This window comes from Brachionichthys hirsutus, chromosome 8 (assembly GCF_040956055.1).
Source record: "Brachionichthys hirsutus isolate HB-005 chromosome 8, CSIRO-AGI_Bhir_v1, whole genome shotgun sequence".
NCBI classification, from domain to species: Eukaryota; Metazoa; Chordata; class Actinopteri; order Lophiiformes; family Brachionichthyidae; genus Brachionichthys; species Brachionichthys hirsutus.
Genome location: NC_090904.1, coordinates 14,454,123 through 14,595,014, shown reverse-complemented (window position 1 = coordinate 14,595,014; position 140,892 = coordinate 14,454,123). Strand labels below are relative to the sequence as shown.

Genomic DNA, 140,892 nt, shown 5'->3' with positions numbered 1-140,892 from the left:
AGGAAATCCCGAAAGCCGGAGGCAGCATGGGCTTCGCTGCCATTTTCAGTTTCTCGAGTTCTGCCTCCTGCAGCCGCTTGGCTTTGGCCCGCCTGTTCTGGAACCAGATTTTGACCTGAGTTTCCGTCAAGTTTAGGGAACTGGAGAACTCTGCGCGCTCGGCGATGGAAAGGTATTGCTTCTGGCGGAACTTCCTCTCCAAGGCCAATAGCTGGGAGGTCGTGAAGGGGGTTCTGGGCTTTCTGTTGGTCTTGTGCTTTCGCAGGGGACAGGCAGGAGGACTCAGCCTTCCTGTAGGAGGATCGAATACTTTGGATTAAAAACGTGGACTGAAGTGGGCCAAATGCGCGAAAGACAGACACTGCGTGAAAGTTTTAAAGTAAAACATCGAGAGAGAGGAGAACAAACATGAGCCCAGCTCATATATGCATTAACCCATTAAAGGTAGACATTTAATGCAATGATTTAACTTACGTGGAGGTGTCGGGGAGAAACTCGGGCTCTGCATCCACGCAGCTCTCTCCGCGTCCGGGCTCTCGGGTTTAATCAGCATGTCCTCCGGCATGTTCATTATGTCTCCCACCGTAAACGAAGAGCTCAAGGCTAAACCGGGAGCTGAACTATCAAGACTACCGAAGACACCCATCCGTGCGCCTTTCCCCTGCAGCACGTGGGACGTCCCGGGCACGGACGCGCCATCCGGGGATCTCGCCTCTCTGCTGGGCTTCCTATCGGCCATCAGAGCCTCGACGCTGAAGGGCAGAATAGCCACTTTGGGTTTCCCACTTTCCTCTGCGGGGCTCAGACTGGTCTGAACCGAGCGCGCAGGAAGCTCTTCGCTTTCTAAAGCCGACATGGCGATCGATGGGGCCATGCAGGTCCGACCGGCACGGGTGAGGTGGAAGCAGTGGAAACAAAAAAAAAGTGACGTCGGGCCGCCTTAAGGTGATGTTATCCTCATGTTTATGTGACCCAACGTGAGCGCGGGGGTATTATAAGGCTTGCGTAAAGAGACAGGCAACCAATCAGTGATGAGCTGGGCCGGTCCCGGGGGGAGGGAGAGAGAGAGAGAGAGAGAGAGAGAGGGAGAGAGCGAGAATAACAAACTTCATATGCACAGACTCTTAAATGAGGTTTTATCCTAAAGTGGATTTAACCCGTAATGAAATTATTGAGAATATATAAAGCGTTATTGTTACTCACCATGTTTACATCAAGTGTTTTGGCTTGCTTTATTCAGATGGCCCTTATAGGATGCGTGAGTCGTGCGTGCGCGTCGGGACGCAACGAGCCTCTCACAGCGCGATGTTTATTGATGGCTGCGGGGCTCTAATCAGATTGAAACACACACACAGGCCATCTCGGTCATTTAGGGGTAATTATCGGGCTGGGGGGGGGGGGGGGGGGGGTCCACAAGGAGCTTTTTTCCCTTTGACTACATCCATTAAAGTCAAGCATTATGTGGGGGTGGGGGGGGGCAACATGGAGCCAGAGGGAGATTTAACCCGCGTCACTGATTTACCTGGGACGCATTTGTGCGCCTTCTCATCTGTGGCTTATAAAACTGGGGAATTTCTGTTGTTCTCACTAAAACGAGCAATAAATCCGCAGCTTTTACAGCCTCGTGGAAGTTATAACTGCATTTAGTATTTAGAAGTTCAAACGCGCACGCATGGTGTTTTTAAAGTTACAGCTTTGGCACATTTAGTGCGTGTAGTCCGCGCTCGGGAACGCGTTGGCGTCGCTAATTGCCCAGCATAAACAATCTGTCACGATTTGTCAGTCGACCTAATGGGCAGACAAGTTATGTTGTCTGTAGGCGCCAGCAGCGCGCACATCAAAGGGCTCCATTTTCGGAAGACTATTGAAAAAGTTGAAGCCGCCTCCTCCCCCTCTTCCTCCTCCTCCTCCTCCTCTCCACCCGCCCTATAGCCCAGGGACACTGAGCCATTCAGCCTGAGCGTTTTTCCTTTTCTCAGACGGTCGCACGCCAGTTCCATCTATTCAAACGAGCGCCACAGTCTGGCGTAATGGCGCATGGGCTCCTCGGAAGAAAAGGTCAGCGCGCGCACTGGCGACTTCTGAAAGGATTCCTCCGTGCGCGGTGGATCACAGAGCCCTGCCTGTGGACACGTTTAAAACAGCTGCGGATCACAAGGCATAAACCGATCGATCATATACGCGTATATATTATAAAAGTGATTCATTTAAAATGTTTCTGACATGATCGATATAATTTGAATGAATCTGATCTGATATTTGAGCTGCAGCCACATCTGTTCCTTTGCCTAATTGTTGTCTTGCGTTTTTTTTTTTTTTTATACAGAAAAAAAATCTGGTTCCAGTTGCTCCATAAAAACTTAACACACGTCTTAATTTATCATTTCCTCGCCAGGACTTCCTGTGCGCATGCTCGCGCGCGCGCGCGTGTGTCTACAGGTAGCAGCGTGTTTGGAAGCACTTAAAGCCACTTCACAGATCGCGAGGCACTGCTCGGAAATCTTTGAAGTCAGCGGCGTCTCCATGGAGACTGCAGCTCCCACGTCCGTCTGGAGTCCTCTCTGCTCGGGGGCTCAAAGCCTGAGCTCGTCCTCCGACCTCAGCTCGAGGTTTACGCAACCGGCGCACCTGAGACGCATTAAAAGGCGCATTAAAAGTCATTTGTTGTAACAGCTCACAGTCCATTTATTTTCCCTGTGATGTGTTCAAGGGTCTCAAAAAAACCAGGCCGTTTGGATGATCCATGTTTTTTAATTTTTTTTTAAACCATCATATTAAAAAAAGGCGAAATTATGAGTTAGATATTTTTACTCTCATATTAACTGCGCGCTGTTATTAAGGCTTCACGTGACCTCAGCGGCTCGTTGCGTTTAAAGAGCTTCTTTTGTCTGTTGGCTTTAATTGTTGCAATGTCCCTTTTGTTTATGCGTCTTGTGCTGAAAATCACTGCTGATGGTAATTATAGCATCCGGAACGCGGAGCTTTCAGACCGACGTGCCGCGGAGAAGACGATTTCACTTCAATTCCGAGGGAGGGCCGAGTCGAGGCGACGCTCGCCGGGCCATTATTTATGAACCGTTTTCATTCCCAGTCAGGAGGACTCCAGACAAAGGCCATTGTTGTCCCCCTCCCGAAAGTTGTCTTAACCTTTTTCATCCGTGGTCTCTCAATTTAGACTGTAAAGGCATAAAATGGAGACGTCAAAGGGTGTTTTTACGCCAAAGAAGATAACAAAGACATGCGAGCAGCGGAATTTAAGCGGGCTTTAAAGTGTCTGATGACGTCGACTGTCGGAAAGAAAGAAATCTTTAGATGTGACCAATAATCTGACCAACACTTTAAGCGTTTAGAATGTAGTTTATTTGAAAGGGAACTTCAGACAATCCAGCCTCACGTATCCATAATAATACATAATATAACCCATTTTAAAGCAATTAGCGCAATCAAGAGGATCGGAGCACTTTGCTTCAAGTGCGTAAAACTGCCTGCAGAATGTTTCAGTCAGTTTGGCGGGTGTGTCCAACATCCACCTCGTGTGCGTTTAGACCCAGCAGCGTCGGTCATGCGCTCATTTATTTCTAGTGAATCTGTATCGCGTTGATTTGAACTCACGCGGTTTTTTGCTAATAACAACAATAATAAAGAAACTAGCAAGTAAAGCAAAATTATTTTCGTTTTAGCCGGTCTTAAATTTAATTGATGTCTTCGGGTGTTCCGGAGAGAGTCGGTTGAACCCGCCGCCGCTCGGAAAGTCCCACAAGCCTCCAGCGGCGCAGAGAAGTCGACTCCAAATGTGAAGGCGCGTCGAAGACCAGGATAAAGGCCAGCCTATTAGAACTCGCAGCGCGTCTTCACGCTGATTGGAGGAAGGGAGGGAGATGGAAGATGCTTAACGTTTACCCCGAGCATCTTGTGATATTACTCATCCATTCCCTCACCTTTCCCGGGCCATGATAAAAAACATTTTTGTTATCTTATCCACATTCTGGCACATCAGATTTAAAATTTAAATCAATTCCCGCATGCGTCGTGGCTTGGATTGGTTCTGTAATTTACAGCAGCACTCCGCGCCTGTGAACGCATCACCGTTTATTCAGATATTAATCGTCTAATTGAAAACCCTCGTAAATGTCACTGACCTTTTTGAATGAGGCCTTTCTTTCGATGGGTTCAAATTTAGAAAACATATATATTGAAGTAAATGTGGCAAGTGGATGGGCCTGTAATACAATGCTGTATTATTATGTCACGATTTATATGTCGTGAAAGTTTTTACTCTCGTATACAGATGCACGACAATCTTCTAACTCATTTCTACTCATTATGTGTCTTAAATGTTAAACAAGATTTTTTTTCTCCGTATGATAAAACTGAAAATGTATTTGTCTAATATTGCATTATTATTATTGTTATTATTATTATTATTATTATATCCATCCAAGTGTGTAATAATGAATTAATATTAGCAAAAAAATCAAAGAAATATGCAATATTCATAAAAAATAATGCAAGTCAAATTTTAAACTCGGTCTCACGAGATTTTTCTTTTGCCGATTAATGAAAAGCAGTTTCCACAAAATATCGCTTTTTTACGTTGTGCGCGCGCACGCGTTGATGAATAAGATCTGATGAGATTGGGCCTTCTCACCTGGCTGTGCGTTCACACACGCACACACATACACACACATTGACCTCTACATGACTGAATCAAAAATAATTATTATCAAGTGAGCAGCGGTATCAGTTTTTATGTCCGCCGTTCACTCCCCTGTAAAACTTAGATAAAACTGCGCCTTTTAAATTTACAACATTCCATCGTTCAATCAAAGACATCTCAATTAACCGGGGTATTGGTGTGAAATTGAATTATCGCTCCTTTATTTCCCTCACGCCATTAAACAGGAATCATACTAAAATCATTTGAAAACTACTGGGCTGGGTAATATGATATAGTTCATATAAATGGACTGATTAACTCATGACAGATCAGGGGATTTATTTTGATAAGTCCATCAATGGAGCTTTTCAAACGCCAAGTGCCCTTGTTGATTATAGGAACTAAATGAAATGCTTAATAAGCGCATAACAAGCAATAGTTTTAACAGCAAATGGTTGTGATAATTGGCTACGCGGGATTTAAAAGATCCTTAATGACGAGGTAAATGATGTGCAGCATCAGAACGCTGTCAGCCACATTTCCATGCGCTCCAAACAAATTACAGGAATAAAGAAAACATGTTCCGAGTCGGAGTCTGCTGCAAACACTGTTTTCACTGCTGATACACGAATGAAGTATGATTCTTTTTCTTATTATTAATGTTATTATTATTAAACACAAGTTAAAAAATTTTTTGCTAAATAATATATTCTTTGGTGAGGTTCTGCATTCATAAAATGATTAGTGAAAATGTTTATAACAGCAAGGGTCGACATTTTAATCATCTTTAATAAAATCCTCATAATTAAGACGTTTATTGTTGCAATAGGAAATAAAAACAGTAATTGAACCAGTAAAGGTTTGTGGGTGTCCCTTATTTATTTGACACCCGAGAGCATCACACAAAAATGTCTTACCTTTTGTGCAAACAAACATTATTTCTTCTATAGAGATAACATCATATATTTATATCCACTACATATTAACCCCAAAAACGAGAATCAATTTTTTTTTTTTATCAAGATTGGCAAGAATATTTAATTGTGTTGGAAAGTGAATATTATGTGGATATCAGATTAAAAAAAGGGTTTGAAATGCAATTATCAGGATTTATACAGCGTTGTGCTTCATCCATTTCATATCACCACAGATTTGCTGCTTTGCCCTTCCTGTGACACCATGTACATAAACCAACCTTCATACAAACCATAAGCCCATCACTTTGGGCTGCTCCCTCCCCTTTAGATCCGGCCAAAGAAAAGCAAAGAGGGGCAGAAACGGGGGTTTGTCTGGGAAGCCGTCCTATCGATAGCGAGCTGCTGCGTGGCCCGTCCTTCAGATCACAGCAGACTTGGCTCCATCCTAATCTCGTAAGTCTCAACAGTCAGTAATTCAAATCTATCCAGAGAGGGTTTTGACTCTTGTAGCCCCCCCCATCACCATCCCACTTAACCTGGCCCTTTCCTGCTCCTGCCTCCACCGATAGAGGAACGTTCTGTCAGTAACCATTTTCTTTCTCTGGCTGTCTAATCCATTAAATGTGGGCAAAGCTTGAAATGATGAGGACTTGGTCTTTCATTTTTTTTATTTTTAAAGGGTGATGCCCTTTGCTTCTTCATATTGTACCTGACGGGATCATCCGGAAGACGCAGGAGATCCTCTGGTTGCAATAAGGCCAAGCAGGAAACCCTTCATTGAATTCATGCAGCAGGAATGTAAGATTTGTGCCACATTCAGACACGCAGGGTCGAAACCGAAGAGAACATCCCACTGACCTGTAAAGCCTAGTTTATAATGTCAAGGCTGGGGGGGGCTCCAGGGGGGTTGCGAGCAGAATGGGGAATCAATTATTTTCCCTATAATTCTATCTGTTAGTACCACAATGACGGAATGTGCAACTGTTTAGGAGATGGGCTTCCTAAATTGTTCTGTGATAAAACATCTAAAAGCAAGATTTTCTTCTTTTAAAGGCCCTGCAGGGAAAATTATATCAAGGGGCTCCAATTTGTTTTATTATAGAGGTACATGATGTGAAAAATATTTGGGTACGACTGATCTAGAGTCGCTCTGCTGACTTTAAGAAGCACACAGAGTTAAAAGCACCCAATTATCCTGCTTGATAAATGGAATTTTTTGGATGCTCACACAGCATGTGGCTATTTAATGAAAAGAGCATTTCCCCTTCGTCTGATCTCTTTAGCCCATCTTTTAAATGTGATCTATTCACAGTTCACGATTCATATTTTGTTAGTGAATATTGCAGTGGCCGCTCTGTGTTGACGGCAGTGACCGCCCAAACAGTTCACATTAAAATCTCCCCTGTAGTGAGTTAAAACTCAGTGCATCCAGAGCTTGTTGATCGATGCTGTTTGAATGAATACCACATTAGCCGCTGTCTGTCTTAATGATGCCGTCACTTGTCTTTTTGGGGTGTCATCACAAAGCCAAAGCTGCCCCGACAGTGACTGCTCCTCCAACAGTGAGCTCAACCCAGAGGCAACACTCGTACCCACCTCCTCTCACAACCCCACCCTCATCCAAAGGGAAACATATTTAATTTAATTAAGGCCTGTCAGCGCTATTGATTTTGGCACTTTCAATTACGATCCAGCCGTTTATGGGCTCCATGGGCCGTGGATCAACTGATCTGTGATGAGGGGGGGGGCATATCAGTGCGAGACCACATGGCTGAGGAGCCTCTCTGTCTTCCTTATGGCCCTGTGCTGTCTGCAGGAGACACTGATGTATGGCCGCTGCCTCACTCCCACTCCCCTCCTGCTACCCATAATTAATCCCTCATTAGACAGGTCTTTATTGTTTAATTTGTGCCATTCGTAATCAAATTGGGCAGATTAATTGCGACAGAATTTAGAAAGGGGGTGAAAAATAACCACTTTTAATTGCCTTTGGGTTTTATGATGCCTAAATCTCTTTCGTGAGCAGTCAGTAGGCATGCTGAAATTACTCACACCCTCAAGAATATTCCCATCAGTGTTTAAGCGATGAAACATTATCGGGAGAAAATCTATTCTTTCTTTTCTTTTATTAAAGAAAACACAACTGCTCGCAGAAACTCACTAAAATGCATCGTAGAGGAATATTTTCTCTTGCTGGTCTAACTGCAAAAGTCAACCTTACACGTTATTGGCATTTACGATCGTGGCCTTTTGCTCGTGTTCTGTTTGTCAGCGCAGGCCGGTCAGTGTGTCAGTGTTTGTGTAGGAGAAACGGGCTAAGGAAAGTTTAATAAGGAGATGTGTCGGTGTTCAGAGGCGGAAATAAAAAGCTCTTTAGGAGCTGTTATACAAGTTCAGTACAAATATGAGAGCGTTCTGGTTGGAGTCTGGATGGCAGTTAATATGTTGAAATATAAAGTTAAATAATTGTGTATTTGTACAAAAAAATGAATGTAGCACTGTTTTTTTTTCTCAGAGTATTTTCTGTGCAGAGGAGAAAAGTGACTTGGATGAATGGCATTAGGTGTGACTATAAAAATGTATCAACATATTTGCTTGACACATTTTTTACAGCGTATATTTAAGGGGTGACTAAAACACCAGTAGTAACACTTAATAAAAGAATACACTTGTACACTTTGCACAGGTGCCTTTTAAAGGCAGTTCTGAGCCAGATTTAAGTGAAAACAGAAATGAATATTAGACTGCAGTCGCTGTGGTAAAGCTTGGACCTTTGTTCTATGTGTGTTTGACTATTGAAGAGTTTTACACACAATTTATAGCTGCAAAGGATTTAGGTTATTGCCTGTCTTTGATCACAATATTCCAACAATTTTTGGTATATTAAAAAAACCTCATTTATCACAAAGAGACCTAAAAAATAAAATACACTCATAAAATATGTAAAAAAAAAAAAAAAAAAAGAGTGGAAGAATAACCAGTTTTTAACGGAAGTCTTCAAGAGTCAACTATTTGGTATAAAAATGATTATTTATTTGTTTTTAATCAGTTTGAATCTAACTATTGTAGTAATAATAGTGCGCCATTTGTATTTTTATAACAAGAACAGATTGTATGTGTAGCAGCTGATAAATGGTAAATACAACTACAGTACTGTGTTGTTTGTGGAGGTAAACACAAACATATGTAAGAAGAAACAGATGGTCAGTAAGTGGAACCACTGCAGTAAAATGTACATACGGTATACACGAGAGCTGAAAGATCCTCCAATATTAATAATATTATTCTTTATCAAAAAAATAACTTCAAAATAATGAACCTTAATTTTAAGTTTATACTGGATAAACCCTATGTGCTACAAGTGTGCTCACACGCACATGGCTATGTGTGTGTGTGTGTGTGTGTGTGTAAAGTGTCCTGTTTCAATGACATCATTTAATGAGAGCATTGATGCCAAAGGTATAGTGTAATTGCGTTGGCTGTCATGTCACCATACACCTTGGCAATTATAGCGTCACTCAGCGATTATGGTTCATTATCTCTCTGAGAGGCCAACGGTCCAAAGAATGGAATCGCACAAACCTATAAACTAATTGCTAGCAGACACAAGTGGACATGTGGAGCCAGCCGAAGTGTGAGACGCATTTAGCTTCTGTTGAATGTACCAGAATTATGAGGCTGAGCTACACAAACGTGATTCAGTTTCACCTGATGGACAGATGATCATAGTGACGAGTACAAGTGTGCTCTTTAGTGGTGGATCTAACCGGTAACTGCAGCGCAGACAGTTATTGGATGGCTGACTGGAAAATGCTGAGAGGTTCTAGAATGGTGGAATAAAGGGTAATTCAGACAAGGATAATGACTCCATTGCTGATGCTCTTTTCAAAAAGAAAAACTGAAGAAAAGTTGGCTTTGGCTTGAATCATTAAATCCAGAAGTGGCCTACACTGGAATCGGTTCCTGATGTGCTATTAATTATGAAACGTCTCGTAGATCCATGTTAAGTTTCCCCATGAAGGAATTGGTACTGTCCGCCATCTCGTGCCCTCACTAACCCCTTTGCCCTCTCTGCACAGCGTGAGACCTTATAAGGCAGTTTGGATTCCTCTGGCTTGCATGCTTCATATTATCCCCCCCCCGCCTTATTCAATAGCTCTGATGATTATATCTGTTGAAGTTAAGGGCCATGACCAGGAGCCTCAAACCTTTTATGCACAACTGGATTTTGTTTTATGCTTTTTTTTGTGTCGTACTGTAACAATTGTGTAATTGGTTTAGTTTCCAGCAGATGGTTGCTCATTGTTAACTAAATTTAAAGTGATTGCTTGGAGACATGAAGGAATGCTTTTAGAGTTACAACTGCAAGCAAGCAGGTGATGACAATCAAACTCATCGCTGCATGACTTTTATATGACCAAACAGGATTTTGATCTGATGTCGTGCCTTGAAGAAGCTGAAGGTTGTTTTTGAGGACCAAGTAGAAATGTTCCAGTACATGCCAGGCTTGCTTTATATTTCGTTTGAGTTGCTAATGAAAACACACAACAATAGTGGAACAAAATGAACTGGGATGTCTTATGAGATACAGATCTTTGGAGTTATTCCACTTCATCTTCTGGTTTTATTCTGTATCCAGAATACAAAGTCACATTGTGTAATTAATTAGTCCATAATTAGTCTCCATCTCCCAGCATGTGATGCAGACTGATACAGGTTCGCTGTCAATTTATATGTTACCATTTTTATTCTGGCATATAATTCAGAACCGTTCAATATTTTTTCATTAAACTTGGCTAACACTTTGACCATATAAGTAGTACTTTTTATTATTTGCCAATTTCACTGTAAAACATTTGATGTAAATTTGCAGGAAATAACTAAGAACAGCTTGACCTGCAAATTTCTGACTGTATATTCTGATGACAGTTTGACACTTGAAAGAAAAGCTCATTACTATATTCTGTCAACAATACAATACTGGTCAAAGTTTCTCATGTCCTCCCTCACTACGTCCATGTGTCGTCTCCTGGGTCGTCCTCTAGTCCTGTTCCCTGGCAGTTCCATCCTCAGCGTCCTTCCACCGATATAGTCCCTGTCTCTCCTCTTGACATGTCCAAACCATCAGCCCCAGCCCGCCACCAGTAGTAGCTCACTGTAGGAGTAGTGAGCAATGCGAAGGTAAACAGTGAATTCAGGTGACCAACTGATATTATAATTTTGTGAATGGTGTCATGATACCACACATTTACACTTTACACTTCAGTAAATGTATATAGAAACTCCTTAACAGCCGGTGTTGTGAAGCGAGGCACTGTAATGTGGGCTTTGATGGGGAGGGCGCGGTGGCGGAGCCACAGAGGCTGCACAAACATCTCTTCAGAGGCCCCGCTCCTTATTTAATGAAACATCACAGGGGTCCCGCAAACGCACACAGAGAAGCACAGCACAATCTGACAGGCAGTGTCTCAAGGGCCATGCCAATTATGTTTTCAGCAAAGGCCCACCAACCCTCTCTCTTTCCTTCATTGGTACCCCCCCCCCCCCCATTCCACACGTCCTCCTCCTGGCCCAGACGTAGAATAACAGGACAGAGATATGATTACTAATCTGCCCCCAAAAGCCAAACACGAAAAATAGCGGGATTTGTTTGTTCAGTCATCGCAAAGTGTTTCAAACACTTGTGTGGGTCTGCAGGGGTGATGGCGTAATGAGAGCTTGCAGTTTCACATGTTTGTTTTTGTTCTGATTGGGCTGCTTGAGCCTTGATCTGTCTCCGAGAGCTCGCCGGTCTCATTATGGGTGCAGCAATCTACTTTTAATTGCAGCCATTTGTCGGATTCGGGTCGGACTCATGAACGGTGTGCGGCATCACAAGGACACACTTATTTGTGGAGAATCTAATACTGATGTAATAAACCTGATTTCTGGCATGATGTCATGGTGACATGTCATATCTGCAGATTGGAAGAAACCCCTGCAGGAATCCTTCTTCCACCTAATGTCTCTTCACACGCTCCAGGTGATGACTTCTTCCTCGCTTCCCTCCGCGTGCGTCTCTGTTCAGGCGCTCCTGCTGCTATTTACACATCAGCAAGGATGTGATTAAGGACTCGTCTTATGGATTCATTCAGTTTGTTGGCAAATGGATTACAGCCACCTGACAACAAACGGTGAATACTTCATTCGTCATAGTCTGTGCTTGAATAGCAGCGAGAATGTCCCATATGATCGAACAAATGTGCAACAGACAAGGGAATAGAAGACAAAGCAGGTTTTGAGGGCGAGTTGAAGGTTGTTTAGTCTCTGGATTGAATGCAAATGTAATCATATGCCATTGGTCATTGTCTGTCTGAAAAATACAGTTGGACCACTAATTGTCAGTCTCGCATACAATTGCTAATGGCAGTTGCAAAAAAATAAATAAAACTAAGTGGAAATCTGATTCTTCTATTTAGTTTTATTGGTTTATATCTATTCCTGCTATTCACATACTGTATAAAACTACATTTAACCAAAAGTGTATCTAGCAGTATTTTTCATACAGTATTTATTACCGACATTCCAGTAAGAATTTTTTTTTTTAACTTCTTGATATTTAATTTAAATGATATTGAATTAAACGTTTTATTTACTTGCACAATGCAGCTGAGGAGCCGCTCGACTGACAACAGCGGACGCACCAAAGCGCATTCAAAGCCGAAGCGGCCTGTAAATGCACAAAGTGGGCGTGGGAGACGTGGGCAAAGCTTTAGGTTTGCAAAACAGGATTAGCAAGATGCTGAAAGGGAACAGCAGACAAAGTGACAAGATTACAGGCAGTGTCACTTTACAGTCCTAAGTGTTCCTCCAGTGGCGTTCCAGGCTGCACCTGGAGACGAGATCGCCCGAATCGCTCGTCCACCCTTCATGTGGACTATTTGAGACTGACATGAGGGCCTCTTCCACTCCTCCATCCCCAGCAGCACGCAGCTCATTGGGCATAAGAAACACTATTAAACTCAGCTAAAGCTCGACCACCGACTGCTCGGCTTCAGCCTAATAGGCTTAAGAGGGGAAAATAAATCTAATTGCGTGTTACTGGTCTGAAGTTAATCCCCCATGGCTTGATCTGGGCTGAAATTTGGTGGGTGCGTGAGGCATAGCCTGTGGTTTCGGAGCAGCGCAACACTGAGTCAAAAAAATGAGTTTTGATGGCAACAAAGCCAAATGGCTGCACTTGACTCCTGACAGGGGCTGAAAACCATGAAGAAGTTTTTAAAGTGGCCTTTGAACCTCATCAAGTGCGCCCTCTTCTGCGTAGACAGCACCCTCTCAACACCGATGAAGTTATGATGTCAGGACCACAGAGCTGCGCGCTATTAGGTTTCAGTTTCTTGTGCGGTTTCATTTTTGGGTGAGGGGATTATGAAAGCTTAACAATGTTCCAATAACTGGCGGTGTGAGAGTGAAGCGGAGGCATTGTGTATTAATTGCTTCATTACACAGTGCTGACACATCAGACAGGATTAATATTCAATTACTCCATCTTCCACTGACACCTGATCTGATTTCTGAGGCCTTTAGTTCAACGAGCCAAAGCAATATAAAACACTTAACTTGCTATTTGGTTTCTAAAATGGTTTCCAGTCCAGAAGCAATCCTGTGAACAGATTGCTTTTTCTCCAGCCTTTCTGTAATTGTAGCCTCACTTTCGCCTTTTTTTGGGGTACGTATTATTAAGTTGTTAAAACTATCAAGTCAGTTGTTGGGCATTCAACCACAGCCACACATAGTGTTAATCCGTTCTCTGTTATTTCAACTCTGCAAAGTTTGGCCCCTCTCAAGGTTTTCCTCTTAAGTGCACAATGCCTTTCAGCTGTGTGTATGGTCATGGATGTGCCGGTGCAGGATGGCTAAATAACTTGTGGTGTAAATGGGACCCAGGCGAGCTCCAATGTGAATGGAAACAGTTTTCTAAATTATTTACTTTGGAACAATCAAGAAAACCACCTATTTATTCCAACCCCTTCTTCTTCTGAGGATGTAAGTCTGTCTTTAATTTAGTGAGCACTTTAACAGCTAACATTTCACAATGAGTACTAATAGTTCCCCTTTGAAAGGCGGCCCCGCGCCATGTGAGAGCCACAGCTTTGTGACGGCCTCCCATCGCTGCTCGCAAACAAGCTTGTTGCTCCCAGACGACGCTGGATTCCGCTCTCAAAGAGTAGGCCTCTGCTTGTTCCAACCCCCCCCTTACAATATCAGTGACCAATGAAACTCCATCCATAACAAACCAAGCAGTGGCTTCTCAATGGAGGGACAGGACTGGTGTCTGTGGCCATTTCCATTATGGATGTTGGCGAAATTAACCGAAGCACTTTCCAATTAGAGCCTAAAGAAAACAAATTAATAAGATGTTTTATTCTTAGATACAAAAGACATGCATGTTCAAAGGCCGGCGTATTATTTCAAGCCTGAGGATTCAAAGGTTATTTATACAGATTGATTATTCATCACCGCTAAAACTCCAAGAGATTGAAGCTTTAGCAAAATCAATTTGACTTTTCACTTTATTTTCAGTGCTATTTGTATCAGATTGTATGTGCCTCGTGACAAAAGTCTATAAATTATAATTACCGTATTTTTTGGATTATACGTCGCTCCGGATTGTAGGTCGCACCAGCCAAAAAATGCATAATTAAGAAGAAAAAAACATATATAGGTCGCACTGGAGGATAAGTCGCATTTTTGGGGAAAATTTATTTGATAAAATCCAACACCAAACAACATATAGCACAAAGAACATGCTAACACGTTTACCAAAATATCAGGTTTTACTCCGAATCACGAAATCCAAGGAAATCTTCATCCTCGGTGTCACTTTTGAACAACTCCCCCAACTCGGCAGGTAGACAAGACGCCGCTTCCTCTTCTACGTCGCTTACATCAGACTCGTCGTCAGTTGCAGTTCCAATTATTCCAGCCTTTCTGAATCCCGACAGGATGGTTGCGGTTGTCACTGAAGCCCATGCTTTGTCGATCCATTCAATGACTTCCAGGAAAGTTGCATGGCGCGTTCTCCCGGTTGCCGTGAAGCTGTGCTCTCCATCCGTCATCCACTGCTCCCACAGGTTACGCAAAACTGACTTAAAGCTCCTATTCACGGAGATATCAAGTGGCTGGAGTATTTTGGTTAAGCCTCCAGGGATGATGGCAGGTATGGAGTTGAGAACTTTTAATTTATTTTTTAACTGTGGTGTGATGTGCGCTCTCATGCTATCCATCACAAGCAGAGCTTTGCGTGCTCTAAAGAAGCCATCCGGTCGCTTATTGTAGCACTTTGTGAGCCACAAGTTCATCATTTCTTGATCAATCCACCCTTTCGCGTTCACGGCGACTTCAACTGAGGAGGATTGGATTTTTGGCATGGTTTTTCGTTTGAAAATGACCATCGGTGGCAGTTTTGATCCGTCTCCACAACATGCCAGCACCACTGTGAAGTGTGATCTCTCATGACCAGTTGTAACGATATTCACACTTTTTTGCCCTTTCTCTGCAACACTTCGGCCCATGGGGATGTCAAAAGTGAGGGGGACCTCGTCCATGTTAATAATATGATCCGGTGTCACGTTGTGATCACTTACATGCTTTTCAATGAACGCGCGGAAACTGTCAACCTTGGCTTGGAAGTCCGCTGGCAGTTTTTGGGACAGTGTCGTCCTTGCTCTGATAGAGAGGCGTTTGCGTTGCATGAAGCGGTAACACCAAGAAGGTCCTCCCGCAAAGCCGTTTATATTCACCTCCTTGGCCACCACCTGGGCGCGGAGACGCAACTGCACCGTTGACAAACCTCTCCCAGCAGCACGTTGTTCAAGCACCCATGCGTGAACTCGTTCCTCCAACTGCGGCCACCTAGCTTGTCGCCCGCGATTAGCTTTCTTTGTTTTTTTCATTTCAGTAAGCGTAACCTCCGCTTTTCGCCAGTCCCTTACAAGTTTTTCGCTCACTCCAAACTTTCTTTCTGCTGCTCGATTGCCGTTTTCGGCTCCATATTTCACTATCTGAAGCTTGTAAGCCGCGGAATATGACTTTCTTTTCGGCGACATTTTCATTCAGCCCTTCTAATTTGTGTTTTTAGATAACAGGTGTGACAGATAACTCTGAACCTCCAGAAACCGCGACAGATTCTGACGGGTCACAGAGTTCCCTGTAACACCTGTTATAGAAATGTGTAGGCTACTGTCTCTGCGCTCACAGATTTTGTAAAAAAAAGCATATATAAGTCGCTCCGATTTATAAGTCGCACCCCCGACCAAACTATGAAAAAAACCGCGACTTATAATCCGGAAAATACGGTACTCAAAATAAAAATAAAAAAAACTTTATATAAATATTAAGAAATTAAAATCCTTCATGATTAAAAATATGGACCAGAATAAGGAGCAATTTCCTACATATTTCTTAACCATAAATGTTCGGCGCATTCTGATCTTATTCTTGGTGCTTTTATTTTGGAACTGTACCGCCCCCATGGTTTCTACTGCTTTTAATTACCGTATCCTAGCGCCAGAATAATTATCAAACCATTGTCATGTGAACGAAGACCTTTTTTTTAATGTCAGGGATAGCTTTTTTAGTAAAAAAAAGAAAGAAAGAAAAGCTATTGTGTTAAATGTGCCTTAACTGGTAAAACAGATATTTTTATAATTAGTGTCACATCAAAATTTCAATGTATTTTTAAAATGCTCTCAAAAAATACTCAAATAAAATAAGATTTCACATTCTGGCACTTTCACAATAAGAGTCATAGCTAACAAGAAAGCCGAACGTGATGACGCTCAAACTCTCCTTGCTGACATTACAAACACTTAACAGATAGGGCTTATCTTGTTGAATGGCAGTTAGCAGTGGATAATTAGCACAATCAGTCGTGTTGTTTTAAAGGAGAGAATCTCCTTGGAAGCAAAGGCGAGTCTTTGATCACAGCCTGATGACCTGTCTACTTATCTGGGCTGTTTTACCTCTGTTCAATGTTCAGATAGTGACTCTGTTGGCCGAATGGCCTCGTCCCTCGTGCAGCCGTGGAGCAGATGAGTCCTGAAGAGATAGTGGCAGAACTTCTGTGGTAAACATCCCGAACATCAATGAAACCTGACAAGCGCAGTAGGATTTTTGCCAACGCCGGTAAAAACAGAGTTACTGCCTTAAGAATCCCCCCCTATCTATCTCAGCTCCTGCTCCTATTCCTACTATTAATCCTGACTTTTTAAAATTAGTTTTGGAGTTGAGTTTTTCTAATTATATCTTTTGTGTGGGCTGATGATGCTATCACTGCTGTACGGCCTTCAAAAGGAAAAGTATTCTCATAGATACATCAAGACCAAATCCTGCAGCTGAGCGGTTTACTGTACGTGTGAACATCGGATTAGCTGGTTGTTAAACAGCTCCTTTCTGCTCTCATGAGCTTGGAAGAAAAGTCCTTTCACACACAATTTCACACAAAGTTCATATCCATATGCATCACACCAGTTATTTCAATGCAATGTCTTATGGCTTTCAAATTGATTAGTGTGATATCCAAACTATTGAATAAGTTTAGTTCTTATTTACTCACCTCAGGGATTTATATTGTGTGTGTGTGTGTGTGTGTTGGAGGGCTCTGGAAGCAGAACTAGACGGAGGGCAAGAGAGCAGGAACGTCCGTCCTCTGGTATCTAAATGATTACAATGACTCCCTTTCAAGCCGCAGCGCCATCGCTGTGACTCGATATGATTTTGTTATCAGATGCTGAAATGCTACATTACCAAGTGGCCAGTAAATTATGTCTAAACCAATTACAGAGGGACCCTGTGCGGCCCCAATGGCCACAGAGGCCCAAGTGGGAGAGGATGAAGGAAGATGAAGATAGGGAAGGGGGGCCGGAATGTAAGAAGGACATGATAGGGTGGGCTTAAGGGGGTGGAGGCAATAGCTGGAGTTTGTCTTGATTAGTGGAGTCTGGGGGCACATGAGAGTCTGGCAATAAGGCCACTTGCAGGGGGTGTGGATGAGAGAGAATTGCTGAAGAAATGCACATAAACAAAGGTTAGCATTTGTGTGTACATTTCCTTGCATGTGTGCGGCTAAGCGTGGGATTATATGTGTGCATGGAGAAAGTGTGTGTGCGCGTGTTTGTCACAGGTCAGAAGAATCAGAGTGGAAAGTCATGGAAAATGTTTTTAAAAGCTGACCTTAACTAACTCTGGTGTTGCCAGCCTATATCTTACACATTGTAGCAGTCGTGGCTTCAATTTGACTACAAATCTAATTTTCTAAGGATTATTTTAAAGGTTGGTCATCTTCCTCATAGTATATACCTAAAATAATATGCACTATAACAAAGGACTAGAAGATATGTCCGCAGGTATTCAGTCACACCAGAAACCAATGTGATCAAAAAGACAATATTTCTTTTAGTATTTTTCATTTCTACCATGATACAGTAGTTTCCTTCACATTAGTTTTGCGTTCTGTCACTTAAACCACAGCAGCAACAGAATAAAGATCATAACAAGGATTCCTCCCACTCTGTCATTTCCATCAAGTAAAGTCAGACTCATCAGATTAGAAGTTTATAATTGATGCTACCATCATATGGAAGTTGTGTTTTTATGTGCAGCAGTTTTATTTCAGGCCACAGCAGGAAGTACTGCCACAATAAAGGAAATGAAGCTACTGAAAAGACTTTTCAGACTTTTCACCATGCTACTTAAAAATGTCCAGATAGTTGACACGACTTCTCAAAATCAGAAGACATTAAGAAGGTCACCTGCAGCTGCGTTTTGTGTGTGTGTGTGTGTGTGTGTGTGTGTCTTATCCTGTCTGTCTGTCCTAATTAGTTTATTCCCATCCTCTTCACAAACGCCATTAAAGGGCAAATAGGTGGCCATAAAACGTCCATTCACTTGGACAGTTCAGATAAAGTGTAAAGATTGAGCTAAACACCTTCGCTGGCTGCGCTGACGACTGGCTCGCCTCTCCCGTGTCTTTATTGTGCAGCTTGGCTCACTAAACCTCTATTGTGCCGTCACATTTTCTGTGGATGATGACGTCCACTTCCCAATTCATGCAGTTCTTATGGGCCCAAAAATGAATCGCTTGAAACCATCCCACAACTGACATTTGCCTTCTTGTCAAAAAATGCTCGGTCCATTTTCATTGATAAAAAGTGGGTCTGAAAAGCGAAATGAAAATCCCCTGTCTTCGTGATGTTTATTTTGCCTTTTCCTATTTCCGCTCCCGCTCTGTTTGTCGCTTCCCACCCCTATTCTCAATATTCCTGGATGCGAGCAGCTTGGAGCCAGCGATATACTACAGATGAAAGGGGAAACAGATGAGCGAAGATGGCAATGAAGCAGAAGGAAAAGACAAGAGGTCCCGGCGGGGATTCGGACCACCTCATGGGACTTGTTTCTCCGTCAGACCATGCTGACCCCAAGTCCACAGCTCCCTGTGGAGGAGATGTGTCAGAGGATGTACTGGGTTAACCATGGGAAGAGACCATGAGCACATAAAAATCTTTCTGCCAAATTACCGCTGATACTTTTGATGTCATGGCATTTAACGAATAAGAAAAAAGAACCGGCTTGAAGGACAAGGAATTGCTCTGAAATGTTCTGCATTTGAGTCGCTCCAATGATACCTTCATGTAGGTGACAGAAAATGGGGGAGGAGATACAACAACAAAAAATGCAAAAATAAATAAATGCTGATGCTGGTTTATTAAATAGTTGAACAATTCTGGAATATTTTGAATAGATTCCTGCATTGTAAAAGCTGTCTGCCTGACAGCTTCTGAGAGTGGCAGGCGGCCCCGAGCTACATCATCCTGTGTGCAGCTCTGCTTTTGCTCAACAATTTACCACTTTAAAAGCCCCAATAGCCAATCTGCAGACAATCGTCCCCTGTAACCCAATCTGGGCCCTGCTGATAAAATGCAGATGTGGCTCCTCTCAATGTGAATTTGTGACCCATTAAGTGGAGCCCCTCCTCTTTCCTCACTGCTCCATCTCTTGCCTTGGCGGAGACTCCAGACCGCCTTTTCACATGCATTCCCCCAAAGCAGGTATGTGGATAGTATCAGGCTAACAAGTCACAATGGCGAATTTGTTCAACAAGGAGAACTGCTTTACTTAAATCCGAGTGTGGTTCTCATTCTCTTTGAGATCTGCGGCCTAGATTGGTGCGGTCTCCCCAGCGTCTCGTTTTAGGTGGGACAAAAGGTGAATTCAGGTACTTCCTTTGAGGTTTACGACTCTACTGTATTGATGTCAAGTCTCCAACATGTCCCCTGAAATACCTGCATTGGTGTACGATTGCTGCTGCATCTTGAACAACAGATGTGACCACAATAAAAGCCTGCAGTGAATCATTTTGAAAGAATGACTCAAATCCACTGGTATCATGTTCAACGGACTTCGGTGCCTTCATTATTTCTTAGATCTCAGTCATGACCAAATTGTGCTCTGCTCTGAAAGGTTATTCAAAGTGTGCATTGTAGCATCGTGTGATAGTAGCCACGTTAATCTTAAATGACAATAATGCCCCTAGCCTCCATGGCTGTAGTTTATTGCATCAAACATGACACTCCAGGGTAAAAAATTCCCATCACTCCAGTACATTCTCAATCATAAATAAGGTTAGCACAAACCTGACCACATAAATACTGACAGCCACTGTCTGTCCTGCTTATCCGCGCTCAGCAATAATTTTATCACCACAAACACACAGATTCTAGTCCTATCCCGTGTGATACTAGTTTTCTATGCAAATGCAATAGTTCTCTTTTCCTGAAACCACTGCTTGATTTGAAAGCAGCCAGATAACGGTGTCTCAAACTTTTTATAGTGACCTCATTGTTCAGTTTTATAAAGATGGCCCTCGTTTGTGGCTCGGCCTGGCACTGCTTCAGGCTGCGCTTTTACATACTCTGTGATCTAGCGCACTGCATTACTCCACTATGAATGGAGAGAGTTTAAGTCAACCCTGGGATAACAGAGAAGAGCATTATAGATGAGCAGCCTGTGAGAAAGGCCCATTGAAGAAAGGCCTTTGACAGCTTAATTGGTCGAATTAGTCACGATATTCAAACGCCTCTGTTGATCAGCCAATGACTGAAGTGTGTACTACTGCAGGCCGAGCCAACCAAGAAACTCTGTCCAGAGAAACGAAACACATTAGACATTCCCTTCCTGCCAGTAATCACCAAGTAGTCCAGTTGCACAGCCAGTGCAGCTCCTTGAAATGTTTCATTTCTATTTTCAGCTTATATATAAAACATTGAAACTCCTTTATAATATCTGTCAGGTCCCCCCCCCCCCCAGCCTCCAACATAAACAGCTGTTCCACCCAAGCCGGAGTATTTACTTATGTCAAGGCACTGCTTACATATACTGACACTCACCACACTTTTAACATTCTCATCAATGCTACAGTCGAGTAGCACTTGGCATCGGTGTCTGCGGCCAGCTACACTGTTTCAAGAAGGCGAATTAAAGCCATATAATTTGCCTGCTGAAAGGCTTGCTCTGTATCGCAGGTGTCACGGCCCAGAGCTGCCGTTAATTCCCTTCAGCCCCCAAACACACACATCAACACACACGAGCTCCATGCTCACGCTAACATGTATGTAATGCAGCTACAGAAAATACCTCAGGCAGTCACTTAAGCCCTATGGCTTGGTTAACATCGCTGTAAAACACGCCGGTCTGGACACAGCTCCAGGTTGGAATAACTGGTGACAGTAATATGAGTTTGTGTATGTGTGTGTGATCGTGTGAATGCAAAAAAAAAATGCATATAAACATGTCAGTGCAAAGTGAAAGGCGAGACCTGTTGTAAGGGATTATAAGGGATCAGTTGAATTGCATTTCTGATTTAAAGCTTTAAATAAATCATTTAAATACTAACACAAACATAGATGTTAAATTGTGAACTTTGTGAGTTAAACAGTTTTTTAGTTGGGGGTAGAAACAGGCTCCAAATAAAACACAAAGCTGGAGTAACATTTGCTTTCATATGTGGCTAGTGTATATTATGTATTTTTTTACAAATATCTGATTCCTGGTTCCCTTAAGCCAGATATTTCTCTTAGAGAGTTTCGGAAATATTTGTCTCTTTAGCTGCTAAAGGCTCCACTCTGTTCACCAGCTCCTCGCTGAATGTCTGATATTTGATGCCGGATCAGTCGTACACTATGGGTTTATCCGTTGAGGCTGCAAACAATACGATGGCAGTGGCATAAATGCACAAAGGAAAAAGTATCAATGGCAATTTGAGGTTTTAGTGAAAGATATACGTATACTGTATACTGTAAATATTACTAAAATCTAGTGCATTGAGTGCAAATTACTTGCTTTGAGACGCTCAACTGAATATCCTTTTTTTGTAAAATATTTGTCAGGATATTAGTGCTAATGTTGATTTAGTAGGAAAACATTAAATCCACTCTGCCTTTAGCTACAGATCTAAATGTACTCCATCATTAAATTGTACTACATATGATGAGTACTGTACTTCAATCTGTCAAGGAGCTGACTGATCTTTTTGTAATGATCATATTTGACTTCTGTGTATCAAGTGAGCTGCAATTCCAACTGGGATCACAGCAGTGCCAAAACCAATCACTGTCTACACCGATCCAATCAGCGTCCTCCAATGCTTTACTGAGCTCACCCTCAGAAAAGACAAAAGACAAAAGAAAAATTGTTGATCTATTGTTTTGAGAGGAAAGCCGAAAGGAAAAAGTGGATCCAGCTGTGAGGGAAGAGGAGAGGTTGGAAAAGAGAAGAATGGCAGAGAAATCGAGCTGAAATGCCTCTGGTGATCATCTTTATGGGACACAAATGCTGCAATGCCTGGTGTTTGTAAACGTGATTAATGTAGTTTGGCCTTCAGCCACTTCCAACAGTTGAAGAAAACATTCAAGAAGAGAACAGAGGCTGTCCCTTCCACTTACCTCCCTGCACCTCCCTCTCTGACTCTCCATATAAATGCTTGGCAGTTTTACGCATGGCTGGGAGCAATTTCCCACAATGTGTAAATTAGTCAATCTCCCAAGTCAGTAAAGTGGCCTTTGATGGGGAAGACATTAATGAAATGTACCATTAGGCCTCACATTTGTATTCTTAGGGGCTCTCCAATCTTTTGATGTTGCAGGGCCCCATGCCAGCACTGCATGCCTCTGTTACTTTTCTTTTGCCGCCCGGCTGAACTGTCTACGCTGTCCTGCTGGCCATTTGAAATTGGCAAACGTAAGAAAGGGAGCAAGGGAAGAGGAGAAGAGAGGACGATTGGTCCAAGACGCGAAATCGAGGAGCTGGACTTCAAAGCGCTGTCTGGAGTAAATTGCTGTGGACTGCTTCATTCAGAGGAGAAGGGCCGTCCCTTTGCATATGACAGTTGCATAGTGACAAAGTTCAATTGGCACTGGTAGGAGTGGAGTTGTGGTGGTGGGGGGGGTTAGTTCAAAGTGGGACTATTGTAATGGTTTTGTCCCGTGGAAAATCTCTTTTTGTTCCCGGCCTTTTCAAGCCAACTCCTGGCTCCAGTCAGGGTAAATGGGATTTTTAACTCCCTTGTGTGGGTGGAAGGGCAGAGGGAGGAGAGATCCTTAGCCTCAGGGTAAGGAACTCAAGTCCCCACCTCCTCCTTTAACCCCCCCCAAGCCCTTTTCTGACAATGCAAGGCCAACTATGTTGATCTTACTAGCCTTTCATCTGAACTAGAAGAGCAATTGTGCAGTTATATTTACTGTAATTATCTGAATGGGACAGTGACCCATGAACTAAAACTAATCACGAAGAGCAAAAAAACAAGAATCAACTGGACTTGTTCAAGTTTGATTGGAAACGTTTCACCTCTCATCCAAGAGGCGCCTTCAGTTCTGATAGAGTGGCCGAGGGTCCAGATGCTTATACTCCTCTTGTAGCAGAAAACAAAGAAACAAAGAAGCGACCGAAACCACCGAGGTAATCAGACGAATGCTAATGCTCCCCGGGAGAGTCATGAAACCCGATTAATGAATCCTCAGGAGTCATTAGAATCCATAAGGTGAAGGGTCGTTGCCCCCCCCCCCCCACCCTCAGGTGAGATGCATCCAGGTGTGGTTGGGGGTTGTGGATGTTCTTTCAGGTGCAGGTGGACTGCTGAGTCTTGTCCTGAGGAGGTGGCCCTCCTGTGTTGAGCCATACGCTTGTGGTGCGGTTGTTTGGTCTCCCCCAATGTACCGGTTGCTGCATTCTTCACTGCATGTTAGACCAAAGTACTGCTAATGCTCACATTAATTGAGCTTTGATCGTCACCGGCTCAACAGGTTTGTCCCAATTATTGCAGACACCGTTGGCATTTGACAGTTTAAAGTTGGACGATTGCATAAATATAGAAACCAATCAGATAGTCAGGCTGACAATGCTGCACATGAATGTGTGAAAAAAACACAACTGCACTCGTGATCTTGGTGAAACTGTGTGTAGGTGTGCGTGTGTAGGTGTGTATGTGTGTGTGTATGTGTGTGTGGAGTCAATAATTGAAGCACAACATGCGGGTTCTCTGATTATGTCAACAAACCGGACGGGCAGCTGAATCCACCGAAGCTTGGCACGGGCAACTGGAGAAGTGAATTAGTTGACAGTTGGTGGTTCAAAGACATTCTTCTTCTTCTCCAGACATCGTTTGACTAACAGCTCATCTGCCGTCCAACGACGTTAAAGGTGTTAAACAGCGGCTGTCCATCATGATGCCGGCCCGTTCACTAGATTGTTAAGTAATGAATTGAGTTTAATCTGTGTGAACTGAACTTTGTCTGAAATGTGAACTTGCACAATGCGCCATGATGCAGCATCTGACGTGCTGTAGAGCGACAGTAAAAAGATTATGGCCCATAAGGCTACCATTAGCTGGCATGACGCCGTTGAGCGGTATTAAAGAGGCGTGTGTGTGTGTGTGTGTGTGTGTGTGTGTGTGTGTGTGTAGGTGTGTGTGTGTGTGTGTGCGTGAAACCAGTTACTGCTGAAAAAGCACAACCCGTCAACCTGTGCTGAATGTTTTCTTTAATGTCCGCTCGGTGCATTGTTGCCTCTGACAGGATAATAACCATGCAAGTCATGTGTGATGCAGTTTGTGCTTATTTGTCATTGGGGAGAGGCGCATTTCAAATTTGTCGTGGAAATTCATGTTAAGAACAGCCATGAAGGATTGTTAGTATGTGTACGGACCTTTAAACCGTGTTTCCATTGCATGATACGGGTCGCGTTGACTCAATTTAACTCCCTTTTGGGTACCAGGTCATTTTTATAATGTAATTTCCCGTTGCAGAGAGCACATTCTCACTGTAGCAGAGATTTTAAAGGCCAGATTGTTGTCTTCAACATTAAATGCATTCATACGGGTTCGGATGACGCCTTCTGTCTGTGTTTTGGGTTCATTCCGTTTGAATTTGTGCACATTTTCAAGCCAATGAAATAGTTAGAAATGGTCATAATTCATTTTACTACCATTTTGTTGATGTATCAACACCAAAATACACGTGGAAGTATATATATATATACACCATGTCTATCTTTGTACGTAAATGAGCAACTAACTTATCATCGTAGCAAATTATACAGACAGTATCTTTATTTGGGATGTACTGTATGTTACTATTATATCTTTTTAATTAAATCCTTCCTACATTCTTAAATGTTGCTTATTAAATCAGGATTTTTTTCCCCATCAAATCTTCATATTGCATTACATTATGGTGACTAGCGACAGCAAATCTGTGACTGACTTTTAGTTCCGAAAAGTGTCTGTCTGTCTTTGTGTCTCCGCACACACAAGGTCTGACGATATTTTAGTAGCCCAGTGCGTCAGACAGAGCTTGAACTCGGGTCTGTGTGATTGACTGCATGAGGTGTTGGCCAAAAGTCTCAGTTATTTTCCCGTGAGCTCCAGGAGAAAAGTGTTATTTCTTCAAAAGCCCCATTTGAGAAACCCAGCAAGCCTGTAATTGCTAAGGAAAAGGCCGGACAACCAGCCAAGCCAAACACTTTGGAGGGAATTGGAAATATTGTAAACAGTAGAGTAACCCACTCACTGTCGAGACTGGGACCGGGGGGGGGGGGGGGGCGCTGGGGTTGAAGGGTGGTTTCTGTTGAATCTTGGTTTGTGTGAAAGAGAAACTGCTTCAACAATGATAACAGCTCACCAGCCCGCTGAAGCTCCACTAGAACAGGTACTTTGGTGAAATGAAGACAAGGCCTGAAGAAGAGTTCTTCCTCCTCATCGAGCCGAAGACGTCCGAATGCTCCTCCTTCTCCAATGCCAAAACCTTTTATTCCCGTTCTGAAGTCGTCATCTCAGCACCACCTCCTCCTCCACGCTTTTTGATCAGCAAATGGTCTTTACGAGCACCACTAACCTCTTTTATGTGTTGACACAATGTTTTTCTTGTGCTGTCAAATAAAAGCGGGGCGCTATTTTGCTAGCGTGACCCCATTTTCCCGTTTTAATGACCCAAGCCATGCTCTCCTGGAGTAGCAGCCATTAAAACCAAGACTGGGTTCAGTGAAACTCTGAGTTCTAGGGCTTATTTTTCCCCCTCCTTACTTCCCCACTGGCTTTTTTTTTTACCTTCCCCTTTTAAAACCAAAATCCCCCCGACACCAATTAGAAGGCAGAAACGGAAATCTTTGACTAAACATGACATTTACAGGCTAGAACTCATGCTTTTTAACAGCTGCCTCCACCCTTGCTCTCAGACGCAAAGGCGCTCACGTGCACAACGCGCACATAGCTTTTGTGTTAATTGTGTAGCGATCAGTGCACTTTTAATAGCGATGTCCCCATGGTCATTGTCTGGCGTTTAAAAAAGAGTCCGAATGTGTGCAGAGATTTTAACGCTAATAAACATTCCTCTACAGCTCAGCCAATCAATGCACCTTTCACTCATTTCATCTGTTGTCAGACTGCCACCCTCGGTGGCGACCTGTGTCAGTCTCCACAAAATTATACATGCGTGTCTGTGTGCCTGCACATCAACCAGCCTGGACCACAGCATTAAATAAGATGGAAACACATCATTAGCTCAGAACCCACCCACCCCTTGTCAGTTCTCTTTCCCAGTCCAGGATGAACACCAAAACAGTTGGGTAATTACTGCTAATTAAACCAATTAGAGACAGGCGCTGCCTTGCCAGCTCTGGTTGGCGGCAGCTGCATCAGGGCGCTCTAAATATTTGAACATCGCAATCCAAATAATGTCTGTGAGCTGTTTTACACTTCAGAGCGAATGAGTGGCCAGCCTCGCTGCGACAGCGGGCATCTGCGTGGCCATGTGGGCGTGGCCATGTGGGCGGTGCCAGCGAGACCTCAACGAGCCTCAGCATTAATGATGAGGTGATTAGTCAGATTTGCCTTCCTGCGGAAAAGGCCGTGCAATTTCATCCCAATCCCACTTTGCTTTGAAAGGTTTCTTGACGACTGTTAAAAAAAAAATATGGAGGTAGTTAAGTTGGTTTTACTATTCCCCCCCCCCCCCTGCGATTACAATCTGGTGCTCTTTCTGTCATGGTTGACGGAAAAGAGATAAAACGGGTCATTTGCTGTCTCCTCTGGGGGTGGGCTGAGGCCGGGGGGGGGGGGGGGGGCGGAGCGCTGCAGGCCTGGTGAGCAGGATGCTCTCCTTCTCCTTTTCAAAGGTGGGTGCCAAAGTGCAGCTTCTCAACTTGTTCCAAATAATAAAACATTTCTCTCGCAGTTGGATTTTTCTTTTCTGGGTACAAAAACATAATCAGTCAGGGAGCGAGGAAGCAGGTAAAAACACACCTCAGCTTTTACAAGGGAAGACCGTGCCATTTTTCTTCAGTATTGTATTCAGTTGCTATTTACAATGAGAGCTAATTTATGCGAGTAGGCCTCATTGACTTATCTTTTCCGTGTGAGCTGCTGGCGACTCCATTTAATTTTATGTGGCCCCGTGGTGCCAGTGTAAGCAGCGTTGGTTTTGTGTGGCATTATTAGCTCTGCCTGAAGTGGAACAGTGGGAAGGGAGGGAGAGGGGAGTTTATCAGATGCAGATTTAGCCGCTAAAGGCTGCCGCGGGGGGGGCGTGGCCTCCGATGTCTCTGTGTGGTTTTGATAAAGATAGAGATTTATGCTCTTGTAGCATTTATGGGTCTGGGCCATTGTGGCTCTACCTACTCAGACCAGCCGCCACCTCCTTCTCATCAAGCTGGGAGGGAGGTGGATATTATTAAAGGCTGCCTTTCCTCTCAACCCCTCCCTCCACCCTATCGACAACATCAAGCTTTCTGAGAACCAAACAGTAACAGACTGGCTGCACGCTGTGACCCCCGTTGATAAAGCATTTACCGTGAAGAGGTGAAGATGTGAGCTGCGGAGAGGGTTTCCCCCGGGGGGCGTCCCTGTCAGACCATTGTCTGTTCTGAGTTTATCAGACCAAACACAGACGTTAATATCCGACGTAAGCATGGGGGCCTCTTTTCATAGGTCCCTGGGAGCGTTGAAAGGGATGTAGATGAAGGGAAAGGTAAAAGGGAGTGACATTTTGAATTTCACAAGAATCAGCATATGGGCGTAGTGGGTAGCGCTGTCGCCTCACAGCAAGAACATTCCGGGTTTGATTCCTTTACGTGCGGAGTTTGTATGTTCTCCCCGTGTGTACGTGGGCTTTCTCTGGGTTCTCTGCCCCCCCTCCAAAAACATTCCATTTAGATGAATTGGTCACTCCAAATTGTCCGTAGGTGTGAGTGTGTGCGCGAGTGGTTGTTTGTCTGTGTGACCCCGTGATGCGCTGGCGACGTATCCGGGGTGTACCTCTCGCCCAAGGCGGATAAAGCAGCTGTAGGCAAGATGATTGAGGTCGTCTTGTTTACAAGAAGATGGATGGATGAATGGATCAGAACAGTCATGCTGTAATCTTTTTTTAAAAAGCAAGCCCAACATGTTCTGGAGATAATATCAGCAGCGTCTCTGTTCAGTGGATCTTTTATTAACAGAAGCTCCTTCCACTGCTTGCAGACATTTGTTGCAGATAGCCTAGAGAGGCTTCAGCGGAAGAGCGAGGGGGCAGAGGGCAGGAGGGGGAAGCGGCGCGCCGCTGAGCTTGTCCCCCCTGGCTTATTGAATTACCTAAATGAGCAGAGGAGACCAGGCTAGGACTCTCAGCCGTTTGAAGTTTACAAATCATTCTGACTGCTCTGGGGCTTGGAGGGGACGTCGTGAGGGAGGGGGGGCGGGGGGCTCTCTTTTGATGCCTTAAATAAAAACATCATGGAAACAAACAAACAAGTGAGAGAATAAGGATTAAGATGAAGAGGTGGTGAGGAAATATTACACATGGCAACTTGGGATTGTGATGGAAACCACTTCCTGTGTATGATGAGAGAGAAAAAAGGATCTTATTTTGCAGGTGTTGATAATGCTTGGGAAGGTTAGCACATGAAATAAGCCTGGGTGCTGGTCCAGGAGCAAGGAGAGGCATTTTACTAAATGATGACCTTGACATTTAAGGAAATATACTTTCACACATTCTTCATTCTGTATGACAGTGGAGGCTTTTGGTTAAATCCTCCCGGTTGTGTACCAGTGCATTTCTTAGCAGGGAGGTCTGGTCTGCTGGTTGTCTGAAAACCAAAATTACAGTGCATGCATGAGAGTGGTATTCCAAATGTAGCATGATGAAGCTGTGTACTTCAATGAATGTATGAACAGAAATAGTTTAACACAAAGACATGTTGTCCTTTTCCACCCAGAACATGTGTAACTCTATTGTAATAATTGATGTGTTTTGAGCATTACAAGCCACAGACAGACATATTTCTCCTCGGTGGCCTTCTTTGGTCTGCATTCCATTTTTGAACACTTCGTCTACTTGTACAAAACAGATGGGTAGAAATGAGGACTTTCATTTTCATTCCTGTCACTTAAAAATGTCTCACCATTAGTAAATGTTCTAAGTGTAATTAAATCCTATGTACTTATCTCCAGTGAACAAAAATTGATTTCACTCAATTAAATGTAATTACAAATGAAGCATTTGAAATTTAATTGTGGTTCCAGTCGAAACAAGTATAATAATTATAATAATAATCTCATATTTACATTCTGGTATTAGTTCAAAATAACATTTAATATGTGTAAAATAATTAGTATTTCCAATTACAAAGAGCATGTCTTAAAGTAAAAATGAAGCATGTGGACTTTAGCAAAAGTCCACTCCGATTATACTGCTGGGACTGATCAATGGACACGATGGCTGAAGGTAGCATGTTGTGAGTACAATCACGGACCGTCTCCAGACTATTAAGTGGAACTAATTAATTATGGCATGGAAATGCGTTAAAATGTCGGCGGCGTCCCCCCCGCCCGAGCAGAGCATCCACTTTCAGAATGGAAAGCCTGAAATCTAATTAGTTTCATAATCATGGCAAAATAAGGTTGTCCTGATTCAAACCACATTGTTCACATTGCGTGTCCCCAATACCATTTCCATTCTTCAAAGCACCCATAACAGAGCATTTCATTTTTGAAAAAGTTTTTCATTGGTTGTACCATTTGCAGATGACTTCTCAGATCCGTAATGCTCATTTATATAAAACACATGCACACATTCATGACCAAAATATGACAAAGGGAAAAGACCATTTCAGCATTCAGATGATCAGGATCTCAATCAACAGCTGTCTGGGAATGGAAGGAATCCATATCAACTTTCTGACCCATTGGCTCTCTTCCTCTGCAACCATGTGACTGTGTTCTAATTAGACGACACAATGTCTGGGAGTTCTGACGCTGGACAGAACTCGTGGCAAATTACGGCTCACTTCCTGTTCAATCTGAGCCAGCACCCGAGCTGTCAAGGGAGCTGTTGGACTTTGAAAAGTGTTTGCTTAGTCTGGCATCTCCGGTAACTGTGATCCTGATGTAATGAAGAATAATTTACCATTTAGGAATGGGGTTTTTTTCCCCGTTCATGCATTATTTACAGCTGAGGCAGTAATATGAAAGGATGAATGCAAATGGCACTTGGGTCCCTGAAATTACGGTTTTGGATCAACATAAAAGGAATCTGTTAAATGTTATTATGCTACGATTTATCATCATTTGATTTCTTAGAGGGACAATGCAGAGAAACGTGTGAATAATTAAATTAACTATTAATTAAATACAAATGTCGACTACAGAAACCGATGAATGACACCGATGGCCTGTAGGCACAAAGTGCACTGTGCTCGCATGTGTATGTAATGTATTATTTGCAAAAGTGCATACTGTATGTAGGTTTCAAAAAGAAGAATAACAAAAATAATTCCATGTGAGAACATACGTGAGCGGATCATTCAAAGTAAAAGCTGCAGATATGCACATCTAAAATGATCAGACGTGCGTCGCTCTGTGTTTATTTTTGTTCTGCATCCGGCCCCATCAGGCTCCGCGTCTCCGTGCTGCTGCCTGGTGAAAGTAGTGTCCAGTGGAGGAGGATTGCTAGTGACATCTGGCAGTTTGATAAAGTGGATTTGGTTTCTTAGGGGCAATTCCAGGCTGCTCTCCCCGGGCGCCAGGCCTGCTCTGCTTAGTATATGACTTACATGTGTTTGCTGCAGAGAGGGATGACTGGTGTGTGTTCATGTGTATGTGTGTGAGAGTGTCAGTATGTACAGTATACAGTATATCTAAGTCGGCAGTGTATGTGCGTGCATGCGGTTCGAAGCCGTCAGTTAAATGGGAAACAGCAGTCCTTCCACCATTCACATTAATGAAAGCCTTTCATCACCAGCTCCCCTAAAGCATAGCCTTTCCCCTCCTAATTTACTTTAAACACACACATTAGTCTCATCACTAAACACTAATGGCTCTTTATGAAATGGGGGTCTATTTCCCATTTTTCTAATTAAAGCCTTGTTCCCCTGCAGAGACTCTGAGTCCGACCCAATCCATCGCTGAGATGGCTGATCCATCCTTCCACAACATTCTCCACTGACGCCGCAAAGCGAAGACAACAAATATACAGGTATGTCCAAATGGCAGCGCTCGCTAGCATGTAGCCGCGCTACAGATTACATAAAGTAGCTGCGGACATTCATGGAGGAGGGCGTAAGATAAACAGGTTTGAGCAGTCGTACTTATTTCTGTTGCCTGACTCCTGTCCCACCCGCCTACAGTTGTTGTTGCAAATTAGAGACAATAATGATTTGAATAAAAAAAATATGTATTCATCAAATGTGTTACACAATAAAGCAGGAAACTGCATGGCCCATCAACGAGTGACACTTCTTTCAGTCTCTTCTCTATGGTCTGACAGGAGATGAACATTTTCCTGAGAAACTGAAGTTTTGAGACTTGCGCAATAATTCCCATAACCTTTTAATGGTAATAACTTAGTTACCTTTGTATGGCTGACGTGATGCTGCATTGTAGGTTTCTGTGACATTTGTCAAAATGAATATAATGAATCTTGAGTTCGTTCATTCTTTTCGGCCATGTTTCAGCCTGATGCTGCTTCAGATCTGAATGACTGCCTCTGCGTCAGTCCTGACCAACTGAGTTATGAACATGTTGTGGGTTCAGAGGTTTGCTTTAGGATTGGGCCACATGAAAGCTGACGTGAAAGTCAATAGCACAGGCTTCCTGTGGCTGTGAAGAGGTGTTTTCTCAACAGGCCCCATGAACACACCGGGCTAAAGGACAGACCAGGCATTATGCGGCGTTGCTATCAAAGGGAGCGTTGGCTTAAAAGCCTAAACAGAATTTTTCATTACCTGGTAATTTCACATGCATATCAAAGTAGGACTACAATCCATCGTACGTTTATTTCTTTACCTTGTTAATCTAATAATAATTCATTTAAATGTTTTACTTAAAACCAAATTCTATTAATATACATTATGTGATCTGTTATTACAGTTGTATCTTTTAAATTTATTCTGATATGTAAACGTGAATTTTTCTGCATCATTTTAATAATCAATGCAGAGTTCTGAGCTTCTTTATAGAGACTGGATGATTTAATGTGTAACAAGTTAGAGGTTCATTATGTCTGCTTTATACGGAAGCAAAGCAAGAGTTAGCTACAGATGTCTGATAAATATAGCAAAGCAAAAACATAATTTTTCCACTTACATATAGTGAGTTGGAAATACGAAGCAGCATTAAATGGAAACATTTACTGACTGAAAAACATGCGTTTGAGTACATTCATTCCTCTGTAAGGATTCTAAAATTATATTTGGTAATGGAACATAAATCTCAATAGTTGGAGTAATATAATAAATTCTGTTGTGCTGAATATTAGGAGCTAAGAATTATGAGTTTGTGAAGATTTAAAAATAAAATGTGGTCTACTTTAGGAAATAGAAAAGATAAAACCCTGATCACATAATCCACTCCAAAATCTGAAGGAATCCCAGTTTAAATAGTTTAAAAGTAAAATAACAGCTTGTCGTCCGATGCGCATTACTGAAACGAATTAAATGATAATAAAAATGAAGAATTGCACTATAAATACTAGAAAAGCAGTCAGAGGGTGCAGACCTCTGCCAACGAGCTCATTCCCCTTCTAATTGGATCTACACCGTCCACATGGTGATCTGGATCATCACCAAAGGGAATAAATTGTTCTTGGTATCTTTATACACCAACAATAAAAAGTAAAAGTGAATCAGAGTTGATTTCTAACAGATTTTTGAATCCATAAATTGAGTTTTAAATGATCAGATCAAGAAGACATTTTGCATTATCCGGATCCGGATCACTCTCAAAATTTAATGGGCTCTAAATTAGACCCCATTAAATCATGATAGTTCATATCGGACCCTTTGTGACTGTGATTTTTGGTGAGTGAATTTAATGCATATTTTACAAGATATAATTGTATTTATTTATTAAAGCCTCCATTATAACTGAATCCGGATTTTTTGTTATCCAGACGGGTATCCGGATCACTCTCAAAATTTAATGGGCTCTAATTTGACCCCATTAAATCTTAAGATTTCTTCAAGATCCATCCTGTAGTTTTTCCGTAATCCTGCTAACAAACAGACAAACGCTATCAAAAACACAACCTGCTTGGCGGAGGTGCTTCAGTTATTTTCATCCATGGTTGGTTTATTTAACTGTTCTGTATTCAAAGTCAGAGTTATGTTGGCAACACTCACCTCACTAAATTTGAGGGATGTTAAATTTCCATCCATCCGTTTTCTTGTATCATCTCCTCGACATCCACATCCATCTACAAAATAAATAAATATGACTGATAAAATCAGTTTACACATGCAGCAGGTTTTTAATTCCTGAACTCCAAAGCAGTCATTGTTTCGTTTCTACTCTCCTGTCCTTTCTGTTAAACGTACTCATCTATCTCTCTATCTCTCTCTCTCTCTTTCAATCGAGTCTCTATCTCTTTCTGTCTCTGTGCTCAGGACGAAAAGGATCTCCAGTCAGGCCTTACCTCACCCGTGGCATTGGAGGGGGATTACAGGGTTTAGTTCTCTCAACTTGACCCCGCTCCTAATTACTTGTCGGATAAGCCTTTTGGCTCCTAGCAGAGTGTTGTCCTAACCTCCACTTGTCTGCTGTGTGTCCAAACATGGAGAAATGAAAACACGTTCCAGTAGAACAGGGGGCTTAGCCTCAACGGTGTGTTCTCACAGAAAACGCCCCACGAGCAGGCTCCCGGGGACCCACGCCGGTTAGACTCCTTCTGCTCCGGGGATGAACGAGTGGGAGAAAGCAGAGGCACATTTTATTTTGAAAGGATGTCTCTTTGAATTTTTGAACCTATATATGGAAATTCAAATGTATGCGTCCTTTTTGATGTAGAATAATGTAGTAGATTTGCGACTGATAAGCTGCACAGCGCAAGCAGGAGGCAGCTGACTGTGCAGGCCTATCTGCACCGTTCTCCTTTTGAAGCATAAACAGCAACTGGCCCCGCTGAGTGGAGGCAACCTGCAGTGGATTTATCTTCATCATGCCATATTGTTTTTGACGGTTCAAAACCTTTTTTGGCAACATCCTGTGTAATTGTGGCCCATTCTAAGAAGATGATCGTTGCAACGACTTAGTGGGTAATAGATGCTAATGACAGATAATAATACCGATGTAGTGAGAGAGGAGACTCCTCGTAATGATGACGTGCCTTTGGACTGCAGGAATGTGTTGCGTTTTTGTTCTTTTTTAAAGTTTTATAACAGTCATGCTTGACTGAAAGGCGAATCTCTGCTAGATCCTTTCTCTCTGCGGTGAGTTAGGCAGCGCTCTCTGCTTGAACTGGTCTGCAAATATGCAGCGGTTATGATTAAATAAAACAGAGATTTTCTTTTTCACCAAAAGAAAGTAATTAAAACGTTAGTGTCCAACATCCTCATAGTTTAGTCAATGATCGTATCTCCTGAACCCATCCCACCCCTCTGCTCGAACCCTGGGAAAGCATTCTCTTAGATTACCAAATTTAAAATCATAACTCAAAACAGGGATTATGAGGTTTAGAGATTTGCTTTTAAATGAGAGCTCCACAAACCTTTTAAGGTATGTCATCAATTCCCTCTAAATTCAGAGCGCCAAGGAACTTTAACGGAGAAGGACAGTCCTCCTGGGACTGAAAAGGTTAGAGGGGAGTTTATTACATTATTGTTTAATAGCTTCCATAACCTCACCCTTTACCCCCAATAAAGTCTCATTGGCTCATGGATTGGGTCTGGATTATATGGTAGCTCTGCTAATAATGTCAAATATATGAGGACACCTGATCCCAGACTCACCACAATGAGTAGAAGGTTACGTTTTCACTGGTCTGTTAAGTGTAAAGCACTGAATAATGGGAACTTGAAAATGGAAGGATGCAGATCTCTTTAAAAATTCTGTTCAGTGCATTCATTTCTTATTCAAGAAGCATTAATGTCGTCATGTAATTGTTTTCTGTGCTATACTGAAACACACACAGGATTCTGCCTCCCTTCTGCAGACGTGTGTGCGTGTGTGTGTGTGTTTGGGTGTGGGTGTGTGTGTGTGTTCATACCTCAGTTCCGAGGCTGCTGCACCGGTACGGCTCCCCCTGGGGCTGCACTGAGACGTTGGTGCCAGAGAGTCTCACCTTGTCAAATATTTCACCCACGCACACACGCAATGCTACCCACATCCAAACCTAATGAGCCATTATATTGTCATTAGTGCTTTATTTACACCACTCTGTCTTTGAGCAATCTGTCACATGATTCACATGATGACTCAGGAACTAAACATTTGTTGAGGAGTTTCGTGTTTGCGTGTGTGTCACTCTCATATGTAAAAAACAAAAACTCTGTTGTCCTATTGTTCAGGTCTACATACCATGCATGTGTTGTCCTGTTGCCAAAAGATCACATGTCTAACCCTTCTCCTCATCTAATTTCTCAAAAATAATCGAACAATCTAAATCCATACACAAACGGTTAACGTCTGAATCCACCTTGGAGTCTGCTGTGACTGTGGCTCACGATGATGATTTCCTGCAGAGCTACAGAATCCATACATGATTTAAGTAGACTTGAAATTTGTTTGGGTAAAATCTTCTATGTAAAGTGTGTGTTTATGTACGTAGCAAGTCATTACTGTTACATCATGATTATGTTTTCTAACTTCTCTCGTGTTTGTTCATCTAAAAGCGAGAATGTGATGGCTGGACCACCCGAAACAGAGCAATCATACATAAAAAAAACAAAAAAAACACGCAAAGGGATGCTCATTCTGTGGCACACAGTTTGATGCTCTGTCTTTGTATGGTGTCAGTTTGCCTTAGAAAAAAAATAATGCACAACAGTAAATGCAGTAAAGGTTTTATGAGGGACATTTGGCCCCATATCTGTTTTATAAGTTGAAGCCATTTATCTTTTCTCATATGAAAGGTCAGAATAAGGTAACTGATCTGAACATCTGCCAACACCGTCTCCCAAAAGCTGCCTGTGGACTAATTCCTCATAATTCTGCCTTTATTTGTTTCCAACTGATCCCACGCTTTATAGGTGTGATTTTGTAAGTATATTACCTTGTCAAAACAAACAAAGGCAAACCACAAACTAGAACAAAGTTATTTCTGTTGCACCTGGAGGGGAGAGATGCATGGAGCCAGGGCAGACGGGCTCTCCCGAGTGTTCAGTCTGACTAATGCATCTCTGTTGCAAAGCGCTGACAACAGCACAATCAGCAGTCAGTCTGATTGTGCATCAAACACACACAAACAGATGCTGCCGTCAAGTCATAAGTGTTAATTCGTCATCGGGATTAATTAAAACTGATCACAAAGTTTGCATGCATGAAAACATTTCAACTGTTTCATCAGCTGTGAAGGAATCAACTCCAACATATATTGCTGGGTTATTTAAAAGGTGCCAAACATGGTAGAACAAGTTTCAACATTTTAAACTGAATCTATCATGTATGTATTGCAGTTAAATATTATAGACTAATGCAATTAATCAGCTAAATTAAAAAACGTAGACGAGTATTTCTTGTCCAGAGATCATTTCATTTTCCTTATTATGGCTCTCAGAATAAAAGACACATCCTTCTGCACTTTAGATTTCTGTGTGGTGACACATGTGGGTAATCATCTCGACTTGTCAGGGAGTGATTCACCACTAAGCAACAAGGTAATAATGCGCCTTTCGTGCCAACGGGCTGCTTTCTCAGCATGCGATGCATTTTCCTCTAACTCTTTGTTCTGGTTGCTGCCAGATTTTCCCTTCAGTTACAATCCACTTAAGATATTGCTCAGTGCTTCTTTTGTGAAAAAATGCTAAAGCAATAATTACAAGACCAGTGTTTTCATCATTAAAACACGGCTGTGATAGATGTGGCTGTTACAGAACGAGAGTTTACGCTCTAATTACCTTTGAGTGATCATTTTCCCCGAACAAAGCAAAAAGATGCTGTGAAGGAAGGAATCGTAAAATAGCAATTTTAATTACAAAAAGCATTGCAACCTACTTAAAAGGATCTACAGCTAGAGTCGGCTTGTGACAAATCCCATGAAGCATTTATGATTGCATGCATATAAATTGATTCAAAGCTTTCCCAGAGTTACAACAGTACCTGAAGAAAGTTTGTCAGACACCCACCAACTGAAAAATAAATTAAAAACCAGTTAGTGGCAAGTGGGCGGGTGAGAAATAATTATGGGTTTGTCTTCATTACAATAGTAAAGGGAATGGAAATGTCTAAGCTTAATGTTTTGCCATCAAATGTCAAGAGCCAAATGATTATAATTAAGTTACAAACACTCCTATAGCTTTAGCAACAAAGTGTTCACTGCGTTTAGCAGCATTTTACTTCACAGTAAAAGTTGGAAGACCTGGAATCAGTAGAGTACAATAAAACATACTCGTGCATTCATTTGTACCATGAGGCATTTGCTATTGACAGGTAGTTGGCAGCAACACTATATGATTATGCATTCTTATAGAACAGACGCTACATGAATAAAGCTTACAATCATGCAAGCGTGAATCCAACTGCTGCACACAACAGACTGATAAAAATTAAACTTGAATATAATCCTTTCTTCTTCTTGAAGACGCAATGATTGTATTTATCTTGTCTTCAGCTGCTTATATCTGACATACAGGTGCGAGGCGGGGTACACCCTGGATGAGACGCCAGCTCATCCCAGTGTTGCACGCAAAGACAGACACCCATTCATGCTCACATGCACACCTATGGACAATTTTAGAGTCACAAATTAACCTAATCTGCATGTTTTTGGAGGTGTGAGGATGCCATATAGCTAAACTCTGCACAGATAGGAAATCTAACCTGGAACATCGCAACCCACGCCACCACCGTGTTACCCATGAATATAATATGTACTCATAATATATGTGTATATATGAACGAATATAACTTTAGCAAGTAGTTTTACTTCATTTGCAGGAAAGCAAACAGGCCTCTCTGTCGAGTACTCCGATAAACCTCCTGCTAAATTCAAATTTAAGCCCTTTTCTCAGCTACACGGAATCTAACCAGGAAAATAAATGAATCAACCTTTTCAGAAAGGAGCACCTCAGTAAACAGCACCGTTATTATTTGTAAATTAACATTGTATAACAGTGTGTCCACTTGGAGATGTCAATTGCAGAAAACAAACCGAGTAATATTTCACATTTATTAAGAACGTTCTTCTTAATGAATGAATGAATGGCACGACTCTCCTTCAATTGCTGAATATTTTGTGATAAATGTGGTGTTGTCTGTCTTCTTCTCCTTCTTCTTTTTCTTCTTTGAACAAGGGCATGATAATTTCTACTCATCATAAAGCAAAAAAAAAAAAGAGCGTGCAACCATGTGACTATGAAGAACAGTTTGGTTCATGTAACTGCTCTTTCTTCATTACTGACACAACAGACGCACCAAAAACACACTAATGACAACCATACAACAAGTCAATTTTATCACAACACTGGACACAATGACTGTTTTCAAATGTTGTTGACAGGCAGTTTACCCTAATACATGATGTGTGTTTCTTTATGTTTCAGATATTGAGCATGTGACTTTTTGACCCAAACTGCACGTGACTCTAAGGAGAACAATAGAAATCCACGAGCGTTTTGGATCTTATTTCACGTGGGCTTTGTTATTCTGCTCGAGCCCCACACTCCAGCATGCTCTCATAGCTGAGCGCTACATTGCCCCCAATTGGAAACATCTCCAATGAGATACATAAACATATTTAGAAGTCTTATTTCGCTCTACATTTGGGGTCTGTCTAAGATCTGATTTTCCTCTCTTTGAAGTAGCGTTCATATTCGTCCTCGTCCTCGACAACATGTGTCCCTCGTTACATCACGTCATGCCAACGACCAGCCAGTTTGTCCCTAACACATCCCTGAGCTACAAGAGAAGGGATGAGAAAAGCTAGTGTGTGGAAGAATGGCTGGAAACAGAAGGGGCTGTCAGAGCAGTGTTATTAAAGCCGTAACAGATAGTTGCTCTGAACGTTGCAGGGCCAGCGCCCCCCCCCCCCCCCCAACACCTTCTCCTTGATGTTAGCATCTGGGACCGGATCAGGGCGGCTCATTGAGTGACAGCTTCAATAAGGCTAATTACAGGTTGCACAGCATAGTTATGTTGTCTGGGGACTCCACCCACTGTGGAGCCAGACCGACTGCGCTGACTATGGTGTTACACCAAGGTAGGCATCAGTCAGCTGCCACTGGACCTCACAGCAAACACGCACACACATTCAGGGACAGGGAATACAGGTTTGCTCATTATCACTAGAAGGACATTCAGAGCACACGCCTTCTCCAGATTGATCCAGATCCAACTCAAAATCACGTCCCCTCTTCCATGTTCTCGGTGAGAAAATTTGATCGAAATCCATTTATTACTGAGAAATTAAAATAAAAAATAGCCTCACGATCGGCATGCCGGCAAACTAAAACGCCATCATGTTTACACACACAGATCTGAATGTCGTGGGTTTGAACCTTTATTGGGCCTCGTTTTTCTGAACGTTAGGGGGGGGGTTAAAGTGGTCACTGTTGTTCCTCCTCTGCTTAAAAAGGGTTCTTTATTTTGTCTTGTGTACAAATCTTTCTCTCATATGTCGTGACACTCTTGGCTTATGAAATGCTTTTGGAATCAAGAAATGCATTCGGCTTTTCAAGGCATAGCCAACAGCCAAACTGCTCTGCTTCCCGTTAATTATAAATCAGGCTCAGACTTGCCTGTTTGTGACATAAAAACGGTAAATTATATTCGTTTAGAATTCTCCTTAATAACTGTCATTAATGAATCTTGCAATTCATTTTAGGCCATTGTAATTACTGGATGCTCAGATCAACATAACCACACCAGGATGTTGTTTTATTTATCATTCCATTAAACTTTTCTTTTCATCACACATTTCGCTTTTCTGCTGGCAGCATCCATCTGAGTTGATTTGTGAAGGCAATTTATAAGTTTCACAAACAACATTTTGCCATCTGGGAAAGAAGGAATGATTTGTCTGTTTCAAATGAGCTCTCAGGCCGCATGACGTGGCGCATCGTCGGGGCTTGTGTCTGTCCGCTGACCTGGCACCAACTGGTGGGATCGTGACTCGGTCCACGGTGGAGCCGGGGCTGTTTGATGCCTAGTGTGTCTGGCATCTCTCGGGTCACTTTAATATCACCCCAAGGTCTGGAGAAGACCTCGTGTCACAACTACAGGAGGATCCCCTTCCATCACTTACTTAACTTTCTGTTTCTCCAGGGCATTTTTGTCAAATTGGCTAATGCTGAACACAAAGTAGGACATAATGTTCTGCGCAAAATCTTATTTACTACACCTACGTACTTCAAGTCTTTGCGGCTCCAGAGGTGATTTCAGTTACAAACCGGAGGGAGTCCATGGGAAGCATCTTCCATCTTTCTCTCTCTCTCAACACAGTGTTTGTGTTTAAGCGTATACGAGGTTTCCCTGTGAGCCTTCGTGTGTGAGTACACTATGGTTTAAGGGGATTGGGCCTTTTAACTTCAGTCAGCTCTTCATCCTGATATCCTGGTGTGACTGGTTTGAGGGGACGATTTGCTCCGCTAGAAACGGAGGCTTTTAGAGGTTCCACATGTTCCTTGGCACCAGACAGAGGAGAGGCTAGCAGTTTCATTAATTCTGGCAACATTCCTGCAACACTGTCAGGCAGTTTTATTAGAATTAGCTTATGCCACAGGCTATGATCGTGTCTCATTTGGAGATTAAACTCTTCCCACGCCTGTCAAGTCATGACTGAGAACACCCTTAATTTATGACTTAATCCAAAAATCAATAAGGCTTGTTTTATGTTATGAGCTACAGTATTTGATCAAATCATCGTAAAAACTAGGCTTTAAAGCAACCTACTGGCTATATTCTAGTGAGCTCAAATACAAAATATCCAGAGGGAATTTTAAATGATGCTTCTTATCCCAAATACCTTTTCATCTCAATGTCCCGAAGTTTTTGGAAAACAGGAATTTCCTCAAACAAATGAGACCTTGACTTTAAATTCCACGTGGTAAGTTTAAGTTTTTATAAAGATATCCTACAAAAGTATTTGCAGAATTATTTTGTCATGCATACTGTAAGTAAGAAATATCAAATGGTCCTTTAAGCCAGGAAGCTCACTGGGTGGATTCGCTGAAACAATCACACTAATAATCCAAAATCCCCAATAATTGACCTGTCAAAATGACTCAAAGCATTCCCCCTTTACAGAGGCCTTTTTGACAAGCTGTGATGATCCACCAGTTTGGAAATGAAAAGCAGATTGATTATTCCTCCAGGCATTAACCCCACCTCTGGTTTGATCCCCTCGGGTCAGGCCCAGCGACTGAAGCACATTCTGACTGGCCTGATGCAAGTCTATTGACAAGGTCAGCTGTAACCGGCTGAGGGGTTGTCATGCCTGACTGCAAAATGCTCCCGAATCATCTGAACAATCATTTATCAGCATGTCACATCGCTCGCACAGGATGGTTGTTTGAAAATAAGCCAAAAAAATGATTGTTAATGACATTTGATAATCTCCCGCCGGCATGTAAACAGAGCACTTTTATAAACCCCCACAAATTGCTTTTGGACATGTACCTTCCACATCTAAGCAGAGTAATTTATTGTCTAATTTTAAAATACTTGTACTCAGCGGAAACATTAGCAGTTTGGAAATGCTCAATCTGCCCTCTTTTCCCAGTGAGGGCTCCAACATCACCTCAGGTTGAGATAATGAAACGTAATTACACCTCATTTGAAATGGGCTTGATTTTGTTCTTCTAATATTTCAATTTCTATTTATGTAAGCATTTACTTTGGGATTAAGAAAGAATTCTGAATTTAAATTACATAAGAGTCTCTCTTCAGTTACTCACAAACTCCCAGATTTATTAGTAGGCATGACATGCTTCAAGGAGCCGCTCGTTCACATCTCACCAGTGCGTGTGTGTGTGTGCGTGCGTGTGTGTGTGTGTGAGAGAGAGAGAGCCCAGGCTCCCTGATCACCTGATGGTTTGCAACTGAGATCTGTGGCGTGACCAAGGAGCACTGCTGCCATCCAACTGCAGATCAAATACATGTCAAGCAGCACTCGGACAGCAGACAGTCAAAACAGAACGTAATCTCGGGGGCAATTACCAGTGTGTGTTTAGTCTTTGGAACAAACGGTTGAAACCCAGGTTCTGTGGCGCTGCTCGGCTCTCCCTTTTAGCTCTTCCAGTGCATCATTCCCCTGCCGAATCGAGGGGAGCGGAGTGAGTTGGTGTTTTTCTATGGGGGTGCTTCACCCATTATTCTATTGCCTATTTATTACTTCAGCATCAATTAGAGCTATTTGAATCCTCCACCACCCACAGATGCCTGTGCCTCACTAACCTGCCATGAGACCTGGACTTGCTTCACACTACCGGTAATTCTAACTAGGGCCCTTGTCAACATCAACTACCCTGGAGGGGTGTATGAATGGCTTTGTTGAGAATTAATGATCATGTGAAAAAGTACTTGAAAGTAACTCCACCCTGTTTTCAGGATATTAACTTAGGCTTTGGGCTCGAAGCTGAATCCTCTGTTTGCTAATTTAGTTCTGTGAAAACTAAAAGCTGGAGTGAAATATAAAGTTGAAATGTAAAAAAAAAAAAGCTTCATCCAGAAGTGAAAACGTGGGAATTTAGTATTATACGTTAAGCCCTCTGGTTATTTTAACTAACTCCTCCTTCAGATTTGACACTATAGTATAGACTTTAAATTTTGCCAGTGCTCTAACACCTTTGGCATGAAATCTTACCAAAAGTTTTCTCATAAATTCTAAATGTATGAGAATATCAGTAGAATGTTATCTGAAGGCCCTCTGCAGCAAACATACAAGTTTTATGGTGGGGTCTTCACATCATTTAGTGATTAGTGCACCACAGTTACGTTAAAGACAACACCTGCAGCCCTACTCCTGTCTACAACACACGTATCTACTCAGTTGAAGCTCAGCGTTAGCATCAGCTGCTAGCAGATTATTTATTGTGACACTTTTATTTTGAGTATCTATCACCATCTTTTCACTTCTTTCCTATATTTATTTTGCAACTTGCAAAAATGTGAGGAAACATAAAGGAACAGAGTACTTTTATTATGGTTTTAGTTTTATTATGACAGTAGATAAATGAGCACCTTGTTATTTTTATTGTTCACATTAAATTGTGATTTATTGGTCATGCAGTTACCTCGAAAATGTACTCACTTAGCAGTATGCGTAGTTTTATGTTTGTATGTTCTTTATTCATGACATTCGTCCTGGTTAAGATTGAAGTTAAAAGCGTTTTATGGTGGCGTGCAAACCGTTTGTAGGTGCATCGCATTTCGGAATGACTGTCTGCTGGGGCATCGTTTTCACCCGAAGCATCTTAGAAAAATTACGGAAGTCGATCAAAGTATACCCAAATGATCCCACGAGAGCCCTCTCTCATAAACAAAGACACACACTCACTAACATCTTGAGGTCATGTAGTGACAATTCGGGGGATGAGAAGAGGTTTCATGCTGACAGGATGTCAGTGCTCAGTGGGAGATGGCTAAGTAGTGGGATCATCAAAGAGCGGCTAAATAAGCTCCCTTCCACTTCAGAGCAGTCGCTGCATTCCTTCAAGGTGCAGATATTAAAGGACGTGTGTGTTTGGAGGAAAATGTTTATCATCTAAAATAGTCTCCAAAAGAAATCCCGGAGGACTCTTCATTTGATCATCAGCATAATTCCCAAGCGCTCGTACATTAAGCAAAACATAAACACATGTCTTTAACAATACAGCTGTCTTCGATTTGTAGTTTACCGTACGCTTGTTTCATTACTTCAGTTACACACCGACTGCCAACCTTAGGAATAGCTCATATACCACTCAACACACGCAGGGAGGAGGCCTGTGCACGTGCAGTACTTCCACCAGTATGGAGCTCTTAAAGTTGTTGTGGAAATGAAAACGGAATAAAGTGAGACATTTATTTGGTGACAGCTTTGCTCACTCTGCCTGTTTCACACTCGTAAAATGAGATGGCATACATGGTGAACTGGAAGTTGTGAACATGGACAGTGATTTGATTTGAGAGGCCGTAACTCTTGGACTGAGCTCTCTTTGGGCTGGACGTATTTAAGGAAGTGATGCTCTACAGATAAACGTGTTATTCGTGGGTGGGTGCTTTGGTTTGTGCCGGAGTAGTGGACTACTTTTACAAGCTGCATTCCCGCTGTTTCAACACAGAGTAACTGTAGGTAAGTAAACATTGACTTTATTTAATCCAAAGTGGGTTTTTCCCCTTCTGCGCTTCACAGCCCCCCTATTGTGTTCTCACCATTCTCATTCATCCCCAACTCTCCCCTGCCAAGCCCCTCACACGGCCAAAGGAGACCTGCTTTGACTGCCACTTCATTACGCACCGTTTTACTCCACAGTTTAACAGTCAAAAGGAGGAGCTGGTTGGGGGTAAAGGGAGTTGGGGTGGAGGTAGGGGGCCCCCCTCTGTTTATCCCCCCACCCCCTGTACTGCTCCATCAATGTCGAAGGCCCCCACAAAGGCTCTCGTGACAGCGGATGAGTAGTTATAAAGCTGTGGCCGTGCCTGCCGCTCAAAGTCACCCATTCCTAATTGCCCTCAGAGATGGCAGATAATGGAGGCGCTTTGAAGTGAAAATGGCCCCTAATGAGCGAGAGGGAGTGATAGAAAAAGCAAGGGAGAGAGGCAGAGAGGATGGGGAATGCATAGATGTTCACATGTGTGAGGATTGCATGTGTTTATATGAAGGAGAACAGGAAGAAAACATAAAAGAAACGTAGACGAATGTTTAAGGAAAAAGTAGTGAGGAACTGCCGGACTCCTCGTTCTCTCCCGCTGTGCTCACAGGAGCACGGAGGAGTCGGAGACGGAAGTCTGCGACAGACATTCAGCAGGGGGGCGCGTCATCCATCTTCTCGGTTCTCCTCCTCCCTTTCCCTCGTCATCATCATCCTCTGTCAGATCACAGTGCGTCTCCATGATTAAAATCCTCACAGAGAACCTTCATACGACTGGAGGGGGTGAAACCGGTCGGTTGACCTGCAGACGCTGGTCTCTGTCGGATCCTCTGCTGTCACACGCTTAATGACTGTTTTAGTTCTCGTGGGGGACCCTGGCTCCCCCCCCCCCCGCGGAGACCCAGGCTCCCCCAGTAAAGACCCAGGCTCCCCCAGTAAAGACCCCAGCCCTGATTCCTCCCCAGGGACAATGGCTCCCCCAGTGGAGACCCCATTATTTATTTTGCAGACAGGGGCGGGGTAATTAAATTACACATGACAATTCATTCACAATAACAATAATCAAGATAAATTCTTGACATTCTCCCACGTAAACAGTCATCAACACAGAGATTAAATGACCGACCCCCCCCCCCCCCCACACACACACACACACACACACACTCCTGCACCGCCCAAGAGCAGAGATTAGCACAGAGGGGGGGTCCTGAGGACAGCTCGGCCAACCTGTCCCACCGCATGAGAGGGTGCCCCCCCCCCCCCCCCCCGATAGCATCTTCTCTCCCCTTAGATCACACTGTCCTTCCTTTCATAATTTTTTGTCCTCTTCATTCCGTTTGTTCCCGTCCCTCCGTATTTCCCTGTGCTTCTGATGGACAAGTTAACAATGTCACCGTCAGCCGGCCTGGCGTCGGGACCTTCCCGTAACGACAGCATGCCAGGGATTCTTTTCCCTCTTGCATACTTTCACATGATACCAAGGAGACTCAGCTGATTTTCTTCTTACCTCACTTCTTCCCTCTTCATTCTAACGTTCCCCCAACCATGACCTCTGAAATTGCTTTAAAGTCAATCATTTTTGTTAAACACTGGTTCTTTTACAAAACTTGGTGCTGTACTGAGGGTATTTCCAGAATTCTAAGACTCCTGTAAGCCTTTGAATGGACAATATCTTCCATCTGTTGTTTCATAAGGACAGTTGTACTTCATTTTCATAATCCAAACAGAAAGGACATTCATTTGCCTCATCTGTAAAGCCTGAGCCTAAACTGCTGACGCTGGTCGGTTGGACTGACCTTTGCCACGATATGTCCTCGTTGGACCCTAAAACACGTATTCTCTTCACTGCAATCTGCCTTTATCAGCCCCCATCAGCCATTGTCAAACGTCCCCTCTATCAAACTACTTCCTTGTAGTGAGGTCTGCCATTTCAAAGGGGACTTCCCCTCATGACAAAGCCCAGAGCCAGCAGGGGCCCCCTGAACGGCATGACTTTGAGGAATCATTTGGTATTTACTGCTGAAGAGGTGGGGTACATTAAGTCAAGAGACTGATTGTTGTTGTCTTTGCCCTTACTAATTGGTTGGAAGGCAGAAAGCTGCTGATACAATTCAGAGGGAAAACAGCGATCAGAGGAGGAGATATGGGGGGGGGGGGGGGGGGGGTGGAAACTGCAGATTAAAAAAGGCTCGGTTGGTTGACTTTCTGGGGGCTGATGGGGGCAGAGACATGCCAGACAGTGACATGCAGTCAAACCCTGTTTATTCAGAACTTAATTACGCTGTGTATTCCGACATGTTGAGCGAGTTCGGGACCCAGTTTATTGGGGATTCATAATGTCCACACAGCACATATGAGCCTCCACAGTTAAACCCATCCACAATACATTGGGGACCATTAACCATGGCAGAAACCAAAGAGACTCCTATACATGAAGGAGGGGGAAATGGGGGCCAGAGTGACCCGGTTCCATCGAATCAGGAGTACTTGTCTATTTAGTAATCAGGACAAGCTGTGGGGAGACTTGGCCTAAACTCTCAACCACAATTTCTTCCTCTGCAGTGGAAGAAGACAGGGAGGAATAAGTTGGGGAAATGGTGAGCGAACATTTTTGCTGGACGAGCAGAAAAGTAGCCATCCTTGTGATGTGCTGTGAAGAACCGAGGCAAGCCACAGGGCTAATAGGGACCTAGTGTGTGTGTGTGTGTGTGTGTGCGTGCGTGCATGTGTGCAGGTACATGTACCTGTGGGCACGCATGTGCACATTTGTGTGTCACAAGTGAACTCAAGGCATGCATTAGTTACTTTTTTGCTGACAAGAGCTGCCCAGAAAACAGAGACACTACTCATCAACTTTTAGGTCAGAGCCCAAACTGAGAATGTGACATGTAGCCAAGAGCGAGTTAGGAGAGGGAGAGAGGGGGGGGGGGTTGAAATCAATGTGAAAGCCAAAAAGTTGGGCTCTCAAATGGTCATGGTTGAAACCAGTATTCACAGTGAATTTCCGGCCACAGTGCCATGCCTAAGTCCCCTTGATTATTTTCTGGTTCAGGGGTTGCCGCATTTCAAAGCCTTCTCCTGGCCCACGTCTCTGATTCAGTCTTGTGCGGAGGCCTGTATTTCAGCGGAGAAGCACACAGAAATCCTTAAACAAAATTAAAAGTGACTTCCAATCACAGAGTTCTCAGTCTTCTGTTCGGGGTGTGGCGTGGACCTGGATGTTCAGCGGTCTAACCCGGCAACAGAGTGGGCTGATATTTGAATGTGTGTTTAGAATAGAAGGTTACATTTACAGGGAAGCCTCCAACTCTCAAAGCTGAGAGCAGCAAAGTGCAGGCGCTTTGACAGTGAGTAGGTCTTTGTCCTTTGTGAAGATGCTGCAGTGGAAATGCACAACCAGCCTCTGTTAAATGAAAAACGCCCAAAACAAACGAGTCGGAGTTTCTTCACTGGCCGAGATGCTTTTAAGTTAAATGTGAGAGAATCGGATCAGATATTGACAATATGCATTGGGGGGTGGGTGGGTGTTCATTTGGTTGTTTGTTTAAAAAAGAAAAAATGTAACTGTACGTTTGCACTTTATGTCCGACTTGCATTTGATAAATAAAAGTATTAAAAAAAAAAAAAAGATATTGACAATATGCAAACAGGCAAACACAGTTGTTGTTGTGTATTTAAAACAATTTTATTGTTTTGTTTGAATAAGAAGATTTTTGACACTGCATTAATATTATCACATGGAGTACTGGCTTGTGTAAATAATTGTACTGTATAATGTACGAACCAATGAAAGAAATGACACCACAGTGGGGTACATTTTTTAAATCATCATATATTTAAGATGCTTAGTGAGCAATTGCATATTCTTATCTAATAGCTGCATACGCATGAAATTATTTTAAAATGCAGCTCTGATCTAGGCAAATTAGTAGTTTGGCATTAGTTTGGCTCATATTTTCATTGTGCATAAAAGTTATTTCAGAAAGAAAAAACAATTGTCTATGGGCTCAACTCCTGCAGGACATGAAAGGGGGAAAATGAAAGCAATCAGAGGGACCAAGTATCTGTTTCACTTAGTCCCTGTCCCCATTCATGAGCACCCACCCCCTCCACCACAACCACACAACATGAAAGAGCAAACCTCATAATAAAATGGAATAAACCATCCTCCAGGGTTGAATTATTGTAATTATGTGTATTTGAGTTTTGGCAAAAACATTTCCTCCTCAGATCCCACATGCACTTTTTGAAAATCACGATGACTTTGTTCTTCACCCCAGCCACCGATTGCGATTGACCTTCTCCAGTTGCAGCCTTTCAGGGAACGTCTGTGACATGAGACAGAGTGGGACGTTTGGGTGCGGGGCGGGGAGGTAGGAGGAAGCTATATGCTATGTTGTCACAAGATAAGTTATTCTCCACTACTTCCATATGGCTTCAGTCATCTGTTGGACTCATTTCTCTCTTTATCCTTTCCGCTCGGCCTATTTATAAATACATAAAGCTGACATTTTGGCCTTGGTCAAAGCCTGGGGTTAAGTATGGGAGAAACCACAGAGACACAAATTAGTTTGTGTATCTTTCCATTGTCCCAAAGGAGGCTGGTTTGTTGTGCGACAGAAGTATGTGCCTGTACAGTAGACACAACCCAGGATGCATAATAGTGGCCATTGTTTTGCTGATCTGCTGGTCATCCAACGGTCTCTCAGCAGAAGAACACAAGCTTCACTGATCGCAAATGTCATGGGGGATGAGGTTGACTTTTGTATGTTGTAGGTCAATGAGGATTATACCAAAATAGCAGACAGTCACGCTGATGGAGGAGAAAATTGCTGTATGGTAGAATAAACTTTAAATAAAACAGTATTTTTTCCTGAGCCCACCGATTAGTGCTAACGCCCATAACTTTTTAAGCTGTCTCAAAGACAACATTGCAGTTTCAACATTACAGTTGTCCAGTGAGGATGAGGTAATGGGGCGACCAGTGACCTGCTCTGTAAATACTTCCATGAAGCTTTTTAACCCTCAGAGAAAATTATGTCAGCATGAATGTAGTTGTGTTTGTCAGCTCCGGCGAGTCGGAGTTGGTTGACCGTGTAGAAGTTGCAAGAAACCATTCAAATGTGCTCAGAGGGCGCAGCAATGTAACTGTCCATTACAGTAGCGCCAAAGCAACATGATTAACACTGACCAACACACTGACTTAATGTTACTTGCTGTAATATTACACTATGCCTCTGCATACTTTTGTTAATACTTCTACGGTGACAGAATTTAACATTTTAGACCATCAAAAGTAATTTATTCCTTGTTTGATCTATTTTTATTTTAAGGCGGTTACACTCGTGACAGATGCCAAGCATAAGGAATGATGCTCAAAGCATGGAAAAGAAAAAGTTAAAAGCATTTATTGTCGAAATTTAGTTTGACAATTCAACCCCCCCGCCCCCCACACACACACACACTTCAGTCTCTTCTTCCCAGGGGTTATTATGCTGCTATGCACATAATGCACATAATAGGTCTGGTACATAAAGTGAAGTAACAGCCATCATCTGCCCAGAGAGAAAACTAACATTTGAATAGATTTTTGAATAGAGCTGAATATCATTTTTTTTAAACACACAAGATAAGTCCAAGGTCGTTGGATGAGCCAAGTCTCAACTGTTGAGCAATGATTCTAATTACTTAATTAACATGGAGGACAGTTTATTCAACAACAAAAGTATGTCATTTCACATTGCATTATTATGTGCAGGCCTGACAAATGGTAGATTTAAAAAGCAACTCATGGCTAACAATAATAAATAATAGCTGTTAGCAGTTAAAATGGGAACAAAAAAAGACAAAAAAAAAGGGAAGGACATTTTTGGGAGGTTAAAAAAAACAACAGGATAAAGAGAATATGTTTTTCTCCTTTTCAAAGCTGAATTTGAAAATGCAAATAACTGTAATGGCATAATTGATGCTGGAAAAAAAGATTTCAATTTTAAATTAAATAAAAACGGCCTTAAAATCAAGTCAAGTCAAATTCAATTGTGGATTTGGAGAAAATTGCTAAGAATGACCAATAATCCATTCAGATATAATAACATGTATTTGACTTTGGTGGATCGAGCAAAAATGTTACTTTACTCTCGAAACGTTTCCTTGGTAAGAAAAGGCAAATTGTAATTCCAGTATTCATGGTGGATTTGTCAGTAGGTATCATGCACTCCCGCTTCATTATATGAACTCAAGCTTAAAAGTTGCAATTGGTAAAGTCAGGTTGCCATTTCGCTATGATCGGCTGATGAAAGGTATAATTTGAGACTCCCAGGACGGGAACTTCAAAAGCTTCTGATGCTATATTAGGCTGGAATGTGAAAGCTGTCCAGGCAAAAAATTATCCAATTTTCTACCAGGTTTAATTACAAAGAGGATCCCCTTTCACAGGTGGGGCAATTGGTGTTCATTTCTGAGATCATTACGGGAAATGTTCAACTCAAGCATATCCAGAATGCTTAAATCTGGACAGTTACAGTGTGACTATGGCGAGATTAAGTCCTATTCCAATCTCCCTCTGTAAAATAACCTCATCAAATCACTGAAAGTCAAAAGAATATTTGCAATAAGCTTTTTTTTTTATGCTTGTCGAGATCTACAAGATAATTAGTAGGTTAAGGGCAATGTTCCCTGTTACCATGTCGCTTTAGAAAGTTTCCCCTTCTTGGCTGTCACCATGCCAACTACGTAAAATAAAAGCATAAATTGTGGTTAAATCCTAGATCATAGAGGTTGAGCCTGAAGCCTGTTGTAATGGCTAATGCCCTTTCTAATCTAAATAAAATTAAGAACTTATGAGTGACTGCATTGTGGAAAATCCAGTTTTTGATTGCAACATCTGTACGAAACGTTTTGGGTAGAGATGATGGCTGAATCAGCTCAGCTGCATGTCTTTTTCATGATTAGTTTACCTGGAAACATTAATGTGCACAACTTTTCCTTCAATCCATATGATTCAAATGCACACAAAATAAAGTTAAACTGTAGCAAAAGATTAACGGGAATATTCTCAGATGTACAAATTCATTCACAGAATATACGTTTGTACCTCTGCATCTACCGTATATGCTTGAGTAGCATTTCTTTTTGTCCATAATTGAACATTCTGCATTTTTCTTTTTCATTGTTAATCAACTTTGTATGAGTACAATACAGTAACCCATATGGATTGGGATGTGCCTCAATCATCCTATGAACCAAATATCTCTTACGCTGTTTCCTGACATAACTCTCAACACAGCGAGGTAGTTGAGTTAATTCACCATCTCGGCCAGCATGTCTGTCTATACTGCCACCAGTCAAACCCTGTCAGAGTTGTAGTCAAGAGAAGGAAGGCACACAAAAAGGTACCATTCCCACACATGCAGAATGCGGCCGGAGGGCTTTTCATAAGACGTTTGGGTGTGGCAGATAAGCTTCCACCTTAAAGTCAATAACTCCTTCCCATGAAATTGCTCCTCATCAGATCAAGCTGCATGACATTCCTCCACTGTTTCGTGTGACTACTGCCATCAAAGGGCACTGTCTGTCAGTCGGGGTTGATTGGATGTCATTGAGTGATTATCTCAGGTGTCAGACAATTAAACAATGCAACAAGGACAAGCAGCAGACAGAAGAACTGTGATCAAGCAAAACTCAACAAGAATCCACAGGGCCAATAAATCAACTGCATGCATTGAAGGCCTCATATACGAATGGATTTATTTACCACAATACCTCCTCTTATCAGAGTTGGGCCCACTGTAGTGCGTCAGAGGAAGGATGCGTCCTCAGGCAAACCAGAGATAAGGGTCTTTGATAGAATTAAACCAATGTTAAACAGCCAATAGATGAGGTTTTTGAAGATAAGGTACTCAAGACTGACAGGCCTGATAATAATCGAAACAAAGAGAAAGTGAGGATTAAGGGGGTTCTTTTCAGGCAATAAGTGGCCTGCCTAGAGGACACTCCAAAACATGGCTCACCTGTCAGGGATGAGAGGAATGGATACCTCAGCCAATGCTCCATTCAAGTGACAGATAGCATCTAGGAATGCCTGTAAGGTATGCGTAGTCTGATGTTCAGCTTTTCATCAGGAATCTACTTTATCAAGGTTTGCATTTCACAATATTTCAGATATTTATGGAATTTAATTTAGAGTAATACAGTAAATATATTGTGTAAAAATACATTTGCTGCCACTACTAAAATAACCACTTCTTAATCACCTGGTTTTGATAAACCAATTTTCAATTGATTTGCCTCCAACAAGTTAAACATAGTTCATTCATTTATTATGGAAACTAAAGAAGGGGAACGAACCTTGTCCGGGGCAGGATAATTACCAGACTAAGCCATGGCTGTTGTAGACAAAATCATAATAAAAGATAATTATCAATTGATGATAATAAAAGTTACAGAAAATCATGAATTGAATAATAATTTAAAGGAGACATATTAGGAAAAACTCACTTTTTCCACGTTTCTACAAGACTATTATGGTGGTTTTGGGTCATTCCCAACCCAAAAACAGCAAAATACACCAAGTCAATCCTGCATAACTATGTAATCAAGTATAGAAACTCTTCTGGCAGAAAGCGCTACCCCCTGTGATGTCACAGAGGGGGGAATGTGCACAAGATGTGCATGTACATTAATTGCGTTAACTTGTGGGAAATAAATAGTATAATGATTAGTTCATTAACACCCAGCTAACTAGCCATTCCTAATAACATATTTGGTGTAGGTGGAGAAAAGCTTCTTGAGATCATCTTACAGGACTTTAGGAGTACAGTACAGTATATCAGATAGATTGGAATCACAATATCAGGGACAAAGGATTCATTCATTGCACTTCTTATATCAGCACATTAAATATAAAAACAGTCATGTCCTTGAAAAGGTCCTCTCTTTCCCCAGTGCTGAGGTGGCATAGACGGTAGTCGTAACAGTCTGGCACACCACTAACAAAGGAAATGAGCAAACCACACAGCAAATCAGACATTTATTCAACACTTTGGGCCCGACTGCTCACATTTGGGTGCCAACCTACATCACTAACAAATAGATGGATTTATGCAGATCATTAGATAAAAATTGCCACATTTGTCCAGACAAGACTTCATTGTAGCTTTACTTACATTGGCATGTGTGTATTGGTGTTTTTCAAACATTTACGGTTTCCAAATTCGCACTTAGGAGTAAATGGCACGAATATGCAAATAAACTAAATTCCCAAGTGTAAAGTTATCCATGACACTTCCTAGAAATAATTTATTTGATTTCAAGAAGTTGGTTGTTTAATAGATATATTTGCAGTTCCAATATCTAATGTATTTATATGTAAATATATATATATATAATACTAAGCAATAAATAACTCAAAGAGGCTTTCTTCATAGAAGAAAGTAACAATCACCTGAATCACTAGGGTTTATCTACACACAGTACAAACACTAAAACAACACCACCGACAATCAGGGCTTTTGAAGGCACTGATTGTTAAATGACTTCACCTGCAGGTGCTCTCCATGGTAGGTGGAGAGTGGAGGTGAATGTAGGACCAGATCAGTTATATTTCATAGGTAGGTACAAATCACAGACAGGTGCAAAAGGACATCCACTTCAGTCTTGGTGAAGTGGCACGTCCATTTGCTTTTTCATCAGCTTGATTTTCAGTGTGTAATATTCCTCTTGCAGCTTGAGAACCACCTCTTGTCTTCTCAACACAGACATTTCCAAGTCCAGTTTTTCTTGCAAGGAAGTGCTGTGCGCTGAGGGTGGAGAGGTAAGGCAGGGAGTACCTTGTCGTTCTGCAAATCCACCATAACCAGCTGCACAACTAGCGCTCACCGGCACTGCAAACGATTTGGAAATATTAAGATAAGGCATGTTTTGGTTTGCTAGAGAAGCACTTGGATCTGGATATTTCGGGAGATCAAGCTCTTGTTTGTATGAGAAGCTTCCAGCTGTTCTGCGGTCATATCCATCTTCACAGCTGAAGAAGAAAACAAAACTTGCCCATGAATTTCTTTGACAGTGATCTGCATTATAGAGTGTTTGTCAATCCAAATTACAAAAATAAATATTCAGTCTGAGATTACACCTCTCAGTTTCCATCGCCACTATAAATGTATACATTTTTGACATAAGCAAAAGACAGCCTTGCTGCTCTACATAATCCATAGACCTCACTGCGTACAGTTTTCATGGGGAATTGTTATTGGGAAGAATACTCTAGTGAAAACTGTTCAAATTGAGATTGACAGGTTATCCAAATATAACTGGGACATTCAGAACCAAAAATACCGTGCATTTGTTTTATCATTTGGATAAAGATAGCAAAGTTATTTTTTTTGAATATACTACTGTAAAAACAAATCTACCTTCGGGTACAAATAAAGTAACCTTGAACCTTGAAGATTTATGCTGGGCTGGGATACAGTCAAAGGAAGAAAGGATGAATTACTTGTTTTGTTGAACTTCCACCAGTGAAGAGTCTTCTCCATCCCCTTGCTGCACATCTGAGAGGTTCATCACAGAAATCACTAATTGAGCCACGGCACTGAATTGCTCAAGGGAAAGACCTTCTGTGAATTAAAAATAGCATTAATACAATACAATAAATTAATACGTGTCAATGTGGATTTATTTACATTTTTAAGTAAAGAGCATATTTTAACGGAACCAGCATAACACTTCCACCCTTCTTGTACATTTAACATTTTTAATTTTGCTGCAAATTAAAGTAGATTTGTATTGTTCGTAAACAAATGCTTACCTGCACCCACTTGTCTTCTCTGTCGTCTGATCTCCTCCCTCGTCTTTGCCAGAAGATTTTCCCATTTTTTGTTACAGTCATAAACTGTACGCTGAATCTCTGGAAAGGCAGTATTAAGAGCTCGGGCTATTTCTTCCCAGGCTTGTCTTTTGTCTTGTATTGAAATTTCAGTGCTGCACTTCCCTCTGATTATGTCTTTCCTCTCCTGCATTAACTGAGCTAGAAGAAGACACTCCTGGTCTGTCCAGTTAGGTCTCCGCTTCCTGCTGGACATCGCTTCAATTAGTTGTAGGGGATTTTCTTCTAATAGAGATAGACTGACTAGAATTTTGATCTAAATTATCTGTATGTAAGCCAGTAGTCCCTCCTATTGCATCCTTAAAAATGCATGCATGCATGGCAGGAAATTCAACATTATTAAATGTGAATATTATTAAATGTGTATATAGTCTACTTACAAGTAGTATTTAAGAGATTCCTGAAGTTTTAAGATATCTGACACTTGCGTTTAAAATGAATGTGAATAATAACTTGATACCAAGTTCGAAAAATACAGCAGATAACAGTTACTGATAGAACCGCTAACACGCAAGTCTTTTTTCTTCGTCTGGGAAAATCCACAGCGTCGCAGGGTAATGACGTCAACAGTCCGTGACGTGTCACTTTGTTTACAGCAGGTCCTGCGCCCGAGTTGCAGCACAGACATGGCTGTGGATATAACTCTGCTTTTTAAAGCCAGCGTCAAGACAGTCAAAACCAGGAACAAGGCGATAGGAGTCGGCTTCGACTCCACCAAAGATGACATTTTCAAGAGAAGCCGACCAAAGAGCGGCTTTTCTCCGAAGGCGAAGGAAGTGGTGAGTGTTTTCTCAAGCTAACTTTCGCTAATGACTTAGCAGCGACCTAAAAGTCGAATGGCAACAAAATACTGAACTATTAGGGTGCAATCTTTGATTGTGCTGCGTCGTAGAAGCATCGGGAAGGCAAGACTAATCCCCCGACATGCTAGCTAAAATCAGTAATACAGTGCTTGATGTAAGTTAACTACTTGGTCTCTCTCTCTCTCTCTCCCGCTCTAATTCAAGACAGTTAATCGTTTCGATAGTACTCGTATTCAAATCCACTGTTACCACATAGCAGTCATTTAATTTCTAATGCACCCAAAGACATTAAAGGGAAAGCTAACTGTATAAAATGTTTGACAAAACATCTACTGGTAGTTGCTGACATTTGTATCTTGTTTGATAACTGATATTGCCACATAGATCAATGGGCTTCTTCTGAATAGTGAACTGATGTAGACACACGAGTCAACTGTGTTATAATTATGTATATAGAATAAGTTGCGCTTCTAATCCTTGTCAGGTTCTTGATTATTGAACTGGCTAGCTGTACTATTTACAGTAATACCTCGACATATGAGTGCTTTGACATACGGGTGTTCCGAGACACAAGAAAACGTGAGAGAAAATCTTTGCTTTAAGACACGAACATAAATTTGAGACACAAGCAACTTCCAGAGCCTGGAGCTACATGGCCGAGCACTGCGAGCGCGCTTCACTCGTTCAGTTCAGGTATTCGGCACCTTTCGTACTCGTCTCCCGTGTTGTTTTTAAATTATTTATGTGATTTGGGCTGTATCTGTTAATATTCCTTATAAGTGATGGGTCCAAAGCAAGCGAGTGGTAAGGATGACAAGAAAAGATGCACGATGACGATGAAGATGCACGCCAGTAGAGCGGAGTACATCAACGATATGTACAATCCTCAAACAGAAGAGCACAAAGCCTTCCAAAGACATAAGTGTTAAGTTTAACAAAGACATAAGTTTATATAAGTGTAGAGTAAGGTACAATTACGGGATAAAATATCTACGTACCGTCTAACACTCTGTCCCCCCTCCCTTCCTCCAGCAGAGATGGTTAATATACTATGAGCATTTCCTCCTGTTGTAGTAAAGCCCTGTTGTGTACTATATATATATTTTTATATGTTTTTGGCACACAGATGAGAAGACAGACACGTTTCACACCGTGAGAAGCACATTCTGAAGAGTAGCAATGCTCTGTACGATGTGATGGAGGTTTCACCAGAGTGGGAAGGTTGTAATTGGGAAGCATCAATCTGGGTTCCTGCAGTCAGAATTTTCAAATTTCTGACAACTTGAAATGTTGCTGTTAAATCACGGTGTGTGTGTTGTTACCCTCGCCGAAGCGGAGGCGAGGGTATTGCAATTGGGTGCGTTTGTCTGTTTGTTTGTTTGTCTGTCTGTTTGTTTGTTTGTTTGTTTGTCTGTCTGTCCGAGCGCGTAACTCAAAAACTAGTAACCTAATCAACTTGAAATTTTTACACAAGCAAGGTTCTGTCCTTGGCTCGGTCCTCCCCGAGAATGGCGTTGATCCGGATCTGGATCCAGATTCTAGAATTATTTTTACATCTGGAATTGTGACTGTGCTGTAAACTGCCACTTTAAGAGGGAGGGACACGAATGGCATGATGGGAAAAAGAGTCCAGAAGGAGTCTTGTAGTACGTTCCGGAGCAGCAAGCTAGAGCAGGTTTGGCCCCTCTGATCCGGAAGTCCTGTTTACTGTCTCACAAGATCCAATAGTCTATTGGAGGCGGGGTCTGCAATCTCTGATTGTCTTTCTAGTTTTTTTTTTCTTTGCTTGCTGCATCTGCAAAATGCTGTTTATTACAGTCATTGTAGAATGTGAACTTATCATTGATATTGACCTTTGAATCATGATTATTATTATCAGGTATTAATGTACTTGATATGCTTCTCCACCAACACTGACAGACCTGGATTGTGTGTTTTGAACTGATCCCAATGTAAAACAAAAGCATTTTGAAAAGTCACGGTAGAGTCCTGGGAAGTTTTCTAAGAACGTCCAGAATGATTTAAAACAGGCAATAAACCTCAGACACATGTTCACATCGCAGCAGGTCGTAATCTCATTATCAGCAAGGAACATTTGATTTCAGCACCACTGACTTCTGTCCTACTATTAAAAAGCTGTAGGAAATTTCACCGGAGCAGTGTTGGTGAAAAATGTTTTGTCTTGGCAGCATTGACTTTTAATTAGTTCAAGGAAGCTTATTCCTCCAGTGAGTCGGGCTGACATTGTTAATGGTTGGCGGGAGTAGGAGATGGATCATTGGCAACTAAAAGTTTATGTTCCATGTCTGAGTGTTCCTTCTACAGCCAGAAGTTCTTTACCTGACATTAATATCAAGGATACAAACCTCTTCAAAGGCACCATGAAGAACTACTTTACGTTTCCCTGAGGGAGTTTACATTTTATCTGATGCCATCTGTCTGAGGCAAAAGTGAGCTCAGCCGAAGCAACCCTGCACAACGGAGTTTCTGTTATGTTCTGTTACATAGATATTAGAAATGGTGGTTTAATAAAAGCAGCGATGCTGATTCAAAGAAACATAAACTTATCCTGTGGTGCGTGCCCCCCCCCCCCCCCACTGCTGTCTCGCTCTCACTGCCGATATCATCTCAAGCCATCTCGGTAAAGCAGCTTTTGTAGAAATTGAAATTGCGAGCTTGGAATACCCTGAGTACTCAGTTATGTTGCGGTTTTCACCCACAACTCAACTATCCGTTCTTTTTTCCGCAGTATTTTAGTTCATGTCCCGTCTTCATGCATATGTCTCTATAAACATGCTGCAATAACATTTTCTTTCGGCTCTCCTGCAATTTCTTGGAGAAAGCCGATCCATGCGAGAGCCAGTGATTAAAGGTGAAAGATCAAAACAGAGAAAATATTAAATTAGGTCCTCAGTAACAATGTTGTTGGCCGGCACCTAATGCACAACAGATGTGGGTGCCCTTCGAGACGTGCATAACTCTCCCAAGCTCCCATTGAAGCTTCATAAAATAAGGGGAAAACATCAAAGTTAACGAATACGCAGTGATTTTATGTTTATTTTTTACTCAATGAGAAAGGAATTGTAGAATCTTAGAAGGCAATGCAAAAATAAAAAGAGAGAAACGCTTGATTGTGTAATAAAAGGGCCAGTGTTTGCAGGGTGTGGTTTGGTCCGAGGAATCTTTTACCTCACAGGGGTTGGTTTGGAGCGCTGTGATCTCCATTTCACAGCTCACCTCGTCTCTCTCCGCAGCATGCAGCCCCTCTCAAGTTTAAATGGACGAGGTCACTTTAAAATTGGTAAATTGTGTGTAGAAAATAGTGCTTGGCTTCCAACTGTGCCTTTAGTATGGCTTGTCCAAAATTGGCTCCTTCTCGTAGTGTTTTCTTAGAAACTGAAAAATGTGGCTCTTGGCCAGCACTTAAGAGTATGTTGTGCTTCCCAGGGCTGGTGGGGCTCTTCCCTGTGACAACTTTCACATTGAAACAGTATGTTCATATAGTCTCAAACTCAAAACTGTAATACTTTATTATTTTGTTAGCAGTGGTCAAGTTTCAAACACTAAAATGTTTTCGTAACATTTTCCAGTCCATCAAATTTATTTTTTGGACATACTCTGGATTGGATCAGAACAAATAATCTCATATTGTGAATATGAAATTAAAATACTTTCCAAGTGAAGTACACTGGATCTTATAAATCAACGATGTACAAATATCAAGAAAAGGACCAAAAAGATAAATAGTTCGTACGATCGTATTTCTTGATTTGATTTGATTTGTTTGCTTGTTGTGGTTGCTTTTAGCCGAAATCGAAAGCACAGCTATATAAATTGGAAGATAGTTCAAAGAGCAAACACACATGATGTCACAAACTGCACATACAGGTAAAAACACCTGTCAAATCAGGACTAGTCATTAATGAAGCCCAGGCTAAGGATCACCTTGAGATTTATGTGCTGTTCTCCTATGAAAGCCTGGGAAATTAGATTTTAAGGCCTCTGCTATCGTACCTGAATTTAAAGGCAAAGGAGAAACAGAGTTGTTGATACAGACTTAAGTCAAACTAATAAATAATACATATAATATAAATTAGTATTATAAAATGCTCAGTTAAACCCTTGAACATGTAGCCAAACCGAAGCAGCAGCGATCCTGCACGGCACAAATCAATGGTCCTCGCACTCAAACAGTCGGAACTTTACAGCCTTAAATGTTTTTTTATTGTGGTTGGGATGTTGAGGAGGTGCAGCCAACCCACTGCACCTCCTCTTGGCCTCCACACAGATCATCTGGGTAGGAAGAAGGCGCTCCGTGTCTACTTGGACAATGTAATGTGAATAAGGCTTTTGTTTTTTTTTGTTTTTTTAATTGTAATTTATAAGCAAATTAAGTAAAATGTCCCGCCGGCCTAGTAAATCCATTGACCCACTGACCCCACTGGTTTTGTGATCATTTCTGCTTATTGGTTAAGGACACCCAGAGAAGGACGATCAGGAGGACCGTCTTTTTTTATCGCAAAATGTAGCTTTAATTTTGGGCTACCTCATAACTAAGATCTGAGAGTGTAATATCTTAGTTTATCTGTCTGAACTCTCCGCACAGTGGATGAGATCAGTCACGATGCAGAAAGGAAATGGAATGGCCGTGTTACTCCATTGTTTACAGTGCAGTGTGATTGTGCTGGAGTTGTTGCTTTTAAGTACAGCCAAATAGTGTCATCATATTGTGGGTCTTTGCTGAGGTGCTGTCGCGGGTTCTCTTTGTGAAAAGGACTCTGAGTTCTTTCCAGAGCTCATGATGGAAGTACCGTAGCAGTCCGCCATCGGGCTGTTTACACTGTTGAGAGTTCAGATGTTTGTGCTGATCGTGAACTCATGTGAAAATGGCAATGAAGTGTTTTTGACAAGTAAATTATCATGGAAACTGGCCTCGAGTTTTGGAGCGAGACAGCACCTTTCGTCTTTGTTGCTTTTAGATGGCCGCTGATAACTATTAACAGTTTGTGTGGGGACAAGTATCGACGCCAGACAAATAAAAGTAATCAGCGCTCAATGCTGAACACATGGTTGGACACGCGCAGGACGATGTGTTGTCCACAGATTGCCATTTAATTGTGACAGCCCCAGCAAATACTTGTTTCATAGGAAAGGGATTGTTGAAATGTGAGGCGTATAAAGACGTCTCACAGGACGGTGGCCAAGTAGCTTTAGAACATCAAATGTCTCCACCATTATGGCGCTCATCATGATATTTTTTGCACACCGAGTGCACTTTCCGATATAGATTAAATATCCTGTAGAATGAAAACATATTCATACAAAGTTGGCACATTCTGTAGAAAGTCAAAGACCCTGTTCATCAAGAACGTTAAACGTTTTCTGTTTGTTTGTTTGTGGACCTGGCGACGGCGCTCTAACGTCGAACAGACAAAGCTGAGCCCATTAGCGTCAGACATAAACATGATAATAAAATCAACATGCTGCAGTCGTCTCCGCTGGAGCGCCCTCTCTGCATCGGGCCCTCGTACCTAAACGCAACATGGCCTGGCGTCAGGACGGATAGCCTTGGGTCAGGACGCACAGGGACTTAAACCAAAGCAGCGCAGTCATCATCGAATTCTGTCAGTTACCTGCATTTAACAAAACAAAGAGCCATCCAAGCCCTTCAGAAATCTGCTCGCTAAGCCCTTTCTCTTTTCTTCCTCATAATAATCCCCCCCTGATGGTTTGTTTGGGCTCAATCGGGGCTGGAGGGGAAGCAGGGGAAGGAGAAAGTGAGGAGGGAAAGTGGGGGTCTTTGATGATGACGAGATTAGATGCAGCCCGGCAGACTGTCTCCTCCTGCCTTACACACACCTATGGCGGTTACATATGCACGCACACACTCGCGTCTCGCTGCACACACACATGTGGTGAGCTACATGTGCAAGGCCACCCCCCCCCCCCCCACCCCCCTTTCTCATTGTTGAGGAATTACTTGCTCTTTAGGGTCTTAAGTTACAAGAGCAATTGATCCCACTGACCCCCTGCAGACCCTCGAGGTTGTGCTGGAAATGTGAGATCCAATGTACACACACGGGAGACAGCTCAACCCCCAGAGCAGCACTCTCAGGCCGCCAGAGGTCGCCTGATCTGGTGGGGGTCGCTGCTGGGGGTGGAGCACCTCCTGCTGGTCGCTAAGGGGCAGTACAATAGCTGAGGTAATGCATTTAATGCCTAAATAAAAGACTTGATCTTTGAAGCCAAGGAGGTTGGTTCTTTGTTTGCTTGTTAGCAGGATTACAGAAAAACTGCTGGATGGATTTCGATTTAAAAGAATCCGAAGATGGGTCTTGGTCTATCTTAGATCCCGTTAAAGTGATCCAGATAGCCTTCTGGATACAAAAAAATCTGGATTTTTTCCATTTACTTAAAATGGAGGCATTTTCAAAAAAAATATTATATATTGAAAAGTATGCATTCAATTCACTCACCAAAAATCCCAGTCATAAAGGGGTCTGATATGAACTATCATGCAAAATGTCTTCTGGATCTGATCCAGAATGAGGTCAGGATAATATGACGTTAACACTGAATACCCCATTTGTGGATTCAAGTACTCTGATTCACTTTTACTTTTCCTGGTTGGTGTATAAAGATACTAAGAACCATTCAGACCCTTTTGATGATGATCCAGATCAACATGTGGACTGTTTAAATCCAATTACGAGCGGAATGAGCTTCTTGGCTGAGGTTTGTGCACCCCAAGTGTTTTTCTAGTTATTTCAATTGAATTATGTGATATCAAGGAAATCTGGTTTTTATTTGTGATTAATAATAATGAACTCAGGATAAGGACTAAGATAATTGTGATTTTGGCATTGAAACTGTTTTTGAAAGCAAATTAAAATAAAAAAGATCCTTCCAAACCAACACAGTTCATACATTAAATAAAATACAGGCTTAGATTTTGACTATTCATTCAACCTGAAATTGCTGAAACTGAAATACTGATAAAGTTTTGAAAACCCCTTTACTACTCGAAAGGTTGTTCTTGTTTGGGGTTTTTTTTGCCCGTGAACTCCCTTTGAGCGCAACTGTTTTGAACGACAATTAACCCTTAACCTCAAATAATTGTATTATTACAAGGACGGGCTCACCCACAGCAGAGCCATACATCACCAAGTTCCCCTCCTAATGAAAGAAGCAGCTGTAGCTTTCTAACACGCTGCTCAGCCGAGTTTACCCTGACACCTTCTGTCTGAATTTAAAAACTTGACAACCTCAAATAAAACACCGCTTCAGGGCACCTTGACGTTTGGAATGAATGCTTCGAGCGAGACATTATTAGAAGACCGGTGCCAGGTTACCCCGTACGGCCGAGGCAATTTGATAATTGAGGTTGTTAGAGGGAACAAGCTGAAGGCCGAAGACAGAATCGTTAGGCTATCAAAATAATCTCCCGCGCTCTGGGGTCGCTGTCACAGTCAAACTCCTTGTGTCATTTTTCAATCCTCAGCTTGTCTGAGTTGTGTCTTCTTGTGGATCTAACAGAGCGTGCTGTGTGTGTGTGTGTGTGTGTGTGTGTGTGTTCACACCCACTTGTACCCTGCCAGCACCGCTCTGTGGACTAGGAAGCAATTTGGTCTTTTTTTAATATTTGACCAAATTACTGGAGCAAATATTGGATTAAACCAAGTTTCCTCTGGTTTCCCAGCGTACACACGCACCTGGTCATTTGCTCAGCGATAAATAGTAACAGGTCATGAATTGGGAGCTGTGGCTGTGTCACGGCTCTGCACGCACACGCACACGCACACGCACACGCTCGTAGCGTTATAATGATGACAGTTGAGTGATGAGGATTTGCAGATTTGACTTTTTTTTTATGCCGTTAACTTGATGAATTGTCAAAAGCTAATATTGAGAATTCGTGGATGGACATTGGTAGACTGTCTCGTCCATTAAATAGAAAATCACACATTTATTCCGGCTCTGTCTAAATTCTGGTACGTGTCTAAAAAAAGTGTTTCTCAAGCTGTGTTCAAGACACTCATTGGCATAAAGGTAATGTTACATTTCACCTTATTTTGGCAGATCACAAACATCACCAAGCTGAAAGACTTTCTACTCCAACACAGGAAAGATTACGTGAGCGCCGGAAGGTAAGCCTCTCCATCGGGGGGCAGTCACCCTCCACGGTCAGCAGCAGCACCTTCAAGGCCGTCGGGGGCGCCAGAGGGGAGACGGGACAATTTGATTCTGGCAAAATTCAGACTAGGTCAGGAGTCGGGGCTTGTTGAAGGTTCCGTCAAACATTTCCGCAGTGTGCATGTGTGCGCTGCAGGAATCCGTCTGCTGGCACAAGGTCAGCAGCTCGTAGGGTGGTCCGGTCCACAGCGGCAGGCTCCGGCCTAATTATCTGAAATTATCTAAGTGAAGAACGAGTCCTACCGCGGGACCAGTTGAGGCCTTCCAATCTGGCCCCCTCTGCTTTTCGTAGCTTTTTGTTATGTTGGGTTTGTTGATAAGGCCTCAGTCGAACACATTAACCCATAAACATGGGAGCTGTCAGTGGAGTGTGGTGGAAGTACAGCCGTTTATAGTGGTGGGAAAATCCATCTCGTCAACACTTATGTGAGGAAGTCTCATTCACCCTGTCATTAGCCATTCCTGCCTTCCAATTTTCTTATCTACTTCCTGTTTCCTCTTCAGACGCGGCGATTATCACTATAAATTTGGAATGTTTGTTTTTAAAATTGTTGTGGTGGCTCATCGTTTGAGCCCAAGTCTGGCTTGCATTAATGTGAAGTATCAAAGCCTGATCATTTGGTGCCTTTGAGTCTTACAGAATGTATTCTAAACGGTCATGACCTTAAATCTTCTGTAGCTCATGATTATGACAAAGGTTGGCGTCATCACGTTTGTTTGCTTTAGAGGCTGCAGCTCGTGGTTAGGATGAGGCTTGTATTATAGTTCCAGTTCTATTATGTTTCATTTTGAGTTGCACTTCATAGTTTTTCTCAGAATGAGTTTATTAATTATTATTATCAAGCTAATTCAAAGTCCACTTTCACACCAAACTAGTTTAATCACACACACACCTTCAATGTCTCCCTCTGGTGTCTTGTGTCCACCAGAGGGAGACATTGAGTCTCAACTACACTCCCTGTGTTTGGATCAGAGCAGCTTCTGTGTAGTAGTCCAGAGATCCGTTCATTATGGGATGCGATTCTGCTCAGCCGGAGATGGTTGGATGAGTAAATATTTGGTGAGAGGAATGCAAACCTTGATGATCAGTGCTTGATCATTGGATAATGAGTTGTATTTACTGCGATTGCTCTTGTGTGTTGTAGCCTCATCTCGTCAGATCTTAGCCGAATGACGGACAGTGAACGGGACCAGATCGACCAGGACGCGCAGATCTTTATGAGGACGTGTTCCGAGGCCATCAAGCAGCTACGTAATGAAGGTGTGTGCTTCTGTCTCTGTTAGCTGGTTTAACGGTGTCACTGGAAACGTGAAGTTTTGTGTCTTTATTTTGCACTGTACAAAGATTGCTGAGTTTGTCTTCAATCGGTAAATGTTTTCACCACAGCAGAGAAGCAAGTGGCCTCATCCCAGATCAAAGAGCACAGAGGGGCCGTGTTGGATCTCATTGGCATGTATCTGAAAGGTGTGTCTTTAACTTGTCTGTCCTATGGACCATTGAGAACGCATTCATTTGTAGCATCGTGTGTGTATTCACTCTTTTTAAGGAGTATGCAAGCTGTACTCTGAGCAGAGAGCAATCAGAGTCAAGAGAGTGGTCGATAAAAAGAGGCTGTGAGTATCAGCAAAACTCTGCTCCCGGGTGGACCTTCCTGTATGTTGCAGCATTTGTTTTTCCTTATCCTCATTTCAGGACATTACACAATTAAATCTCTGATTTACATGAACCTGTTTTATGTGGTCTCAGGTCAAGACTGGCCTCCGAGCGCCACAGCAAGGTGGAGAAAACACTGGAGGCGGAGCCCACAGAGGAGACGCCTGTCAAGGAGGAAAGTCCTGGTAAGTCCTGGTGGTTTGTGAGTCCTCTGAAAGGTTCCGAAAGGCTGCCTGGCACAATAATAAACGTTATTGTACAGCACAAGAAAATTAGCTTAAAGTGCTTTACATTAAATAAATAGCATGGACCTGCTAAGTTCTAAATTAAAACCAAAATAATAGAAAAACAGGATTAGAAAATTAATACATATATTAATGCAGATGCATAAAATGAATTTTTTTAGTAGCTTTAAAGTACGCTGCAGTTTGACATGTTAACAGGATCATAATGTAAACCCAGAATCTGCATAAAGCTATTATATTTAATCACTGTATTTAGTTTTTGTATAGCGTAGCTACCGATCAGGCAACAATAATGCACCTTTAACCTCCGTTTAATCCAGAACTCCTGAGATGAAGAGTAATCAGCACAACATTTGATCTCTTCTCACTTACCGTTTCAATATTTCAAATATAACTGCTCCGAGGTCAAGTGAGGTGAAAACTAAAGTGAATAAATTAAGTAACCACACAAAGTTTACAGTTCTCCTTTTAAATGGACAATTAGCAGCAACCTGAGTGACTCAGAAGAGAATGATGGAGTTAAATAACAGTGGAAGTTTCCTTCTTTAATGTAGATAAGAGTGTGTCTGAGGTCCAGGACGGCCCCTTCGACCCGTGGGAGGAGGCCCGGGCGGAGGACGAGCTTTCTCCTGAGGAGATTCAGATGGTAAGCGCATTCAGATTTGTTGTTTAAATTCTCTGTGTGATGCTTTGTAACCCTGCATGCGTGTGTGTGTGTCCGTGTGTGTCCAGTTTGAGCAGGAGAACCAGAGGTTGGTGAGTGAGATGAACACACTGGTGGATGAAGTGAGGTGAGTCCCACTCATGACTGTTACCAGGAGACATCTGGCGTTTCCTTCTGTTCACACGTTACGCAAAGAATATTTACCGGGGAGCTGTGATGAAAACCCAGTTGTGTCAACCCCCCCTCCCCTAAACAACAGCAAGTGGTTAAAATGCCAAAGACCAGAATTAACTGTCGTAAATGTCATCTAGAAAGGGTTCGACATGCTCTGCACTCTTTCTTCAGTGGGTGATTCATCTGTTCTTTCGCGTGCGGCAGGCAAATCGAGGGGAAGGTGGTGGAGATCTCTCGACTGCAAGAGATCTTTGCTGAGAAAGTCCTGCAGCAAGTGAGTTCGCTCTCTTCCTCTCCATTCACTTGAAATTCACCACAATGTGAGGACGAGGCTCACGCCGTCCTCCGTGACAGGAAACGGAGATAGACGGCATTCACCAGCTGGTCGTCGGTGCTACAGAAAACGTCAAAGACGGCAACGAGGATATACGGGAGGTAAACCTCACCGAGCGTTAACATCGGATGCTTTATATTGTTTTCCTTTGGTGTCGCTTCAGCCGACCAGGAAAATGTCATTTTGCTCATTTCCACTGCAGGCGATCAAAAACAATGCTGGCTTCAGGGTGTGGATCCTGTTCTTCCTGGTCATGTGCTCTTTCTCTCTCCTCTTCCTGGACTGGTACGACAGCTAACGCCGCTGGCCAACATGGACTTTATACGACATGAAGCCGCTCGGCTTTGGCACATATTTGTTATTAAGGAGCCATGGCAACGGAAACCGTGCAAAGTGTTCTTCCTGAACGTCGTGTGTTTAAATGGCAGATTGCAAGCCGTCTCTGTTTTCACTGTTTAAAAGCATTTCTATGGGGCGGACCATCATCCCTGCTCCACCACTAATAACAATGATAACTGGCATTGGTTCTTGTCCGACTGATAATTGTGACTGTGGCAATGTTTTTCCTTTTCATGATTTTACAAGCAGCTGAACATTTAATCCGATCATTAACTGCACTGACACGAGCAGTGATCTGAAATTCTGTACCCTCTGTCTTTACTTCAGGTTCTGATTGTGCATATTACACTTTCAGAGGGTATCAGAGTTGCAGGAAGCCACTGCCTGTCTTTGGTCATGTCAGGATCTCCCGCTGACGAGACACTCTCTGTCAGCCTCCAATGTTCGCTGAAGTGTTGCACTTCGTTTGTTTTCAATGCTTCTAGATTATAACTAGCATCTGGATATGAACTGACAGGGAATTTCATTTTCATTCATTTAATTTTTCTTTGCTAACACGGCGGTAAGAAAACCTTTTTTTTAATTCTGGGGTGATTTTAATTAAAGACAATCATCTCAGAAACACTGATTAATTCTTTCTCCAGTGTCTTCAGCAGGAGATTTATCCTCTAGCATAAGAGGAAAAGGGTTAACATGAGCCACATTTACACGTGAGTATTTCACCGCAAAACAAGAGTGTGTGTGTTAAAGATAATAATTGCTATGTATGCCTCAGGTTGTGTGCCCATGTAAATTAAAATGAGTTCTATTGATAACACTTGAAAAATGGAGAGAGCTTTTTTTTTACCTGCTGAGTTAGAAAAGATAATGCAGATAACGGGGTTTGGTCAAACAGCTAACTGGAGTTACTTTAATATGAAGTCATGGATGACATTCTGTGTCTGGATTCTGTTCTGCTCTGGCCGGCCTGCAGCAGCTCAGCCATTTATCAGCTGTTGGTCTCTTTAAACTGGTCAACTCTGGCGATGATCCGATGAGTTGCTCTTACAAATTACTTTCGCACATTGGTGTGAAATGTGGGAACTTTATTTCGGTTTTCGTTTAACATTTTATGTATCAAACGCACTCCAATGGTATTCATTACATTGTTTGAAAAAGTTACATCGCTTAAGTTAAATGGCAAATACAGAAAAAAGCAACAGGACCAAGTGACTACTTTCAGATTGTTCCACTACATCAACCTAAGTCTAGCATCTGTGTCGGCTACCAACAGCCATCTACGGTGACATGAGTTAATGCAAAGCATTGTACAATACAGTCTCTTCACTAGCGAGGCAAAAACATTCAACACAGTAGCCTAAAATGTCTGCTAATAAGAGTAACCGATAAGTCGTAGCCAGCCGAAATCAAAAGCACATGTTCAAATGAATAAGACAATCATGATGCTGGTTAGAAATGTCTGCGTCAAATACTTAAGCTCCTGGACTGCGCTTTGTCCTGCATGCGTCTTCTGCTCTAAAAGTATCGAATGGAAAGAGTTTTAAAGCCAAAAGAAAAGTCATGCATGCGTTAAAACAAGCATCGCAGACACAAGATGGTTCACAGTCATCCTAAATTGAGCTCCGTTGTGTGTCTGTGTGTGTGTGTGTGTGTGTGTGTGTGTGTGTGTGTGTGTGTGTGTGTGTGTGTGAGTGTGGCTGTATTTAAACATTTACCACTCTGTTTCAAAGTGTAAATAAATAATAACATATGCTATTCAAACAAACCGAGAACCGAGAGCCAAAATGTGATGAAGACTTCTACAGACTTCGTCCTCCCGCTCCACGTCAGCCGAGCGACGGACTTCAGCGAAGCAGCAGAGCCCCTCGGGCAGCAGAGGGGGACTTTTGGACCCAGAGCTGGTTGACGTTTGCTTGAGTGGCACAAAGCGTATAATTTATTTATTCCTGGTCCTCGGCGGGCTAAGCCAGTTTCTGGGCGGTTTCCGTCTCCTGCTGAGTGACTTTCTCCTCGGACATGATGGTCATCCACGGGGACACCGAGCGGGTGATGGTCTGCTTGGCGATGTTGTAGTGGTTAATCAGGGTGAAGAGGCGCCCGCGGCCCCCGGGGCCCTGGAGGGGGTAGCTGCCGTACAACCCAGCAGGCATGCAGCGTCCTTGCTGTTCCGAAGGGAGGAGAAACCGGATTAGAGATTGCCCAGATTGGGACGATGTGAAAGGTAGCAAGTCGTGTTTTTGGAAAGTTTTGTTTCGAGTTCATTTAAAGAGAAGCTCAAATTTATTTCACAGCGACGCTCGAAGATTTTACCGAGTAGACAAAGCCGTCGGGGCAAGGTTGCTCGTACTGGTAGATCTTGTAGACGACGAGGAACACCACACACACCAGGAACGCCAGGGCGCAGATCACCAGCAAGGTCACCTGAAGGGCACGACAGCTCCATCAGGTTTGCTCAGCTTGTGAACGGAACGCGTCTTAAGGGTTATTCTCTTCATCTGTCGGTACAAATCATGCAAAGTAAAGCAACAGGAGATGATGAAAGAGGCTTTCTGCAGCATTTCAAAGCGCCGCTGGGAGAATGTGAGCCGTGATCTGAGGCGGCGACGCGCCGCCTCGCCTTTCAGATGCTTGAGAATTAAAGCTCTACATCCAAGAGGCCCGACACGCCTCAGACAAACTCATCTGTTGATGCGGCACCGTCTGAAAGAAGAATGCAGAATTTAAAAATGATTTTTTTAAAGTCTAAGCATAACGATGGATGTCGGTTGTGTCGTTGCATTTAGTCTATTACGTGTTTTAATCATTCTATAAGGCGTGAGCGGCTGAGCGTGTCGGCCGAGTAGACAGACGCTGCCATTTGGAGGCCATCGCCATGGCAGCCAGCTGAATTAATGAGAGTTTTGGGGGCGGGGTTAAGTGAATCATGGTCCATTATGTCTCCCTGAGTAACCCTGACAAGGGGATGAAGGTGGCCTGAGCAAAAGAGGAGTGTAAAAACGGATTACAGCAGGACATTACGATGGCTGTGGCGTCTGGCCTGAGACGGAGATCCACCCTGTGGCGTGCACGCACGCACACACACACACACACACACACACACACACACACACACACACACACACACACACACAGTGGCAGACGGTCTTACTTTGAGTCGCTCAGATACGCCTTCGATGATGCTGATGGAAAACTCTGCGATTTTGGGCGATCGCAGCTTTCCCTTCTTGGTCTCGCCTTCGTAGTCGGCCTTCGTCTTCACCACCACCTGGGGGAGAGAACCCAGAAAGCAGGAGGTGATCCCTGACACCTTTAGACCGCTTTAGACATGGAGGGAAACTAAAAGACGGTTCCGTTAACCAGTCGGCACGTTTTACCTTGTCTGGCGGCGGGAACTGCAGCTGGCTGGCATCCAGCGGGGTGATGAGCGGGATGGTGTCGAATCCGTCCTCACAAGCCGCCTTGCCGTTATTCTTCTCGCTGAAATGATTCCCCAGTTTGACCATTGTCCCAACGCGAAAAAAACACCAACCTGGGGGGGGGGGAGGGGCGTATTTACGCGTCAACCTTAAATTCGACCTGCGTAATTGTGACGCGTTAAACGCATTAGAGGACGCCCGTCTTTCATCCATGACGCATCGACGTGGACGCGCGCATCCATTTCACTCACCGTTTCCAGACAGTCTTTCTCCTGCTGCTGCGTTTCTGTTCGGCGTGACGCAGTGGATTGGCGGAGAGCTCCAGTGCGCAATAGTGGCAGCCTGGTGCGCGTCCTCGTTTCCTCTGAGCTGGATGATGATGATGCTGCTGCTGCTGCTGCAAGTGATGAAGCGTCAACATTAACCCGTGAGCTTCCGGAGAGCTGCACCGGTTTAGAGAGCAGCAACTCCAACGCGCACAATTATTTCCGTTTCAGTTCTGCACTGATGGTTGCCCCCCCCCCCCCCCCCTCCCCCCTCCCCCCTTCCCCCTCGTGTTCCTTTATGATCCACTATTTATTTTATTTGTGTGTACAAATAAGCAACTGTAAGTTTATTTTTTGCACCACGTGGCCAGAAATAAATCAGTCATTGCCAGAACCATGAAAAACACTCTTTCACAAAGCTCACAGTGTTTATCTTTAATGTGTTAAAGATAAAGAAAAACAATCAATGACTTTGTGTAAGTGTATTTACAGTTCTATCAAAGGGGCTCGCCGCAGTGTTTCTCTCCTACGTGCTGCTGTAGGATCAATAACAGCATGATCAGCCTGTATCAGGAAACATCAGACGTGAGTTCAGGCTAAATAAATAAAAACAAACTTTTTGATCAAGCTGAAATTCATTGCATTCTATGTGCAATAACAATCTAATTCTTCCTATCATGCCTTGGCGTGCACTGCAATATTGATTTCTTCTCTAAGACGTGGCTCATCAAGTCCGTGCATATTATCGAGTAGTTCGTTGCCAGGCTACAGCGTGAATGAAAGCGGATAAGGAGGTGATGCATGCATGAATATGTCCAGCTCATTAGTGAGGAGGAAGAAGAGAAGTCTCCATCATTGAGGGGCAAACATTGCCTTTATGCGGTGCTGCTAGCGGCTGGATTATCTGATAGAGTTCTGTGTGATGATTCTATAATGCAGAGTCCGGATGTTTCCTGAGGCAACCATGCTTATGGTGTGACTGTTACATTGCTATTCCTTAAAATGTCAAATAAAGCCAGAGGTGTGTGCTGTAAAAATAAAATAATCATATTTGAATGTATTCTTACAGATTATCGTTGAACTATTAGATTCAATGTGTTGATTTTGGAAACGGCAGCAATAGAGACGAGTTAAGATGTCAGAAATAAACAAATTGATGAACGTTTTATCACCACCAAGGTTTTTTTTATTTGGCAGAAGGAAAATGCAAATCCTGTTTACGTGAAAGTTGATGGGAGGATCGGTCCTGAGTCGTGATAGATGTTAAAATGTAATGCAGATCCAGATGAAAGGATGAAGTCAAGATATGTTTTCACTTTTTTTAATTGCCAGATAAGATTTTTTTTGTACATTTGCATTCATTTATCAGAGAATAATGCATGAAGCTTATATATATATTTATTTAGCATATTTAAGGGGATTGGTATAAATCTATGCAATTGTCACAGATTCAAAATAAATCCCAGATCCACCTGATATAAATGTTTGTTTGTTACAAATCCAGTAAACATAAATTCTTTTTGAAGACCTATGTGGTTGATGAATCAAGTTTAATTTAATTAAAGAGGTTTGTTGGTCCTTGGTGAAAATACATTCTAGTTTGTCCACATGATCAGCCTGTTGCAAATGGAATGTTTAAGGAGTTTCTTTTATTTTCATTTACATGTTTGGGCTTCCCAGAATGTAGGTCAGGCCAGCCAGTCATCAATGTTTAATAATCTCTGCTTTTAATGCTGTGTCTTATTCATTATTTAAACTGGTAGAGAGTCTCGATGCCTACAATTGACAAAAACGTTTTTAAGTTCCTATGTTGCAAAGTCCAAAAACATAATTTTTCATTACTGAATCTACCCTTTTATGTAGATTATCTCCAACATGTAATGGGTTCTTAATTCCTTACTACATGCACAACTATTTTACCACATTCCATCAAAATCCAGCAAGAAATCTTTGCCAAAAATGAATAACAAATGAAAAAAAGTAAGAAAAAAATCCTTTGATTATAAATGTGAAAAATAGATAATTTTATCACGATTTTCAATGTTTGGTTGCAGCAGCAGTAATAGTTCCGCTACAGTTGCCTTCTCATAATTGACCACTAGAGGGAGATACTAACTTTCATTCATCGTTCGTTCAACTTCCTTTCCTCTGCGGGGTCGCGTGGGTGCGGGAGCCTATCCAAGCTGACTTTAGGCGGGACCAGTGGCTACAACAACCAATCAGAAGAGACAAACATCCACCCACTGTTAATTTAAAGGTGGTTTGCGGAGGGCGGAGCCGAATGAAGGCAGTGGAGGAAGAAGCTTTCGGGTCATTCATTCAGGTAAAAGTTGCAATATAAAATAAGTAGAAGCCCCTTTTATGCAGATTGGTCCATTTTCACAGCAGTGAATATCGTGCTAATGAATTCTCATTATTAAATTACAAACGTGTACACTGTTGAAATGTTGTATGTATATCTATGATCGTAATTCTAATGACTTACTCTGCTGCTTTGTAGTTTGTGAATCGTTTTCCATGTGGTGAATGAATATTTTATGTTACTTAGTTTACACCATTTGGAGGGGGGAAACTAAATTAACAATGTCATGAAAAATAATGTGACGCTGCAACATTGGCTTAATTTTAGATGATATCCTGTAGCAATGAGGCATACTACGAAGACATTCATGACCAGGGAGAAGCAGTATGCATGCCACTGATACATACAGGCGCTAAATATATATACTGTACTTGTAAATTACAAGGTAAAGAGTGACCAAACCGTACACGGTACCGGTATACTGTACTGCAAACTGCTGTGTCTTTAAAACCCACTCTGTACTTGGCCCTTTGCCCAGAGACTTCATTTCCCATTTCCCGTCCAGCCACACAGAAAGAGTAAGCAACGTCCTCTCAGAGAGCGGCACATCCAACTCCAGTCCGAGCACAGACTCCCAGAAGGATCTTTGCCACTGACCACGGACTTCTCCGGGGTTCTGTGGATCACACAAACCTCCCGGCAGCCGCCGAGGGACGGACTTCCCCGGGGTTCTGTGGGTCACACAAACCTCCCGGCAGCCGCCGAGGGACGGACTTCTCCGGGGTTCTGTGGATCACACAAACCTCCCGGCAGCCGCCGAGGGACGGACTTCTCCGGGGTTCTGTGGATCACACAAACCTCCCGGCAGCCGCCGAGGGACGGACTTCTCCGGGGTTCTGTGGATCACACAAACCTCCCGGCAGCCGCCGAGGTAGGATTTACCCTCTGGAACTATAGTGTGAGTCTGCCTCAGGTGTGTTGAGTACAAGTTGCTTTAGTCATCTGTTGTTTTCTGGGTACTGATCTTTCCTGCTCGTGGACAGTACATGTCACGTGCTGTGGTCAGTGGACGCTGGCCCCCGCTTCCAGGTGGGGGGCCATTGTCTTCTGCATGAACACAAAGCCTCTTTTCACAAATCTAGAATTCCTGTCAACAGTCGACAAAGCAGTTTCTGATACGTGATGTGCTGTAGCAGCTCAGGAAGCGGATATAAACGTATAAAGGGAGGATGATTTTACCCCGGAGGGGGGAAATAGTCCTAAAGATCTGAATGAAAAGACATTTGTCCATCAGGTTCCCAGTAAAAGGTTTTATTTGTTCAAGTTCTCATGGCAGACGGTAGCATTCAGGCTGCATCAACAGGATGTTGGTCTCCACACACACACACACACACACACACACACACACACACACACACACACACGCACCCCACCTGAGTAGACCGCTTTGGGCACCTGCACCATGATCAGCACCGATGTTGCTTTTTTAACTGAGACTACATCATGTGAGCGACTGAGTCCAGTCCTGGAGGAGTTTGTGGGCCGATGAGGTCACAGGGAGGCACGCCCAGAGGCCCGGGGGGGGGGAGACGCTCGGCTCAGACTGGGGCACTTGCCAATGAAAGGCATAGTTTAATAGGAATTGTTACTCACTTGTGGTATCTGAGTGGTATTCGTATTGGGACACGTGGGGGGAGGATTTTACCCCTCGAGCGCACAAACCTCTGCCTTACGACGGTTTCAGTAGGATTACATAATGTGGTTTATATAAATAGCGGTGTCGTTTGAAAAGGCCCATTTAAGTTTGTATGAAGTAAATTCTCACGCCGGAATGTTCGGAACAAGGATCGTTTCCTCTCAGGCGGAGCGATCAACGGGAGCATTTAAATCCTAATTTCCTGACCCCTCGTTTCCTCACGTTCAACGAGGATGTTTTTGCGGTTGAGTATCTCCTGACTGCCTCCCGGGGATCCCAAACGACCTTTGCACTCCGTTGCGTTTGCTGCGCTGCTCTTTGTAGAGGGCAGACTGAGGAGGAAGTGAAGGAGACCGGGTGTGGGGGCTGGAGGAGAGGCTGAGTCAACACAGGATTGTTCCTCCAGACTTTGTCCCTTCTGGTCTCGTGGCTTTCAATGGAATCAAGTACAGAGTGATATTCCGATTGGGGCCGGGGGGGGGGGGGGGGGGGCTACAAACACAGATAGGTGTGGCCCGGCTAAAATGAAGGTTAAGATTCTTTGCAGAGGTTTGACTCTGATTAAAATGCTGTAACTACAGAGCCAAAGTACAAGACGTGTGTGTGCGTGTGTGTGTGTGCGTGTGTGTGTGCGTGTGTGCGTGTTACGAAGACGACCTCTTCTTGCTTCACGTGCATATCTGCTAATGCACCTTCTAGGCTGGGGCTCTTTAACTATTACAAGGAACATGAGCCCGTTTCCAGCGCCAGATTGAGGCGAACTTGTCTCCACTTGTCTCTGAAGGTACAAGTCAAGGACCGCGGTTGCCTCGGGAATCCGTCCCTCTTTCACTGCGAGGACAGTCGAGGTCTGTCTCTGAACTGATCCGGAAGTGCTCGCACTGTTCTTGTTCTACAGATACAATCCGTTCACCACTAACACTCGGAAAAACACACGTTGATAAAAAGGAAATCATGGTAATTGGTGAATTTCCATGATTTGAAAACATTCTCAGAACTCAGATCTGCCCTTTTTGCCCGAAAGGGCCCCGAATGGCTTTTATTATGGAGAGGCTGCTCAGAGCAGTCGTCCGTTTATCCGAATCCTTTCTGTTACTTGTCAAGCCTTGAGCCGCATCCTCAAATAACGGAATCCCACTCAATCTCTGATGCGTCTTTTCGTGGCTGAGATTTCCTCTCACGACGCAGCCGGGCGCGCGGGACGCAGTGCGTGAGGTTAGCAGAGGGGCGGGGCCTAGGGGAGGGGAGGGGCCCCACAAGCCTGACAGCAGAGCACCGGAGCGTGTAGGGCAGCAATGCCTGAGAGATAAGAGACAGACTGGGGGGGGGGGCAGCTTCTCCACATCCACGCCAGAGAGAGAAGATCAAAATGGGCAACAGGGCGAGTCAGAGGGGGGGCAGCAAGGAGGCCGGCGCGGGGAGTGTCACGTGAGTGAAACCACGAACCTGTTTGATTCCTCCTCCGTTCATGTTCATTTACACACGGAGGCTTTTCTATTGATCTCTCTATCGATCGCTCCGATATTACCAAACACTCAATCTATGACTTTATGAGACGAGCTACGGCACGTCTTGTTCCATTCGGTGCGAGAGTGACCTCTGTCCGAGCACCAAATTGTGCACGCACACACACACACACCCTCGGAACACCTCCAGATAGTCGGCCTGCTCATTGTCCTTTACGGTGTGTGTGTGTGTGTGTGTGTGTGTGTGTGTGTGTGTTACTGGAACAGGCAACAGTTCAGATCGACCTGAAAGCTTGAGTGAAAGTTTGACATGCAAAGGTAGGAGGGCGTTAACGCGGGCGAGTCATTTTACAGCACAAGCTCAGAACGATGGCCTCGCCGTGTAAATGTTTACTCAAGTCGATTCGTGCCCTCTTTAGCTTTGGGAGGTACGCCCGTCAGACTTCCACACACTCGAGTAATGCGGGACACGGGACAAGCGGCGGGTCGATGGCGTTTGAGTTTACCCTCCTGAAGAAAGAGAAAACAGGAAGCAGCAGCCGCCTCGATGCTCGCTTTAATTTCCGTTTACACGTTATTGAAATGCATCGCCCCCCCGGTGTGTCGATCCGGCCGCTACGCACACGCATCCACTCGTTTCTAACTCTGTCCTGCGTGTGTGTCGGCTGTCTCCGCCTCCTCTTCGGCCTTCACCCAGGCTTTGGTCGTCCTGTCCGCCTGTGTGTTTGCCGGCTGCACGTCAGGCTGGTGGGAATCAGCGAACCGCTCGCGTGCTTTCTCCCAGTTCGCCTGCGACTTGGATCTGTTTATAGCGACGACATCCAGGGACATGGCGGCGCCGGTCCCCAAACCCGACTGGCACTTCCTGATTTTCAGTTCGATCTGTGGAGACGGCGCGCAGCCAGAAATCAGACCGTTTAGTCGCTTCACGCTTCATTTCAGACGACTTCTAACGGGACGAGCCGCCGGACGCTCTCACCGGGCTTTTCATTCCGGTCCCCTCTTTGCCGAGTCCCTCTCCTTTCTTCCAGCCCATCTTCTCCAGCATTTTCCGCCCTTTGTTGACTTCGCTGATCTCCCTTTGGGAAGGCAATAAGTGCTCATCGCTTTATCCGCCGTGTTCCTTATCTAGTCTTTACCAGGACAAACCACTTACTCGTGAACGGAGGCGGGAGCGTCATCTCGCTGGAAGACGCCCTCGCTGCCCACCGTTTGCCTTCGAGACTCTGCTCGGTCCTTGTATTTGGTGTTCCTCGCGGTCTTGGCCTCCCCAAACTGACTGCCCTGTTTCAGAGAAGCACGAATGTGACTGGCTGCGTGACGAGGAGACGGTTCAAACGGTGGTCTGTCGCTCACCTGCAGGCCGTATTTGGCCTTCATCTGCTTCAGCTCCTTCTGTCTGAGCGCTTCCTTGTCCTCTTTTGAGAGAGCGGGGCCTTCGAGGAACACAAGCTAAAGCTAAACCCACCCGTCTTCTTACAGGATCAAGTCGAGGTCGACTGAAGGCAACCTCGACTACGTTGGTTTGAGGAGAGACGTTCAGGCTCCTCACCTGTGTTCTCTTCTCTCTTGTGCTTGCTGAGGTGAGCCATCACCTGACCGGGCTCGCAGCCGTCACAGGTGTCGGTCCCCGAGTGGATGTGGAACGACAGCACGGTCTCCCCCATCTTCACCTCGTCCCCGTGCATCAGCGCGTGCGGCTCACACTTGGTTTTGGGCTGCAGAAACAGAAGTGAATACTTCGTTTAGCGTTTTCTGCCTGACTCGGCACGCTCTCTCCGTCTGCTGCTGCAGACCTGAATGATTCTGCTGCCGTTGATGACGGTTCCGTTCTGGCTCCCCTGGTCCACCAGCATGTAGCCCTGCTTCTCCTGGTCAAAGTAGACTTCAGCGTGGAACTGAAACAAAGCAAAACAAATCTTTTACAAATGTCATCCAAATGGATTGTGATGAACCCAGGAAGACAGGAATTACCTTGCTAACTCCCATTTCTGCTATCCGAATAGCATGGTCCATGTCTTTCTCTCTGCAACATAAAGACGCAAACGGGTTTCTGACAAACGTCATGTTCCTGCTGGAAGACACTGCTCCCATTCTCCTAAATGTCCCCTCAGGCCGAGACCTTCTTTCCTTTCCTTCCGTACTACTGTTAACCACTCTGGAACAATGTGGACTCTGTTTTACTTGATGTGGAAGAAGCGATCTTTCGTGTAAACCTAACAGGAAGCCCTGCTGGCCCGTGAGAGTGAAACGAAAGTGACACAAACCTGCCGACCGTGGCCGGAGAGTCCGCTGTGATGATGAACAGAGTTCCCACCTGCAGCACGGGAGATCTGACCACTGTCACTCTGACGCAGGGCGGCCAGATGTCTTTGCCTGCGAGAGAAACAGAACAGAACAGGACTTTATGGGAAGGCACAGCTGGTGTCGTATGTTTCAGATGAAACTGATTCACAGACGTATTGATTGTGAAGATGTCAGCCCTTTACACTTATTATTTTTAAAGCAGCCTCCTTTTTTTCTCACCTTCCTGACTCTGAGTCTCCATTTTGGACTCTGTGCTTTCTTTAGAGGGGGAGCTAGCGGACGACGAGACGGAGGGGACAGACTCCCACTCTTCTTTCTCCGATTCTGTGATCTCGCCCTCTTCTAATTCGCTGTTCCCTTCGCTGTCGCTCCGGGCCTTGCTCTTTTTCTTCCGTTTTTTGGACTTGGATTTCTTGCGTTTTTTCTTTGATCTCCCCCGTTCATCACAGTGTGAGCCGTTCTGCTTCTTCCTCTTCGATGAAGATCTGCCCTTCTCCTCATGGTGTTTAGAAGAGTCTTTTCTACGCGTGGCCACATCTGGACTGCAAGATCTTTGCCTCAGTTTCTTGGCCGTCTGCTGTCCACCCGAGTCGGTTCCTCTTTCTTCAGACTTAAACTCGTCACATGTTGGTTCCTGCCATTAAACAGTCAATGGTAACCATTTCTGGTGATTCGCTGACAGCGTGCAATCTGGCTTTATAGATCCCAAAACCCAAATTCCATACCGTGCTCTGGCACTGTGTCTTACAAGGTTTAAATCTCTGAAGACCAATTACAGAACTAGAAAGTTTTTTGTTCCGCATTGCAGTTTGAAATCAGAGATGACGGAATCCTCGACTAATTTGGGGTTCGTGATTTACAGATGCATGTAGATTCAACACTGAGTCATGACATCTGACGGGCCATTAAAACAGTTTCGTATGGATAACAGAGTCCATTAAATTAAGCCTGGACCTTTATGAGAGATTTATAAGTATTTAATCACACCATTATGACCCAAAACAAATCTTATTAAATTAAGGCTGGTAATAAAAACCAGCGTTGGAACTTTTCATTTGAATTGCTTTCCACGTTAATGTTCAAGGTACCTCTGTGGGAAGCCGGTTAGAAGAAATCTTCATATTTGCCAATAAGTTAGGCAATTAGCTTTATATTTATTAATAAGCATTTAAAGAGTGAGACCAGTCACATCGGGAGGATTTGAAACTGTTTTTCCAGGGAACTACAAAGCCAAAAGCCAGCTGCCAGCCGTCGAACATAGGCCTGTAACATCCCATCTTGGTGTCCCGTACCTTCTCGTCCTTCTCGTGGGTCCTCTTGAACCATTTCTTATGCTTCCTGGCCTTCTTCTCATCAGTGCTCTTGTCTTGGCAAGACTCTGAAGCAGTTTGTGCCGCAGGAACCTCAATTCTGGAATGAAACTGGTACCGTCCACTCTCTGCATCGCAGTAGTAGTAGATGCCCGTGTTGTTATCGTAGTACAACTGACTGGCCTGAGGAAGGCAAAAACACCCATTAGACCGCTCAAATATGAAACCAAACAGCTCGGCGCCGCCGTGACTTAACAGTGAAACGATCGAAACGTTTTACAAACCGAGTCATAGTAGAAGCCGGTGCTGTGGTCATAGTACATCCCAGTAGACTCATCAAAGACAAAGCCGGTCCCCGTCATGGCCTCTTCAGCAGTAACCCTCAGCATGTCCGCTATGGATTCCCCATCGGCCTCCTGAGAGACATAATGTCATTCATTAGCTCCATCACATCGTCATAAGTTCAATGTGCTCATTTTTGTAATCATCTGGATCCGTTTTGATACGAATAAGTGATCTGTTAAAAACTTTTGTTCAAACTAAGCGTTTAATATAGCCAGTAAGTTTAAAACCAAAAACCTCTGCGGCTGCTGCAACATCATTGTCAGGATGACCGGGAACTTCAGCAGCTGCCGCTTCCTTTGATGTTGAACCCTCTGCTGTTTCAGCGCCATCAGTTGCATCCACCGCCGCCGCCACGGCCAGACCTTCCTGAACGTTTGCAGCCTCTGGGTTCTGGGAGCAGCCTCCATAGTAGTAGTTGTAATAATCTGAAGAGCAGTATTATAACACTTGTTCTCTGATAAACTGAAGGAGTGGCTATGAGGGAGGCCAACGCACCCGTTTCCGTCCACACGTATTCTTCCGTCTGGGTGTCGACGTCCGCTCTGTCCTTATCCTTCTTCTTCCGTTCATGGATCTCTGCGCTCAGCTTGTCAACCTGACGCGACACGTTCCATTGTGATTATGCAACGCATTACACGTGCTACGGTTCCATTGATTACAGTGTTACCGGGTCGTCGTTCACCACACACTCGCACAGCACCGCCGCGGTCCGTTTGCACTGACCTGCTCCCTCAGGTCTTCGTTGTAGCTCTCTGTGCTCCTCTGCAGCCTCTCGGACTGCTGAAGCTGCTTCTGGAGCTTCACTATCTCGTCTCTGCACTCGTTGAGCTCCTGTTGCAGTGACTCTGCCTTCAGGCGGAGCTCGACCTCTTCGGACTCGGTGTCATCGTCTCCATCTTCCTTCTCCATTAGTTCCACTGGGGGATTGATTGTTGGTTGATTTTTGAACTTTGCAAGCGAAGCAAACTCATGAGAGAAGCAGCTTCGCGGGGTGTTCGCCGTAGCTAACAGGATGTAGCTCACGCATCTGCTTCCGGACCATTCGTTAACGTTAAGCCATTCAACAGAGACAGTAAGGGAGTTCCTGTGGAGACGGTCGAACCCAGCGCCGCTGCCGCCATAAGCAGGATCCCTGTCGCTGCTCTTACCGTTTGCTCCGCTTTCGTCTCTTTGGAAGCGAATTTCCGGTCAGCGCGATACAGAAGCCGACCTGAAAGTTGAAAAGGGACATTTTATAACTACCCCGAGTTATCGACACAGTCGAATACATGTTTTTGATGATAATTAGACAGTTACAGTTTTGACCGTAGTAACGTTTACTGCTCAGTCTTTGCGCGACCGCCATTTACTATTTGCCGTCTACGTCACACTAGCTAACGGAAGGAGTTCTTCTTCGGGGGTGGAGGACCTACTTTCTCTCCGTACATCTGACGGATCGCAAAAGCATTTGGTGCCACCTATCGACTAAATATTGTAAATGCTTTTCAATGCAGCAAATCGCTTCTATTACGTCATTTAACGTTTGCATTTTATATTATTTTACTTTTCTTACGTTGCTTTATCTTAACTTCCCCTGATCACAGCGTGTAACGCTATCTTTCTGAAATTGCTGCATTTTCCAAAATACATTTTTAAACACACAAGATGTTACAATGCACATTATTTGGTGAAAATCTTGAAAATGTTGAATATAATTTTAGTTTATACTGTAGTCACATTAGATGCTTATTGCCTCTAGAGTTGGGGGCGGTTTGTTTGTATAACTCAAATTAAATTTTGTGTAGGTCATGGGCCAGTGAAGAGTTGATTAGAATTTGAGACAGATCCAGGCCCAGATGAAGATTCTTGCCAAGATCGTGAAAAAATAATAATAATCATATTAGAAAAAAACAACAACAAAAAACTAGAAAAGCACTCGGAGAGCGCAAACCTCCTCCAAGGCACAAAAAATCCAGATGGTGATTCGAATCATGAAAAGTAAAATTGAATCAGAGTTTGGGTATTTTAAACAGATTTTTGAATCTGTAAATCGGGTTTTCAATATTAAAATGTAATATTTTTTCCTGACCTCATTCTGGATCAGATCTAGAAGGTATTTTACATGACAGTGCATATCGGACCCCTTTGACTGTGATTTTTGGTGAGGGAGCTTAATGCACATTTTACAAGATATGCCTTTTTGGAAAAAAATCTCCATTATAAGTAAATGGAAAAATCTAGATATTTTTTTTCTATCCAGATCGCTCCCAAAATTAATCCTACTAACAAACAGTGTCAAAAACATAACCTCCTTGGCGGGGATATATAAAAAAATACTCGAAACAGGGCAACTCATAATGTTCCAGCTGTGGAAGGTCTTTTTATGATTGTCCGGTTTTTAGTGACGGCAACATTGTTGGCATACACTCTGGATTTTGAAATTACATGAAGTATTTTAATTGGTGATTCTTATCAAAACTTTTAACTGGTTATTTTAAAAATACCTATTATTCTATAATGTGAACCTTTTGCGCCATTATGCGCTTTTATCACTAGATGTCGCTGTTAACCCACCGATTCTGTAACTTAAACATACATGAGTTGAAGAAACTTTCACTGCCCCTGAAGACAATAATCTCCGCCGTAACAAATTATTTTCTAATAAGAAGTCGCCATACGGTGAATATTCATCTCACACTGTCTCATTATAGGCGTTTCCTGTTTGAAGGCTGGGACTTTAGTTTCCCTTACAGTTGTGATGAAACATAAATCTAGACTACTGTATCCCATCATAAGCCACATGCAGACTGTTACACACAGCATCTCAATCAGTGGCACTTCCTCTGTTCTTCAATTCGGATCACTACAAGTATTGCTGCTCCAAATGTATGCGGATTAATAATACCTAAAACAGTAAAAAGTACGTCTTATTGTTTATATTCAAAGTAGTACCCCTGGAATAAAAGCTTAAATGAATCCTCGTACGTTGGTGTACTTGCACTGCGATGAGTTCAAGAAGGAATCCTCCTCCTCTTCACCACCAGACAGTAAATAAGTGAGTGCTGGAGGAACTCCACCCTTTCTGTCCCAGTGTGGAAACTCTGAGGCACATGTGTCTCTGACCTGATCCTCCATCGGTATTTGGGCGGAGTTAAGCTGTAAAGTCAAACCCTGGAGAAGTTTCTGGTGGGGAGGGCGACAGAATTAGAAAACAATATATACAGGACACCTTAAAAATACAGCAGCCATATGGCACATTTTGAAGGCTTAAATAAAGCCATGAATTCAGCACTAGATTTCCTGGTGTGATTACAGAATAAATAACAAGTTCTCTTGAGGAACTCCACAAATTGGAACCAAAAATGAATTACTTCTGCTTGACTAGCCCGATTTAAATAATTATAGGACGCTATTTCTGAGGCAGACTCGGGTGTCATGACGTTTCTACCAGAACGCATGAGCTACAGTATGAAATAAGAGGATACCATTTTGGTTGCGTTTAGGTTCCTGCGGGTGCAGAGAAGTCTTTACTGAGGTATTGCAAACACTCATCATGAGTAATGGCGCGTTTTGAGCTGGGGTTTTACCACTGATCTAGTCTCAGTCGTTATCGCGCACACAGAGGCGCGTATCCCGGGGCTAGCCGTGGGAACGGGTTCCTCTCGTCATGCCTGGCACCGGACGGATCATGGGAGCAACAGTTCACTGTGGAACAGCCTGGAGGAGAGCGAAGGAGGCGGAAACAGACGCCGGGGGTGCCCACACCCTTTCAGCATGCGAGCTACTTGTAAAAGAACCAAGTCACAAAGATCTACCCGCTAAAAAATGCTAAACAGAAGTATTTTCAAATATATCGAGGATTCTTTATTTACGATGTATGCTGACTTACCCTGCGTAACCGCATGAGGCGATATTGCATAACACAATTGAATTAACTATGAACATTATTTTGTAATGACATCAGTTTACTTTGATGCCTTGCATCGGCTTGAATGAGCCAGGGACGCACAGTCCGGACTCCGGACAGTAGCTGCTGACAGCCAGCCTCTGTGTTTGTTTTCTGTCTCCCTCCTTCCGCCTCAGAGTGGAAGCGGCCAGGCAGGGATGTACCATTATCCAGCCACAGGGGTGGCCAATGCGGTTGAGTAAAGAGAAGCTGCTCGGCGCTTCCCGCCTCCCCCCTGCTGTGTTTGAGTCAGTGGGCTGGCCCGATGTGAAGGGGACTGATTGGAGGGAGCGTCGAGGGGAGGGGAGGGGCGTCGAGGGGAGGCGGGGCAGCGTGAAATAGCTTTTTTGAAATCCAGCTGATCAGAGCTGTGGTATTCAGCCGCAGGAGCAGGAGCGAGGCGACCCGTGGAGGGGGGGAATGTCGGACCGCGGTTGTCTTCCTCACTTTTGTGATTGAGAATATCCGGAGGAGCGGAAAAAGGATTGTCTCCTCTCTTTAACGAGGATCTGAAAACGTGTGTGAGCGCGGGGAAGATGTAAGAGCTGCCGAAGAGGAAGAAGAAACGCACGACAACGGATCCGCCAGACTCTGGAAAGCAGCCCAGGGAGTCGGAGCGTCGAATCCCCGCCGTGGACGGCTCGGGGATGTCCTGGCTGTCCCCCGTGTCATGGGCCAAATGGACGTGGACGGCAGTGCGAGGGGGAGAAGAGGAGGAGGAGGAGGAGGATAAAGAGGGAGTTGGGGCCAGCAAGGAAAGGGAGCAACGTGGAGCGAGAGGAAAGGAGGAGGAGGAGGAGGAGGAGGAGGAGGAGAGATCTCAAGGCTGCAGGCAAGTGGAGCCCTGAGAGTGGAAAAACTGTGGCCTGGAGAAAGGAGCAGTTCCAATTGTTTGTGTGCGTGTTTGACTGTCACGTTAAGAAATCATGCTTCTAATATTATGAAGGCTACGTACGAAAAAAACAATCTGTGTCAGCATTCTAGTCTTCACCAGGAGGACCGTGCGGCGTGTTATACAAGTGTTCAGCTCTGGTTATTGATCACCACTGAACTGTTTTTCTCCATCTCCTCGCTGCACCTCGGTTCTGTTCCTCCTTCACGCCCTGCAGGCGGCCTCGTTTTCACGAGGCAAACATTGACACACGTTCCTGCATCATGGCCTCTGACTGCTTTGAGAAAACATCCTGGACCAACGTGTGATTTCCACCTAGTTTGTTTTGTCAACTCGATGAGGTCACTACTCTGCCAAAATCATCTTTGTTTACTAGCAGCAGTCGCTTCAGTATGTTACAAATGTCGCTGCTCGACAGCGACACGATGATCAGACTCTATTCGATGTTCACGTCTTGTGTTAAGACGGATGCGTTTCTGCCGTGCTTGTACCTGATGCAGTGCTGGAGATGTGGCAGGAAGGTTGTGGCTGGTTTTACTTCCTCTTTGTCTTCATTTTCTCAGTCGTCCATGTTTATGCATATTCGGCATGACTCAAACAGGGCTGGGGGTTTCCCTTAGTTTAAGACAACAGAAAAATAGGTCTGTAGAACTGAAAAGGTTTTGGAGATAATATAATCACATTTTAATTTGTCTTTCTCCTTCCACATTTGAGGTGTGTGTAGTTCTGCTCCTTTCTAATTGGTCATGGAGGTTCACAGTGTTTTATAACGTGGACGGGACTCCACCTCTGTTCTCCTACTTCCTCATATTTGAAATGTTTGTGAAGTTCACGCTCTCTCGCTGTGCTCTTGGCTTTCACAGCTCTGACTCAGAGGGTCATTTTGACACTCCTGAAGCGGCGACTCCTGTTCGTGTCCCTCCCCCCTTCCCAGGAGAGGTGGAGAACAACTCTGACCCGGACAAAGCAGGTGAGACCACTGCTGAACAAAAAGCAGTCGGAGAGAGGGTGTTCAAACGTTGTCATTAATCAGCATCTGCACCGTCCCTGAAGTTACCCTGGGAACTGATCACCCTCTAAATGCTCAATCTTTACATATGGGAATGTCTTCGTTGTCATCGTCAACAATTTTTTTTTTTTTGGATTTAACAATTATGTCATTTTAAGCATTGGCATATGAATTCCACCTGAAATTAAGCAGGCTCTGCACGGCGCAAAAGTACAGGACAGATCCAATCTGAAGTTATTGCGGTAAACACACACTGTTTAGGATAAGTATTGCATGTGAAGAAGCGCCGCCATTGTCGTTTGATTCGTTTAGAGGAGGAGTCTGTGACAGTGTGGGAACGGCCTTTGCTCTGGAATTCAGCAGGTTCAAAAAAAAAAAAAAAAGAAGCTCCGTTTCGCCCCATTTTCACAATGAGGGGAGTGACTGAACAAAGCTTGTTATCAGGCCGAAGCCGTCACCCAGGTCCCTTTTAGAAGGAGGGTTGTTAGGAGGCCTTGGATTGAAGTAAGACTGCTTTTATTGGGGAAAAACGGCTCCAACAACATTTTCCAGAAGTGTACGATGTGAGAGTCGACCAGAATAGAGTGAGACGGCCCCTTCTGTTTGGCGAGCTTCCCTCCCTGCGGGAGATCCTGGCAGGCTGGAGGTGAAAGTGTCTCTAGAAAGCCAACGCTCTGACGGCTGTTTGTTTTCACCCATCCAAAGTCTGCAAAGTCTAAACAGTTTATAGCCAGAGACAGACAAATCACTGCCAGCAAAACAATATTGTCAGAGATATTGCATAAGAAAGCTAAACATGTGCAAAACAGCTGATTTAGCGAATCAGATGTTTGCGTATCGTTCCGTGTCAGCAGAGTGAGTTTCGTTCCACGCTGTGAAGTCTTCTTTGTCTAGGAACGTATCTGCAGGCACAATTTGACGTGACACTCGGGGAACATGCTAATGTGAATGGTGGTAGGTAGCAACACAGCAGGCTGTGCTTGTCTCCTAGCAACATAATATTACACGAATATGGAGTCTGACCGGAACGCTGAAACGGGCTGTCAAAGCGTTCCCTCGAGGCGATTTTATGTTCACATTTACGTAAACACACAGCCCAAGACAAACCGTAGCTCTTCTTACCTCCTCGACTATTTGGTTTGGACATCATGACTCTTATAGTAGAACATCACCATGGCAACAGCAGTAGATCAGAACAGGTGCCTGGCTTGTAACCAATCAGATGCTAACTGCGTCTGAGTTGCGGTATGATTGGTGGGATTATCAGCGGTAGAAGTGTGCATTCAGTGTGTGCGTGTTGTGCGTTCGTGATGATGTCTGTTGGTTTTGTTCTCATTTTTAATTCAGGTGGGGATAAAGAGGAGCGCCTGATAGTGACTGCTCCTGTTGGGCAGCAGCACGACATGGGTCAGGGCGACCCTGCAGACCCCATGGGTGGTCCCCTGAAGGAAAGCATCCAGGCCCGAGAAGTAGACCTGGGTCCTGAACCTGTCCCAGCTTCAACCATAGTGATGGACATGCCTGAAGTGGCCCCTTCATTTGAACAAGACCTAGTCCCTGTCCCTGAGGTGACTCCAACTGCAGCACCAGGGTCAGATCCAACCCCAGAGCCAGACTTGGATCGGATCAACGAACCTGCCCCCAGTCTGACTCCAGAGCCCTCTGAGCAGAAGCCTCCTGCTGAACCAGAACCATATTGCAATGACCTCAGCCACACAGAACCAATTCAGAAAACCGAAACCAAGGAATCGAAACCTCCACCCCTGAACGTGACGGTGTCGTGGAACGATGTTGCCCAAACAAACGGGGAACCAGATCTTCCTATTCCTAAGGGATCTTACAAATTTGACCCTGACCAGCTGGATGACTGCTTTAACCCCTTCACCAGTGGTGGATGTAAAATCCCAAATTCTCCCCCACCGTGTGGGCCAAACTCTACCCAGAGATTTGAGCCACTCGGTGACTCATTGTCTCTCTGCAACACCAGCTCAGCAGTTTCAGCAGATGGGGATATGATGGGATCATCATCAGAGGCAAAGACAGTGATGCTGGAGTTGGGTCTGGATGAGGGGCCAGTCAGTCAGCCAGCTCGGAGGAAGTTAGGTGGCAAAAAGACAGTCAGCAAACTTGCATCAAAGAAACGGAAGCCGATGGGATCAGAGGCTTCCATCAAACCAGCAGGATTAGAACCAGATTCTCAACCAGCATTAGAACCAGATTCTCAACCAGCATTAGAATCAGATTCTAAACCAGCATCAGAAACACTTTCAAATCCTCTTGTGGAAACTGCATTGCCATCATCAGACTCTACTGCGCCCCTGAACCTTGACGATGTTCCTATTCCTAAAACGGGAATGTCCAACTTTGACCCCAGTCAGTGGGACGACCCTAATTTTAACCCATTTGGTAGCAATAACCAAATGAGCAGCTCTCCAGTGCTCAAAAAGAGCTTCCGCAATCTTGATCCAGACAATTCTGACGACACTCTGGACCCTTTCAAACCCTCCAAAACCATAAACACAGACGACTCGTCGTTCAGCACTCCTCAGCCGGGCAAGAAAGAAAAGGCCAGAGGCAAACCGAAGGCGGCGCAGCCAGCAGGGGAGAACAAAGAGAAGCAGATTCCCAAGAAGAGCAAAGCGAGGACCGCCCCGTGAGTCCTTCTCTCTTGTCCCAGGAGTTTGGAACGGTGATGCTGTAACATCACCGCCTTTAAACACAATACCAAAGCACTGCTTCCCTGGTGATGTGCAGACCCCTAGAAGGGCTCGCGCTGCAGCGCTCTGTCCTAATGTCTGTCTGCTTCCTGTGTTTAGGCTCTAACTCTAAACTCTGCTGAGTGTCTAACATGCTCGGCACTCACGCGCTCTTTTTTTGTCTTTTCTCCCTGCTCCTTTCTTCATTCCCTAAATCAACATCCCCTTCATCCTTCCTTCTCTTGTGCATTACACAACTATCGATTAGCCTCAGGACATCAGAACAAGTCAAGTTTCTCTGTTTTCTGTTGTAAGTACGCTCACCTTTGTGCATGCTGCTCTTTTTGTTTTGCCGTCGTCATGGCCCGGGACTAGCCTGCTTGAAGGAGCATGTGAGGCAAATATTGCCTTCCTCAGGGTCACCTCGAGATCACAAGATCATCCCTGAGTTCCATCAACAAGTTAATGTCCCCCATCTTGTAACCCCTCCTGAGTGGCACTGTGCGGTTATAGGAGAGGAAGGGGGACTCAAATGTTTTAGGACCGCTGCCGTGAGATCTATTTGTTGTGACCCTCGTGTCGTCTTCTGTAGGAATACCTGTAAAGACCAGAAGCACGACGAGAGCCAGGCGTCGGCGCTCGATCTGTGCCGCGAGGTAACTTGTGTTTGTCTGTGTGAGTTGTGTCTCTGAAACACAACACCTTTCCACCGTGGCACGGCACTGTCCATTATTCAGCAGTTGTCTAACCTCTTTAACCACACACACACGTGCAAACAAACCCTCCACTGCTGGCTGAGCGTGGTGGCACACGTGTGACCTATCACACGCACTGCATCAGTCACGGCCCCGCGTGTCGTTCAGGCCACCGCCCGTCTTCACAATACATTTAACTCACCTGTACCTGTGTGTGAAATAAATCCACCATCTTTCATGTCTTATACCCCCCCCCCAGGAGGAAGTAGTGGGGGTTCAGACTCCAGAGATCACTCAACAAGTTCATCACGCCACTGATGAGGAGAAGCTCGCCTCCACGTGCATTATGGGTACGACGGCTGACGGCCAGGAGGAGAAAGGAGAACCTGAGTGGAACAACACGCCTGCAAAGAAGCTGCCAGTCAGCGATATCTCTGCTCCAGACGGTATGTTTGACCAGAGTTCAGTGTCGACCACTCCATACTTAAATGTAATTCGATGCCTGATGGTGATGGTTAATATTGATTGGGCATGACATGGGCGGCAATCTTTGAAAGGTTCTTGCATTTACAAGTAAATCGATCCCTTTGGCGCAATTGTGAGGAGAATGCAGAGAAACGTTTTGACCTGAAACCCACGCTGAAGGCCCGTGACGGTCGATGCTTCAGGTGCCGCAGGGTTAAAAACATCACGGAAGCCGTTTCTGTTCAACGCAGTCATTTCCTGCTTCTCCCAATGCACCCTTAAAGTTTAGCCGTCTTGTATTTAGTTGGTAGAAGTTTATTTGTTACATGAAGGGATTCTTTCTTCGTCGTGGGCCCGACTCCTGCTCTCCGCCCTTTGCCCTGTGCCTGCCCCGTGCGCGCGCTCCAGTTTCTTGTCACACACTCGCAGCTGTCCTGTCAATTAAGCGCAAAAGAACGGAAAATGAAGTGTAGGACTCGTCAGACGGCCTCATTACTGAAGTTCAGATTATAGACGTGTACCGGTATGTGTTTAATTATACAGTTAATTATTTGGTTTTCTCTAAGGTGCTGAAACCAAGACTGTGGGTCACATTGAGGATGTCTGCAGCCTGAAAGATGATCTAGTAAGTGGATCACAGGAACCAGTGGGAGGGAGCAGCTTGTGCTGGTACACTGCCGGTTTGTTTTGTGCCAGCTGTTTGCTATTGTTGGCCTGGTGGTGTCGTTTTGTTACCTCTATCGGCAGGAGGTTGTTACATCACACAGGTTTGTTCGTGCCTGTTTGAGCACGAGATGTCTCAAAGTAGGGGCAGAGTTTCTTTGGAAATTTTAAAGGTTTAAGGAAGACGCGATGGATGGATGCTAATTCCAGATCAAGATTTCCCTATGTTTGATAATGCAAGACACCTCATAATAACCCCCCCCCCCCCCCCCCCCCAGCTATGCGTAGTTTGGTCCAGATGTGCCTCATTTATTTAGGCTCATTGTAATGGATTTCCTGCACCTATGAAAAAGAATCTGTTATCGAGACTTAAATAGATTTAGCTTTTTACTCAAAGTACTGCTAATAAAAATGCTGTTGAAGGGGGCGACGTGGCAGTGATATTGGGGGGTGCATGCTTCCTCTGAGTTCTTTCTAATGCAAACGGGGACAGTCAACGTGTGTTTTGAACACAGCCATTGGAGACTAGAGGCTTTTCGTTCTTTATTCTTGTTAGCAATTTCTGGCGGTATAGTTTTTAGTTTTATGGTATTTGTCTAAGGTAACCACACTTGGCTCTTCAGGTTATTCTGAAATTTGATTAATTAAATATATTCCCAGAGCTCTCTCTGCATAGACGTCATGTGATCTGAAGGGTTCAGTTGAAATATTTCGTGAAGTATTTCACTTTCAAATCTTGGATGTTCTTGTCGGATCTTCCTCCATGTTCCATAGAGTGAAATACTAACGAGTCAAACGGCAAAGATGACCAGCAGTGAGGGCTCGGACATGCCAGCCTTGTCCCAGGACAGCGGGACACCACTTAGTGAGATGGACAAGGCCGGGGTGCTCGCCCAGATCAGAGAAGAGGTATGCCGCCGTCGCACACGGACACGTACCTGATTATGTGTATAGATTTTTCTATCTGAACATTTTGCTTTCCTTTTATTGCAATCAGATAATCACCAAAGAGATTGAGGTTAATGAGTGGAAGAGGAAGTATGAGGAGAGTAGAGCTGAGGTTTTGGAGATGAGGTATGGTGCTTCAGCTTGTTCCCCTGAATTTCGCATCACATTCAAACGCACTGAACATTTCTGAAGTATTTCATGAAAACAAGTTCCCTAATATCCTACTTTCAATCCTTGTCCTGACAGGAAAATAGTAGCGGAATATGAGAAAACAGTTGCGCAGATGATTGGTAAATGTCTGCCACCTGCTGGTGGTACAAGGATAAAGCAGATTGTAATGCTCTTTTATTTACTCTCCAAATGTGACCCAACGTATTATCTTTTGGCTCGTGTCTTTGCAGAGGATGAGCAGCAGCAGAAGACTTTGTCCTGCAACAAGTCTATCAAGCAGTTGAGTGCAGAGAGAGATCAGGCCATAGCTGACCTCAACTCTGTGGAACGCTCCTTCGCTGACCTCTTCAGGAGGTATGAGAACATGAAGGGCGTCCTGGAGGGCTTCAAGAAGGTGGGTGGAACCCTGGTATGTCCGTCATCAGACGCTGCACTGGGTTACAACCAAATCACCCAGTATTATTTTGCATACATGTCTTAAGAATGAAGAGGTGCTGAAGAAATGCGCGCAGGAGTACCTGATGCGGATCAAGCAGGAGGAGCTTCGATACCAAACCCTCAAGGTGCATGCGGAGGAGAAACTGGACAAGTAAGCTTCCTTATCTGCAATTTGATTCCAGGAATCAACCTTTAGACACTATGAATTCCAAATATCCGTTTACGTTTGAAGTCTAGACACTTCCTCTCATGAGAGATCCTCTCTGGGCCTCTTCATTCTGTCCAACAGGGCCAATGAGGATATAGCCCAGGTACGTTCCAAGGCCAACGCGGAGGGTATTGCACTTAATGCCAGCCTGAGGAAGGAGCAGATGAAGGTGGAGTCACTCGAAAGAGCCGTTCTTCAAAAGGTAGACCGACTTCAGGTTTTAGATGTTGTTGTGGTTTTTTGTGGGCTAAACGTCACACTCGTGCTGAGATTACAGCACTGGTTATTTTCTCATGTTCATGCCAACGTAACATTTTTTTCTTGTCTTTCATCAATTTGTTGCATCAAAAAGGACTGGTCTTGGGTTGAAAATAATACAATTCCGTTTTGTGCAAATAGTTGTAAAAGAGTGAAATAATAATGATTTTGCAAAATGTTCCATTTATACCAGTCTGTAATATTATTGATTGTCCTTCATGTGCAGGCATTGTGTACAGGTTACGCCAACATTCTGTCCTGATGGGCAACACTAGAGGGCGCCGTTTCACTTAGCAAAAGCAGACTAAAGTAACAAATACATGTCAATAAATATTATTAATTGCTAAATAAGAAAATCATGTTGCTGTTACAGATGCTTATATAGTTTAAGCTTTTCGATGGTTGTCGGCCTAAATGAGCGATCCCCTCTCTGCTGTTCGTACATAGTAAAGTACGACATCACATCATGTGACCATATCTTGTTTTTATGTGAAAGGTAATGGCTTAGCTAGTAGCATGGACTAGTAAATGTAATAACGAGAAAGCCAGTATTTCCAATCTTTGGATTTCCAAAGGTAATATATTACAATATAAACTATTAATTTTAGTGTGTATGTTGGATCGTAATCGTGTACATTTGTGTTTCTGTTGTGGTATTTTTGCTCTTTGCTGTAAATGTCCTAAATCTAGTCTCCGCTCTCTGTCTCTCACAGAATCAGGAGATTGAGGAGTTAACTAAAATCTGTGATGAACTGATCTCCAAACTGGGAACAGGAGGAGGAGCCTTAAACTAAAAACTGCAGCAACCATGTAAATTCTGTATTTGATCACTTCAAGCACACGTCGACCAGATCGTCTCCCTTTTAACTGCCTCACTCTTTTCAGATGTTGATTTAGAATGATTCCTGATCATAGTGTAAATCATGTCATGACGGTTGAAGAAGCACAGGTTCCGATGAGAGTCTACTTTCATTATTTTGAAGGACAAGTGCCATGATTTATAAACACAGATAGCTGCGTCGAAAGAGTTATATAGCGCGTTTCATTTGTAGGAACGAAGGGAAAGGTGACGCAGGACGGACATTTTTTAGCACAACCTTTCCTGTTCAGTTGCCGTCTTGGTGATGTCTTCAGAAAAAGCACATTTTTCCATTCAGTGCCTAAACCGATCGGTGTAATCATTTGGTTTTTGTTCTTGTTGCCATTCCTTGGGTGATTATAAACAGGTTATTGATCGCCTTTTATCAGCAAGTCAACTCACATTTGAGATGTATTGGCCTCCTTTTAATGCAGAAATCCTCATTTATGCAGAGTGAACGTTTAAACCACATAGTTGGAAGATGGGACATGATGTGCTGCAACCCCCCCTCGCCAAATGTTATTTTATTGATTGTATAAAGAGTGCTTAAACTAACCATACCTTTTGATTCTGTTTTATTATTATTGATTTGATGAGTGATTGAGAGAGCGATGGATGAGAATCAAAGTCTGGCAGGAAGCTTACATTTAGTAAAAACGTTGATCTTATCGTGTTGTAATAATAAACCATGTCAGGCTCCATTTTCTTGCTCTGCATTTGTTTATGGAAAAGTTGGTCTGCATTCACATTTTATCTGCAAGCCCAAATGCTGCTCGTGTGCCTTTCTCTTGTGTATTTTGCAAAAAATATATATTTCATTTTGATTCCAAATGCTGTTGCCAAACTGTACTGTATACGGTGTGTACATCTATATATTCTGAACAACAGTGGGTTTAATGCGTGAACTACGTCAGCTGAATTGTGGACAGCATTATTCTTACAGAAGAAGGTCTTTGTTTTTTGTGATGCCACAGCAGTTTGTGCTCTGAGCAAACCTGAAGGCTCTCCTAGTGTATTTCTTCTCAGCCATATTTCGTATATAAAGGACAGTTGTCTGCGGAACCTCTTCCATATCGGCACAATCAATTGCTAAATGTCCTTGTAAGATGGGACGGGTCTCGTGATTGTCCTGTCGCAGCAGTGTGATGTGATTCTTCCCATTGTTGCAGTACAACATGTGGAAATGTTATATTTTATTAACTTTGCTTGCAGTCTGTGCAAAACTGAAGAGTATCTTCATATTGTGTGTGACTTGCTATATTTTGTGCATTTGTGAGTAAATGTAAAGCTTTAACATGCATTCCTCTCATTGGACTAAATCTTTGAAACTGGAGCGTCGTCTAGTGAACATGAACACTCATCGTTGTTCCACCAGACAGTTTCATCTTTTTTTCCCCCCTCTCTCTTGCGGTAGAAGCACTTTTTTACTGACCTGTAAGTAGTGGTATTTTGTTTGTGAGCCGAGACGTCGCATTGTTACAACCACGCAGTCACAAATGCATCGGCACAGGTGTGTACGGCGTTTGGCCTGTTGTGTTGCAACTTCTGGTCAGACAGTGTCTGGAGCAAAAACAGGCAACCTGTAGGTATTCTTTACTTCTCTATTCACACCTGATGACTTAATGGTGTTTGCCCGGACAAACGAGCGGTAATCCTCATTCAATCGTAACTAATTGCATTCTAAACACCCCCCTGCAGCAAAACCAAGCATAGTTTAACAATGGGCAGTGAGGTTTATTGTTAATGCCTCGTAAACACTAAGGTCCCATCAAGACCCTGGGAAGAGTCAACTCTGATGCGCTGAGAGGATTATTTTACTGTTTTTAATTCAGGGTACTAAACATGACACAAGACAGCCTTCATCATCATCATCATCATCATCAACTGTGTTTGTTTGAATCTTTGACTGCAACATAGAAAGATTGTCTGTTTTGCAGTAGTTCTTTGGCCTCAGTTGGTATGTTTGGCGTAAAACGTAACGGATCAAAATTCACCTCTCCTGAACACCTGCTATTGGATTTTGTTTCGACCGTATCCATGAAAGTAATTTCACCTTTCTGTGAAATCCGCACACGTGTTGGCAAATCAAATTTGACAGACGTCTGTGATTTTTAAATGCAGCACTTAAAGACCAAATACGCGTACGTGCAGCGCTGCACGCTGTTGCAAGTAATTATGGACTAAATGGACGTTCTCTCCGAGTTTATAAAGTCGTAAACCCAGGCGTGTGATCATCACAGTCCTGTGTTTTTGTAACCCTGGCGACCGAACCGGTGTGGGCGGGTCCAGGATGCTGAGGCGCGTTCTCATTGGCTGCACTGTGTCGCGAGGGGCGGTAAGGGAGCGCGCGGGCGGCCGTGAGACCAGAAGCGAAAACCAGCCCAGGAGACATTAGCGGAAGGACCACGAACCGCGGCGGAACATCTCGGCCCCTGATCCGGCCTGACTCCCGGACGTCTTTCACCGCTTCTTCTTCGTCTGTCGCAGTAAGTGTCCTGTTTCACAGCTCACGCGCCTCGACCGCAGCTGCGCGTGCGAGAAAACTCCTCCGAACTTACCTGTACAGCGTGTGCGCGCTTTTACTCAGTCTAAATATTCTTATTTATTTTAGTATGTTGTTTGTTATCTGCTTTGATGCCAGTGTTGCTCTGTCGCATTAAGATATAGTAAAAGGATTTAAAACTTTACTCTTGTGATGATTTTGGGACTAATCTGTAGAATAAAGTTGAGATTTGTGCTTTTTTCTGAAACAGATTACGCCGGAGCTTTTGGGTTTGAATGAGAGGGAGTTTTGAGTTTGTCTGCTGACTTCACTGAACAGACATTTCCATTTATTGTATATTTTTATTTTTATTTTGCTGAACCGCATAGTTTAAATCCGCTGCAATCGTGAATCCTGATTCATTTACAACCAACTGTAAATATAAATGAAGTTCAGGAACATTACGGAGAAATGGATGTCACGTAAAATATTTTAAAGAGTTCATTTTTCACAAAATGATATGAGATGACAGATGCTGACCGGTGTCATGTTTCTTTTTTAAGCACTCAGATGTGATCAGAAATCCACTGGACTCCTGTAGAACTTATGTACGGCTGATTCTTCGCTCCTCCTCTTCCTCCTCTTCCTCCTGCTGAGCTGTTCCTTTCATGGGGAGAGAAAGCAGATGTTTCTGTCTGAGCATTACAAGCTTTCATCTTGCACAGTCTGAATATACTGACTGTGTGGCACGGCGTGTTTTACCAGATCCAGTGTTTGTCTGGTTACTATGACGTCAACTCAGGAAGCGACCCCCCCCCCCCCCCCCCCCCCCCTTCAGACACATAAGACTTGGAGGTCTCCTGACTCTCACCATCTTTTTCTCCTTCCGTTATTCTCCGGAAACATTCCTCCAAACATACTTTTTAGCAGTTTCCAGACCCTTTCATGGCTTTTATATGGATTTATGAAATGTTGAGGAGATGGCAACTTTCCCTCTGAAGCTTCGTGCAGCCTTTGGGATAAGATTAGAGGAGAAATGGGTGTAGAAACGCCAGCCTGCAGGCACACACATTTGCGATCCATCAAGCTGTCATAAAGACAGACGGAGGAATTCTGGTATCGGCTTCATAACTTTGTTTTTAACCAAACCCTCTAAACGCGCCCGTCTTTGTTCCTCTTAAATGTTAAACACATTTTCTTTGTTTGCTCAGTTTACTGTGAGATTGTTGTCAATTATGTGACTGGTTTGCAAGTTTATACAAATATCTTAGTCTTTTGCCTTTTTATCTCCTTCTAGATCACCGTTTCTCCTCCCTTGAGTCATGCCATGTCCAGACGCCATTTACGGCCTCTTGTCCACCTTGCTGTGCATTTGGGTGATGTGCAACGCCCAGTCAGATTCAGGCGCTCCGGTAATCCAGGTGCGTCTTGCTGGGGAGAAGAGGAAACACTATGAGGGACGAGTGGAGATTTTCTACAATGGAGCGTGGGGGACGGTGTGCGATGATGACTTCAGCATCTCCTCCGCACAAGTGGTGTGCAGGGAGCTCGGCTTCATGGATGCCGAGGCTTGGATACCTTCGGCCAAGTATGGAAAGGGAGAAGGTAAAAAAAAAAAAGCTTTCATCACTGCTGACACATTATTCAGATTCCCAGCTCTGTAACTGGCTGCTCAGTCCCATTATAGAAATGTCAAGAAAATGCTCATGACGTAATAATCCCATGCATCTAATTTTGCACGTACTAAAAAAAAGTTCCAAGCAAGCATGTTTGTATTTCCCAGCGTTGGCTGTGCAGACGGGTCAACGCTTGCTCAGCGTTTTAGCTTTGGGTTACAGGCATACCGAGATGGATGCGTCTGGAATTCGTTTGCCTTAAAGACACTTTGAATATTGTTAAATTATAGTTTAACATTAAAAAAAAGTTCATCGACTACAATAAAAATCACATTTTCACACACAGCATTGTTCAGGTACTGTTGCTCTGCTCGTAAAAACATGTTTAATCTAATTCTGAATGATTTTCATCTGTGTAATCTTGTTGTTGGTGGAAACGCATTGTTAATAAAGTGGAGAACATTTTTCCATTTCCCAGCATTGCAAGTTATGCACCAGTTGAAAAAAAAACCTACCAAATGTTTTGAATTAAAAGCATGCTTGTTTAAAAGGACAGCTCTTTTTTGATTTGGACAAAAGTCAACCCCTGTTTGTTTGTTTTTTTCTACCAAAAAGTTAGCAATGTGTGTAACATATAAGGGTGAAGGCTCAAAACGTGCTTTTTCTAAAATCCCAATAAAAGCTGTCAAGTTCATGTTGTCCCGGTGCTCTGCTCTTTTAATTGGCTTAAAATGTGTATTCCCATATGGCCTGCAAAAGTCTAACACAATCCATGTTAAAATGTTGCAGAAGTAACTGTGTCTCTGCGCGGAGCAGCGTTGCCAGTTATGTTGCTTCCGTCATTGCTCATTCAGAACAGCCAGCTGCAGAGCAGATGATCTACTTCAGCCGTGACATTTATTGGGCAGAGTTTGGATAAAAGTATGCATCATGTCATATTAAGGAATGCACGTGGTCATTATGGTGTCCAGGACTTTATATGCTGGTTATCGATAGGGCAGATGCGGATAATCATTGCTTGTTTCATCAGACCAAAACAGTTAAACGTATTTTTTGATTTGGAATACAAAAAAAAAAACACAAGTCATAAATAACACAAACTCAAATTCATATAGACGCATACGGCCACGTCCATCATGTTCACTGGCTTCATCCCATCAAAGTAGCTCTAACGAGTCCATCAAAGCAGAAGCAAACTGGTGCAAGACAATCTTTTCTGATAACAGAACATATATCTCTTTGCATGCTTTGCCTTTCTCCATTCCAGGCCATATCTGGCTTGACAATGTGCACTGCACTGGTGGAGAAAGGAGCCTCGCTGAGTGTCATTCCAATGGCTTTGGAGTGTCCGACTGCAAGCATTCAGAAGACGTCGCCGTGGTGTGCTCCCAGAAACGCATTCCAGGCTTCAAGTTCATACGAAAGCAGGCTATTGAGGAGGTAGGCTCCCGTAGAGCGCCACACCCTGAGCTAAACTTGTACTGAGTAGATCAGTGGTTGTATGGGTATAAATACCAGCGTTTTACCAAATTCACAGTAAGGCACTGCAGCATCCACATGTGGTTAAAGTGCCCACATGTAGCCCAAGTCGATGTTTAGCACTATAAAAAAAGAAGCGGTAGCATTGCCCTTTGACACGCCAAGTGAATGTTTCCTTAGAGTCTGACCCGACGGGCGCATCAGTGGACTGAATAGAGTAAAACAAACAGTATTTGAAACATGTCCACATGTTGTGACCCGATCATGCAATCATCTCTTTGTCTTTTTGTTTCGCTTATGGCCATGCTTCAAACCTAAGGGTTGGGTTATAGCAGCTATTTCTACATCTTTATTTTCTCTTGTGGTCATTGCTCACTGTTGCCAAATAAGAAGTCAAAAAGTATGAACGCTTTATCTACAAATCCTAAATCAAACACTCCGATCAGATCTTTGGACTTGCTTGACAGACTTTTATAGAACACATGTATGCCCTTGCTCTTACTCTGGAAATATATGAGCAAGCTTTGTTACTGATCCTAACTTGCTAGCTACGTTGTGTGTTCTAATCTAATGAATAAGCTCCGTCTACAAATTAGCATGTGTCCAATTTATTGTTAGCGAAGTGTAAATCTCAACTTGTTAAACATTTGCTTTTGTAATGATGTTAAGCTTTTCTACATAATTCAGTGTCTACAACTACTAATCGAAACCATTGGCTAGTAGTTACTAAAATGTATCTCTGGAAAAATGCGGCATCTGTTGAGGCGGTCGCATCCGCCATGACACGACGCCAAGTCTAATAATCCACAAGTCACGCTATAATGTGTAGCCGTCCGCTCCAGCACTCCCACTGATGATAGCGTGCTGCCTGCCCACACCAGACCCCCCGCCTGCAGCCTGGGAGCGTTTGAGATGATTCACTGAGGAGGAGGAAACTAAACTGCCTTCCAGAAAAGGCTTTGGGAAAGGGATGGAAAGTCGGTGTGGGTCTGAGCACATGAGAAAGAGGAGAGAACCATTTCAGACATGAAATAGCGACTCCGTCTGCGTCGAGTCATCAGAATGGAGGAATGGATGACAGAAGAGATCTTTAATCATGCACCACACCCATATTTGAGATGTTTTTCTTTTTACAGGTTGTGTAACTAAGCAGCACCTTCTTGTTCCATATTAGTTTTGTGTATTTGAGGTCTCTGTGGTATTGCTGCAGTGCAGTACCCCACCCTGTAAATATTTCCTCGGTCTGGCCGTAGCCTTTGAAGTCGCGGGGACAGGAAAGGTAAAAGGTGTAGCTGCACCTCTTCAAGCGTGCTGCGGCTGACGTCGGCAATGGGTGGCGCTGTTCCTTCAACCCGTTGATGCACAGCATGAATTGGCTTCTGTGCTCAATCTGGAAAGTTCACACCCCAACAGCGAGTGTGCTACAGTTCACAGGGGGTTAATGCTAAAAGAGTAGTGATTGATCTTTTTCCTTCTATTTGAAAATGGAACAATTTTAAGTGGTAGGAATATAAAGATTGCAGTTTACTTGTGATTAGCCTGTACTTTAAGCTTTTGTAAGTGCAGAACTAATCTCACGGCATTTATGAACTATAAAAAACGAATCTTGGTCGGTTTAAGCTTCTGTCGAATCTGTCACTTTAACCTCTTAACAGCAGCTTTTCCTAAGCTGCTTCTTAATGCTGACTGCTACTGATCTGTCCACTGAGGACAAAAGAAAAGTCTGTCAGATTGTTATGCGACACTCAGCAGGACTTACCTTCCTGGGTCCTGATTGAGGGGGGGTTACATTTTACAGCAGCACAAGAAACGTTCTGCATTGTGGGATCGTAGGGGATGTACACGTGTTCTTAGAATAATTGATAAGTATATTTTGCTCATTAGAGGATGACTGAAATTTCTGTAGGATTTTTCTTACACGTCTTTACAAAGGAAAGAAATGGCCAGTAACATCTGGCTTTTGTCTTCAGTGGAAAAGGGAAGAAACTGCAATCATTGTAAAAAAAAAAAAGAAAAGAAAGAAAGTTAAAGCCGCAAGCGGCGTTGTAGGCCCTCGCCGGCCGACAGGCCGTTGAGCTGACCCGCCGACGCACGCCGCTTTTGTCCTGAGTGCTTCACAAGTGTTTAGATTTGAGCTGCATGAGTAGCTCACAGTTTAGTCAAATCGTTATTTGGATTATATGGCAACTGCCATCAGGAGTTTTTAAGTTTCAATCCAATATGGCCGCCTTCCTGTGTGTCTGGGGGCGTGGCCATAATACTTTTTTGCCCTGACATGACGCATGTCTGTACCGAATTTCGTGGCTGTCCGACAAAGTTGGCGTCGGACCCCTCCCCATAGGAGGGGTTGCCATCACCATGGCAACACCGTAAAAACAACAACATGGTTACGATTGTGTTTTTTGATCGGGACCACATGAGGGACTTTTCTGGAAAATTTCAATAATTTCTGGCAAACTATTTTTTAAATTCCCATTCAATTTTTGTTATCGTTCTCTAGGGGGCGCTGTAAGGCTGATTGTCAAAGTTTCCCTAGTGTCCAGGTAGGAAGGGTCAATAAGTGTTTAAAATTTGGTTTGGATTGGAGTGTGTGTGCAAACGCTGACTTGGCAGTTTTTAAGTTTCAATCCAATATGGCCGCCTTCCTGTGTGTCTGGGGGCGTGGCCATAATACTTTTTTTTTTTTGCCCTGACTTGACGCATGTCTGTACCGAATTTCGTGGCTGTCCGACAAGGTTGGCGTCGGACCTCCCATAGGGACAATGCATTGTGATTTTTGTAGGTGGCGCTGGCGCGCCACTTTTTCATGCCCAATTTTGAAACACATAAAATAATTAATTTTTTGCCGGTTCTGAGCTTGGTTCAAAGTTTGGTGAGTTGTCGAGTATGTTCAGGGGGTCGAATTGCCGTTTAAACAGCAGAACAAAGAATAAAGAATAATGCAAAAACAATATAACTTTTTTTCTGAGTGTGCGATTTCTACACAAAATACATTTTCGGAATGGTCTCGACGAGGGCTACGCGTCTGTGGGGGCACACAGACACACACAAACACGTATGTTTGTGTCAGGGTGTGTGCTGTTGAGTGTCGTGTGTGTGGGCGTGGGTGTGTTGGTCGCCCGATGGTTGACTCGCTGCGCTCGTCAACTCGTGTTTGTGGATGTCTGTGTGTGTGCGTGTGTGTTGTTTAGTGTCGGGGTGTGTGTGTGTGCTGTTGAGTGTCGGTGTGTGTGTGCGTGAGTGTGTTGGTCGTCCTCAACAGCATGGCGAAGTTGGATGCCGAGGGTTGACGAGCTGCGCTTGTCAACTTGTCGTCTTCTGCGTTGCAAAAGCAATAGCCCCTTACGCCTAGGATAGGCGCTCGGGCCTAATAAAGAATTGTTGCAAAAACAATATAGCTTTTTTTCTGAGTGCCCGATTATTACACAAAATACATTATTACACAAAATACATCCCATTTTGTGTCTGTATGTGTGTTGTTTAGTGTCAGGGTGAGTGTGTGTGTGCTGTTGAGTGTCGGTGTGTGTGTGCGTGGGTGTGTTGGTCGTCCTCAACAGCATGGCAAAGTTGGATGCCGAGGGTTGACGAGCTGCGCTCGTCAGCTTGTCGTCTTCTGCGTTGCAAAAGCAATAGCCCCTTACGCCTAGGATAGGTGCTCGGGCCTAATGAGTAAAATGACTCAGCAGTAGTCGCTCACATGTATTTTTTTGACTCCAGCTCCAATCAACAGTAATTGAAAAATTAAAGACACATAAAAGCATAATTTATTTTTGCCCATTTTCCATTGGGATTCTATGAATCTGGTTAAAGTTCCAGATGTTGGCATGCAAATGGTTTTTCATCTGTCTTTAAGTAGCGCATGAATATCATTCAATCGGCATTCAATTTGAAAGAGAAGAAAAAAAATACAAGAAAAAATGCAAAAAAAACAAAGGCAAGCTATTTTTCTGTAAATGGGAAATTATGTTTGTTGCTTACTTTGAGAGGGTGAAAGTCCAAATAAAAATCCTGTGTATTCACACTAAGTTTGGTTCTAAAAAGGTTAAAGAAGTCCGAAAAACAGCTGCATTGGCCGGAGCACTATTTGTATATTCAGTGTGTTCACAGTAATTAAACACTTGGATCTATAATCAAAACAAAAATGCCAGAAACCTAAAGGAATGTGGCAGTTGAAAACATTTGCACATCTAAACAGGGCAAAGGTTGCACTTCTCCATCACGCATGTCGGTGTCTGCTTGCAGGGATTTAAAATTCTCTACCTTTTGTGTCGTACGGCAAAAGGAAACCCGAGACAAAGTAGGATCCAACTCCAACATGATGCGAGAGGCTTGTCGGGGGGACAGTGATCGAGGGGAGATACGGTTCTTGTGAGAAAGCTAAAGCTCGTCCCTTTCCTGCAGATCATGTTGCAAATCGATCCACCACATGTTCAACAGCTGGATTCACACGGGGCCTTAGCTCTCCTTTGAGATGAAGACTAACCAGAGTCTTCATTTTTATTACACAGTTTAAACTACTCAAATATACTTTACTTTTTTTGAGACTGACACATGTACCTCTAAAGTCTAAAATATATTATTAGCATATTGAACAGCTTGTGCATTTAGTACAGATACTGTAACTATTCAAATGGTAAATTCATGAAAGATTTTGTGCTCGACCTTTCTCGGCTGTGAGCAAACGGCTGGTTCCGAAGTGACACGACTTCAGGAAGTAGCTTTGCTCACAACACGCTATTATCCTCCGTAATTTGTTCTTTCTGTTTGCACTAATTGCAGAACCGTGATTCTACGTGTTCGTTTTATGAGCTTTTGATGCAGTGGAAGGGGGATTCTTACCTTTTGATCAGAATCAGACTCTTTTCTCCTTTTTCCAGTCTTGGTGCTTGCATGAGAAAGAAAATCATCTCCTGGCCTTGCTTTAATATTTGAAGGACAAACATAAGAGCGGTTCAGCTCACTTTGGTGAGTCTCAGGAAGAGAATGAAATTGTTTTCCAAATTGTCTTTTTCTTATCCCTTTAACGATGTAAAGTAATTTAACCCGAGACTGTGAGGACAGAACACTGGACTGAGTTAATGTGTATTACGATTTATGTCATCTTGGATCCCGAATGTGAAGTAAATGATAATTATACAGCTATGTATACGGTAATTATACAGCTATGTATACGGTAATTATACAGCTATTACACATGACATGGCCTCGTTGAATGATTCTTTCCCTATCTGTTCCCATAATTGCATCGTCAGTCAGAAAGTGAGGTGGGACAGATGTGAAAGTCATTTGCTGCTCTCTTGCTTTTCCTCTAAAGTCTGTCTTGATTAACAATCATACTCGCCATGTGTTTAAGGTGTGTCGGGAACGTGTGGGTGGGTGTCTGGTAGGAAGTGAAGATAAACGTCCTGTGGGGCAGGAATGACGAATAAAGCAGAAGAAATGCCCGGTAGTGGAAACTTTAGTCAGACGCCGGCGAGACCAAAGTTTCATGTTCAAACATCGACTTATTGAAGGGGACCCAGTCCGGTGAACACGTCTGCCCTCGAGCTGGAAATAGTTCCCAAATGGCCAAAGCTCACTTCAGAGGATAGTCAGGAGTTGAGTGGAGTGTTTTATTTTCTTTTTAGAACTCGCAAATTAAAAAAAAAAAGAAAAACCATGTATGCGTGAGTTTATTTTATTTTGACTAATCAAATGTGCTCAAATGAGCGCCAGCCTCAATGAGTCCGTTCAGCACCACATCCAGGGAGGGAAGTCGAGATGAAGCAACTTAATAGGAATGTCCAGTTGAGGGTTAACCTCAGTGTGACCTGCAGAATGGAAAGCCTGCACGTACCTCCATCACACGTCTAGACTGAAAGTCCTTTTCCAGTCTTTATGCAAAGCGACTGGAAGCAGGTCTGGCTGCTGGTGGTTGCTTCATATTGAAGCGATCTAGCAGAACTCAAGAAGCTGGACCTCCTCGGCAGGGTTATTATAGTAAACGAAAACTAGAATTGAAAAAACATTTTCGTTAACTGAACTAAATAAAAACTAAAATTAGAAGAGAAAACTAAAACTAACTAAAACGGTATTGTCCGTTCACAAAACTAACTAAAACTAATAAAAATTAAAGACACTAATCCCTTCGTTTTCGTCTTTATCGATTTTGAAATTGATTTATTTTGCTCGAGGAGTTTTACGTGAGCCAGCGGCTCCGTCCGGCTGTTCCCGTCACTGCTCGTTGAGACTCGGGTTGGTGACGTCACTAGCGACGGAAGCCGGCAGGAAGCGCCGAGCGCTCCAGCCCCATGTGGGATGTGTTTATTATGACGGAGAGAAACAAGAAAGCTAACTGCGAGATTGTAGCACGTTAGCAGCTATGCTGCGGACTGTTATATATAAAATATTATATATTGTTATATATAAAATATAAATTATTTTATGTTATCTTTTGTTGAGTTGTATTATTTTATTAGTTTTTAATCCTGCGTCTGACAAATAACACAAAGTATGAAAAACTAAAACTAATAAAAACTAAATTAAACGAATAAAAACAAAACTAAAACTAATAAAAACTAACAAATCCACTCTAAAAACTAACTAAAACTAACTGAATTAGAGAAAACAAATTCAAAACTAACTAAAACTAAACTATAATTAAAAATCCAAAACTATTATAACCCTGCTCCTCGGGCACAAAGACACAGTACACCCACCTAATCTTCTCTCATTCTTAAATCCTGCACCAGAATTGAGGCTCCACTTCTACTCAATTCTATTCAGCAAGTTATTAATTGTTCTTTCAAAATATTATATTGTATGCTCATCTTATGGGCCGCACTCTGCCCAAATGAAAAAACGTCATCACTGCCTCTACTCCTGAGACTCCACTTCCTGTAAATAAAACGACGGAATGCCACTTCATCCATGTCCGCCACGTTTTCTCGTCAGAGGACTCGTGAGGAGTCCAGGATTTTCCAAACCCCACTAACTTCCTGGATGACTGTTCTCACCCTCACCATTGTCCAGGACTCACATCAGCCTGTCTCTGCGGAGACCAAGCAGTTGAGCAACGCAGTTCAACTTGCTTTAGGTGGTGCTGTTGGCACAGGGATGCCAGGCTCACCTCCAACAACCACAGGAGCTTGCTACAACCTGGGCTCGTGGCACTGGGAGTTCCCTCTGTCTGCTTCGCTAGTCTCAGAAGCTAACATCAGCTGAAGCATGCAACCGGACCCACCTTACGGCATGGCCCACCTCTGTGACGGAGGCCGTGCCCATCCTGAATGAAAAAACTCACATTATCAGTGGAATTAAAGAAGACTTCAGCAGCCTGCTAATCAAATCCTGCTGGATCTTGGCCTTCGACCACTATTTCCCATTCTTTATCTAATGCCACTTGAACGATCACCAACAGCTGCTGGTCTCTTTGGATCATTTGGGTTCTTGTAGGAGAAAAGACGTACGACTCCTCTTCATCTGTTGAGTTCCTCCGAATCGGTGGCAAAACGAAGCTCTTTCAAGCAGAAACTCCAAATCACGCTTCTGCTCTACAACTTTCTTCTCATCGACTGCCTTTCGTTGTAAAGTCTAGATTAGCATAAACTAATAATGCATTTTTCTTTTCAAATTAGAATAAGACGATTAATCGTGTCAGTTTCCCTCTGGGGATTTGGGCTCATGCCAAACAGCACTCTACTGCGTTTATGTCTGCTGGTCTGGGAGGGGAAGTTGATCCCGGTTGTGTCTCACACACTCAGACGGGCAGTTTCCTCCGTCTGTGCCAAATGCAACACTGTTGAGCTGTCCTGTCTGCTACTCCTCTCTTCACACATGGCTTTATATATGTGCCCCCATGTTACATTTCCTTGTTCCTTTTTGCTGTTGCATGAATTTACTTACCTTCATATTTGTTTTTAAGAATGCGATGGATATTCATTATTTTTAACACCGAAGTAAAGAAAATAAAACTAATAAGAGAGAGAACACCACGTCTCTGAACACGATCACGTTTCCTTCCCTTCCCCTCCTGCCCAGGCGCTGACGGAAAACACTCTGTCATGCTATGGCCAGCAGGAATCTCTCCATGAAAGAGTAGTTTCTGCCTGCTCCAACCGCCGCGGTCAGGGGAACAGGCTGACTTGGAACAGGCTGACTTAGTTGTGGCTCCTCCTTCGGTGGATAAAGATCTCGGCGCCTCACACATTCCCTCAGGCTGACGCCATCTCAGGAAACCACCCTGAGGGCAAACGTTAATACTTCTGGAAGACTTGCCTAGATAGTTTTTTGCATTACAGAAGTTGGCTGTTCTAAAATGACTGAGATCAGCGGTTGTGTTCTGCAGAGCAGCGCTTGGCTCTTTTTGGCACCCACAGTATAACTTCACGCCAAGCTGGGAACAAACTGCAAAACTTGGCCCACGAAAGGAAACGAACGAGAGTCGAGTTATTAGTTTCTCTTAAAGCCCCAGAGGTCAAAAGGCTGGTGCCTCCCAGACTTGGGGCTCTTCAGGACACACGATCGAACTTTCAAAGCCCATCGTAGACCACTGATGGAGTATAAAGCTCCATCACCGTGGTATTAAATACCAAACGCCACAGACTCTTTCCCAGCCTCAAATCGCAGCCTATGTCAAAGAAGTCACAGTCTCGGCGTAAAGAGGTTTTTTAATAGAAATTTCTACTGGACTTCTTGGAAACATTCATGTAAAGAATAATCTTTATGTGCAGCACCGGTTTGTTCCAGAGTCTTGGCTCACTCCTAAACTGAAGATGCCATCAACAATTTGTGAATGTTATTTTACTTTTTATTACGTTTGTAGCACCAGATAATTAAGATTTATTCCCTTTAAGCTTCTTGTTTGATGATTATTGTCCTCCATCGCCCCACAAGCCAAAGCTCATACATCTCAGCTCTGAACTCGAACTCAAACACGAACTGAGGCTGAGGACAAATTCTTGACATTCACCCAAATTCCAAAGGCCTCTCAGCAGCAAGTTTAAACAAAGATTTCTCCTTCAGATTTTTCTACTTATTTTCTTCTGTGCATTCCCCAAAAACCGGCAGTTGGAATTTTCTCTTGCTTTTGCATTTCGTCACACTTTGAACTTCCTTTATGACTCACAGTCAGGATCGTTTATAGAATATTTCAGTACGTTTAAGGTCAGAGTACTCTGTTACGGGGCTTGTAGTTAACATGTGACTGTCTAGACTTTTGTAAATCTATTTTCTTTTTTATAAAGTAATTCAGAATGAAACATTTCCTTTGTGTTCCTCAGGGTTTGACGGTGCAGGTGGAGGATGTGAGGATCAGGGCCACCTACTCTCACAGAAAAAGGATTCCCATTACTGACGGCTTTTTGGAGGTGAAAGACGGAGGCAAGTGGAGGCAGATCTGTAACGAGGAGTGGACGGAGAAGAACAGCCGAGTCATCTGTGGCATGTATGGCTTCCCCTCCGAAAAACGGGTCAACTTGCGACCCTACAAGTGAGTAATGGTGCTATGGTTAAAATGGAATTTTAACCATGTAATTACAGTTTGTATTATTGGAACATAGGAGAAGCAGCTTTTTATTGTCACATACGTTTATACACATTGGAGGAAAACCACTGACTTTCTAAAAAGTGGGTTAAAAACAACATTATCATGTAAGGAAATCCACACATTCCTATAAAATGGAGCTTTATTCCTTTTAATGTTAATGACCAATCTTAGTTCATTTGGAATTTCACATTAGTTTAGGTCCCTCATCCTTCTTCGCTCTTACACATTAAAATTAAACAGACTGGATTCCTGACAAGAAGCCAAACATATTCAGACGATGAAGGAAGGAACTGCATTAAGCTCCTTCCATCCAAGAATGTGTTTGTATGTTTTCAATATGGAAACCAGCGCTTCCTTCAAACGGTTTAGTGTTATTATAATTTTATCCAAGATGAAAACAGAGTCTTAAGACACATGAGAGAATGAAGAGAATGAGGATAAAATCTCTGATGGTAACCGCACGGAAGAGGGCAGGAGTCCCTCTGAACATTTGCTAATAAATATGTTTTTATTAGTTTTGTTTTTACTGAAGTTTACGCAGAAATATATCGTAATTACCTTCATGCATTCACGATCCTCATCCGGTTTGTATTAGTCTCTGAAATCTTTTTGAAAGATTCAAGAACAGTCCGACCAAAGTAAAATCAAGACCAGAAAAAGCTTAAATTATAACAAATTGTAGTCTGTTTTTTACATTTCAGGAAATCTCTTGGAAACAAAGTTCCAAAACAGGATTGACCAAGCAGGATAAATTGTAAAAATAATTCATTATTGTGTTGCATATTCTCAGATTGCTGGCCAAACGTCGTAAGAAGAGCTATTGGGGTTTCTCTGTCAACTGCACCGGCAACGAGGCTGACCTCTCCGATTGCAGGCTGGGTCGAGAGATCGAGCTGAAGGGCAACCACACTTGTAAGCAGGGCATGCCTGTCGTGGTCAGCTGTGTGCCTGGGCGCGCCTTTGCTCCCAGCGTCAGCGCCGGCTTCAGGAAGGCCTACAGGGTGGAGGTGGGTCAAACTGGGGATTAGCGGTTAGCTTCAAAGCGAGAAGGTCCTGCTTTAAGTCAGCACTTAGCTCGGCGTTTCAGTACTTGGGTGATCAGCAGGCATCAGCAACCGCTTAGCAGTTATTCTGAATTATTGGCTGCATTAGTTAGAATTACTGTTCAGGAATCTGTCTCGATGGCACTTATGAAAGGACGAATGACTTCCTCACTTACTGCAACAGGGCATGAAGTAATAATTACGACTGGGTGACTTGACTTTACCCGTGTTTAATTTGCATTTTGGATGTAGTTATATTCAGGATTTCACTCAGCAATACTGTTCACATCCAAATACTGACGTCATAGAGGGCATGTTGCTGCAAATTCATATTTGACCAACTAAAATAAATAACTAAAGAAAATCAAAGGATGGAAGGAGGCTCTCTGTAAGCGATTTACTCATTTTGAACTTTGGTGGACTGTTTGCACAGCAACCCTTGGTACGTCTCAGAGGCGGAGCTATGACCGGCGAGGGGCGAGTGGAGGTGTTGAAGAACGGCGAGTGGGGCACAGTCTGCGGCGACAACTGGAGCATCCGAGCGGCCACAGTGGTGTGTCGGGAGCTGGGCTTCGGAAGCGCCACAGAGGCCTTGACAGACGCTCGAATGGGACAGGGTAAGAAGGCCGTTCGTTCTATGACATAATGCTGATGTAAGCGTTTTAAATCTTAGCCTTGAACCTAAGGGACATTATTTATATTACACAGCCCTGAATATGTCTGGTCACAACTCAAAGGAGCTGCATCAAGTTTTCATTTCAAGGCTTTATTGAAGAAAGTAATAATTTAAAATTGGTATTTGTTTTTAATCTGACTGGAAAGGTTAAGAGGAACATGTCCTTAATCCACATGTCCACAATCTGGAATGGTTTTAAGATAACATGGCTGAAATTTCTTATGTGCAGATTGTTTAGCTTTGTGGACTTTTATCGCACTCACTCAGCAAACCTCAGCAGAACTTTATGCAGAACTCATTTCCAGCTGTGAAAATGAAAGCTCTGCCTCCACCTCACCTGTGACCGCTGTATCCACAACCTGCCTTTGTCTTCAGTCGGTCCAGACATAGTCAGCACCAGAGAATGTACCGAGTTGTACGCTATCGTTGACCTGATTCTGTGAAATCTAAGATTTTCAGTACGTGCGTTAGAACACCTGGTTTCCCCGTCGCCTCATCCTCAACAAAACACACAAATGTACAAAATGTTCCCAGTAAGAAAAGAACCTTTATGGTTTCTGAGCTGGAATTCTCTGTTGGAGAGCAGGGAAGCTTATTTCAGGGATTTCTTGACCACTGGATTCAAAAATGGAACCACACACATACTTCAGTTTTGAAATAGCTGAGCTAAAGAAGGGTTTCCAGATTTGGACAGGTTCTATACAAGTTCTTGTGAATTCTGAAAACTTCCATATGCATGTATTTGATTTGATTTTTTACATCTGATGAATTATACAGCTTTGTTTTTGACACATTGCATTATTTTATTGTTATCTGTCAGACCTGGAAACTGTGAATGCAGCTGCTTTTGAGACGTTCTTTTCTGCTGGCTGACGTCCATCTCTGGCTGCAACATCACTAGAAACATTCCTGATCGGTCGCATGGGATTTTATTTTTCTTCTTTTTTTTTTCTTGGAAAAATCATCAGGATCAAATTTTTAAAAGATTCCACCCACGGCCTCTGAAGTCCTATTTTCACTTGACAGACCTGACTGCCTGTTTTTTTATGCTGTGATTCTATGGAGCAGGGAATACTACATCTGTCTTGAGATTGATTTGCTGTTCCAACAAAGCGCAGATACAGGAAGGGCTTCTCAGGAAATACAGGCAGAACAAGATCGTGTTTCCTAAAAACATTGAGTCACCCCGAGATCACGTTTCTTTTTTTTCCAGCAATGAGAAAAGTCACTTCTATGAATGTTGTTTTCTGTAATGACCCATGTGCTCATCCGGTTTGCAGTCACGGTAAAAGTGTGTTTTTCTGTGCTCCTCTGTAGGGATTGGGCCAGTACACATGAACGAGGTGGAGTGCTCTGGGTTTGAGAAGTCATTGACTGAGTGCTACTTCAACCGCGACGCTCTGGGCTGCAGCCACGAGGAGGACGTAGCAGTCAAGTGTAACATTCCTGCCATGGGCTTCCAAAAGAGAGTGAGAACCTCTTTCTGTGTTTTGCACGAAAACGTAGAGATTAACGTGGAAGCAGAAGACACGCCTGTTTATTTCTGCCCTCAGCTTCGGTTGAGCGGCGGCCGTAACCAACATGAGGGCCGTGTGGAGGTCCTAGCTGAGAGGAACGGCTCTCTGGAGTGGGGCGAGGTGTGCAGTGACAGCTGGGGGACCATGGAGGCCACGGTGGTCTGCAGACAGCTTGGCTTGGGCTTCGCCAACCACGCTTACCAGGTAAGAGAACTAAAGAGACGATTGTGTTTACCTTATTCACTCTGGTGCATCACTTCTGGAGGGGATTTAATGTTAACTTAATGTCCCATAAGGCCAGTGCTGGGGACGTGCATTGGTTTTATGAGGGGAACTGGGACATGATCTGTTGGAGGCCGTTTGTCTCGCTAACATTCTTTTGGGACTTGTTGCACATCTCATGAAGTTTCATGAACGTTGCTTCGTTTGTTGTTCCGATTCCCGATTCTCTCCGATGTTTAAGTTCAACTCTATGAAATTAAATATCTGCGACTGGTGATCAGGTAAAGGTGTGAGATGTCGCTTTGCCTTCAGAGCCCAGACGTTGCCAGTATACTGGATATGATTTTTAAAGTGATGATAGCAAAATAAATGGCTTTTTGCTCATAGTAGAGCAGAGTTTAGTCCCTCCAGAGACTCTCTGCTGTCTGACTTCTAAATAGACCCCCCCACCCCCTTCCCCCCACCAGATGGAACAAATGACACGGCTTTATGTCGGTTCAGAAAGTGCTTAATTAGTTTCCCATGACTCCTCCGCTTCCTGGGAAGAAGGTTTTTGTTTTTACAGGTCATGCTTTCGAGTCGGCGTTCAGAGGACAGATTGTCCTCGTTATGTGTGACATGTTTCATAAACTCTGATCCACTTTCTAAGAGAGCCTGAAATTACCGTAAGAATAACACACTCAGGTACATGATAAACACGAGGTTACAGCCAGCAGCTGCTTAGCGTAGCTTAGCACAAACACTGGAAACAAGGAAATGACCCTTGACTCTCAGCAGGGAGAGCAACTGCACTTCCTGCAAAGCTAACAAGACATGAGGATTTAGGATTCATTTAAATTCTCACTTCCGATTCGATTATCTGAAGGCCTGATTATTCTTTAGACAGAAAAGGAAACCGGTGACAGTTTTACATCTCCACACTCACGGAACGCTTTCAGCTTGTGAAGACTTTAATGATTATATCCCACCAACTTAAACATCAGCAGTTATTTCTCTGCCTTTTTTTTTTTAAATCAGGAAACGTACTATTGGCAGGGGAATGCTTCCGCAAAGGCGATCCTGATGAGTGGAGTGAGATGTTCAGGAACCGAGCTGACTCTGGATCAGTGTCTGCATCACGGGAAACGCGTCGACTGCACCAAAGCGGGAGGACGCTTCGCTGCTGGGGTCTCTTGTACTCATGGTGAGAATAGCTTTTTAAGAAGTGCATGTTAAATAAAGTGAATGAGTTCAAGGGTCTTCTATTGTGACCCGTTTCTTCTCATCCCAGCGGCGCCAGATCTGGTCCTGGATGCGCAGGTCGTGGAGCAGACCACCTACCTGGAGGACAGACCCATGTATCTGCTGAAGTGTGCCCAGGAGGAGAACTGTCTGTCCACGAGCGCTGAAGAAGCAGACCCCAACTCCTACCGCCGCCTTCTTCGGTTTTCCTCCCAGATCCACAACAACGGCCACTCTGACTTCAGGCCGCGGGCGGCGTACCAGTCCTGGGTCTGGCACGAGTGTCACAGGTGAGACAGTTGGTGGTTCGATGCTGCTTCCCTAAAGGAGCTTCTCGCCTCTGCGCTTGTAGGATTCCTTTTTTGAAGCGGCCGCAGATAAAAAGCAAACGTCCTCCATTGAGATCTGAACTGAACGTCTCAACATTGTTTTGTTCGTCCGACGCAGGCATTACCACAGCATGGAGGTTTTCACCCACTACGACTTACTGAGTCTCAACGGCACCAAAGTCGCCGAGGGGCACAAAGCCAGCTTCTGTCTGGAGGACACTCACTGCGATGAGGGTAAATAGCTATTATTTACTTCCTGCTTTGTCACATTTGTGTTTTCCTTGCGTACGGAAAGGTTAGAGCAAAAGCATCAAATGGCAAAATGCATATTATGAATGAACTAAATAGTTGATTTGATGAAAACGGATCTGGATAAAGCTCGATCTCACTGGCTCTATAGAGAAACTTGAAGCTCTCTGAATGCCGACAGGTATCCAGAAGAGGTATGCGTGTGCTAACTTTGGAGCGCAGGGCATCACGGTCGGCTGCTCAGACACCTACAGACACGACATCGACTGTCAGTGGATTGACGTAACAGACCTGAAGCCTGGCGACTACATCTTCCGGGTACGACATTAGATACATGTAAACACATCAGCCTTTGTTCTCCGTGCGTGTCTGTACTTAAATATGCGTGAATCACACTTGTGCTCTCTCAGGTCGTGATTAACCCGAACTACGAGGTTGCAGAGTCCGATTACACCAACAACGTGATGAAGTGCCGCTCTCGGTACGACGGACAGCGGATATGGACGTACAACTGCGTTACAGGTGAGAACGTTACCTTGTAAAGATGTAAAGTATCAACGACCGGTACTTAATGATTATTGTCAAGAAAGCACTTTGACTTGAAATTAACACTTTTTGCAGTTTTTTATTTGACTGCATATAATTTCAACATAACAGAATAAAGCACTCGACCGTACATCTTCCTTTACGCTATACACATTTATATTTAACGTTAATCTAACGTTTGGTTGTGCTTTGGCCAATCGTTTACACGAGAACAGCGCTTTTGGGACCTGGAAATGTGATCTTGTTGCCATGTGAACAGGCAACACTGTAAACAATATATTTGCACAATGCATACTAAGAGCCAGGCCATATTTGCATCAACACACAAATAAAATACTGTTGGACTGTGCAATCATAAAAAAAAAATTGGCAACTTTGAACATTATAGCACAAACAGAAAACTCAAAGGCGTTTGAACGGACCTGAGTGTCGGTGGGATCGGCGACTCGGCTTTTCACTCCAGGCGTATAATCGTGCAAAACATTTCACATTGCGTTCAGCATGAACATCTTAACTGATGAGGCGTGTTCATGGCTCGGTTAGTATCACATGTATCAGGTTACGCTGAACACCGCTCTGTTTGATGTTATAGATGCGTTCGACCAAATCCTGAAAACTAGAAGGATAAAGTTATTGCGCTAAAACCGATTTATGACTCGTAGAATTCTGCAGCAAACCCCGCTTCACTCGACTTGTTTTCCTGCATGAACAATTAACAGACTTGTTCATACTCAACGTTCTAATGACCAAAGTGATCCAGGGTCCTGCTCAAGGACGTTTTTGCAGGGTGGATGTTGTGAACATGAAGCTCTCAGTTCTTTCGTCGTGCTCTTTAATGATCACTGTGGACCCTCGATGGAGACGGAGACAAATCTCTTCTGGACCTCTGTGTAGAAAAAAAGGCACAACTGTCAGCTAGTAATTATATTGTACCTTCCAAAAGATAGTGGTGGGAAATGTTAATTAGTTTACTTTAAAGAAATGACAAATGTTTTCCCATTTGCGTCGTTAGTGATCAGCTCCTCGTCTCAGCATCGTCAGCAGTTTCAAGTTTAGATTGGTTCGATCAGGCGATCGATATCTTATACTCGTTTGATTTCACAGTATTTCTCTCATCATCCACTCCCTTTCTGATCTCACAGGTGGGTCCCTGAGTTCAGACATAGAGGAAACCTTCCCTGGATTGCTCACCAACCAACTTTCACAAAGGTAGACCCACGACGGACGGATATTAGGGAGGTGCATAATGGAAATCGACAACCACTAGAGGGAGCTAGACTGCCGCGGTTCCTTCGAGCAGCAGCGGATCGGTGAACTGAGGGCTCAAGTGGTACAATGGATGGAAAATGAACAGCTTTCCAACTTTATTTGCAACATTTAACTGTATGAAACCGTTTAAGAATCGTGCCTTCATGAGTGAAATGAAGGTTTTCACTTGGTGCTTGTTATGTGAGACATCAGAGAGAGTTTAGTCCAAATACTAGATCAAACAGAGGCTAGAGTTCTTGTCTTATCCATGTTTGAAGACTCCGAGGGAATAATGCTCAAACCAAAGGACATTTCTTATCTCTATTTGGTCAGGATGGATGAAAACAGCTGATCAAATCTGGTCAATATATAAAACCTGGTCGCCCCCAAAATATCTGAACGGGGGGGGGGGTTAGTCGCATTTGCTTCTGCAGCTACACACTTGAACTAGAAACTAAAGACAAAGTTATTCAAAGTACAGTAAAGTAACAGATTACAAAGGAAACGATTGCTGCTTTTATAAAGACTATTTCTAACGTTCTACAAGGGACGACATTGTGCAGCAAAAACTGTAATTGGATTAAATTTTTATTGTCTTAGTTTTATATTGAAAAATGTAAATCAGCTCATGTCTGAAGTTGTTTTATTTATTGATTTTACTTTCTCGTTTCGCATTAGGAGACACATTTCCATGTTCACGGTCTCCTGAGCTTCTTTCTCCGTGTCTTAGTTACATTATTATCGTCAGGGACTGTTAACATTATGGATGTACTGTAAACGCCACAGAGTTATGTGAATCTGTGTTCTGTAAATTATTGTTTTTGTGACGGACTGAAGGATCCTTCATTTTAAAAAGGGGACTCATCGCCTGCTACCTGTTTCTGTGTGTACGCGTGGGTAAATGGACGAGCATTACATTTTAAAATAAAAACGTCAAAGTGGATTTCGATTATGAAAAACTCTTTCCGGCCGATTAAATGGGGACATATTGACTTCCTCTCGTCTGTATTGTGTCCATAAATGCTGTCTTTCCTGCACATCTCCTTATAAACAATCCACACGTGCTTAAAATGTACATCCCATAACTGGTTTCTTCTATCAACATATTTTAGTCACTTTTTTTTTTAACAACCTTCTACTTTATAACATGTATCGCGTTGAAAAAGCTTTTCAACTGAACCCAGGATAAAAGTGAAGAGACGCACAACGGCAACATGAAAGGGATTCGCCAAGCGAACGAAGGATGAGATCAGTGAGAAAGATACCGGAACCTGTGCGTGTTCACCTGCGCTAGCAGACCGCGCTAGCATTCCCGTTTAATATCGCTGCACTCTGCTTCGCCCATGCAGCCCCAGGGCTCTGGCCACCATTCGCTGGGCGACGGCACAGTCTGTCCGAGGACGTTGCTTCACGGGCTGGAGGAACTCTAGAATGCAGGAACGACATTTTTACAGGACTAGCCGGTAGAGATGCGTAAATCAATGCGGCGGATCCCTTACCGGCTGATCTAATGGCCTTGGCTTTGGCTTTCTTACTCCCTCGCACCAGCGGCCTCACCTTCAGCGTTGGATGGCAGACGGAGAGAGCGTCGATCGCTGCAGAAAAGGTTCCTATATCAGTCCATTTTCACAGCCAGTCGTATTTGACTCGTGTTCGTGCTGCAGCGCGGCGCTCACCTGCAGACTGGCTGGAGAAAACGCCCAGAGCGTGCGTGTTGTCTACCCAGCTGATCTTCATGCCGCCGTCACTGAAACAGGAAAGAGCTCCCTGAACTGGGCAGCCAGATCAGTCTAAACGCAAACGATACTTAAACTACAGATTTAAACACACGTAACGAACCCCTCCATCTGACAGACGTGTGCAGGTGGGGATCGTCTGCTTAATCGCACCTGTACTCTGCAAACGCATCCAGAAGATCTTCCGTTTTAAACACGTGTGGGAAGTCGTAGATCTCGATGACGTGTGGGAAATCTTCCGCGCTAATGTTCGTCAGCAGGTCCGTGTATATGGAGTAGTCGTTGTGAACATGCTCAATGGAGACGGGCAGCGGCTCCTTCAGGTGCGCCTTGATCTGAAAGGACAAACACAGGAAGTAAGTCCCAATCTGCAGGGTTCAATGTGAAAGGGGTGAAGACAATGTCACAATGAATTGAAGAAACGTGGACAACATCTCAATGATGAGTTGTTAATGATACTTATATATGAAAAGCAGAAATATCTGTAAATGTAACAGCTCATTATGAAAGCGTCGATCGGGCGCACCTCTTCAGTTACGTCGCTGTAAGACGCGCTCGCAGCGTCTCGCTCGTCCGTCTCGTCCGTCTCGTCCGTCTCCAGGGTCATGTCGGCGAAGGAGGACGCGGTGCGGCTAATCGTTCGGGGCCCAGTTTCATTCAGCGTCGGCGCCGGAGGGCAAAGCGCTGGACCGTCAGCAGCACATTCCTGTCTGCACGGGGATGAGGATTTTGTGCTTTCTGTACTTTCAGGACAGGAACAAGAGTCTGAAGAGGGCCCGATGTGGCCGGAGCGACACGGGCCCGCTTCTAAGCACCGCCTCTCCCGAGCCGCTCGCGGCGTGTAAAGCGGTTTATCCGGCCTTTTAGGTCCTCGGCTTCGTGGCGGGCTTTCAGATTTCGGTTTGGCCTCGCTCTCGCTCTCCCCGAGGGGCGCTTCACGCGAGATGTCACTGCTCTCCAAGTCGATATCTTTCTCCGTGTCAGCCCTAAAAGACAAAAAAAAAAAAAAGGATTCATAAGAACACGCTTAACTTGTTCTATGAAAAGGTGTAAACTACAACTCCGTTTGACCAATTGTACAATAGAGAGTATGTGCTTTCAGAATGGGCCAAAAATGAATAAATAAATGGTGTTTTTATATATATTTTTGTTTTAGATTTACATTTTATTGCCATTGTTCGTGAAAGGATTGACAAACTAGGATTTTTTTCTTGGTGGAATCGTGCAACATAAAACAATAAATAATAACATACAGTTTAAACTTTAAACTATACTATAGAGGGCAGATAAAATAAACAGACCGGTGCAAACGGCAGGAACCGGTTATAGTGTTCATGAGTCAGATACAGACTTAGTACATGCTCATGAGTCCTGTGGCAGAGGGGGGGACGTTGTTCTCGTGGTGGGAGGTTCTGGTCCGGATGCACCGAACCCCCCCCCCGAAGGTTTTTAATCTGGGATCAGTACCTGAGTTCAGAACGGCAGATCACCGTCCTCCGACAGAACGCCTCTCCAACTGAGAAAGTGGTGAAGTCCGGCAGGTCCTCGATGTGACTGTGGATCAGGTACCGCAGTCTGCTCGGCAGTGGGGGGAACAGCAGCACGCTGGACACGGGGGGACAGACGGGCCATGTGTTTGACGTGCAGAAGCAATGTCCTCCTGATTTCAGTGCTATAGTTGCTGGCGTTCTTACCACTTGCGGGTTCCCTTCTTTTGGTACGTTTCCAAATCATCCTTGACACAATGAATGAACTGACATTCCTGCTTCGGAAGATAACAGTTCGGTTCCATCGAAAGGTCCTGCGGAAAGTGTTGTGGAATTAGTAGACTTGGTACTGACGTGTAATGAACACAGTCCATCATGAACCATGAAAATCATCTGAAAGAGTAACGCTAGCTAGCTAGCGGGCATTTTAGCTCGGGCGCGAGACAGTTTGCTAGTTTGAGCTAAAACTTAGCTCAAAGCTAGCAGACTTAATGTTGACGTACGTGATGTCAAATGTTTAAAAACGTTGTACGTTTTATTTCAGGGGACTGCTAGGCTTCTCCTTTTTCCGACTTACCGATAGTGCTAACGCGTACAGCTTGAATTGTAAGATGCTGTGCCCGCGGTCCTTCCTTAGTAACTACAGACAGTAGCTTAATGGTTACCCTTTAGCTAGCCACCGGAAGATACATTTCGAGTCATACTACGGTGAAGGCATGACTTACTACGGTCTAGCTCTAACGACGCTGGTTATTTTAGGGATGGTATATGTCTGAATATCTATTGGTTAGGTTTACTCACGAGGGGTGATGATTGGTAGGGGTGTAAACGCCGTAAGCCAATCAAAAGGTAGATAAGGGTGGGTCATACCCTCACCATAGTATGGCCCAAGACAGAGTTTATCTTTAAAAAATATATATATATATATTGAAAGGAGATAAATAGTAAATTGAAAACCTTTTAGAGAAAAGTCAGAATAAAATTAAAGCAATATTGCATTACTTATATGGATTAAGAATTGCTACAGATTTGTGTTCTAAATTGTTTTTGTTTCAAACCTGTTTTGTAAATTTGAATGAAATTTTACAAGTGAGTGAATGAGTGGGTTTTCATCAATAGCCACATTATCCCCTTACAAATTAAAGAAAATGTTGAAAAATATCCTCACAATCTAAACATTGAAAGATAAGGTAAAGAAAGTGGACAATAAAAATGACTGGATTCACAAAAAAAAAAATTACTTGGGTAAACTATGGCCCAAACATCCATCCTACTACCAACATTCATGGACCCATTCAGTGGTTTATGCGTTATCTTACCGTTTTTATCGCAGGCAGTAATATTTACTAACAACTATAATTACTCAAAACCTAAATATTAGTTTTGAAACCTACTGACGACATATTGTTATCTTTGTTCGGACAGGCTGAAGTGGAGAAGGTTGACTTGCTGTGTCAACCCCTCAGGGGACAAGCCGAAAGCAGAGTAGTAGTAGTACATTAACAAAAAGGTAGCCATGGTACTGTCACCAATGTCCTGCTGAAATAATACATATTCTGTTACTTCAAATGATCAGGTGAAAGGTTTAGTTTCTTGTTTGATACACAAAGAGTTCAGGAAAATGCAGTTTATTTGGAAAAAACAAGACAATATTTGTAAGAAAATTACAACAGTTGTATCAAACACCAATAATAGCAACCATTTGACACATCTCAGGTTTCTGTGACGCTCGGTGATAATGAGAAGACGACATTTGGAATACAGCTAGTGTGTCATGTGAGAAATTTAGTGCATACAATGACAGAAATAAAACGTTCCAAATCATATCATTACTGGACTAACAGAAAATGTTTAACTCATGAAGTCAAAAAAACTACAATGTGTTCGACGAAATATGACACCTCGCCACAAAAACGTGTGTGCCTTTGATGTTATTTACAAAGCAATATTCAAGTCGAACGGCAGAAAGTTTGATTTACTATGATGGCACTATTCGCCAGCCTTGATCAATTAGGACCTGATTAGACAAGAAGTTTATATAATACCAAACAGACAAATACATTTACGAACATTTTAGGAGAAGCAAACAGTACAGAACTTATAAATAATAGAGAAAGGGATCTTATTAAAATTATATACAGTACATCCATTCATGTAAAGCGATGTCTGAAAACATGCCGCCAGATAGAAGAGGAGTATCTAGTCAAAGAAAGAAGAAAATTATTTTCACTCAAATAAAATTACCGGTAATCAAAATTGGTCAAGATTAATTTGAATGTAGCTAAAAAAAATTAGCATCATGGCTACTGTTGTGAAATTGATTCTTAACTGTATTTCTATCAATTAATGTCCAAAATATAAAACCAAAGCTTCCACACACTTCCAGCAAATGTAAAACTTTATTATAAAAGTTATTAAAAAGGCCACATACCCAAAGTTTCTTTATCTTCCGGAGCCAATACTTCTGTCTTCAAAAATTGTGATTTCAACCTTAAACATAGCAACTTAAGGAAAATAGATACGACATACACATTTTCCTATTTAATTAACAATTAACAGTTCTTACTAGGATACACAATGTGACAACAGTCATGTCAAAATGCACAGTGTGAATTTTGTAATTAAATATTCCACTATATGTTTAAGCAAAATGTGCTGTAGTCTTCATCATGAACAAATATGGCTGATCATTAAAATGCAACTTTAAAAAATGCAGAAAGCAGATGATGACGACGTGGAATCGATCGATCGATCGAGAGAAAGTTTATTTGAGTTACATGTTATTGTTGTGAAGGATACGACTCTGAGACCTCTCTCTATGGGGTCAATGAGCAGCAGGCCCCTGGGAGCATACACCTTCTCATTCTGGTCCTTTATATATCTGGCAATCTTCTTTAACACCTGAACACAGACAGAAAAACACATTTGAACTTGGTATACAACGATATGTAGACCACCTGTCCACATGTGCAGCTCATGAACCAATAGGAGTCCAGCAAATCTTGTTTCTCTCTAGTATTTTGTTTAGCAGCAGAAAGTCCCAAAAAATTCCGGAAAATATCACAAAGGTGGTTAAACTAACCACACACCTGTAGCCTACAAATGTTATCATAACTATCATCAATTCTCATTCCTGAGCTTTGTTGAGTAGAACAATGTTGCTGATGGAATTTCCCTCTGGGATTAATAAAGTATTCTGATTCTGAGCATTCAGTAATATAATATTCAGTAATAATAAATGAGATGATTAAAACAAGGAACTTCATAAACACAAATCTATATTTGCTTGTTACAGCTAAGTCCTGTTGACTTGTATGTATATAGCTGGGTATACTGTGGAATATAAATACATGTAACAAAGGTCTAGCAAACATTTGATAAATGCTCTTTGGGGTTTTTCCACAAGTCTTTTATATATTCAGTCCGGTGCCATTTGTGGATTGTTTCTTAGTGTAACCGGATGTTTTAAATAAATGTTATAGATAAATGGCACCAATGGTGTACAATACATGCACTTCGGTAATTGTACCTTTTCATAGTGAGTTTCCATACAGAGGAAGATTGCATAGGCAGTGAGGCAAGCCAGGCAACCCTCCAAATACGACTTTCCTCCGAGCTTCTCTGCCTCTGCGTAAAGGTTGTTTAAAGCCTGAATGGTCTCCTCAAACTGTTGCTTATCAAGCTAAAAACAACAACAGCACACACAAAAGAACATTGGTCGCCTCTACAAGAACACGGATGCATAGATGGAACTATCTTTAAACATTGTACACACCCTTGACTCAAGTTCGGATGGAAATTTGGTCTGGAACTTGCAGATGGTTCCTGAGCTGTAGTCCCTCTGGATGAACACCTTGGAGGAGACAGCTGGCTGCTGGAGGTCCTGTAGAATGTGTGTCTGAAAAAGAGAATCCAGCTTCGGATCAGTGCGTTCCAGGAAGGTTAGCAGCGCAGCGCCGACTTTAAAGCTAGCTACATCTGAACGATGAGATCAAAACGTACAAAAGGTTGTTTTACTCCAACTTAAAATCATTCTAATCCAACAGAAAACACGACCAGCCTGATATTGGTGATGTCTTTGGTGGTTAATTCAGTAAACTGTAGCTGTAGCAAAATGTCAGCTAGCTAGCTAACGACGCGTTAGCTTATAATGCTAACCCATCGAACATCTCTGGCAATGTTTCCATTTAAATCATCAGTTGAATAAATTCCACGCGACGAATACTTCAAATGTCCAGACATGTAATTAGGTGTATTATTATTTAAAGCAGCAATGCCCTCACCTCGGCCATTGTGGACGTTAGTTTTGCTCCCCTTTCTACCAGCCTGACAGGACTTCCGGGTTGTGCCTTTCAGAATAAACGTAGGGGCGCGCTGCTCAGCGGTGTTGCCTCGCAGCTTGACAGGACTTCCGGGTTGTGCCTTTCAGAATAAACGTAGGGGCGCACTGCTCAGCGGTGTTGCCTCGCAGCCTGACAGGACTTCCGGGTTGTGCCTTTCAGAATAAACGTAGGGGCGCACTGCTCAGCGGTGTTGCCTCGCAGCCTGACAGGACTTCCGGCTCGTGCCTTTCAGAATAAACGTAGGGGCGCGCTGCTCAGCGGTGTTGCCTCGCAGCCTGACAGGACTTCCGGCTTGTGCCTTTCAGAATAAACGCAGGGGCGCACTGCTCAGCGGTGTTGCCTCGCAGCCTGACAGGACTTCCGGCTTGTGCCTTTCAGAATAAACGCAGGGGCGCACTGCTCAGCGGTGTTGCCTCGCAGCCTGACAGGACTTCCGGCTTGTGCCTTTCAGAATAAACGTTGCCTCGCAGCCTGACGGTCACATGTTCGAATCCGGCCTTTCTGTGAGGAGTTTGCGTGTTCTCCGGTGTCTGCGTGGATTCTCTCCGGTTTTTAGGCTTCCTCCCACCAAAAACATGCAAATTCAGTGAATCGGTTGCTCTAATTCCATAAGTGTGAACGCTTGTCCGCGTGATGAACCAGGGTTAGAGTGAACACCTTTAACACGGTTCTACCTAAAAACTAAGCTCCATTAACACTTCTTTATAAAGTTGGCTCACAACCACACTCAGGCATGATACATACAAACCAACCACTTTTTATGTTTTATCAAAAATAGTATGCACGTACTTTTGACCAGGTTTGTGGTTACTCTTACCGATCTTTGCTTGGGGAAAAAAATAGAGTAATCACCACAATGGCTTTTCTCCAATTTATCCCTCAATATAACCATTTTAAAATAAGCCACCACCGATGCATTTCATTCAGATTCTTTTCCTGTCAAGTACAACTGCATATATGAAAACGTTGGTTTCAAAAGTCGAACAAAACACGGCACTTAATCTAAAGACCACAAGGCACTGGGTTTTCCTTTTTTTATTGATTCGTGGTTCCGTTTGCTGTATTAACTTTAGTCAAACAGACCGAAGCCCATGTCATCATCGGACTCCTCAGACTCTTCCTTAACCTCCTCCTTGGCAGCAGCGGGGGCCGCAGCCACCTCTGCTGCAGGTGCTGCAACAGCAGCAAACGCAGAGGGGTCGGCCAGGAAGCTTTTGACCTGCGAGGATGAAAGAACCATATTAGCGATGCGAAGGGGATTAAACAAGCAAACATCTAATGGCCGCCTGACACTGAAATGGTCCTTCACAGGATGATGATGATGCACCATTCAAGTTAACCATTAAGATGCTGGTTTGAGAGACGCACCTTGTCTGCCAGGGGGAAGGAATAGTCCGTTTCCACAGCAACAGCCAGGACTCTCTTGTAGCCATTGATGATGGAGTGTGGGACGGAGGCTAAAGTCGGGTAGCCAATCTCCAGAGACACACTAGCAATGTTTCTCACACCCTAAAGTCCATTTAGAAAAAGGGTTAAAACGCAAAACGAATGGATTCAAGTATTGGGGATTATTTAAAGGAACGCTGCTTCTCACCTCCAGGAAACGGGCATGCAGAGCAGCCTCTGTGATGTCGAGCACCTCAGGGCTGTAAACGCTGCCGTTGTCGTACACCTGCTGGATGATCAGTCCATAGGAGAAGGGCGAGATGTTCAGCATGTTCAGCAGAGTGGCCTCGCTGGCACCGACCTTGTCGCCGGTCTTGATCAGATTGACATCGCTCTGGAAACACAAGAGATTAGTGACCCATGCGTGCGTGCACGTCGCGTATCTGCTCAGTCCGGGGCTTTATTCTTTATTCAACGCGAGGGGACCCGTCCTGCACGTTGAGGGGAAAAAAGCAACGTTACTGTAGAGAAACCTACAAACTCACCAAGATTTCAATGGTTCCCCTGGAGATCTTGGTGGTGATACCCAGAGCCTGGAAGAAAGAGGTCTTCTCGGGACCGAGACCAGTGTTCTGGGCAGGCACCGTAACATCACAAGGGGCGATGGCTCCGGCACGGGCAGCCGCGGGCACCTGGGTTTAACGGCAAGCAGCGCAGGTTAGCTTCTCCCTTCTTTGAACACGTAGAGACCTTTAATTTATGCATTCCCTGTGAGAAAAGTCATGCTAAAAGCAGGTATGAACACGGGTGACTGTCTGAAACCTTACGTCCCTGGCAGTCAAGGAATAGTGACGACAGGTATAGCGAGGAAACAGGTTGTTGTTCGCAGGGGGAACGACAACGTAGCACCACACAAGCCACATTGTAACTTAACCTGCCAACCCATCAGGAGCTACACGGCCCCTTAGTAATCAATCAATGGCCGCTTGAGAACTCACCTTGTTCTCCAGCAGCATGTCTCTAATCTCCACCAGGTCCTCTTTGGTGAAGACGAAGCCCACGTTTCCTTTGATGTGAGGGAGGAGCCTGTCCAAGCACAGCGCTGCACGTTACACATTTCAGCATATCAACGTGTCGGCGTGTGAAACCGTGCGTCCCTGGTTGGTCGGGGGGGTCTAGACAGCAGGGACAGCCGGAAACGGGTTGCTGTCTGCAGGGGGAACGACAGCGCAGCACGGAGCAGCCGCGCTGTAACTTATCCTGCGTTTCACACGGAGCGACGGCCCCACTCACTTCTCCAGGGCCGGGTTGTTCTCCAGGTGGCCCCGGATGGCTTTGCGCATCATGGTGTTTTTACCCATCAGCACCACGGCCTTGTGCCGGATAGAGACACGGATGGTCTGCATCTGCTTGGAGCCCACGTTGTCCGCTCCCACGATGAAGCATTTCGGGTAGTCATCCAGTAATTGCTGCAAAGCACAAATTAAGTTTGTTCACACAGATCAGGTCTATAAACTCAACTCGATTCCACGTAAATAAAGATTTAAACGTCACACTTACGATGATTTTCATGAAATAGTTGGACTTCCACGTGGCCTTGTCTTCCCTGGGCATCTTTGCAGTGCTTCCAAGGATCGCTTGACAGCCGGTTTAAAGACGAGTTCGTGCCTACAACGAAATACCGACCAGGTTAACAGGTGAGCTTTATTAATACAGCAAAACCCTCCTAATATAAACGAAACCGTCCAAATCGTGTTCGGGCGCCAACTGCTAACTGCTAACTAGCAAGCGCTTAGCAGGCCGCGCCCGGTAAAGTCGCGAATCCGTACTTTAGCGGACACGAAACGCCTTTTTCGGGTATTGCGTGTGTTAAAACTCGACATTTAAAACACAAACAAATCGATTCAAGATTAAAAAGTTTTCGCTAGAAAGGCGAAGCAAAAAAAACCTCACCTAAATCGCAAGGTCGCGTGAAAGAAAGAGGACGAGGGCGGTCGTGGGAGGTTTAATATACTTTGACCATATCCAATCACAATAGAGTGGTGGGCGTCAACCGCGCGTCTATTGGCCACGCGCGTCTGTTTCAGCAGCAGCACCAATCAGGTTACTCCGCCTATCGTTGCCAACGAATCATAAACTACATCCGGTGTCAACGATCAGCGCAACCGACAACACGTCAAGACAAACGTTCCCACTTTCTGCTTCCGTGGGGTCGGAAGGGATGAATCGTAACACACGTCCGAAATACGCGACTACCGAGACAAATAATGGAAAGGCTTCCTTCCGAAATATGGAACTATGTTTTTCGCTATCTGTCAACGGCAGACAAGCAGAGCATCCGGGCGTGCAGCAAGTATTTCAAAGAACTTATCGACCACAGGTCTCTCTGGAAAAAATGGCTGGTCGTTCTTGATTTAAAAAAACACTCCTACAACAATCAGTTCTGGGCCACACTTCGGCGCAGAGCGGTGAGGAGCGCGGTGGTGAGGAGCAGCCGAGTGAAAGGGAAGGGTTGGAAAAAGCTGTCCCGGTCCCTTCCGGCTCTGACGGCAATAATAATCGAGCGCGAATCGGAATTCAGCCGCTACCTGAAGGACTTCACGCATCTGAAGCGCCTGACTGTGAGACACTGCAGCGCGTCTCACCTGCTCGATGCCTCCGCGGTGCGTCGACCGCAGCAGCTCACCCACCTCACCATGTGTGACGTGAAATGTGCTGCCGCACGCACGGAAGGCCTCTTCTCTGCGCTCTCCCAGTTCACCAACCTGGCATCGCTTGTCGTCCACCACGAAAGGAGCTTTGAGGATGTGTTTGGGAAGGTTCGCTCCATCCTTGCCTGCTTGCCCAAACTGAAGCACCTCTCACTGTCCGCCGTTCCCGTGATATTGGGCCGTGGTCCGCCTGCCCCGGGTCCCTTCGAAGAGTCGTCGTTGGCCAGTTTGGAACTTATTAACTGTATGGACGACACATTACCGGAAGACGCCATGAGGCTGATGCCTGGCCTGAAGAGCTTGTCTATTTGCTACAGCCAGGCACACCAGGAGATGTCAGAAAGATGGACGTCCCCCATATGTAACCTGAAGACATGGCTGAGAGATCTTCCTCAACTGTCGACCCTGGTCATTGTCAAAGGCCCGCCTATTAAGATGTACGTCGCCTCCATTCCCGCCACTGTCACCAGTCTCACACTCTGCGTTGTACGGTTATCGTTTGAGGACATGGCGGCCATTTCAAAGCAGGTGCCAAATCTCCTGCACCTTCACATGGAACCTCGGCGCTCATATTTGGGACCTCTCACTGGTCAGATCCCACATTTTTTCCCAATGCTTAAAAATCTCAAACTATGCCTTGGATATGTGCCGTCTGACACCGAATTCCTGGACCTTCACCAGCTGAAGGACCTGGAATACTTGGAGATTCGGGATAACATCCCACACGTGTCTGATCTGATCAAGAAGCTCCGAGCTCTCTCAAAGTACAGATTTCGGATCTCCCGGCGGAAGAGAGATGTGTTTTCTTGTGTGTGTCCCTACATTTGTTAAGTATGTCGATTGACTGTCTTTTAGAAGGCCTGTCTGATTGTTGCCGTAAACCAAGGTCACCTCTGGGATTCAACATTTCGAACTAATCAGCTGTTTAATCGCCATTCCAACCTTCAAGTGCTATGCAGCGGGTCATAGCACCCAATTTTTGCTCTACAAAGTATTAGGAACATTTATTATTTAGGGGGTGAATAATTCTGAGACTGCTCTCGTCTGTAAAATTATACTTTTGTTTTATGTTTGCAAACATTTCATAAAATCTGCTAGACATCCGTCTCTTAATGTCATCCATAACTCTGTTCAATGTTTGTGAATCTACAATCCTACAGAATTTTATTCTACCGTGTTGTATATTTTGTGATCTACCTTTTTGCAGATCTGTTGAAATGCAAAATATTGAGAAATGTCAAAGCCCCAAGATAAACAAAATGAATGTCAGAAATGAATTCATTTTATTTTCAGCAGTTACAATAATCAGACATCAGTACTCGCACCCCACCCAATCACATAGCCGGTAAAGTTTGAGAAAATTCATAGCGAAAGATCACACGATCGTCTCACAAAGTGATGTTTGCTTAATTCAATCAACAGTAAAATTATTTGATTCTTTTCATGATTTCTCATCCATAGTAAGAACTAAGTAGACAAATATACAGGATTCAAAATTGACTTACAATTCCTGCTCGTCTTACTCCAAATATGATTCAGCTACAAGTGTATTCTAGACCGTCTGACTGGCTGTTACCCAGTACAGGAGCTCGCCTTGTGTAATACAGTGTAAACGTTTAAGGAGTTAAGCTGCACCACATCAGATTAATCTTCTCTGAGTTGAGCCTGTAAAGAGTTAAATCAAACAGATTTAATCAAAAGATTGAGAGCTCCACAGTGTATAAGACCTTATTGCATCGACACATTTGGCACGAGCAAATACTAATACGAAATTAAAAACAAAATACAATCACACATTGTCTCATACGTGTTGCAAAAAAAAGAAGCTCTATGGAAAATAAAGATGAATGAGCGACACCACAGAATGTCCAAAAGGCTTAACCCCCGACTCGCTGTCATATTGTGATTCCCGACCGGCTGATCCGTTCAGCCTTCATCAGTGAACAAAGCAGCGGCATCGACTCAGTCAGAAGGATCGTAACTCATTATAATAAGGGCTGCGGTTTCTTGGATCTTAAATCCAAGCTGATGTACTGTATGACTCGGGTAAATTATGGTTAGCCTGCATGCCAATGGAGCCAGCTCTTTGCGTATCAGTGTGAGCCCAAGCAGCTTGAAAATATATCACACCGTTCTGTCATGACGATGAGCATACAGGTGTATCAATTTAAATTGTGATTGTAACAGCAAGTGGCAGCCAGTGCTGAGAAAACACTTGATAAAAAGAAGCATGCATCATAACCACATTTAAAAATCCTTAATTCATTTTAATTGATTTTAACATTGTAATGTTTCCGTGAAACACTGGAAGGGTCATGCGGGTAGCATCACTTTGTGTGTTAGCATTAATCTCACAAAATTCTAAATGGATGACAGTGCAGTTGTCTTCTAATTCTGGCATATAAATTAATCTCCAGCGATAACTATTTTAACTGGAGAAAAGACAACACTGTTTTGGATTGTTTTAAACCGCATCATTCAGTTCAACTTTATTAATAACAATACTTGCTACTGATCTACTTTCTGTCATCAGTTGCAAACCGTTCATTTTTTAAAATGTTAATAATGAAAATGATATAAAGACTATGTGAAAAAGTAAAAACAAACTTAAATGCAATATATGCTCAAACAGAGTAAAGGTCTGGGTTCACTTTTTATTGTAATATAGTAGAAAAATAAGGACTATCGTAGTTAATATCTTAGTTAAAATGCACCTTAAGACGGTCTCCTCAAGAGATCTGTGGTGTGTGTGTGCACTGGGGTTGAACTGAGGAGGAGTTCAGTGTGTCTGTGTGCATGAACGTATGGAGTGTTTTCAATAAATGGCACCTCAATAGAAAAATAGATCTTTGAAACAGATTATGCTAACACTCGCTGACCAAGCACTGTGTATTCAACACTCCATATATCTTAAAACTGCTTCAGAAGTAAACTCCTCATGGTACTTGCAATACAGCAAGGTCTTATCTGCATAAAACCATCACAAGGACTCGCCCTGCAATGGAGGAATACAATTATTTACCAACCAGGGCTTTTAATTTGACCCACACATGCACAAAATCAAGGGTAGGATAGGATATTTGATGCACACGGGAATTAAAACCCTAAATAAAAAAAATCTCTTTGGGCTCCATTAAAAATGTCTTTAGCAAAAGTGTAAAATGCCAAACCTGTGATGTTGGACAGCAACCCTTCAGTGTCAAAGGTCAATAATAGAGAAACGTGTCACCCTTAGGATGAGATCCACCACCACAGCAAAATCACTGACCCACGCTACAGGAGACAAGAGTGTACATCCGCACCTGCATTCTGACACGTAAATTACACGTGGACGCGTGTGCACACATTTACCCACAAACGCAGTCTAACTGAACAGCTTGAAAAAGCAGCCTTGGCAGTAAGGCTTTTCGTTTTGCTCCTTGAAAGTGCCTTTGTTCAGTTGCTTGAGGCAGAAAGCGCACACGAAATGCTCTGGGTGGAACTTCTTGCCCATGGCGGTGATGCAGCGGCCGGTGATGGGCTTCTGGCAGCCGGAGCACATCGAGCCACGCCGCTCGTGGTAGTGGGACTCGCAGTAGGGCTGGCCGTCGTGATCGAAGAAGCTGCCGTTTACGAATGGCGTGAAGCATTCCTGGAAAATCAGAGGAGAAGCTCTTTGATTTTTGAAGATGGGCAGAAATATAATGTTCACGTTTATCAGAGTTAGTGTGAGGAGACTCACTCGGCAGACAAAGCATTCGGGGTGCCAGAGGGAGTTGAGAGCAGAGATGTAGTTCTCCAGGATGGCCCGAGCACAGCCACCACATTTAGGGGCAAACATGTCGAAGTAGTCCTTTCTGCAGTACGCCTTTCCATCCTTCTCATGAAACCCTACAGCACAGCCAATATGCTTGTTACTCAACGCTGCTCTCTTCCTTCACAATAAGGTGTTATTTTAATCATTTATAAGCAGTTGGTACCTTCTGGTCCAAAAAAGGCTCCACACTGGGCACAGAAGAAGTGCTCTGGATGCCAAGTCTTGTTCAAAGCAGTCACTACTTTCTGTGAATTACAGGATTCCAAATGATCAGTCAGTCAGTTTCTATTCAAAGGTAACAAATGGGGGGGGGGACCTAATGTGAGACCGTCTGAGTCCAGGAGATGGCAGACGAGGTCCACCGATGCATAGTGGGATGTGCTCGAAGGCTACGAGCTAACCCTTCAGCTGGAATGATGTTCACCACGCTGTGCCGAATGTAAAGCCCCCTGAGGCATATTGTGATTTGTGATTGTGGGGTGTATAAATACGCAGCGCTCGCTGTCCTCTTAACACAAATAATTAAAACATTTACACCTGCCAAATGTCTGCAGCACAGTAGGAAAAGCCACACGGAACCCCACTGTATCACACCCCTTTGTATTCTTGACTTTGCCACCAGGGGATGCAGGGTTGACAAAATGGGGCAATTTTCAGGTAAAAAAAATAAAAATAAAAATAATTAATTCACAAAGGCCTCAGAAATTTAAATGCAAACATATCCACTCCATAAGATCTGCAATAATTTTTTTAGACTTGGCTTATTTAGAACATAATTATTGCAACCCAGTTAGAAACCACTCCCCAAAAAATTATGTTTGAATTTAAACCAACGACTGATGAGAGAAAGAGGAGAGGAGGCAGCGACATGACAGTGGACACGAGACTCTGTTTGCACGAATAAGGCGAGTCCAAGTCCCTCCCATCAGCGCCTGCAGGGCTTCCTCTGCGCCTGTGTGCCTGACAGATAAGACGTTTCCGACAGGCAGTGATTCCTCCAGCAAGAACATCATCCATTAGGTTATAAATAAATAAATATCATTATCTTCCCCATCTATGGAACATCTGTGGTCTGCGGGTGTAGCTTATGTGTGTGAGTGTTACTAACATCCAGTATGGGTCCATTGCAGTAGTGGCATCGTGGAGAGAAGAGGCTGTGGTAGTCTTTCTCGCAGTAAGGCTGCCCCTCCCGCTCAAAGAAGTTCCTGGAGCCGATCTCATCCTGGCACTGGGTGCAGACAAAGTGCTCAGGGTGCCACGTTCTGCCCATGGCAGTTACCACCTGGTGTTGGGGGGGAGACATGTTGCGTTAAATTAGAAAGAGCTTCGAGGGGCTTGTAAGACGTCAGTAGAAACAATGCTTGCCACTTTACATGTACATGAATGAAGCTTTGCTTAAACACTCGTAATATCATCACCTGGCCAACGATGGGTTTCTTGCAGGCTCCACAGACACCTTTAGCCACCGTCTGGACTCCGAGTCTGTTGAGGTCAGACTGGAGACTTCCCAGCATGTTGTCCAACTTGTTGGCTGGCTTGGGGGGACTGGTGGGGGAGGTCATTCCCTGGATCTGATGGAAATGGAAAACCCAAGTGGCATCGGTTTAGCATTTAGATAACCAGCAGATTGTCAAAATAGCAACATTAGCCTTTTGATGAATAACACCCGTAGGACAAACCAAGGCCATGGTTTGTTTATGCAGCTAAAGTTTGTATTAGCATTGTTTGTGGGGCTAATAAACATTCTTCTTCTTTATCAAAGTAATACTAGATTACCTTTTCACATGAAAATAAAGCCAACGTCCTTTAGATGTTTCACTGACTTGATTGAGCCTCTGGCATTCCCACTCAAGAGTCTGTTCTTGCACAATGCTTGGGTTTAACAGACAGTTATTTACACAGCTAATGAGCAAACTAGATAAATACGGCAACAGTTAGTGGTCAATTTAACAACAGGTTGAGTAAATGCACTTAATTACTGAGAGCTTAGAGAGAGTACGACAACACATTACACTAAAATACAAGTCAGTCATATTCCATGATGTTTTACTTCTGTTACTCTGCTTATGTTCTCTGGATTGTCACTTTTTTGGAATTATCTCCATGTCATATATTACCTTTGTAAGTCTAACATAATTCTTGAAGCAACTGCCTTTCTCATTTGAAGTATGGAAGTACAACAAGTAAACGATCTAAGTGTGGTCAGCTGTCTCCTATAAAGAGATAAATAACTTGGAGAAGCCACGGACATCCTGTATTAATCAGGACAAAACACGCTCACAGCAACACCAATAAATGTCTACAGGCTTGACGAAGAGTCGCCAATATCAAGTGTGTGTTAATGTGAGCTGAATGTTTCTGGCTTCTGTAATGTAAGCGAACGGAGACCTTCTCCGATGGTGACGTTATTGGAGCCTCCGACATTCCTCTGTGAGGGAAAATAGTATCACAGCGTCCTTCCTTTCATTGTGAAAAGCCTTTTACACAAAGTTTACCCTTAAACAGAGCCAAATCATGCATAACTCTAAACTTGACCTCACTCTTAGACTTAGACTTCATTCGTATATCGTTACAGAGAACACCTTCAATGAACAGCGAAATTGTATGTAGCCATTCTCAAGGTGCATTTCCAACATAAGATAAGATAAAAGAGCTAAAAGGCACACACACACACTCTCTTAACCTTAACTGACATCTTACCCCAACCTTAAGTGGGAATTCAATTATTACGTTTTGTCGCAGAAAGACCTACTACAGGAACAACTGGTCTTGTCAAAGGGGTGTGTGTGTGTAAAAAGTATTGCGCTCATTGTGTTCATATCAATCTCTATAAGTCTTCAAACTACATCAGCAAAGACACTGTGGATTCTAAAAGAGCTGATGGTGCACAACATTCAACTTCAACAGCCTGGTATCTAACCAAGTGGGGCATGTTGACGGAAGTCTGAAGGGAGATGCTATAATTGTGATGGTAACTGTGCTGTCAAGTGGTATACAGGGTTTCAGTTGCACTGTAAGCCTACCATTCCTGTGCATAGCGGGACAGTTAGTGTAAAGGGAACATTGGAGGGTGGGGGTTACAATCCCCTAGCCTTTAAGCTCTTAAACGCTCTACTTCACTCTGAACTCACTGCCCATGGCACCCTCAGATGTCAAAATTAGAAAGGGTACTAGATCTTGCGAGCTTGAATGTCAGCACCACTCATAACCTGAACTGAATGGATCTGAGACAAAGCTGTTCTTGTTGCAACTTGGCATAAATGGACACCACAGGTTAAAAAGGGAGTCAGTGGCAAGATCAAGTACACAGCTCATGTAAAAACGGACCCTCAAACACACTGAAGTACTGTACAACTAAAGTGTCAAGGAAACCAAGGGACATGAAATGACTGAGGAATGGCAAGGTGAAGAAACGTGCCTGCAGTGGTGGGAAGATGGGGTCGTACTCTGTCTGACAGCCCACTGACAAAAAGACTTTGGGAGGTGCAGGTGGTGTGATGGGCTTGGGAGGGGGGCTAGGCGATGGAGGAGGCAGGACAGGAAGTGTAGGTTCCATGGGGGGAGGCCTAGGCTCCTTTGGCATGGGAGGAATATGTTCTTGGGGAGGGGTTGGCGGAGGAGGTGGTAATGGTAGTGGTGGAGGAGTCTGCTTCACTGAGGGTGGCTTTTTTGGTGCTGGGGGAGATTGAGGAGGGGGGATGACTTTTCTCTGTGGGGCAGGAGATTCTGGAGGGCGTACTATCTAGGTGGAAAGAAAAAGGACACAGCCGAGAGGAGAGCAAGATAATGAACAAGGACAGAGGTCAGAGTGAAGAGCGAAACAGAAACGCAAGTGGCGCCACAAACTGAAAAAGTGACTGCCAAAGACATTTTCTATATCAATGTGCTGAAACATCTTATATGATAAATACTTGCCAGTTACTTTCCAAAGGCCATAGGCCAAGTAGACATTAGAAATTAAGTGTGAAATATAACTTATGACTCCTTATAACTAGCTGACTCCTGCCATGCACCCCCGATGTCTACCTTGTCCACAAATGAGTGGGCCCATTCTTCTCGTGTTTTCTGTGGGTTGGATGTAACGATGACTCCCTCCGTCAACCAATCATCTGGGTCATGTTTATGTCGGATGATCCTCTCTGTTTGCCCAATTCCTAGTTTCCCTTGCAGTTCCTCGATCAGTCGGTCTTGTGAGTTGCTTTTATTGACAATGATCGGACCCATTTTACGTCTCAACATTGCCTCCCTATACATTGGATGCACATTGATGGTCTCTTTGGTGCGGCGGATAACAGACTTCAGCTGGAAAGTCAATGAGACAAGGTGTGGGAAACAGGATTTGGGCCGTTCAAGTTGATGTTTGGTGACATGCACAAGTAGAACAGGACATTTCACTCAAGCACCGGCTCCAGAAAATACCTTTCTCAAATATTTTGGAGAAAGCTGCTAAGGTATTTGTGACATAACATGTTGAAAAGCTGAACTCAAGACAAGTCTATCACACAATGCTTGCACACAAGTCTGCATGTGCCAAAGCATGACCAAGGATTAAAGAAGCAGTTTTCTTTTATGCCTTTTATTAGTTGCACACATTCTATGTCCATGTGTGCATTTGCAAAAGAAGGTCAATATCTAGTTTATATTTCATAATATTTGTTGCATAAACATGAAAGGCCATGCCCTGCGCGATATAAAGCATTGCTGATTGAGGCAAAAAAGGAGCGTGCAGAATCATCCCTTCAGCCAAGCCTTCAACATCAACCACAAGGAGTTACTCAAGGGTGATTTCTCTCTCAATCCATTTTGCAACTGTTATGCGATGACACAACATGCTTCAAGCCACATAGACGGAAGAATATCTCTTCAACAAGACACTGCCTTTTTGTACTTTTGCACAGCTACTTGTGTGTTTGTAAGGGCAGCTTTCCCAAAATAAGCTTATTTTGGTGACTTTACATGAAATCTGTCTGAATAATTATCTTACGTTTCTACCGTTTCGGTCAGACATAGTTAATAACTTTGGACACATGGCCAAAAAGAAAGACCAGATGAGGAAATAAAAGCTCTTAAGCTTATTTTGGGAGATTCAACTTCAGCATCCTACTTGGCCAGAAGCAGATAGTCGCTCGACAGCAGAGGGCTGTTGTGTGGGAAGGTCCAGCGTTCCATCTGGTGTCCCAGGACAGGTGGAGGGGGTGAAACACTCATCTATCCAGCTGGACTCCGTCATGGGCGTCAGCGTTCCCTCTCGGCCGAAATCAGGGTACATTCCATCCTCCTCCTCCCAGGACCTGTCTTCATCCGCAGGCAAAACCGAGGCCGGTTGGGTGTCAGGGGATAGCAGTTTGTCTAAAGCATCACCAAATAATGGCTCCCGACATGGCCATGTTAAATCCACTATTTGATCTTTCTGCTTTTCTAAAGGAGAGGACGTCCTATTTGACTTTACAACTGGATGAACTGGAGAAGCTCTGGGACTACAGGTGCCTGGAAATGTGTATGTTTTTCTGGTGACTAAAGCCGGACTCTTGGGGATACTGCCCGAAATAGAAATGTTAGGCACCGTTACAGGACTTGAAAGTCTAGGAATTGACACTGGACTAGAACTCTTTGGAAATACTTCTGAACTAGCTACCGAACGAGATATATTCGGGAGTGTCACTGGGCTAGCATTCTTTGGAACCGTTTCTGGACTGGCACTTTTTGGGACAGCTACCAAACTGGAGATATCAGGTACTGTCACTGGACTGATACTTTTTGATACTGAACTTGGAAGCCGAGAAACTGCAACCGGAATAACAGCTTTTGCATCTGGACTACGACTTACAGAAATTGGACTAACAGTTTTAGGGGCTGGTCTCGGACTCTTGTCAGACTGACTTGGACTTGAGTTTTTAGGGTCAGGAGGACTCTTGGCTTCAAGAATGGGACTACCTGCTGAATGACGGGTAGTAAGTACAGGACTAGGTCGTCTGACAACAGAATCAATTGTTTGGCTAGGAGATTGTGTGGTTCCAGAGATATTGAGGCGCTCAACCTTAGAGTTCTCAGAGACCCTGCCACCATCATCTAACTGTTGTCTGCGGGAGGACTGATGGCTATTGGAGGATGCAATCACCACAGTGGGGTTATCAGAAGATGTAGGGCCTGAACAACCATCTTCCTCTATATGGAGTTCCCACTGAAGAGGAGTGCATAGCAGAGTAGAGTAACTACAAGGGACAATGGTATGGGTTGAATTAGTAGTGGGATTTTCAGAGGGGCTGGTTTCTGACTGTAGTGAAACAGCAGCTGGCAGAAAGTCTACTTCCTCATGACACAGAGACAGCTGAGAGCCTGACTGAGTTGGACACAATAATGTAAAGATCACGTTGTTCAAACAAAGACGAGACATACATAGTGGTAGAGAAAAGAGAAAGAGAAAGGAAAACACACTGAGCACGGAGGGAATGAAACAAAAGTTGCTTCACAAAGCCAAGCAAGGGCAGTTTAAAAAATACACACTACTACTAATACAAGAAAACTAATTTGAAATAACTTTTATTTAAAATAATAGTCTATTCATTGCTATTAATCATGCAGGAACAGAGAGAATCATTCAAGTCTCAGGAAAACTAAACATTATATTCCAAGGTAAAAAGGTAATATGTGGAATATATGTCGGCATGTTTTTATAATTATTATGTTATTTTAATGAACGAAACCCATCTGATAAAACTCAAACAGAAAATCAAACAGATCACGATCACTGTTATTGGCATTATTTAAATTGTTTCCAGTTCTGCCCTGTTACCTTTCCTTTGTATGTTTTTTTTTAAACAATACCACCATCAATACAATGTTAATTTTGTATGTTAGTCTGTCCACACTGTAATCAAATGCCAAGGGTGTATGAAACAGGTGAATGAAAAAGGAAACTGTACAATTGTACATAAATTACATGGAAAATGTCAAAAAAATGTATTGTGAAAGACGCCAGCAGGTGTAGGACCTTTAAAAAGAACGCAAATATGGGAAAGACACTGAATAAATCAGACTACTGCAAATACTCTCACAATAAGTGTGAACGCCCTCGTGCATTTGCAGCGCAGACCCCAGTTGTTGCAAATGTTACCCATCAAGTGTGCAGAGACTCATGACCCAAATAAAATCTACATGCTCATTATCATACTCACATTGCTCTGGACTTTGAAGTCGGACAGGGAGGCCATCAGCTCGTCCAGCTCTCGTGTGGCAGAGGAGGCAGACATTCTGGCTTGCTGCTGCGCTGGTGATTCCTCTTGCCCATCTGTTTGCTCCTCTGGCACAACCAACGGCGTAAGACTACAGAAGAAATGGATGCAATCAATTAAAAGCAGTTCGTGCAACGTTCTTGACCTCTATTTTAAAGAAATACCTGCAATCGCATATCTATATGTTGAATGCAGGTATTTCTTTACTTACGCAGCTGAGGGCACAGAACTTTCCAGCTCATCCAGAAGGCTCTCCACACTCGGTCGTACATCATCTATTCCTCTAGCTGTCACATTACATTTAGGCTTCTCCAGTACAGCTGGCCCCGTCTCGCCTGCAGTCGACACTCCATTCTCTGGAGCCTGGTGGATTACGCTGCTGGCAGGAAGCAGGGGAGCTGCTTCTTGAATTGCAGACAGAGAAAGTTACATACATTTCCACCGTAGATCCACAGGAAGGGACAATATCACTAACAGAAGCGGCAAATTAAGACAGGAAGTTAAAAGTAGCGTTTTTCTTTTTAAATGTACAGTGCTTTTATTTTGTATACCTTCTGTGGGGAAGGCAGGTGTGCTTTGCTGGACAGCATTGAGCTCCAACAGCAGGCGGTCCAGCTCAGACAGGTTGCTACCCAAGGCTGAGTCCATGGCGACAGCTGATGACTCGCTGTTCTTCTGCTTATTAGGGAAGCTGCAGGGCGTAGACAAAAACAGTATTTAGTACCACGAGAGCTATTGACTGAGATTATGGCTTTGTTTTTACCACAAATGACGGTTCCCTCACCTTTATAACCATGCTATTGTGAGGCTGTTTGTGATCTGTTGACCCACCTGTACACGTGGTCCTCTTCACCGATGGGCTGGGTTGGACTGATGCTCTCTCTAGACCAGGGACTTCTCTGAGCTGAGCTGCCAGACTGTGGACAACAAATCAACAAAGAGAACTTTATTTCCCTTGAAAATAAACATTATTCGTCATTAACATGCCAAGAGCGTACTCGATCCTACGCACGGACTTGCCTCCGTTTCATCTACTCCGTTTGGCTCGGACAGAGTCGGCGGGACTTGGCTCGGAGAGCAGGCTTCTTGCTGAGTCTGACTCCCAACAGGGAAGGAGTAGGCAGTCTCGTCAGACAGGAAGAGCGGATGCTTAGAAATGTGGGATGTTGTAGACTCAAGGTCCGCCAACAGAGCATCTATGGAAATACAAAGCGCACACTGTAACAGTACTGTGTGATATACAGGGATGGATACAGCGTCAAAGGACATCAGTAGTCAAAATATCTCTTTATATCAGGTAAGAAATGTTAGAGATCAATAAATGCTTGATGGCAATATTATTATTTTTTCCACATTTGAAAAATTACTATTTGCGATGACATCATTAGTAACATAACAAAATAAGTGAGGTTAGCTCAACTAATGGTGATCAGCTGTATTAACTCTGCCAGGCCTAACTTAACTAGTGCGTGTTAGCAGCTACGTAAAACGGCACTACGTAATCACAGCTTGTTCTGCAACACATCAGCTGAATCACGCAGCCTGTCTCAGCCACTCCCTGGTTACTC

General features: G+C 43.6%; 10 protein-coding genes across 11 annotated transcripts in view; 3 read left to right on the top strand and 7 right to left on the bottom strand.

Moving 5' to 3' along the window:
- msx1a (muscle segment homeobox 1a) overlaps window positions 1–874 on the bottom strand; it is a 1,020-nt gene extending 146 nt beyond the window's left edge. The window contains exons 1-2 of the mRNA XM_068742708.1: window positions 475–874; window positions 1–291 (exon numbers count right to left, since the gene is read on the bottom strand). The exon at window positions 1–291 is cut by the window's left edge and continues 146 nt beyond it. Of these exons, the coding sequence (XP_068598809.1) occupies window positions 1–291; window positions 475–874 (691 nt within the window). The remainder of the gene's footprint in view (window positions 292–474) is intronic.
- A 55,475-nt stretch (window positions 875–56,349) lies between these two features.
- Window positions 56,350–68,970, top strand: stx18 (syntaxin 18). Its single transcript, XM_068742541.1, has 11 exons — window positions 56,350–56,517; window positions 64,621–64,688; window positions 65,880–65,995; window positions 66,122–66,199; window positions 66,282–66,348; window positions 66,482–66,573; window positions 67,188–67,279; window positions 67,366–67,424; window positions 67,676–67,745; window positions 67,826–67,906; window positions 68,008–68,970. Exons 1-11 carry the CDS (start codon window positions 56,365–56,367, stop codon window positions 68,101–68,103), a joined length of 972 nt encoding a protein of 323 aa, XP_068598642.1. The 5' UTR covers window positions 56,350–56,364; the 3' UTR covers window positions 68,104–68,970.
- A 1,135-nt stretch (window positions 68,971–70,105) lies between these two features.
- On the bottom strand, window positions 70,106–71,647 carry LOC137898768 (neuronal vesicle trafficking-associated protein 1-like). Its single transcript, XM_068742814.1, has 4 exons — window positions 71,519–71,647; window positions 71,293–71,409; window positions 70,455–70,565; window positions 70,106–70,306 (listed from the first exon to the last, which is right to left on the bottom strand). The coding sequence occupies exons 1-4, from the start codon at window positions 71,645–71,647 to the stop codon at window positions 70,106–70,108; spliced, it is 558 nt and encodes a 185-aa protein (XP_068598915.1).
- Window positions 71,648–77,835: 6,188 nt separating this feature from the next.
- aggf1 (angiogenic factor with G patch and FHA domains 1) lies at window positions 77,836–82,616 on the bottom strand. Its single transcript, XM_068742634.1, has 16 exons — window positions 82,549–82,616; window positions 82,401–82,462; window positions 81,976–82,169; window positions 81,748–81,847; window positions 81,487–81,677; window positions 81,192–81,320; window positions 80,890–81,090; window positions 79,817–80,231; window positions 79,558–79,666; window positions 79,265–79,316; window positions 79,087–79,188; window positions 78,843–79,008; window positions 78,647–78,726; window positions 78,447–78,574; window positions 78,270–78,369; window positions 77,836–78,172 (listed from the first exon to the last, which is right to left on the bottom strand). The coding sequence occupies exons 3-16, from the start codon at window positions 82,159–82,161 to the stop codon at window positions 77,930–77,932; spliced, it is 2,202 nt and encodes a 733-aa protein (XP_068598735.1). The 5' UTR covers window positions 82,162–82,169; window positions 82,401–82,462; window positions 82,549–82,616; the 3' UTR covers window positions 77,836–77,929.
- A 2,987-nt stretch (window positions 82,617–85,603) lies between these two features.
- Window positions 85,604–95,039, top strand: LOC137898204 (transforming acidic coiled-coil-containing protein 1-like). Its single transcript, XM_068742214.1, has 13 exons — window positions 85,604–86,009; window positions 86,933–87,039; window positions 88,426–89,731; window positions 90,367–90,430; window positions 90,729–90,915; window positions 91,501–91,559; window positions 92,372–92,506; window positions 92,595–92,671; window positions 92,792–92,835; window positions 92,947–93,110; window positions 93,199–93,305; window positions 93,444–93,564; window positions 94,334–95,039. Exons 1-13 carry the CDS (start codon window positions 85,825–85,827, stop codon window positions 94,412–94,414), a joined length of 2,637 nt encoding a protein of 878 aa, XP_068598315.1. The 5' UTR covers window positions 85,604–85,824; the 3' UTR covers window positions 94,415–95,039.
- Window positions 95,040–98,283: 3,244 nt separating this feature from the next.
- loxl2a (lysyl oxidase-like 2a) lies at window positions 98,284–117,631 on the top strand. The gene is made up of 13 exons (XM_068741969.1): window positions 98,284–98,566; window positions 99,845–100,017; window positions 109,317–109,525; window positions 110,373–110,589; window positions 111,059–111,242; window positions 112,619–112,770; window positions 112,855–113,022; window positions 114,058–114,223; window positions 114,311–114,551; window positions 114,709–114,824; window positions 115,021–115,157; window positions 115,250–115,361; window positions 116,528–117,631. The coding sequence occupies exons 1-13, from the start codon at window positions 98,284–98,286 to the stop codon at window positions 116,596–116,598; spliced, it is 2,229 nt and encodes a 742-aa protein (XP_068598070.1). The 3' UTR covers window positions 116,599–117,631.
- Window positions 116,213–120,161, bottom strand: r3hcc1 (R3H domain and coiled-coil containing 1). The gene is made up of 8 exons (XM_068741971.1): window positions 120,064–120,161; window positions 119,837–119,974; window positions 118,896–119,355; window positions 118,523–118,704; window positions 118,310–118,380; window positions 118,133–118,228; window positions 117,919–118,059; window positions 116,213–116,271 (listed from the first exon to the last, which is right to left on the bottom strand). Exons 1-7 carry the CDS (start codon window positions 120,159–120,161, stop codon window positions 117,950–117,952), a joined length of 1,155 nt encoding a protein of 384 aa, XP_068598072.1. The 3' UTR covers window positions 116,213–116,271; window positions 117,919–117,949.
- Window positions 120,162–121,468: 1,307 nt separating this feature from the next.
- On the bottom strand, window positions 121,469–124,192 carry LOC137898934 (golgin subfamily A member 7-like). The gene is made up of 6 exons (XM_068742988.1): window positions 124,140–124,192; window positions 123,632–123,754; window positions 123,386–123,538; window positions 122,656–122,757; window positions 122,288–122,346; window positions 121,469–122,055 (listed from the first exon to the last, which is right to left on the bottom strand). Exons 1-5 carry the CDS (start codon window positions 124,146–124,148, stop codon window positions 122,299–122,301), a joined length of 435 nt encoding a protein of 144 aa, XP_068599089.1. The 5' UTR covers window positions 124,149–124,192; the 3' UTR covers window positions 121,469–122,055; window positions 122,288–122,298.
- Window positions 124,193–125,219: 1,027 nt separating this feature from the next.
- Window positions 125,220–127,561, bottom strand: rplp0 (ribosomal protein, large, P0). The gene is made up of 8 exons (XM_068742986.1): window positions 127,539–127,561; window positions 127,146–127,253; window positions 126,879–127,054; window positions 126,584–126,671; window positions 126,131–126,277; window positions 125,794–125,979; window positions 125,568–125,708; window positions 125,220–125,418 (listed from the first exon to the last, which is right to left on the bottom strand). Exons 2-8 carry the CDS (start codon window positions 127,197–127,199, stop codon window positions 125,269–125,271), a joined length of 942 nt encoding a protein of 313 aa, XP_068599087.1. The 5' UTR covers window positions 127,200–127,253; window positions 127,539–127,561; the 3' UTR covers window positions 125,220–125,268.
- A 1,999-nt stretch (window positions 127,562–129,560) lies between these two features.
- On the bottom strand, window positions 129,561–139,972 carry pxna (paxillin a). 2 transcript variants are annotated; one of them, XM_068743010.1, is made up of 8 exons: window positions 139,876–139,972; window positions 139,536–139,728; window positions 139,268–139,415; window positions 133,511–133,657; window positions 133,201–133,374; window positions 132,256–132,337; window positions 132,018–132,166; window positions 129,561–131,927 (listed from the first exon to the last, which is right to left on the bottom strand). In XM_068743010.1, exons 1-8 carry the CDS (start codon window positions 139,970–139,972, stop codon window positions 131,661–131,663), a joined length of 1,257 nt encoding a protein of 418 aa, XP_068599111.1. In that variant the 3' UTR covers window positions 129,561–131,660. The 2 variants fall into 2 exon arrangements, with proteins under 2 accessions (XP_068599111.1, XP_068599110.1); XM_068743009.1 differs by lacking the exons at window positions 139,268–139,415; window positions 139,536–139,728; window positions 139,876–139,972 and adding exons at window positions 135,511–135,834; window positions 136,119–136,394; window positions 137,197–137,498 and having other exon boundaries at window positions 133,511–133,663.
- Window positions 139,973–140,892: the final 920 nt, after the last annotated feature.

Excerpts from the sequence above, each read along its gene's own strand:
- pxna (XM_068743009.1), bottom strand. The coding sequence starts at position 137,361 with ATGTACCCTGATTTCGGCCGAGAGGGAACGCTGACGCCCATGACGGAG. Across the intron at positions 133,664-135,510 it reads CCATCTTCCCACCACTGCAG|ATCCAGGGAATGACCTCCCC; the intron begins GCACGTTTCTTC and ends CATTTCCATCAG. Across the intron at positions 131,928-132,017 it reads CCGAATGCTTTGTCTGCCGA|GAATGCTTCACGCCATTCGT; the intron begins GTGAGTCTCCTC and ends CTGATTTTCCAG.
- aggf1 (XM_068742634.1), bottom strand. The coding sequence starts at position 82,161 with ATGGAGAAGGAAGATGGAGACGATGACACCGAGTCCGAAGAGGTCGAG. Across the intron at positions 78,727-78,842 it reads CAAGAGAGAAGAGAACACAG|GCCCCGCTCTCTCAAAAGAG; the intron begins GTGAGGAGCCTG and ends TGTTCCTCGAAG. Across the intron at positions 78,575-78,646 it reads AGGCCAAATACGGCCTGCAG|GGCAGTCAGTTTGGGGAGGC; the intron begins GTGAGCGACAGA and ends TCTCTGAAACAG.
- stx18 (XM_068742541.1), top strand. The coding sequence starts at position 56,365 with ATGGCTGTGGATATAACTCTGCTTTTTAAAGCCAGCGTCAAGACAGTC. Across the intron at positions 66,200-66,281 it reads CATTGGCATGTATCTGAAAG|GAGTATGCAAGCTGTACTCT; the intron begins GTGTGTCTTTAA and ends ACTCTTTTTAAG. Across the intron at positions 67,907-68,007 it reads GCAACGAGGATATACGGGAG|GCGATCAAAAACAATGCTGG; the intron begins GTAAACCTCACC and ends TTTCCACTGCAG.
- r3hcc1 (XM_068741971.1), bottom strand. The coding sequence starts at position 120,161 with ATGGAACCGAACTGTTATCTTCCGAAGCAGGAATGTCAGTTCATTCAT. Across the intron at positions 119,975-120,063 it reads AAGAAGGGAACCCGCAAGTG|CGTGCTGCTGTTCCCCCCAC; the intron begins GTAAGAACGCCA and ends CCCCGTGTCCAG. Across the intron at positions 118,060-118,132 it reads CAAGGCCATTAGATCAGCCG|AGTTCCTCCAGCCCGTGAAG; the intron begins GTAAGGGATCCG and ends CCTGCATTCTAG.
- LOC137898204 (XM_068742214.1), top strand. The coding sequence starts at position 85,825 with ATGTCCTGGCTGTCCCCCGTGTCATGGGCCAAATGGACGTGGACGGCA. Across the intron at positions 89,732-90,366 it reads AGCAAAGCGAGGACCGCCCC|GAATACCTGTAAAGACCAGA; the intron begins GTGAGTCCTTCT and ends CGTCTTCTGTAG. Across the intron at positions 93,111-93,198 it reads TCCTGGAGGGCTTCAAGAAG|AATGAAGAGGTGCTGAAGAA; the intron begins GTGGGTGGAACC and ends ACATGTCTTAAG.
- LOC137898768 (XM_068742814.1), bottom strand. The coding sequence starts at position 71,647 with ATGGTCAAACTGGGGAATCATTTCAGCGAGAAGAATAACGGCAAGGCG. Across the intron at positions 71,410-71,518 it reads AGTTCCCGCCGCCAGACAAG|GTGGTGGTGAAGACGAAGGC; the intron begins GTAAAACGTGCC and ends TCTCTCCCCCAG. Across the intron at positions 70,307-70,454 it reads CCGACGGCTTTGTCTACTCG|CAAGGACGCTGCATGCCTGC; the intron begins GTAAAATCTTCG and ends CCTTCGGAACAG.
- rplp0 (XM_068742986.1), bottom strand. The coding sequence starts at position 127,199 with ATGCCCAGGGAAGACAAGGCCACGTGGAAGTCCAACTATTTCATGAAA. Across the intron at positions 126,672-126,878 it reads AACAACCCGGCCCTGGAGAA|GCTCCTCCCTCACATCAAAG; the intron begins GTGAGTGGGGCC and ends GTGCTTGGACAG. Across the intron at positions 125,419-125,567 it reads CCTTCCCCCTGGCAGACAAG|GTCAAAAGCTTCCTGGCCGA; the intron begins GTGCGTCTCTCA and ends TCATCCTCGCAG.
- LOC137898934 (XM_068742988.1), bottom strand. Across the intron at positions 123,539-123,631 it reads CATCCGAACTTGAGTCAAGG|CTTGATAAGCAACAGTTTGA; the intron begins GTGTGTACAATG and ends TGTTGTTTTTAG. Across the intron at positions 122,758-123,385 it reads TGGAAACTCACTATGAAAAG|GTGTTAAAGAAGATTGCCAG; the intron begins GTACAATTACCG and ends GTCTGTGTTCAG.
- loxl2a (XM_068741969.1), top strand. The coding sequence starts at position 98,284 with ATGCCATGTCCAGACGCCATTTACGGCCTCTTGTCCACCTTGCTGTGC. Across the intron at positions 110,590-111,058 it reads GGAAGGCCTACAGGGTGGAG|CAACCCTTGGTACGTCTCAG; the intron begins GTGGGTCAAACT and ends CTGTTTGCACAG. Across the intron at positions 111,243-112,618 it reads AGACGCTCGAATGGGACAGG|GGATTGGGCCAGTACACATG; the intron begins GTAAGAAGGCCG and ends GCTCCTCTGTAG.